The 144,179-nt window shown below is 42.0% G+C and overlaps 2 protein-coding genes and 1 pseudogene across 3 annotated transcripts; 1 reads left to right on the top strand and 2 right to left on the bottom strand.

The window, feature by feature from the left end:
• Nucleotides 1-2,631: 2,631 nt before the first annotated feature.
• On the top strand, nucleotides 2,632-36,249 carry LOC146704116 (protein MON2 homolog). Of its 2 annotated transcripts, XM_085461071.1 has the most exons (35): nucleotides 2,632-3,161; nucleotides 10,926-10,989; nucleotides 12,031-12,158; nucleotides 14,584-14,715; nucleotides 14,803-14,932; nucleotides 15,116-15,213; nucleotides 15,538-15,663; nucleotides 16,136-16,330; nucleotides 16,703-16,827; nucleotides 17,093-17,232; nucleotides 17,362-17,515; nucleotides 17,870-18,060; nucleotides 18,404-18,485; nucleotides 20,524-20,705; nucleotides 21,324-21,436; nucleotides 22,405-22,509; nucleotides 22,794-22,874; nucleotides 22,987-23,060; nucleotides 23,290-23,380; nucleotides 23,528-23,629; nucleotides 25,093-25,203; nucleotides 26,905-27,080; nucleotides 27,355-27,517; nucleotides 28,104-28,397; nucleotides 28,499-28,697; nucleotides 28,869-29,512; nucleotides 29,859-30,002; nucleotides 30,977-30,994; nucleotides 31,579-31,707; nucleotides 32,966-33,156; nucleotides 33,234-33,294; nucleotides 33,387-33,510; nucleotides 33,737-33,944; nucleotides 35,042-35,124; nucleotides 35,475-36,249. In XM_085461071.1, the coding sequence occupies exons 1-35, from the start codon at nucleotides 3,054-3,056 to the stop codon at nucleotides 35,636-35,638; spliced, it is 5,130 nt and encodes a 1,709-aa protein (XP_085317197.1). In that variant the 5' UTR covers nucleotides 2,632-3,053; the 3' UTR covers nucleotides 35,639-36,249. The 2 variants fall into 2 exon arrangements, with proteins under 2 accessions (XP_085317197.1, XP_085317198.1); XM_085461072.1 differs by lacking the exon at nucleotides 30,977-30,994.
• A 7,715-nt stretch (nucleotides 36,250-43,964) lies between these two features.
• LOC146704117 (protein phosphatase 1H-like) lies at nucleotides 43,965-86,688 on the bottom strand. The gene is made up of 10 exons (XM_085461073.1): nucleotides 86,247-86,688; nucleotides 76,166-76,331; nucleotides 74,018-74,374; nucleotides 61,493-61,605; nucleotides 60,401-60,485; nucleotides 60,059-60,177; nucleotides 53,972-54,035; nucleotides 52,049-52,156; nucleotides 46,415-46,566; nucleotides 43,965-46,094 (listed from the first exon to the last, which is right to left on the bottom strand). Exons 1-10 carry the CDS (start codon nucleotides 86,477-86,479, stop codon nucleotides 45,947-45,949), a joined length of 1,545 nt encoding a protein of 514 aa, XP_085317199.1. The 5' UTR covers nucleotides 86,480-86,688; the 3' UTR covers nucleotides 43,965-45,946.
• A 16,958-nt stretch (nucleotides 86,689-103,646) lies between these two features.
• Nucleotides 103,647-108,738, bottom strand: LOC146704118 (arg8-vasotocin receptor-like; annotated as a pseudogene).
• Between the last annotated feature and the right edge of the window lie 35,441 nt (nucleotides 108,739-144,179).

Raw genomic sequence — 144,179 nt, forward strand, 5'->3', positions numbered from 1 at the left:
GTCTATGCCCGCTCCACCTTGCCTGCACTCTCTTCTTCACCTCTCTTGTGCACTGTGTGTTGCTTTGGAAGTCATTTAGCTCGCCTTCCTTCACTAAACCATGAACCCATCTATCACTCCTACCACACACCTCACCAATGTCTCACTCCTCTCATGCAGTGCCACCCTCATATACTTATGCTCCTAACTGATCGTTGCCCCTCTTCTAAACCCAGATTTAACAATTCTTTCCCATATCATAATGGTGTGACTCATCAGCTTTATCTCAGCACTGCACATCACCCTTCTTTTTGAAAATTGCTTATCCTTTCCCCAGACATCTGCTCACTCTTCATCACTGTGTTAAACTATCTAGTCAAAACTCCACTGCCCTCTCTTCAGGACATATTCATACTTCTACAAGTTTGTCATCTGGACGCACTACCTTTGCACTCTTTTCCCACCTCATAGTTGCCCTCTCCTACCTTACTGAGCCTCTTCACTTCCTGATTCACAAACAGTCCTCTATCCTCCCCCTCATTTTCTTCATTAATCATCCCCTCAGTGTACTCCTTCCACCTTCTCAGCACACCCTCTTCATTTGTTTGTTCAGTATTTTTTTGTAGATTGTATTGTCATGATCCTTTTATTGTTTTATATTTACTACTTGTGAATAATCTTTCTCACTATAGAATGATGGACTATTTGGAAGTGGCCTCATAACCCTTCTCAGACTGGTGGGCACCGACAGTTGGTTGCCTGGGATAATTTTTGATGTTTTCCCTCTGTGGAATTATGGTAGCACACACCTGAATGCTCCGATGATCACATAATCAAATGCCTTTGATTGACATGACCTCTTAATTCCTCTGAAAGCCATTAAGGTGTGCTTAAATTTTCATGTAGACTGTGTTTCTGCATTTTTGGCTTAGTTTTTCATCAATAAATATTAATGACACCATGTGATATATCATGTTTTGTTCATGTCAGGTGGTATTTAGCTAATTTTAAGGCTGGAGAGGTCGGACGATATTTTATTTTTAAATCTCCTGGTATGTGAACCTAGAAGTGAAAAAGGGCGCACTTTCTCTTTACCATGACTGTAGATGTCATATGCCGCTACACATCATCAGCATGAGAAATCGATGCATATATGTACAACGCCGGAGTGTTAGTCAGTATCAGCCATCATACCAGGTATTCCAGGCAGATGCATATGCACTCCCGGTTGTAGTTTCTTATCATTTTCTGTCTTATAGTACACATATAAAAATGTAGAGGTTTATGAATTTAGTTTTAGCCCTTGGCTCTTCAAAGTAGAAGACATTGTCTTACATCAGTATAAAGAATGACAGGCATTTAACAAACTCAAAAACAAAACATCAGAATCTCTTATACAAGAAAGTATTTATAGGCAGTGACCCTGAGGAGATGGTATGACTAACACAAAAACTTCCTCTGTCGTTTCTTCAAAGTGGTGAAAATCCTCAGAAATATTAGTGAATTGCTTGGGGTATTCTCTTCTAGTGTTTTGACAGGATTCGGCATGTGGTCCTGAAGTAAAATGTCACAATTTGACATTTAGTGTCAGAAGTGTGAGTTACTGGAAAAGGTGAGGTACAGGCTGGAGTGCAGCACCAAGCTATTTGGTGTCAATTACTTGGTGTAACACCAGGTAAATGTGTTCTAAAGCTGTTTTGATACAGAAAACACTGAATTAATCTGGTTAATGATTGGTTTAACAGAACCAATATGTTCGAAAGTAATAATTCCACTCCAATTGTAAAAGGATTGTTACTGTGCTTCTGATAATATTGGGGTTGTTTTTCCACTCTTTTCTTGGCAGTTAAATGAGTCTAAGGTGTGAAACTTTGCACTCCACCTCCCCAAAGACAAAATTGCATTCCTTAGCAAGGCAGCACTGAAAGCAGCCGGTGAAGGGATCCATGTGAGATGCAGAACAAAGACCAAAATTTACATATTTATTTTGGAAATAAAAAAATCTGAACCTGGATGAAAAGAAAATCAGAAACTTGGTGCAGCTTTAAGTGGAAACTTACAAGCAGTTCTGGGTGACTGTAGACTGTAGATATATTTTTCTTTATTTTTCTTTTTATTTATCTTACAAACAATAGACACGGTGAATAATGCTCACGATTCATTTTCATGCATTATATCTTGTGATAACAATTAACTGGGAGGCACATTTATGTTTAAAAAGTGCCATTCATGAACCGATAGCTTCTTTATTTAAGTAAATGCAGTGACTACATTGATGTCAAGACAAACTACTCACAAATGCTTGTCTATTTAATTGCTGAATTAATGCACAATCAAGTTAAACATTTTAGGTTATATTCAGTTAAATTGAACCTTAATTAGTCAGTTAAACGTATTTCTTAAAATAATAAAATTTTTGATATTGTCAATAATCGTTTTTTTTCTTGTTTTTGTAAGCACTGCAAAGACATTTCTAGACAGCCTCCTGCAGCCTCTTTCCGGGCCAATAGGTGGTGTGTGTGGACAGGTAACCGAGCAGAAGCGCTGATACCGTGGTCCAGATCAGACTACTGTGTGCTTCGTGGCTATCTGTCTGTGCCGATCTCTTCCTGCAGGGGTCGCTGCAGTCACCTGCATACGCCACTGTTTACGGAAGTCCAAGTGACGTGTCAGTGTCCAGCGAAGCATTGTGGGAAAGAAAGTGGAGCTGACACGGCCGCTGATGGCAGACTGCTCAATTTAGCAGATATCTTCGACTAGTAAGCAGCCGTAAGAAGCAGAAATTTAGGGTAACGATGCGACTCCTTGAAGCTAATGTCAGCTGGCTGTGAGGAGGTCGGACTTATGCCGGTGTCATCGCTGCTCACCTGCGCACGGGCGCTCGAAGCACAGAAGTGGGATCCCGTATCAATGGACCGCAGCGTTTTTATTTCCTTTTCCGAGGGAGGCGAATAAAGTAGTGACGGATTATATCCCCCCACGGTGGATGGGTGGTGGGGGGGCGACCGCGCTCCCACATTCCTTTCAACGTTTAAAGTATTTCTGAGGTTTTCTATCGAAAGGCGCCGTCAAAGATGTCGACCAGCAGTCCCGAGGCGGTGAAGAAATTACTAGAGAACATGCAGACGGATCTGCGGTCTCTCTCCATGGAGTGCAAGAAGAAATTCCCCCCTGTCAAAGAGGTTAGCCTGCTAGTTAGCTTCACCGAGCCCCGATTTTTAGCAGTTTGCATCCGTTTGTGAAGTTTTATGTTTTTATTAGGATTTACATTAAAAAATGTATGCGCTCGTTCTGTCACAGCAACCGTGGGGCCTTTGAGTTGTTCCCATACTGTACTTCTCATAAGTTGTACCAGCTGCTGGGCCTCCCTACGCTTAATATGTTTGGTGTAATGCGTTTAAACAGAAGCAGATTCACAAAAACACCGAGCTAAACTTTTTTACGTAGCTACACTTTAAGTATCTTTGTTAGATGTAACTTATGTCAAAGGCGTAAACACTGAAGTTAAATTTTCAGTGGCTATAAAAAGGCAAGTAAAAGTGAGAAAACGTGTATTTTGGGGATGGGGTGAACTAACTATTCAAGTCAAGCAATGTAAATGTACTTTATTTTGTATTTTATTTGATGCTAGCATCTTTGGGCAAGAGTGGTTGTGCCACTGTCACCCACCTTGCATAGGGTTCACATCAAAGTTATTATAGTTAAGTAAAACTAAATGTGAGAAAACATTTTAGTTAGCTAAAATAAAAACTAGACCTTCTAGAACTAGAAGCGATTTGAATGGGAAAAACAAACTAAAATAAAATGTATAATAGATGAAATATACTTAGTTTTGTTATCTGTTAATTTGTTAAAATTTGCTATCACAAACTGCCTGATGAGGCTTTTATGATCATGTTTTTTGAGGCTTTTGATGTCTACAAGACTGAGTCAGCATTCAAAAGGTTCTGTTTATATTTTAATATCTCTACAGATTTTTTTTAAAAATCTACAACTAACACTGAAATTAATAAAAACTAAAGTGAAACCAGTCAACCTGCTATGGAAACTCACTGAAACTTAAAAAGGAAAACTAACAATATAATAAAAAGTAATCAGAAAATACAAAACTGTATTAACTCAGACTCAGAGTCCATGCAGGTGTCTGGCTGCAGAAATCAAAGATACATGGGAAACGCAGTCATTTTTAAAACCAGATGTGATATGAGCATGGATGCCACAGATATCATTTGACAGGGAGTGATTCTCATGATATAAGCGAACAGGCCCTTAAAACCTTTATTCCAATTTATCTTTATTTTTTAAAGTAAAAAGTCTTTGTTTTTAAGGGCTTTGGTGATACTCGGCCTCTGTTGACCTGTCCTGTCTGCAGTCTGACACTGAGAGTTGGTTTCAACAGGCTTGCTAGTTACTGACACAGCCAAGTGATTTCACACACACATTGTTGTTTGAATGACTTACTGTATTATTAAGGCCTTCACACTGGCTTTGTTGCGTGGCACTGTTTTGTTGGTGACATTTCTGATTACTCAATGACTGGAGCACAAACAATACAAGGCCGTGTACAAAAGAAGTACACTTGAACATTTCACTTAGAAATGTAAGCAGTAGTAGCATGATAAAATGTCAAGTTTAACTGTACAGCAGGCATATGCGGGGGCATAGACAACAATGTCGGCAACACTTGTAACTCATCAGTATTCATATTGGAACAACCGCTGGTAGTCGAGGCTGACGTCTTTATGTGAGGCTTTTGTGACCACAGCAGCACTCGTCAGCCAGCTCAGCAGAGCAATTCATATCACGCCATGGCAGCTTAGTTTGTTTCCCCTCAGGGTTCACCTTGGATAGAAGCAACATTCCCATGGAGAAAAAAAGGGGAAATAGCTCAGCAAGTGCTTCCATTTCCTTTGTGTTTTGCTCACTACAGATTTAGTCCATTGACTTCAGTGGTTGATGTTTCAAAATGAGTGGTATGGCCATCAAAAGACATGGCACGCGACTGATCTTACGTGTTGAACTGATTTCTGGCCCTTGCCTAAGGGGTCTTATGAAGTTGCTTCAAATATTGATTTATCATCAGTGAGGTTTTCCCATCCTTATCAGGCTTTTTTCCCCCAAGGGATCAGAGTATTGAAGAGATCCCTTTTGATGTTCCTCCCAACCTGAGTTACCGCCCGCTCTGATCAATGGTGTTGTGATTGAAACAACGTTTTCCAATCGAAACTGTCATGGTTAAATTTGCGGCGATGTTGTCATGCGAGAAACAATCAGGGTACTGTGGTTGCTCTTTGAATTGATTTGTGCAGCTTTTTCATCGTGCTAATGTGGCCATTTTTTTTCCCTCATCCTTAGCGTCTACGTTTTAGAGAACTGTTCTAGGGACTTCTAAGGGACTTATGTCTGTAGTTTAATTGTAAAACTAAAATCTCAAATCCTTGCAGCTTTACTACTGAAGAACAAAATGTGCTTTTTCCCAGACTGTCTTCATTCCATTTCCTCTCCTGTTTCTCAGTCCATCTCCCACAGTGACACTACATGCAAGAGAACGAATCACATTGTTTGTTTGTTTTTCTTTTTTCTTCTCCCTCAATCACTCATAGCCTGTCTTACAAAAACAGCACATGTAATGTAATAGAATAGAATAGCCTTTTATTCTACAACCAAATTATTATATACATTTTCAATTAAATAATGAATGAAATGGAAATAAGTATTTGATCACTTGAATTTTTGTGGTCACTTCCAAACAAATGAACAGTCTGTATTTTTTATGGTATATAATTTTAATGGAGAGAAACATTATATCAGCCAAAGATTCTGACAAAACTCATTGTATAAAAGTTACAAATTAATTTGCATGTCATTGGGTGGGAAACAAAATTGATCTGCTACAATTCAGAAAGAATCTGGCCTAAGCCTACCCCTAACCCATTGATTGATTCATTAGATTACAGATACTTCTGACCTCAACTCATTATGTGTCTAAAGCATACCTGTCCACAAAATCGGTTTCTTCCAATCCAACCTTTCCACCACCATGTGTGACACCAAACAGGTGCCAAAAAATGCTGCACACAGCCACCAGCAAGAAGCTTGGTGAGAAGGTGAAAACTGTCAATGTGGTTATTTGGAAATGACCATCAGTCACCCTCTGTCTGAGGCAAGAGCTTGCTGCATGGTACAGGACTTCACCAAACTAAAGGGCTAATGGTTTGGGCCATATATCAACAGCTTCCTTTCCCTTAACTAGAAAACTGAAGATGGGTCTTGGATGAGTCTTTCTGCATGACAGTTACCCGAAACATATTACCAAGGCAACAAAGAAGAAGCAAATTACCATACCATACCATACCACCTTTATTTATAAAGCACTTTAACATAAAACCAGAGTTCACAAAGTGCTGTACATGCTAATAGCATAAGTAAAGAAAATTAAAATGAGATAAGATAAAATAAATAACTAAAAAACTAAAATAAATTGAAACATGTTAAATTAAGGTCATGAAGTGACCATAGCAAGTCTCCAGACCTCATTCCTATGGAAAATCTGACCAACTACAAGAAATGTCTTCCCACTGTGCTTGCCAATTAGAGTTTCTCCAAATACTAAGTCATGTTTTGTAGGTTTTTGGTTGATATTCTCTCTCTCTCTCTCTCTATTAAAATAAAATTGCTATTAAAAATTAGAGAATGTTCATTATTTTGTAAGAGAGCAATCCTACAAGAGTGTCAACTAATTATTTCCAGCCAGCCTTGAAAATTTTCAAATGTATATCGTGATAGATATTTTTGGACATATCGCCCTGCTCTATATACTATACAGACTATACTCTCACTGTTACATTGAAAAAGGCCTTTCAGAAAGTTACTCAGTTTAGAGTCTCACAGTACAACATGTTTAAGGAAGTAAATCTGTGAGTTTCGCTAATGTTGTTTTTAGACGACACAAGCTGGTTTGTAGATCAGGGTCAGTTTGACTTCGGCCACTCCTCAAGTTTATTTATATAGCACAATTCAACAATAAGGTGATTCAAAGTGCTTTACAGAGACATTAAAAAACAAAAGCATGATTTAAAATTGATTAAAAAAACAGTACATAAAATCAGAACGGTAGATAAGACCAGTAGTTAAAATGTAAGTTTTGAAATTTAAGCTTAAAAGTGTGGATTTGGTGTTTTACTCAAATGCAGCTGAGAATAGGTGAGTCTTCAACCTGGATTTAAATAAACTGAGTGTTTCAGCTGATCTGAGGCTTTCTGGGAGTTTGTTCCAGATATAAGGAGCATAAAAGCTGAATGCAGCTTCTCCGTTTCTGGTTCTGACTCTGGGAACTGATAAAAAACCGGATCCAGATGACCTGAGGGATCTGGAAGGTTCATACTGGGTCAGGAGGTCACTGATGTATTTTGGTCCTAAACCATTCAGAGCTTTATAGACCCTCATCAGAACTTTAAAGTCTATCCTCTGATGGACAGGCAGCCAGTGTAAAGACCTCAGAGCTGGACTGATGTGATCCACTTTTTTGGTCTTAGTGAGGACTCGAGCAGCAGAGATCTGAATGAGCTGTAGTTGTCTGACTTTTTAGGTAGACCTGTATAGATGCTGTTACAGTAGTCAAGCCTGCTAAAGATGAATGCATGGACTAGTTGTAAGAAGAGTAAGAAGTACTAAATGACTTTTTTAGTTTTTCTGTTTGTGTACTCCCAGTCAAGTCCTGAGATTTCAAACTTAGCATCTCATTCTTTATGTAATGTCCTCGAATCCCACATGTGGTCATGTTTACACAGTGTTTTGCACATGATACTGATAATGGTCAAATACTAAAATACTGGTGGTTGGTATCAGATTAGCAGATAAATGATGTCTATTCTGAAAAGCAGTAACCTTTTGACTTTTTCCTTGTGTTGAGCACATTCAGAATTTTGTTTAGTGATGGCCTAAATAATCTGCTTTGAAAGCTGTTAAAGTGAACACATACCAAGTGTCTTTGAAGGTGGATACAAACTCAAAGAATTAATTCTCAGCCAGGGATTCTCTGCAGCGTGCTGCTTAATGTGACTGATAATGTATCTGTTCAGTGATACCAGAATAGTTGACTTTATGACATAGATAAGAGGGCAAGGTTTTTAACTGATAAATTTTACTAGAGTAACACTGCAGTTACCTTTGAATAGACTTTCAGATACACCAATAAAAGAACTCATGTATTAACATAGACAGTTTCTGGTGTCTCTCTCTGTTGCAATGGCATCATCAGGCCAGTGGTATTATCCTCAACAGTGTGGAGGCTTTTTAATGCTGACAGTTTTCCAGAGACAAGTGGAGGGGATACTTTTTACGCTAGAAAGCTTAAACAGCACTTTCTATGAGGAAGCAGAGAGAAAGATCAGTTTGTCTGCTGGGGAGAAATGTTGCAACTTCCTGTCAACCACAGACTCTAACAATTAGTAGGCTAATGTGAAAATATTTTTATTGTGAAAAGTTTTAATGGTTTTGTGGAAACTCACTGGCATTTTTTTCATATGGGAGGGTTCAGTTGGAGGCGGAATAAAGGACACACAATCTGTTTCTAATTAGAGAACTTGCTTGTCTCTGTTCAACTGACACACAGATTGTCAGTTCATATATGCCTTTAGTTCTCCTTTCATTTTTATAGAGTAGTCACTGTGGTTATTAACAGATATGGCTACTTCGGCAAAGGCAGGCCTTTTAAAAAGTACAATCCACTCTCTCATCACAACGTCAAAAACTTTGACTTAACAAAGTGCGCACATATTTCCCACGACTTTGTCTGCATGCTGCAATATTTCTAGTGCTCTCTTTTGAGTTGAATAGATAGTTGTTGTTGCACAGGTTGCAAATACACTCACTGGCCACTTCATTTATTACATCTTGCTAGTAACAGGTTGGACCCACGTTTCCCCTCAGAACTGCTTTAATCTTCATGATGCAAATTCAACGAGGTGCTGGAAACATTCATCAGAGATTTTTTGGTCCATATTGACATGACAGCATCACACAGTTCCTGCAAATTGTTCAGCTGGATTTCCATTATACCAGTGTCCCGTTCCACCACATCTCAAAGGTGCCCTATTGGATTGAGATCTGGTGACTGGAGGTCATCTAGATGTGCTGAACTTGCTGTCAGGAAACCAGTTTGAGATAATTTGAGATTTGTGACATGGTGCGTTATCCTGTTGGAAGGAGTCATCAGAAAATGGTTCAACTGAGGCCATAAAGGGATGGAAACGTTCATGAATACTCAATAGGTTGCAGTGTATTAAACCTGGTGGAACCTGATGCGGTCTTCTGCTGCTGAAGCCCATCTGCTTTAAAGTTCAATGTGTTTGCATTTAGAGATGCTCTCCTGAAAAACACCTTGGTTGTAACAAGTGGTTATCTTCCAGTTAGCTCAAAGCAGTGTAGCCATGCTCCTCTGACCTCTGACATCACTGAGGCGTTTTCACCCAAAGAACTGACGCTATTCTCTGTAAACTCTAGAGATGGTTGTGCAGTAGATCGTCGTTTTTTTGCAAATCCTCAAACATGCCTGTCTCGCACCGACATCTATGTTCACAGTTACTTAAATCACATTTCTTTTCCATTCCGATACTCACTTTGAACTTCAGCAGGTCTTGATCATGTCTACATGCTTAAATGCATCATGTTGCAGCCATGTGATTGGTTGATTACGTATTTATGTTAACGAGCAGTTAAACAGTGTTTATTGTATAGTTATAAGGGGTTCACAGTTGTGAAGATGGGACAACACATCCTGGCCTGCAGTTAACAGCAAAGGCTCATGTTTGATATGCTGTATAATTGTGTCGTAACTAATTGTTGCAGTCTGAAACTCTTTCTGTCACAGCTTATGCAAAGCCAGAATTTGCTGTTCTGATGCTGGATTTTTCACTCGTCTGTGCTGATGGAAATATCAAAAGTAGCAACAGGAAGGTTGCAATTATTTCAGACTAAAAAAAGCTCTCTGCGCTCCCCTCATTTTCCTGCAAGCCGCTATGGTTCGGTTTCTGGAACAAAAGGAGAAGAGGGAGAGAAGCTTTTTTTTTTTTTTTTTTTTTTTTAAGAGATTAACTTTTAGGGAGCTGTATGGTAAAAGATTTTCTGAAAAAGCTTAGCCATTAAGCAGGGGTTGTTACCAGCCGTTTAGTAATTTATGAATTGCGATCCTCCAAAGTGGCTCGACTTTTGTGACATGTTGGTGTATTGTAATCATGTTGTTACAGTATTTATCCCGTCAGTGGTGCCTAATCCAAAGAGGTGTGCCTTTTTTAAAAATGTCTTTCTTTAGCCAAAATTATACCAGCCTTTTAAAAAGGCAGTGTGTGTACTTCTGTAGCCACAAAGGTTAAAGCATTATGTTGTTTTCGTGAGGAGAAATACAAGACAGATGGCAGTACTGGCCCTGCAGACGGCCTTTGAGAAGAACTGCTCATAATAAGTTTTAAACAGTTTTTTAAAACATGTCTAAACAGGTGTTTTTTGTATGTGGAACAACTGGGGCAAGAAGTGAAATTACAGTTAAAATTGAAACCATGTAGGAATGAGGAGTGGAGTATTGATGGGAAGCAAAGATGGGAAAGAAAACATCTTGAGAGGCTTGCCGTGGCATGCAGTTGTTGAAGAAAGATAAGAGCGGCCTCTCCGTCCCCACTTGCCATCCTCCTCCTTTTACCCTTCCCCATTCTTGACAGTGCTCCTCACAGCTGTTCTGAACATCTCAAGCTTAGAGGAATACCTCACTGGGTGTTCCTCATAAGATGAAGATGTTTTTCTACAACTGGGCCTTCCTATTTTCCGCTACACCCACCATTACAAGTAGCCATGTCTACCACCAGCGGTGCATGTATGCTGCACTGTCAGCACCTTTCAATTTGATGTCACATCAAACAGTTACCTAAATGTCTGTCCTCTTTCCTCTCTAGGCTGCAGAGTCTGGTATAGTGAAGATTAAGACGATAGCAGCCAGGAACACAGACATATTAGCAGGTGAGTGATAATAGAAGTACTTAGTTGTTCTTCAATTGGCTATGTGTGCAGAGCTAGTGCTTTAAACTGCAACAAGCTTATATTCAAATGTTCAGGGAGATGGCAGTATTCATGATTTTCTGTTCACACAACTGCATCCTGCATACAAGTGACAGACTGAAATAGTCACTGGGCTTTCATGTATTTTCCTTTCATAATGCATGCATTCAGCCAAAGGCAAGTCATGTACAAACGGCCTTTGACTCCACCCCAAAAAAACCAAACAAAAAAAGTCATTGTGTTTATTAAGTTATATGATAAATGAGTCTTTTATTTCCCTCCTCTCTGAGCTTTGTTTGCAGTCTTTTTCTGGCTCTTTCTAGCTTGTTGCTCTGAATTATTGAAGTATTTTCAAACGGGGCTGGTCTCTCAGCACTCGTATGGAAAATTGGTTCTAGCGCCGTCTCTGTAAACAAGTCTAGCTTTTTGGTAGCATTTGCAGAGTTGACACATAGTTGACATTTCCTGAGTTCCACTGATGACTGTCCACAACCTGCTGCCCCTCTGTAGCTGTGAACTGTACAGCAGCTCACTGTTCACTGTTTCAACTTTAAGTCTACTTGACGCATCAACTTTATGGTGATTAACTGGGAAACCTGTTGTGCAGGTGTAAATAACTGGTGAACCTAAATTCAGTTTACTGGAAAAGGAAATAATGCACTTTTCACTTTTAAGTGCTGTTTAAAATGAGATGATAAAAACCTCAGTGCAAAATGGGTACCTTTTTTTTATTATTATAATTGTTGAGCTAGAATAGTGTTGCATGATTCACACTTGAGAATAATTGTTATTGTAAGTTGATACCTCCATGTATTCTTTTCATTTACTCTCCAAAGTTTTCGTTCTGCAGTACCAGACTTCATGAAATCAGAAGCAAAACAAAAGCAAACACATGTATTTTTTTTTTTTTACTTTAAGGCATTTTATTAGAAGTAAATTGCATGATGACATCTTTAAAAAAAGATTATTTGTGTCCTTTATTTGTGTCCCTTTTTCCTGCAGCCCTAAAGGAGAACAGCTCAGAGGTTGTGCAGCCTTTCCTGATGGGCTGTGGCACCAAAGAGCCAAAGATCACACAGCTGTGTTTGGCTGCCATCCAGAGACTCATGTCCCATGAGGTCGTATCTGAGGTGAGGGCTATAAGCTAGCCTTTTATTTGAAAATAGGATATTTATATTTTCATATGTATGATCTGCAGATGTGTACACAAGAAGGGAATCTAGTGTGTAGAAGGCCAAATAAAACCACAGTGTGGTAACAAGCAGTGCCGAATTGAGGACAGTTTGATTGATACACGTTAATTTACACACATCACAATAAATGCAATAATAATCATCAGGCTGTTAGACTAATGCACTCATTGGTGAGTTGCTTTTGGCAGGTGCACTCAGTAAGAGGCCTTTGCTGATCCGCTGTGTGACATTGAGCTTCACAAATACAGTGTGATTGTTATTTCAAAGAGTGGCGAGTCGGTGCGTGCGTCCTTGTTGGAAGGTTGTTCCCAAGCGAAGAAAACTCTTTTATAGAGAACACAGCCATGAAAAACACATTTTTCGAGTTTGTGATCGAACGACTCATTAAAAACAACGGAAAGTAGATGTGCTGTTTTTCTTTTTTAGCATTATTTGAATCTTTCGGGTTGTGGCCTTCTGTTGTTTTTTGTTTGATTACCTGGAAGTAAATAAAGACTGTTTTAAACCTCAATGTTTCATGCTCACCTTCAGTGTGTAAGCATGGACAAATTAAGGCTTGATTGATATCCAATTGGGTCAATACTGCAAGCACTGCAACACATCAATACCCAATCAAGCAGTGTAAATTTAATTTGACCTCGTTCCTGGCGCAAAGGCGCAGACCACCTTTACCACTTCCACTGCTCATTTTCGTGAAACCCGTTGACCTAGAAAATCTATTACTTGAACAGTTTAACATCATCTTTATGCGCAGTGGCAGTTAAACAACTCAGAAAAACGGAGTGGAATAAGGTACCGATCTCAGGAAAGGGGAGGCTACAATAACTTCCAAATTGAAATCGTCGTTTAATGGTAGCCTGTGAAATGGGTGTAGGGGTTTTCGACCTTTTAAACAACGCAGCTTTTGGCAGACCTGAGATGTGAGCGGTTTCCAAGATGTTACCCCAGAGGTGTTAGCACACTGCAAAGCAGGCTTTCTTCATTTTAATCATCATTTGTTGGATTACACTAAAATAGATTTCAAAGCTCTGTTTGTTTTTGTTAGTTTTCTTTTTTTTTTCCTTTGGTGGGAGAAAAGATGCGCTCGGCATTCCCTGAGAAAATTCTTTGTCAGAACTGGTCACGCTGGGTTACTTAGCGCTAATTCTTATCAACTATTTTTGTCACACAGATCTCGCTCTCACGCTCTCTCTCTCTTTCCATGCAGTAGTTTACCTCAAACACTGAAATGTTCTGAATCCCAGGACATCCAAGAAGAAACTTAACTAAATTTAAACCCTTGTTGCTGACCAGAGGAAAAATGGCTGTTTCTTAAAGCTGTATCCTTGAAAATAGCTGTGAATTTTAACTGTGAATTAAAAGGAATAATACATTTTTAATCATTCAGATTCATTGTTATTTCCCCCACTCACCAGTAGTAGATGGGTAGTAATGTTAGTTAAACAGACAGAGTTTAAGCGTTTAGTATTTTATTTTACAAATACAAAAAAGTTTGCACACAAAAACAGCACAGCGTGGGGAGCGGGTTGATGCAGGTCAATCCAGTAAAACAGAAAGCAGCTTCTAACCTGTGCTGTTTCGTTTCATAAAAAGAAAGAAAAAGAAATCCTAAACTTCTTGAACCTCCATGGCCAAAACAACAAAACGATGCAGGAGTAGCTCCCCTAAAACGGTGGTCTCTAACAAAAGCAGCCAGGAGCAGAGGACAGGTGAACCACACCAAGTAGGCGGGACATAGGAGAAAGACAGGATGGTGAAGAAGTACAGGCCTCTCCAAACCAACTGAGATTTAGTTCCCATCTATCTCCCCAAGCATGTCTTGTCTATTCACGGAGATCTCAGCAATAAATTCACATCATTTCATTCTTGAATCCACCTGGACATTTGTGCCAAATTTGCAGAAGTTCCTTAAGGCATTGCTGAGATATTGCATTGAGGAGAGTAGACGACTAAAGCAGTGCCTTCAGGCAGGGCTGTGGCAGAGCATAAGACGCGTTCATATTTGAAAATTGAGTTTGTTTGTTATCTTGTGAATTGAGCCAGTTACACATAAAAGCAGCTGTTAGGGGGATGCATGTAGATTTATTTTGGATAGCTTGACCCTGAGAAAGGACGTGCGGTGTCACTTACTATCAGCAGAAACTGACAGTGAGATCTGGTGTTATTGAACTGGGTGATGTTGTAACCCCAAGCAGGCACAACCATCTGCTCCCACAAGAGTGTGTTTTTGTGCATGTCTATTATTTATGGCTGTTACCTTGGGCAAGCCAAAGGCCTGATATCAGCTAGGAACTCTGATAATGCCTCCTAAATTCAGAGTGTGGCTATGTACTTTAGTTGTGTGTGTGTGTTTGTGAAACAGGCAGCAGCAGGGAACATCATCAACATGTTGTGGCAGCTGATGGAAAATGGTTTGGAAGAGCTGAAACTTTTACAGACAGTCCTCGTCCTGTTGACCACCAACACAGTTGTACATGATGAAGTGCTATCCAAGGTAAAAGCATAGACACACACACTGTTTGCATGTATTATATGGATGAACAGTATAGTAGCAGTAGTTTGTTTTTTCCCCTGTGCCCAGGCTATTGTGCTGTGTTTTCGTCTGCACTTCACCAAGGACAACATCACCAACAACACAGCAGCTGCCACCGTTAGACAAGTTGTCACCGTGGTGTTTGAGAGGATGGTGGCTGAGGACGAGCGCTTTAAAGGTTAGAGTTCATTGGTTCTGAAAGTAGGAAGATGATACAGTAAAATTCTGAGATGCTTAATATTACAGATGGTGTGAAAAACTGAAAAGTACATCTTTAAGCTATTTAAATAGAACATAGATAAAAATGCTTTTTAATTGCAAGCTAATTTACTGTGTAATGTATTTTGTATTTAACCTCAAGGCATTGTGGAGCAGCCCCCTCCTGTCCAGGGAAACACCAACCGCCGGTCTGTTAGCACTTTGAGACCCAGTGCAAAGGATGCATACATGCTGTTTCAGGTATGTCCACCAGGGGGCGGTAGCCTTCTATAAGCCGTCCTGCCCTCTTGTCAGAGTTGGTTAGATGCTGATTTTGAGATCTTTCTTATAATCTCAAATTGAGGTCCAGTAAAACTAATTCAGAAATATTTCTTTTCATCTCTGAAATGAAGTAATTTTTTTAAAGAGGGATTCGGTTGTCTTGAAGTCTTTCACCCACATTACACTTTCATGTGATGATGATTGTTCTTCACGCAGAGCTCGGTCAAAGCCCTGTTTCAGCCACTGTGATGTGGGTAGGACAACACTGCATTGTTTTGAAGGCTGTTGTTCACCTTCCTGCAGGACTTGTGCCAGCTGGTGAATGCTGACGCCCCCTACTGGCTGGTGGGGATGACAGAGATGACACGGACGTTTGGCCTTGAGCTGCTGGAGTCTGTTCTTAATGATTTCCCCGGTGTATTCCTGCAGGTAAAGAGAGAAAAAAGAGCGAGTTTGTGAACATCTAGACCAGGGGTGGGCAATCTCAGTCCACGAGGGCTGGTGTCCCTGCAGGTTTTAGATGTGTCCTCAAACCAACACAGCTGATTTAAATGGCTAAATTAGCTCCTCAACATGTCCTGAAGTTCTCCAGAGGCCTGGTAACGAACTAATCATGTGCTTCAGGTGTGTTGACCGAAGGTGAGATCTAAAACCTGCAGGGACACCGCCCCTCGTGGACTGAGATTGCCCACCCCTGATCTAGACCAAAAATAAGGTGTCAGACCAGAAGTGGCAAAAAAGAGAAAAGTCTGCTCATTGTTAGGTTCCAACTTTTTTTATTTTAAAAGGTTTAGATCCATCTGATCCATCTTGTCCTTTCAATAAAATTCTTAATGAAACATTCTACAATAAAATAAATTAATTCACAGGATGTTTTGGTCTCCCTTTGTTTCCTACCCAGCATCAGGAGTTCAGTTTCCTGCTAAAAGAAAGAGTTTGTCCCCTCGTCATCAAGCTCTTCTCCCCTAACATCAAGTTCCGGCAGGGCAGCAGCAGCGCTGCTTCACCAGCTCCTGTGGAGAAACCTTACTTCCCCATCTGCATGAGGTTGCTGCGTGTGGTCTCCGTCCTCATCAAGCACTTCTACAGCTTACTGGTAAGTAACTGATCCGTTGCGATGGTTGGGTGGTCAAAACAGTTGTCTGATGGTTGTTTTTTTATGTCTATGGGATTTTCTTAAGCACAGAGCTGATGCACTTAATTGATCCAGTCAGATTAGCATTGGCTTACCCAAGCAGTAGTTTTGTCTTAGTTCTCCTCCAAGCACTTTAATGAGCTTAACTACAATCGAGTAACTCAGCATTCCAGCTGTTTTTATTTAGTGGCATTTATTCAATTTTTGAGATGGAATTTTTTTTTCTTCTTTTTGCTCAAATTGATCAAAAAGCCGTTCCACTTCCACAAAGCCAGAAGGTATTCAGAGATTTTGCATCACTTTCAGTCTGATATGTGTGTGCTTGGCTTGCAGGTGACTGAGTGTGAGATCTTCTTGTCTCTGTTGGTGAAATTTCTGGATGGGGAGAAGCCTCAGTGGCTCAGAGCAGTGGCTGTGGAATCAGTCCACAGACTGTGTGTGCAGCCTCATTTGTTACGGTAAGCAGCTTTAAAAAAACAACACAGATTTTTAGTTACAGGGTCTGGAAACTTACGTTTTTTTTTTCCTACTTTAGTTTAAAAAAATATAGCTGATTCTGCACAATTACATTCATTAAACCCTTTTGTGACTAAGGTTGTTTAACTGTTTCTCAGAGTGCAGTTTGGCCTAATGAAACTTGGCAAAGTCTGAAGTGTCCTTTTTTTTTTCTTTCTAATACAACCCCACACTGCTGTGATCTCACTCTGCTCTTCTCTGTTTCAGTTCGTTCTGCCAGTCTTATGACATGAAGCAGCACTCCACTAAAGTGTTCAGAGACATTGTCAATGCCCTGGGATCCTTCATCCAGTCCCTCTTCATCGTTCCCAATGCGGGAAACGTGGCTGCTGTTGGCGCGCCAGCTGGTAAGTTGACTGAGTTGTCCTTATTTAGAATTTCTATTGATGTCAAGGAGATGTGTTCAAATGGGCCTGAAATTCAGATTTACTGCACTTATACCCCCTTACCTCATTCCTCTCCGGCTTTTGTTGTAGGTGGGTCGGGTTCAGGTGCTCAAGGCACAGCACAAGGCGGTCCAGGCACAGGAGGGGTCAGCGGCACCCTGACTACCCAGGCTGCATTTGAATACCGTGGTACCTGGATCCCCCTTATGACTGTTAGTGTCCAGGGAAGCGCCAAGGCCACCTAGTAAGAATTTCTTTTGTACATACTGAATAATCTCCCCTTATTTATTGTGTGTTTATAAGGATGTAATTCCAGTCACAGATGCAGAAAGTAAACAGTTCCAGGACCGACTAGCTTTGTGCTGCAAAGTGGCATAAATATAGACAAGCTTGTCATTTTTTAAATTAATTTTTTCCCCCAAGATGTTGTTTCTGACGTTAATGATACAGCAGATCAAAAGTTATTTGCTGAAAAGAAATGGCTGCCTAATATGTTAATGGTCTTGGAAAAGGAGGCAGCTCTTATATGTCAATTTTCCAGACAGAAACTTCAGTTCATGTACTTCACCTCATTTCTCTTTCTCCATCTCTCTCCCAGCTTAGAGATGCTGGACAAGGTTGAGCCCCCATCCATCCCAGAGGGCTACGCCATGTCAGTGGCCTTCAGTGCTCTGCTTGACCTGGTGAGGGGCATCACCACCATGATTGAAAGAGAACTGGCCGCGGAGGAGGAGGTAGCTGCTGAATTTAGAGAAGCTCACCCTGACCAGGAGTGGAAGCCGCAACCTGGTGAGAATGTACAGAAGGAAAAAATGTTCTTTGGAGCGTTTTATTCTCATGATACACCCTGACAAGAAGGATATTAATCAGTTGAAAATATATGAAAGCAGACATATGGAGATGGGGAAGCAGGAGTGGTGTGTATAATGGTCTAGCCTGTCATGATTCTGGGTGGTAGCACTTGTACAAACTCTAGTGACCACAATTATAACCGAACCTCTTTATAATTTCAAATAAGAAGTGGAAAAAAATTAGAGATGATCAATTTCTTTTCTTTTTCCCCAACATGAGACTGTCCAGACTGATGTGATAGTATTTAGGAATAAACCCCGTAATGTTTTGTTTGTCTCAGGGGCTCACCTGGTGTGGGAGGAGATGGTCAACGCCTGCTGGTGCGGTCTCCTGGCTGCACTGTCTCTGCTGCTGGATGCCAGGTACGGATTCTGGAGTCAGCAGACATGTTATATATTTACAGCAGTGATTCAGACAGGAACGTTTTAAAGCTTTAGTCATTTGTAAATTGCACCACATTAAAGATTACTTTAAACGCACGATGTATGCTTAACAGATAAATACACATTTAATTTCCCGTTCAAGTGTTTGTTCAATAGAACTAGGAGGTGAGTTTTTGTGCTGCTGAAACAGACATTATCATGTTGTAGTTATTAATGAATATTAATAATAGCTCTGTGTCCAACATAACAACCCTCAGGTCAGTGGCTTAGAGTTTAATGGCCTATTTATTTTTTTTATTGGCTTGTGTTTTTATATTTTTAAATAGTCATGCAATTTAATTAAAACAATATTTCAGATGATTTCACTTACAAAATGGAAAACGATACAGAAGCCTTGAAATTAATATGGCGTGACCATGGTCTCTAATGCGGTCACTTCTCCGTTAGCTGCAGGTGTCGCTCCCATGTTAAATAGGACGGCGCCCTCAGCCTTCATCGAGCTGTATAATTTAACCAGTCTGGTATCTGGTGTCAGACTAAGTTAACTGTTCATATTTTAATACAACCTGTGCACATCTTTCACGGTGTAAAACTAACAGCGGTGGATGGAGCAGCTACAGAGTTTGCTTTTCTTCAGTTTGTTGATCAGGTGGTTCGATGCAGGACTCCCGCTCACTTTTTTCCCAGTTAAGGTTTTAATGGTGATCAGATGTTTTGGTGCTGCTGTTTTGGATGCTAGAAACATGTTTTCTTTTACTCTGAGTTCACTGTCTCAGTAATGGCTCTGCCTATTTACTGTTCACAGCGTGTAACGCTGTAGACTCTGGCTCTGACATTAAACTTTGCCAGCATCACCATCACTGCTTCTGTTGTGTTATCAGCGTTTTTGCTGAAAAACTGGAGGCTGCCTGGACTTAGGGTTGTCATACGCTGCTCCTAAATATGTTTGTAGTGCAGGGTCTGTTTTAAGTCGCAAATGTGGGTTTGCATCTTTTAACACAACAGCCCGCTACACAGCCGTGCATTAAACCATTAGTCCCCCTGATGCAAACATCATTTTTTGCTGGTCTCCACAACATAATATTCCTAGCAATGTGTTTCACTGTGGGGATGGAGTTCTTGTGGTTGTAGGTTTCTCCCTTCTTTCTCCAAACATAAGCAGCGTCTCTGTGGCCAAAGAGCTCAAGTTTTATCTCACCTGATCAAAGGACGCACTTCCAGTCCAGGTTGTCCTCAGCATACTTCAGTGTCTGTTCTTCCTGTGTTTTTCTTGGTCTGCAACCTCTCAGCCCATTCCTGTGCAGTATTCTAGTGATTCACTAAGTCCCTAGCAGTTGTGACTTTAGACACATTTGTCACTAGTTTTCTTTCCAGCCTTTGAAATATTTAGCTTCCTGCCTCTGTCAGGCTCTGTGGCTCTCTTTGAATTTCTTAATGACACTTCTCACTACAGTTCTTGACACTTGGAGATGCTGTGATAGCTTTCTATATCCACCTCCTGCTTTGTGAGCATTAGCAATTCTTTTTGTGGAGTCAAAAGAGATTTCTTGTTTTTGACATGATGCTTTCTCATGTGACAGCTCAAACAGTGAGTCAGTTGGAAGAAAACCCTCAGTTTTAACTTGCGTTTACAAGTTTTGAGCATTACAAAGTTAAAACACATCATTGCAAAGGTCAGCTTTTCAGCTGCTAATAACACAAACTCTGCTCATTTTTATTATTGTGTGCAAACAGAAATAATTGATGGTTTCTAAAGAACACTCATTTGTTTAGATGTGCTATGTTGAAAATTCTTCACTTGGTCATAAAAGTACTTCGAAAGAAATTCAAATTTCATTGCTGGGTTTATCTATACATATCCTATCATGTTCTAATAATGAATAAAGGTCTAATATAGCCTTGGCAGTATTTCTTAGGATATAAATATTAAATTAGACAATAAGGAATACAGTCTGCAGTGTGTTATGTTTCACTTTTCTGTCCTCTTTCTTCCTTTTCTCACGTCTTGCGTGTTCAGCACTGATGAGACAGCGACTGAGAACATCTTGAAAGCAGAGCTGACCATGGCCTCGCTGTGTGGCCGTCTTGGCCTGGTGACACCTCGTGATGCCTTTATAACGGCCATCTGCAAGGCCTCTCTGCCCCCACACTACGCCCTAACTGTCCTCAGCAGCAACGCGGCCACCCTCTCCAGCAAAGGTGGGTGACTGAGAATGCATCTAAAGATAAATACAAAACACATTTTCAAGGGGACTCAAGTTTCATATAACCTCTATTTTTGTTGTACAAGTATGTCAGGCATGTAGTTATTCACTTGTACACACCAAGAATTGCAAGAGCAAATACATGTTTTATACTGCAAACCATTAAAAGTCCCCATGTAAAGCCCTGAGGGATGGCCTCTGGTCACATGTGTTTAATGAGCAGGTCTAATCTCCCACATGGGTAAGATGTGCCCAACATGTAAACTGTTGGCACTCTGCCTGTCCCTGTTCTCCTGCTCTTGTTGCATTAATCCATAAGTTTTCACTGTGGCTTCTAATTAGACACACCAAGGAGAATGTGCCTGGGGAACGTAGGCGTCCACACACAGCTGCTCTCAAGCCGGCCGCTCAGACTCTCACTATTTGCATATCAGCTTGTAGAGATAAAGCCGGCAAATTGGGTCTTGACTCACCGATGGGATGTTTGTCTTGGAGTTAATTAAGAGAGCTTTTCTTGCATGTTGTAAGCTTGCTACAAAAACCTTGACTCCTCTACGTGTGCGCGTGTGTAACAATATGTTTGCGTGGGTGCGTGTGTGTGTTTTCTCCACAGCTTATTCAATCCAGGGCCAGAACGTGCAGATTATCAGCCCCTCCAGTGAATCTCATCAGCAGGTGGTGGCTGTGGGGCAGCCACTAACTGCCCAGCCCCAGGGCACTGTTGTGGTAAGGACGCACACATTTGGAAGACTTGGTGGTTACATACTCGATAAGTGTAACAGATTTTCACATTTTAATTTGTGTAGTAGTTTTCCCAAAACAAAGCTCACAAGTGTTTTTTATCAAAACAAGTTAGATTAACAATAATCTTCCATAATGGAGACAATGTCAGCGGAGCTCTTGCTGTTGGGCAGGTTAAATCCAGATAAAGCAGGAAAACCACTTTTCCACAATAAATAAACAAATAGCAGCAGTTTGGTGAGTCCAAACGGCTCCAAACAATCAAGTTTAAAAAAATAAAGTTTCGTGCACTTTATGTTCAATATATGTATTTTATTGTGCCTGAAATGAATGAATAAATGAAATAAAATGAAATGAATACATCCAACACTGAACTATGAGTTAAGTAAAAGTAAATGGTTTTAATTTGTTGGTACTTGAAGGTTTCGGTAAATAAATATGTTCAGAATCTCTGTAAACAAAACAAAACAAAAAACCCCAGCTTCAAAACAGGTAATACTGCTTAACCATATTAAGCAGTATCGCCAGTATCAATGTGCATAGTAGAGTATATTCCGACAATATTGACTATGTGAAATAAGATGCTTTTCTTTGTCAGGGCCTCGTTCAGGTCGATAGTTCTTAATAGATGCTGGACATGGATGCTTGTGCGCTGAAATGTTTCTTGAGGGCAAAAAGATTTAAAAGTACCTGCACAGTGACCTCGATCCTGACCTGGAATAATCATGCAGAGTTTAAAGTTTTCCCTATAGTAATGTTAGCATATTGTTTTCATTTCCTTTGCTTTTACACTACGTTTCCACCACCTTCTTTTTGTTAACACACTTTTCATTGCCTGTGGTGAGACGGAATACTGTCATAAGTCATAATAACTTGTTCTATAGATGCGACTCACTTGGTAATATACAGTGTGCCTTAGAATTGACTGTAACGTTACTCTCTCCCTCTTTTAGCTGACTGCCAAAAACATCCAGTGTATGCGAACCCTGCTCAACCTGGCTCACTGCCACGGAGCCGTGCTGGGCACCTCCTGGCAGCTGGTACTGGCTACCCTCCAGGTACTACAACCACCTACAGCCACACGCTTACTTACTTGCAACCACGCACATATGTACACACTCTCATGTAATTAGACGTCACATACAAATCCATTCCATGTATAAATGCACAAAACTGTTCTTGCACTGTCTGCATTGTGCTTTATGCACCTCTCAGAGAGAAAGTGGAATCATTCTTAGCACATTTACATAAAAATACATGTCTTTCAGCATGTTGGTGTACTTTTTCAAGACCTGATATGAACTTTTCTTCAACTCTCCTTCACCTTCTGTTTTTCTCCCAGCACTTAGTGTGGATCCTCGGGCTTAAGCCAGGCGTGGGTGGTGCCTTGAAGCCTGGTCGAGCAGTGGAGGGCCCCAGTACGGTCAGTGTTTTTTATAACCTTTGTATTGAACTTGTATTGCACATTATGTTTCCCAGCTCATTGTTGAAGGTGATGGGCTTACATGCTAATCGTGTGTCTCCAACCTAAACAGGTGCTGACCACAGCAGTGATGACAGACCTGCCTGTTATCTCCAACATCCTGTCCAGACTGTTCGAGAGCTCTCAGTAAGGATCAGTGTGCCTGAGCATATGTAGATACTTTACTTACTTACCTGATGATCTTAAAATGGATATGTACAATAACCATTTGTTAATAAATATGACTGGGAAGGAGCACAGTATTTTCTTAGAGAGATAGGCTAGTGTTGCCTGTTGTAAAATCAGAATTTTAAGTTATTAATGCTAAGCAGAATAGGCACATGTTATCTGAAATAAGTATTTTTCTGTCATCTAGGTACCTGGATGATGTGTCCCTGCATCACCTGATCAATGCTCTCTGTTCCCTCTCCCTGGAAGCGATGGAAATGGCTTATGGAAACAACAAGGTAAACGGTTTCTCTAGTTGACTGATGTTTAGGAAGAGATTTGAGTTTGATTCAAATCTTATAAGGAACTTGTGCTTCTGTGAAACATATCCAGTGTTTTATTTTGGGTTTTCTACACCTTCTGTTTTGTGTTATGTTTTTTTTCAGGAGCCGTCTCTGTTTGCAGTCGCCAAGCTGCTTGAAACCGGTTTGGTCAACATGGATCGCATAGAGATCCTGTGGAGACCACTGACAGGCCACTTATTGGAGGTAATGACTACTTAGAACAGAAGCCTACACGTACATTTCATGTTAAATGAGGTACAGTCTATTTTTCCTGTACCTCTTTGATCAAATATCGCATCATTTTAGCTTAATAAATAAATGTACCTGTTAAATTGGTACTCAAGGTAAAGTCTTTGTCTTTGGAAATGTAGATTAATTATGTAGACATGAGTTCATGTAGTAGCTAAGACCAAAAAATGTCTTCATTTTTTTTTTGTTAAATAAACTATACAGAATTTAATCGCAGTGATTGGTGGTATTAGGTTTGTTTTTCCAGTACATATTTGTCTTAATACCACCAAATTTCCACTATACTGCTTACTGTTCTTTAGTGTTATATACCCAGAGTAAAACCTGTATGTTGTGGTAAATAATGCAGAACATAGGTCATATCAACCAGCAAGCTGACCTATCATTTCACAAGCAGTAATACAATATATGGACTGATATGAGCGATAAACTGCGTTTTTTTTTTTTTTTTGTCATTTCTTCAGCTGTCATCAGAAAATCCCTGCTATGTATCTGTAAACATCTGTGTTTTGAGGTTTTCGTCACATTTTCTCTATCTCCTTTTTCTTTTGCACACCCGTTTGTTTTGCAGAAGGTAAGCTCAGATCCTCTCCTCAGTAAACACTGACTTTCCCATCTCTCCTTCCCTCTCTGCCTCTTGGTTCCAATCTGGTTGGTTTTTTTTTTTGGTTTTTTTGGTTGTTGCTTTTTTTTGCTCCCTCTTGATCAGACATAAACATGCTGGAGCTGAGAGGTCGCTATGCCACAGTGTGTCCACAATGTGTTTGTGCTGTTATCAGTGTTTGATCCTACATTATTTTGCAAAGCTTTTTCAGTGTGAATTCCTGATTTGTCTCAAAGTAGAATCCAAAGCTGCAAACTGGCAAAAACGTGCTTAGATAAAATGCTGAATATCTTTCTTTGCGACTTTGTCTACTATTCATACAGATAACGATAATAATGAAAAATGTGCGGCGTTAAGTAGATACTTAAAGCCACACAGTATACAAAAGGGTGCACATGGATCATCTGGGTTTTGAAGCAGTAAATCTCGAGAATCGAGAAGTCTGATGCCATAAAAGTAGAAGATTTGTTTGACAAAGATAAACAAGGATGACTGATTTGGAACACAGAAAACACGGAAATGTTTTCTCTCAGATTCTTCAGGTTTTGTACCACATAGTGTACTTTTCTTTGCTCAGCCTGGTCTCTCCATGTGTATCTATGCTTTCATGATTACACTGTCTAGCACAGCATAATCTGTTGCCACAGGGGGATCCCAGTCTCTATCACACAGTCTGTGGTTTATTTCACCGACTTGTTTCACACCCACCCACTGTGAAAACTGCTGGGAAACGCTGTTCTGAACCGCCTGTGCATCAGATCTGTCATTGCGCCTGTTTGTGTCTGCATTTGTCCGTAAATGCTGTGTCCTGCAGGTCTGCCAGCATCCAAACTCCAGAATGAGAGAATGGGGAGCCGAGGCACTGACAGCACTTATTAAAGCTGGACTTGCCTACAAACACGATCCTCCACTGGCCCAAAATCAGGTAGGCAACGACACGATGGGTTATTTAGAAGAAGAAAAAACAAAGACGAAAGCAAACATGCACTTATCAGACATAAGATTACAACCATTGATAGGAAGTGAATAATGCTGATTATCTTTTCAGCGTGGCACCTGTTAGTGGGTGGGATGTATCAAGGAGCAAATGAACATTTTGTCCTGAAAGTTGACGCATTAGAAGAAGGAAAAATGGGCAAGCGTGAGAATGTGAGTGAGTTTCAAAAGGGTCAACCTCTGGTGGCTAGATGACTGGGTCAGACCATCTGCAAAAATGGAGCTCCTGTGGGCTGTTCCTAGTCTGTTGTGGTCAGTATCTATCAAAAGTGTTCCAGTGAAGGAAATGTTGTGAACCAGCACCAGGGTCTCAGGCGGCCAAGACTCACTGAGTGAAGGCTGGCCCGTTAGGTCAGAGTTAATGCTGGTTCTGGTAGAAAGGTGCCAGAATACACAGAGCATCACAGTTTGTTGTTTCTGGGGTTGCATAGCTGCAGACCAGTCTGGGTGCCCATGCTGACCCCATCCACCACTGAAAGCACCAACAATGGACACATGAGCATCGGCACTGGCCCATGGAGCAGTGGAAGAAGGTGGCCCGGTCTGATGAATCCTGTTTTCTTTTACACCACGTGGATGGCTGGGCGTGTGAGCGTCGCCTACCTGGGGAACTCCTGGCACCATGGAAGAAGGCAAGCCTGCGGAGGCAGTGCGATGCTTTGGGCAATGTTCTGTTGAGAAACCTTTGGTCCTGCCATCCATGTGGATGTTACTTTGACACCTACCAAAGAATCTTGCAGACCACACACATCCTTTCATAGGAAACAGTATTCCCTGATAGCTGTAGCCTCTTTCAGGAGGATAATGTGCCCTGCCACAAAGTAAAAAAGGTTCAGGAATGGTTTGAAAAGAACATGTTTCAGGTGTTTACTTGACCTCCAAATTCTGTCGATCTCAGTCAAATCGAGCATTTGTTGGATGTCCTAGACAAACAAGTCCAATCAGGACTTAAAGGATATGTTGCTGACATCTTGGTGCCAGATACCAAAGCACACCTTTGAGACCAACACAATATTTGGGCAGATGGTCATAATGTTATGGCTGATCGGCATACTGCACAATGTGTATGAATAACACAATACTTGCCTGTATATGATGCTGATGTTCATCCTGTAAGCCACGACAGAAAGATAGAAAAGTCACTTTATCTTGTCATTAATAAACACAAACTGTGACCTTAACCTTGGTGAGACTGATAACAAGCCTTATCTAAAACAGGGTGTGTGGAGGTTATATGAATAATAAAAATGACAGCCAATGAAACAATATTTTTAAAGCATTTCCTTGCATGTGGACAAGCTTTTACTACTTCATGTTGTCATTGCCAAACAAATTACTAAGCATAGTGACTCATCATCAAACCACTGCGTTTGAAAATTCAGTAAGCCTTAATCCTTTCATTTTCAAACATGCAGAGTTAAAAAGTTTAATGCCAATTAGGAAAAAATGTCCAAACACATTTTTCTTTAAACAGTTTGTACTTCACCTGTTTACCCTTCCAATATGAATGTTATACCGTAGCTTTAATAAAGGCGCCACATTCTACTCTTTTAAAATTTAAAATACAAATTTATGAATAGAAAACTTGACAGGTAAGTTGATCACCGTCTCCCTTTTCTTGATCCCTAAGCGGCTGCAGCTTCTATTGCTGAACCCCCTGAAGGAGTTGTCCAACGTGCTGCACGCAGACATCCGGCAGAAACAGCTCGAGTGTGTCCTGCAGATCCTGCAGAGTCAGGGCGACAGCCTGGGGCCTGGTTGGCCCCTCGTTTTGGGTGTTATAGGAGCCATTCGCAATGATCAAGGGTAAGAGTGTAATAGAGGGGGCGATTTTTGTCTCCACCAAAGAGGTGGGTGGGTGTCTGTCTGTATGTATATTTAAAAAAAAATCTATGCAAAGAAATAATACTATTACTATTATGCAATGCTATTCCCTTAAAAGTAAATGATGCCCAGAGAGTGAGCTGCCTGTGTGAAAAGAAATCATTAAAAAAGAATTTTAAAGTGATTTTATGTCCACAGTTACACTGCACATAGTTAATGAAACTAATGCATGCCGCATGTCTTGTTCCTTCATCAGTGAGTCATTGATCCGAACCGCCTTCCAGTGCCTGCAGTTGGTGGTGACAGACTTCCTTCCCACCATGCCTTGCACGTGCCTCCAGATTGTAGTGGATGTAGCTGGCAGCTTTGGCCTTCAGAACCAGGAGCTCAACATCAGCCTCACGTCCATCGGCTTACTGGTACGATGACAGATGTGTACAGCTGTGGTAGTTATTATAAAGGATTATCAGTCAGACTTTTTTTTCCATGCTTTGCTGTCAGATGGTACCTGTAATTAAACAATCAAGTAAGTTTTTTGAGAGTCAACTAGCAGAGTAATGTGATGTAACTGGTGAATTAGCAAGTGCGATTGTAACTGTGAAGGAGAAGCAGGACGACTCTTGCTTGCGAAGGAGTGACAGGTGGCCCACGGCTTTACTTTTCAAACACTAGTTTTCAAATAGAAACCCGGTGTTTTTAATATATGATCAAACAATTGCAGTTCCCCACCTTTTTATTTATTTATTTTTTTGTCGTATTATTTTCTTCTAACTCAACAGTCTTCTAATAACATTAGATAGACACTTTATGCAGGATTCAGGACATACAAAACCTGTTATTGATCTGTGGTTTGCCAGATTATTTCTCTTGGAGTGTGCCAGTTCCTGTGAGGTTACTTTATGGTAATATGGATAGCAAAACTATCAGAAGCATCTTACTGCTTTCTCTCCCTAATTTATACCCCCACTTCGTTTTTGGTTTTTTTCTTCTTCTTCTTACCCACAGTGGAACATTTCAGACTACTTCTTCCAAAGGGGAGAAGCCATCACGCAGGAGCTAGAGAGGGAGGAGGAAGCGCTGCAGAAACAGGCCCAGGAGAAAGGAGAGACCCTCAACAGGCCGTTCCACCCCGCCCCTCCCTTTGACTGCCTGTGGCTGTGTCTGTATGCCAAGCTTGGGGAGCTGTGCGTGGACCCGCGGCCTGCTGTGCGTAAGAGCGCCGGCCAGACGTTGTTCTCCACTATTGCTGCCCACGGAACCCTGCTCCAGCAGCCAACGTGGCACATTGTGGTGTGGAAGGTACAATCCCTGAAACGTCTTCATATAAGATGGAAAAAGAAAAACACGAAAAAATGTAAAATTTGACAGTACGTGATTGTTTTGTCACTCGTCGCCTCCAGGTCCTGTTCCAGCTGCTCGACTGTGTAAGAACGTCCTCCACCACAGCAGACAAGGAGAAGATCGAGTCAGGCGGTGGGAACATCCTTATCCATCACTCGCGCGACACAGCCGAGAAACAGTGGGCGGAGACGTGGGTGCTGACGCTAGCGGGCGTGGCGCGCATTTTCAACACAAGGCGGTATCTCCTTCAGCAGCTAGGTGAGCCCGCACGTGATGCTCTGTGACATTCAGCAGATTGCAGTTGGTGCATTTCTGCTTCAACACCTGTCAATATGTTCTGAGCCATTAATGCAGGACATCTTTGAAAATGGTGTCAAATATCAGAGCGCTAATGTTTCCACGCCGCCATCTTCTGCTGTGTATCTGCAGGTGATTTTTTTGAGGCCTGGGAGGTGCTGTTGAACCATATTCAGTCAGCTGCCCTCAGCAAAAACAATGAGGTCTCCCTGGCTGCCCTGAAGAGCTTTCAGGAAATCCTTCAGATCGTTACACCTGTTAAAGACTCGGACAAAGCAGGCGACGCACTTGCTGCAATGGGCGTCCCTCCAGTGCTCATTGACCCGCTGTCAGCATCCGGTCCTGGAAGACCCCTGGTGCGTTCAGATTCACTACTGGAACGGTTGACACGGTACAACGGAGCTGAGCTGCAGGCGCCCCCGCCAGGGGAGGAGTCGGCCTTGGAGGACTCGGCACTGTGGTGGTCTGCATGGAACACGTGGTATCGAATGGGAACGGACAGCACGAGACCACCTACTGGCCCAACAGAGAAGCTCTCTTTTATCCCCAGTCAGCCCTTCCTCACAGCATTAATCCAGATTTTTCCAGCACTCTACCAGCACATCAAAGCCAACTTCAGTATGGAGGATCTAAAAAAGCTAGGGGTCATCCTTCATGGGGCTGTTTCCGTGCCTATCAGCAGCGATGCCTCACCCTTCATCCTCCCCTCATACACTGAGGCAGTGCTCACCAACCTGCAGGAAGCCGTGCTCACCGCTCTGGATGTTTTGCAGAAGGTGGGAGAAGGATTATTGCCACCGGTGAAGCTTTTAGCAGTTTGATGTGAGGTGGTTTGTGCTACAGTGTAGCATCAAGATAAGAGCGGGGTCATGTGTGTAATCATCATCTGTTCAAATCCAGCAGGAGGTCCCATGTTGCATCTCGTTCTTTCCTTATTAATTACTCTAGCTTTTTCAGCATGCTTACCAAACATAGGCCCTTTCAGTTTAAAGTTAATTCCTCCCAGTTCGTTTCTATTCAGCCCAGGAAAGAAAAGAAAGTGTCAGTCTGCTAAATTGTGCAATATGCAGTCCTGTGGTGGAAGTCAGCAGTGTTTGTTCCTCCCTTCCCTCCCTGCTGCAGGCCATCTGTGTGGGCACGGAGAACCTGCAGGTCATGTACCCGGCCATCTTCGAGCAGCTGCTCCTTTTTGTGGAGTTCTCCTGCAAGCCGCCTCAGTACGGCAGGATGGAAACCAAACACGTGGCCAATGCCAAATACAACCAGGTAGGAAATGAAAAACGGACACCTAAATATTTGGTTTTCATTGCAGTTTATTTGCTTTTACAGTTTGTTTCATTAAGACTGTTGGATGACGCACATTGTTATTCACCCACCTCTCTTCAGCCATTCTCAATAAGATCATATCTGTTCTTTGATGCTCGTGAAGTCCCCCTTCCACTCCCTCTGCCGTCTTGTCCTTATGAAGCTTCTGTCACGGCTCTTCGTGAGATTGACAGATTGTTCTCGACCCCCATTAGAAGCCCCAAACCATTCCTTCCTCAAATTCCTTCCCTCATGATTCATCTTGCTGGGCGGTTGCCAGAGAAATGCTTCAGTCCAGCACAGTTCATAGTCATTTAAAAAAGGAAAAAACTAAGTGTTTCCAAGGCACCCAGTAATTTTGAGCAAGACTATTGAAGTCACAAAAACGGAGTATTTTTAAACGAGTCTGACGTCAGAGTCGTCTTAATCCTTGCTGTTCTGGAAACCTGGAAGTTCTGGAAACACGTAGCTCAAGCAGATGTTATTCCTGCACAGAAATCCTGAAAGGTGTCTCGATCAAATACTGAACGACTGATGGAGTCGGTCTAAATCCTGACCCTGCCTGTTTTAAATCTTGGCCGCGTGTCCGTCCTGCATTGGAGGTACAGTAAACTGGACATTTGTGTTGATCTGAGTCTGTTTAAATTGTTTAAGTTAGATGGTCAAACAAAATTCTCACCCAGCCAAACACCATTATGGGTGGTCTTTTTATTGCCTTCTTGGCTTTTATTCAGTCCTGATGTCAGATTGCGTCAAATGTCCTCAGTGCTGCTGGGAGGTTGTTTTGTTTTCCCCTCTTTTCCCTCGGCCCAGATTTTGGGATCTCGTTTAGCTGAGAGACGCACTTTAGATTTGATACAACTATAAAACATCGGTTTAATTTCAATCTTGTCTCATTCTGTTTCTTCGAACTACTCACTGGATAACCATTTTAGATCCAGCTGTTTGCGCCGGTGAGTGTCATCATCTCCCTCACCCCCACTCCCCCTCTCTGTAATTGTACTAAGCTGTGCTGAATGGTGATGATCTACCCTCTGCGGTAGATGAGATATCACTCCGCATGGTAGGCTCTCGCGTCTCATCTGCGTCTCTCACTCACTCCATGCTCCCCTCTTTCTCTGCCTGTCACTAACTGGTGGTTTTGCCTCTGTGTGCACAGCCCCACCTCCCTCTGTGGAGTTCATTTTCAGTTGATTTTGTGACTTTTGATGGTTTTATTTTGTTTTTGTTTTTTTTGTTCATATGCATACTTGTGGCTCTGTTTTCTATTTCCTAAAGACACACTTTGTAGAATAAAATCTTTAGTTTGGCTGTAACGTTTCAGTTGTGGTACTGTAAACCTAACAAAGCTTGAAGCCGACTAATAGCGACTGCAGTTTAAAAATAAAATGGCGTGTTACTTGCGTACTTATGCAAAGTGTGTCTTTTTTTTTTTTTTTTTTTTAAACAAATGCTTTCACTGTCGCCAAAAGGTGAGCATAATGCCCATTCCTGTTTTGTTTGGTTTTCTTTTGTTAAATCTTCTTTACCCCTACAGGCAGAATGGGTTGCCTTAAACTATGTGCCCTTTGCTGAGCGCTCCTTGGAGGTGGTGGTGGACCTGTACCATAAAACAGCCTGCCACAAAGCTGTCATCAATGAAAAAGTTCTGCAGAATATCATTAAGGTATTTATCCCTGGGTGGTGTACTCGCTGTTGGTGATGGTGAGAAAGAGAAAATGTTTGATGTGTTTTATCACTGTTCCTGTTTAGTGCAGCGAAATTTACTGTTGAGCTGCTTTCTGCTGACCACCCAGTTATGTTTGAACCCTGCATATTCATCCAGTGTGGAAGATCACGAGAATGCTTCTTTCATTTTAACCTCCTAAGACCCGAACTCTTTCATGGCATGCATTTTAAATTTCTCTTTGCTATTTGGGCTGATTGGGACCCGATGAATGTAAAAACAAAGAACTACCAGATTTTTATTTTTTTTAATTTTTTTTTTTAACCTGATTTTTGTTTCTGAGAAGAATTAGATCCACACATGAGGACATTCACTTTAAATTTCAATAGAACAGTTGCAGTATAATGATTTGTTTAGCTACGTAAAGCACTGCTGTGTGAATATTCCTTAAGGCTGCTGCAATTGTTGCTTTTAAAAGAATAATGAATAAACTGGCTGTTTGCGTCTGAAACAACTTTCTTTATTAGACCTACAGACCTGCTCAACCTTTTTAGGATTTTAAACTGGCAAACATTTAAAAAAAAGTTTGGTGTGAAAATTTGGAAAATTCAGTTTACAAAAATGGGTGGAGGAACATAACTTTAGTAGTATGCGATACGCCGCTTCAGTTTTGAAATCGTTTAATTCTGAGAGACCTCCAGCCTCTGGGCAGATTTTACTTGATTGCCCTTTGACCTCACTGTATTGATCGTAATATTGGGTTCATACTGTACATCAGCGGGCAGATGCAAAGTGTTCCCAGTATTTTCAAAACTTTTTTCCAAATTCAGTCCATCAAACACTAAAGGATACTGTCAGTGTAAGCGATCCAAAATCTGCCACTCTTCCTTTTCCCCCTACTTCTGACACCTGTGTTTAACTGCTCTTTTCTTCTCAGTGAATTTTTAGAAACCCAAAACTGAAATGAATCAGTTTATCAGAGAGATGCTCAAGAAGCAAGGCACTGGTATTTGTGAAATGTCATTGTAGGGAGCGCCAAGCTGCTCTTGGAAATAAGATGACTTTGTTAAAATGTCGGTGGCTGACTTTCTCACGAGGTTGATGAGGCGTCTTTACATTCTCCACTTATATTAACTCTGTCTTTTGTCTAAAAGGAAGAGGGGTGAAAGTTTTTCGTGCACCGCTGTCGAGATTAATTTTAAGTGTTCCTTTGTGTTTCAATCTCATGAGCTTTTTTGTTTTGTTTTTTGCCTTCAAGACTTTAAGAATGCCCTTGAGTCTGAAGTACGCCTGTCCGTCAGAGAGCACCTGGAAGCTCGCTGTGTCGTCTCTGCTCAAGGTGCTGTCCATTGGACTACCAGTGGCACGGCAGCATGCCTCATCCGGGAAGTTTGACACTATGTGGCCAGAGTTGGCCAATGCCTTTGAAGACTTTCTTTTCACCAAAAGGTAGAGATTCCCCCCACCCCCATGCTTATTGTGCAGCTTTCAGAGGTTCTAAGCAGAAAACTGTTGTTCTGTTACAGTACTCCTCCAGATAACCTGTCTATCCAGGAATTTCAGAAGAATGAAGCCATCGATGTAGAGGTACGTGCTTGTTTCTAGACTCTGATAATATATCCCCAAATAGTTTGCAAGTTTTTCCCAAGTTTGCATCATCGTTTCCCTCTTCATTTTAGGTGGTCCAGCTGATCAGCACAGAAATCTTACCATTTGCCAATTTCATCCCCAAAGACTTTGTTGGCCAGATTATGGCCATGCTGAATAAAGGATCCATTCACTCACAGTCTCCCTCATTCACAGGTAATATGGGACTCTGGCAGCTAAGTTGTTTTGGCTTTAGCAGTTGTGTATTCCTGAAACTAGCGCAACAGCATGCTGGCCAAGTGTTGGAATCTTAATTTAGGTGCTTGGTTTGTTGCCGGAGTCTTTCTTGCGGCTTATCAGTAACAACTGTGCATGTGTTGAGCCGTACAGCCAAACCCTGTCAGTCCCTCTCACTGTCAATCGAAAATAATTCTTCCAACAGAGGCAGAGATAGATGTGCGGATGAGAGAGGAGTTTTCCAAAGTGTGTTTTGAGACACTGCTGCAGTTTTCCTTCAGCAACAAGGTTTCCACCCCGCAGGAGGGTTACATCTCTCGTATGGCGCTCTCCGTGCTCCTCAAGAGGTCCCAGGATGTTCTCCGACGATACGTAGAGGACGAGAGGTTGAGTGGACGCTGCCCATTACCAAGGTACCCAGCCACCATGGGTATCTATTTGTGTGTGCTTTTTTTTTTAGCGCGTGTTGTTTTACACATTTTCCAAGAGGCCATTAATTCTGATGACTGTAATGCTACACTTTAACCACTGGGAGATTTAGCAAATGCAAAATCAAGACCAGCTCTGGCTTCATTTATCTCTTATTTCTCTTTTTAAACAATGTAAAACCGCCATACTTCTACCACATTTCTCCAAGACTCAGTGGAAGTTAAAGATGCCCATGGATAAACTGCACCACAAGCAGAGAAAATAAAGGGAGAGGGGGGAGAAGTAAAATATATTCTTATGTCTTCTGTATAAATACAAAGTTGGTTAAATAAAAGGGCCTGAAATAAAACAGTACATGCAGAGCTTAACAAATCTATTAGAGCATCTATCAAAACAGCAAAACAAATATCTCAGAAATCTGTCCTGAATTCATTTTTTTCAATTTTGAGCCGGCACACTGGACAACTTTGAAAAGTCAGAAATTAATCAAGCATAACATTCAGCCACTAAGTAAATAACTGTAATATGACATCTTAATCAAAAATAATGATGTACTTTACCATTTTTTTCTGCTTTTGCTGTAAAACTGAAGTTTGAAGATTCATGGAGAACAACAATAATTATATTTTAACATTAAAAATATTTTTGTTTTAAGAGTTCCTGGTTCTTTCTTACCAGGTTTAAGCAGTGTAGCCATTCTCCTCTCACCCTTTGCATTTTCACCCAGAGAACTGTCGCTCATTGGATGTTTTCTCTTTTCAGACTGTTCTCTGTAAACTCTACAAGTGGTTTCATGAGAAAGTCCCAGCAGATCAGCACCTTCTGTAATACTCAGACCAGCCCGTTTAGCACCAACAATCACAGTTCTGCAGCTCTATATACGTGTGAACAGTATTAACAGAGAAAAAATATATAAAATGTACAAATATACAAACCAGTGTAAAAAGTAGATATGTAATAAATAGTGTTATGTATATACATGATTGTTATTGGCTCTCCCCCTCGCTGTTTGCCTCTTCCACTTTTCTCCTACTGCCGTGCCTTTGTAGCTAAGCAAGGCCTTTGTTGTTTTTCATTTTAGGCAACAAGTGACAGAGATTATCTTTGTCTTGAAAGCTATCAGCACTTTGATGGACTCCCTGAAAAAAACACAGCCAGAGAATGGTGAGTATCAAACTATAAAAATGGATAAATAAGTCTTGGAAAGATAATAAAGGAGACATTTTCTGCCCATTCTTTGTATCATTGCTTGTGTTTCTGGCAAGGTCAGTTAGAAAAAAAACTAAACAATTTCCTATAACTGCAGAAGATTGAAGGTAAGACATGGTGAAATAGTGTTTTTGAAGTGCCCTTCCGCATATTTGCATTGCATCGCCCTTTGCTCGATAAAATTCCTACAGGCACAGGGAAACAGTTTTGTTCTGAATAAATTGCTTTGATTGTTTTCTATTCACAACTCATATTCCCTTCCTTCTTCCCTCCTTTTCTGATATTCTCTCATTTACTTCCTGCAGTGGATGGCAACACGTGGGCTCAGGTGATCGCCCTGTACCCCACACTGGTCGAGTGCATTACGTGCTCATCGTCTGAGGTGAGCTCAGCCCTGAAGGAGGCCCTGGGGCCCTTTAAAGACTTTATGCAGCCACCCGTCTCCAAAGTCCAGAACGGAGAGTCCTGACCAGGCTCGCTCGCAACCCGGCATTTTTTTTAGTTTTTTTTGGTCTTCTTTCTAAATGAAGAAATCCCGAAGGTGTCTTCTCGACTTGACTCATGCACTTCACAAGTGCACGGATGTGAACTCTGCGGTGACATGAAGCAACCCACGGTGAATAGCGATATCGAGGCTGCCTCAGACTATACCATTGACCCCGACCTTCATGCACATTTTCATATGCTTTTCGTGTGAGCTGATAACGGGCCAACCCCCCCGCTTTCACACTCATATAGACTGGCTGCACTTGCCTGTTAACTACAGAGAATTAAAAAAACAACGGCAGTGTTGCCTCTGGGTTTAGTTTTTGTTCTCCTGAAGAGACTGCATCAGTGTACAGTGTGTGGTGAAAGTGTTGATGATGTTATAAAGAGAAAAATGCAAAAAAACAACAAAAAACTGGGGCTTTACTGATCTTAAAAAGAAATGAACATTTAATCTTTTGCAACATTTTCAACAGTGAGGATTTTATGCAAGAAAACAAATCTTACTGTAACATTCCATGTCATCTTTAACCAGCCATCGGAGAAGGGATGTATGTGTCTGTGTAAAATAAATGGGACAATTCTACAAACAGCTCTTGAGTGTGCTCGATTAAAGTGCATGTAATGAAAATGCAGCTTCCTAGAAGCCCAGATATACCACTTTGTACACAATTATATTTCTGAGTCATCCTGGTTTGAGACCTTTGGCCTGTAGGTGGATGGTGTTGATGTCTAAAGGCCTTCTGTGTTGTCTTGTAGCCTTCTATCAAAGACTGTATATAAAACAAGACAGCCACTGTAATTTGGAAAGTCAGATTTGGAACTTTTTTGAAATGAGACACCGCAGGTGAGACGTGGATCTGACTGAAACCAGTGATGCTGCGCGCTTATGAGGTGGTGACCTGCCAGTTACATCGACACCTCTTTGACCTGCATCGGTGCTCTGTCTCACAGTGTTTTAAATTGGAACATAATTTGCATAAATTGTGTGAAGCTAGCAATGAATATCATAGAATAACAAGATAATTTTTTACTCATAACTCATAAATCAAGTTGAGAAAATATAAGAGAAGCATTTGGGTTTCTTTTAAATGTAGAGTTTCCTCCTGCTGGCTATTAGAATCCATAAGCCACAGTTTTCAGACCTGTGACTATATCGATCTTTTATATACAGTCTGTGGCGACCTTATACGTATATAGAACTCATCTGATAATAGCCAAATAACAGCCTGGCATGTAGGGAACAAGCTTGTTTAACTAAGTAAATTACTGGTTTCAGGAGAAAAGCTCACATTTGAAAATGAGACCCTGCGGTATTTTTCTCTATCGCCTGACATATTAGAGACAGAATTAGGAGAAAAATAATGAGCAGTTTGACTTTCACATTGCAGTATGGTCAAAACATTATTTGATTTTTGTATACATAGGTATACAAAATACGTAGGTGTCTAAGTATCTATTATTAACCTTTTTTTTAACACTGATAATTCTTTACACCATCCCATTATAGCATCTTTTACAGCAGGGGTGGCCAACCCGCGGCTCGCGATCCGCATGCGGCTCTTTGCCTGGTTTCATGCGGCTCTCACGTTCATATCAAAGTTTGTGTTTTGGGGTTTTTTTGTGTTTTAAAATGTGCGCGTTCGCTTCGTTTGAGTTCAATACATTATTTTCATCAAATGCGCATATGTGTGAGATGAAATTACCGCAAAGTTTCCCAGTAGGAGCAAGTTCGCCCTTAAAATGGCAGGAAAAAATGCACAGCAAAAAGAAAATATGAAGATGAACACGGGACGTTTTTAACAGAGTGGGAGAGTTTATATTTTTTTGTTGAACGCAATGGCAAGCCATCCTGCCTTATATGTCAGACGTCATTAGCGCATTTCAATGCTTCAAATCTTCAGCACCACTTCAGCTCACTCCATGCTAACATCGACCAGGAATTTCCAAAAGGGACTGAACTTCGCAAGCACGAGCTGGCCACTTTGAAAAGTCAGGCAGAAAAGCAGACACAGTTTTTCCAAAAATTTACGAAGCGGTCAGAGACGCTCGCATCCTATCAGCTGGCTTGGAACACTGCACGGGCTAAAAAGCCACACAATGCCTCAGTGATGTTGTTGAAGTCTTGTCTCCTGAAAACGACAAATGAAAACGCATGGTATCAGACGTCCAACTGTCCCGCCACACTATTGAACACAGAATATCGGACATTAACAGGGCTATTGAAACACAGTTGCACTCTGACCTTCAAGCATGTGAGTATTTTAGTGTCGCATTGGATGAGAGTTGTGATATACAAGACAAGCCTCAGTTGGCAATATTTGCACGGTCTGTGTCAAACGATTGTGTGATCAAAGAAGAACTCCTGGATATTGTACCATTAAAAGACGGAACCCGTGGCATAGATGTGAAAGAAACCATGATGGCTGCATTAGAAAAAGCAAATCTGCCCATAACGAAATTAACTGCAATAGCCACGGATGGAGCACCAGCCATGATGGGATCTGTGAACGGGCTTGTGGGGCTGTGCAAAGCTGACCAAACTATTCCTGACTTTTGGATCATCCACATGGAGCAACTGGTGTCTAAATCATTGAATTTAGATAACGTCATGAAGCCTGTGATGGAAATCGTCAACTATATCCGCACACATGCGCTTAACCACAGGCAATTCAAGAATCTCATCGCTGAGCTGGACCAAGGGCTTCCAGGTGACCTGCCGCTGCACTGCACTGTGAGGTGGCTGTCAAAAGGCCAGGTACTCTCTCGCTTCTTTGAGCTTTTGGATGCCGTGAAACTGTTTACGGAAGAGAAGGACAAGGACTATCCCGAGCTCTCGGACCTCAAGTGGATTATGGATCTGGCCTTTTTGGTCGACATGCTGTGTCACTTGGACAGACTGAACCTGACCCTGCAGGGTAAGGTAAAAATGCTGCCTGACCTGGTGCAAAGTGTGTTTGCGTTTGTCAACAAACTGAAGCTGTTCAAGACACATATTCAAAAGGGAGATATAACGCATTTTCCCACTGCTAAAAGCCAGCGGGCAAGTCTCCAGCGCTGCCCTGAGTAAGCAAAGAGCCAGATATGCAATGCTGATTGAAAACTTGCACGAAAGCTTTGTGACCCGGTTCCGTGATCTACAACTGAAAAGGCCACAGATTACGTTCCTCATCGACCCATTTAATGCAGAGACCGGCTGTTTGAAAGTCCCGCTAGTCACAGATGAAGCTGCGGCTGAGTTGGAGATGATCGATCTTTGAGAGGAGGACCAATTGAAACCTGCTTTAAGGGAAGGGACCATTGAGTTCTGGAAAAGTGCGCCAATGGAAAAATACCCCAATGTCAAACAGGCTGCGCTTAAGATACTGTCAATGTTTGGGTCAACATATGTCTGCGAGTCTGTGTTCTCATGTGAAATCAAAGCATCGATCTGTTGTGACTGACACTCGTGAAAGAATTGCTCCGAGTGGCAACAACGGAATACAAGCCAGATTTGAAGAGGATTGTTCAAGGCAAGGGATGCCAGAAGTCCCACTAAACAACATGCATTGTAAAAGTAAATGCTATTGTAGATTATTATATTTTTGTTTCTGGACTTGGTTGAACTGAGAGTTTGTGTGTGTGAGACAGTGCACACAATGTTCATTGTTGAAAATGACTGGCCTGTGGTTTTAGTACTGTAGGAGTCCATTTCTGTCATTATCACGTTGGTGTGTGACATTTACAATAAATCTGGCTGAGCAGAGATGTGTGTGTGTGTGTGTGTGTGTGTGTGTGTGTGTGTGTGTGTGTGTGTGTGTGTGTGTGTGTGTGTGTGTGTGTGTGTGTGTGTGTGTGTGTGTGTGTGTGTGTGTGTGTGTGATAGAGAGGGAGGAAAGGATGGGTGATGTTCATGTGTGCCCATGCGTATGATGTGGCTCTTTGCGGTAACACAGTAAAAAAAAAAGTGGCTCTTGGTCTCTGACTGGTTGGCCACCCCTGTTTTACTTATTTAACATATCAATACAAATGCTTTAAATATATTTTTTTCTTTTCTTTTTGAGCATTGAGAGTCGTGATGTGTGTATTCTGTACAGCAGGTGGGGTTATAGTTTCTTGCAGAGGCATCTTAGACACAAAAATACTAAAACTGTTTCAGTCACCCACGAATTTACAAACCAAACCACCATTACATTAAAGGTGGACTCCACTGCTGTCTCTCAACGTGCTCCTGGGGGACCTCGAGCCCTAGCTTGGGATTATGCAGTGGGTCATATGAGGGGAAAGGACCTTTTTGTGGTTTGCACTGAACACGCGGAGGAAAAAGGAGGAGGAGAGAAAGGGGGAGTAAGTCTGCTTGGGCGGGGTTTCCCTCAAGTCTGCACAGAAGAAGAGCGAAGCGGGAGAGAGGACGGAGTGTCTTCGGCTGCGTGGGGAATGTTGCTTTCGTCGGCGAAGCGGGGCATTTCTGTCCCTTTACGGCATTTTTGTACTGTTTCTTTCTTCGTTTTCGTCTTATTACCACGTACTGGCTGAGGTAGTAGTTTGTGCTGTTGGTTGGGTTGAGACACTGCCCGCTATGGAGATGACTGCGCAAGCTACTGCCTTGCTAGTGCTGGTGCCTCCACTCCAGCCGAAGGAGAGAGGGAGAGGAAAAAAGCCCAGCTCCCAGCGCTGTTAGACGGTTTTTCCAGGTAATGCACACCTAGCTATGTAGGCTAGCCTCTCGTGGTGTATTTGAAGCTGTAATTTAAACAAGGACATCTGCTTACTGTTGATTTCTAAGCTGAAGCAGTTTAATTGCTGTATCATGTTTTTTCTTCTTCTTCTTCTTCTTCTAATAAAATAGTCAATGACTGTGGGGAGGGGGGGCACTTTTGTCAATGTATTTTTAATTTTTATTGTGTGAGATTTGAATTATTTTTGGAGAATGGGTGAGAAAGCTGGCATGTGTAGTAATATAATTAGCGAGTTTAAAAAAGAAAAAAACAATTTTTTTCCTTTCTTTTTTAAAGATGCACGAGGAAGTGTGTATGCTATAGATTTGCAGTTTTCCGCCACCTCGGGCGGAGAGGGCTATGTAGGAAGCAGTGACGTGGCTGCTGCTGCCCACAGAGGTGTCCTACAGTACATCTGCTCTGATGCACACAAGCTGGCTGTATGGCTCTCCCCGGACTTCTTTGTTAATAAGAATGCATACCATCATGCTGTGTGTGCTTCTCCTGCACATGAACATCTCTCATATATAAAAGCAGGGCATAAACGTGCACTGTGTTCTCCCTGTATTCTGCCTATCATGCTAACTCTGAATGGTGAACCTCTGTGGTGTCCACATACAGTCACACCACATGATCCGGACCCCCCCCCCACACACACACAGTCTGTTGAGCAGCGGTGTCCTCGCGGGTGTCGGTCATGCCTTGCGAGTTAACCTTTGAAATCCTCCCTCAGCTGCCCAGCAGCATCTGGCTCTGCTCTGTAACACATCACCATGAGCCGTCAGGGGTCTCGTGATTGGGGTGTGACCCAGAATGGGTAATGAGCTTTGATTGGCTTGCAGCCTGGGTCGATTAACCCCCACCCCACCCCACCACCCTCTCCACACATCCTGAGATGAGAGCGAGCCACTCATTCAGTCGGCTGTCTGACTTGAAGATTGAATTCTGCTTTGACCTTCCAAGAAGACTCCCCATGAAATATTTATGAGTTCACGCTGGATCGTGTGCTATGATAGAGTTATGTTCTTCCTGGGCCACAGTTCTGCCCACTAGCATCTGTGCTGACATTACACAATAAATTCTACGCCGGCTACTTGCTGTAGACACATGTAGGTAGGTTGTAAAGTAGGAGCGCCTTGTGTTTGCAAAAGCCTCTGACTGGTAAATGTAGCACAGTGGAGAGGTGTAGTTATCAGGCCCATGGAGCGGAGGTCCTACAGGCGTTGCATATATTCAAATAACTCCCCCATGTAAGAAATGCAAGTAATCCAGCCTGGAGGGCAAAACCAAACATCATTTATCATATCCTGACTGTAAAGGGAGCCGGTCTATGGATCACTGAGCAACACAGAGGCGGCCTATAGTGTGTCCTTCTCATCCATCTTATGCTGAAGCTCTCATTTGCTGCAGATAAATCATACTTCAGGCAGCCGAAACCCTAAAGCAGTAAATTACAGTCCCCTTTGTGGAAAGTCTGCCAGCTCAGATGGGTATCACAGCTGCACAGATGAAGCGGTGCACCGACAGGACGGTCAACCCTCGCGTGTCCTTTGTGTTATCAGATCCCTCTGCATGATTGTAAAAGAGAGGGGGGCAAGACTGAGAAAACCAGCAGTTTGGCACGTTTAAGAAGGTGACGGAAGTGTTTGGCACCTTTGTAGACGTGTTCAAAAATAACTGAAATCAACACTTTCTGAAAGCTTATCTGTGTTGGTGTGTAGAGGGCTCGCATGATTATTAGATGGATTGTGAACAATGTTTTAAAAAATTTTTTTAACTAATAAATATATAGTTTAATGTATAATGTTGAAGTAATAAACACGGATATTTAGCAAAAACTATCTCTCCTTTTGCCTTTCATTGACACAAACTGGTTACATTCAGGCCTCTTTGGAAGGCAGCACTTTTATTTTTTTTCCTAAGGGCTGGGTTAATAAATAAAACTGTTATTTACTACCTTTATCCTCCTCCAAAAGGAGTGTTTCAAGGCCGTGCCCTCGACTGTCCCATGCGGCACTGCAGCGAGGTAACGCATCACCTTCTATTACAGCAAGTGAGTATCGCACTCCGAGCCCACTCAGCATCTCCCTCAGATCTGTCCATGGGTGGGGTGGGAGTGCTGTGACCTTGGAAAAAACAAGCCACCCACAGGAATGACTGTGTCATCATTGTCGTCATCCAATCTGGACCACACACGCACACACGTGTGGAGAGTAGGAGTGGAGTGCCAGATCCGAGCTGGCCTGACTGGAGGAGGATGCGGTGCTGGCCTGTGGGGACCAGATGGCCCTCCAGCTCCTGCAGAGGACCCAAGAGTGTGAGATTCCCACGACAGCGCTTAAAAAAATCTTCTGAGCGCGTTCCACATGCTTTCATAAAGGTGATCAAGTATGCAATATCTTAATATTGACATGTTGGAAGGATAACATTGGTTATAACAGCAATTACAGCTCCATAAACATAATCCTAGGTATTTATTTACTGTCGAATTACCGAGAAACTATAAAGTACAAATTTTACCAATAAAAATTGAACATGGAAAAAGAACAAGTTTAAATAACAGCAAAGACCTGGCTGCAGGACCTTGCTCAACATTCCACACCCGTGTTAAACAGCATTATGCAGCAGTGCCTGTGAAAGGATGTCAGGAACAAATGGTCTTACTGATCACCGTCAGTGATGCAACTCTGATGTCTGAGAACTAAACGAAATCCAATCTCTCCAACTTCCTGTGCACAAGAACACAGTTATTACTAATGCTTCATTTGACACGATCCTCCTTTCATATTCCTGAATGTATATTTAAAGGCAGTTGTTTTCTTTTGTTTGTTCGGAGGTTATTTTAGCTACACATTGGGGACTTTTGAGTGTCACAGCTGGGGAGTGGGGGAAGAGTGGGGTGGGGGCACTATTAACCAATCCAAAAACTAACACTTTCACTTTAAACATTTAATTAGTTTAGCCAGGTTTACTTTCCCTCCTGACTCATATTGGATGTTTTATTCTCCTGACATGTTAATTTAATTTACATCCATGGTCTCTCAGGTATTTCAAGTATTCAGTATGACATCACCGGAGAAGGACTCAGCAAAAATGTTGCAGATATTCCTTTTAGCTCCACAGATGTTTGACTTGCATTGACAGAATTTTTGGGTGAAAGAAAATGGCCCACATTCGTACCTTTTTTTGGTCAAGCAATCAAGTACGTGTACGTACGTGTTTTTCAAAAAGTCAAGATTACTTTCCTTGCAGCAGCCTCCACCAGGAAATCTTCATTGAGTTTGGCTATCGTGTGAACTAATACCCTTCATCCACATTTTTGCTTCTGGACTGTCTTGACACAGTTTGTCAGAGCGGTGATGGTCTTATGTGGTGCAGATGCTGTCTCCATTAAAGTCTAAGTTCCAAGAAAATTTCTTGTTTGATGCAGAATCAGTTATATCCAGTATTCGATCGTATTTGATGAGTCATTTACATCAGCGCTATATCAGTTCACGTTTTTAAAAAAATCTTTTCTTTCATAAAGTTCATTTGATACAGTTACCAAAGAGGCCAGGCCGCTACTTTTCCCAATACTCTGAGCTGTCTGCCAAGTGCATTCCAGAGCCAGGATCAATCAACACCATTTATTTATTTTTTAAATCACTGAGGCAGCAGAGAATTGTCACAATTGTTGATCAACTACTTTAATAGAGCAGAAAAATGAATTTCTTCACATTTATTTTTTTTATTGTTCCTATGGGATTCTAAAACAGTACAAATCATGTGTGTTTTGGTTTCGGTAAGATATGCGTGACTTACAGTAAAAGGAAGGGAGAGTTTGTCTGCTGGAAAAGGTTATTTACATTTTTACATTTAAATAAATTTACTCAGTTTCACCATTTTCACCTTCAAAATAAAAAAAAAAAAAGTACAATTTGAAATAAAATATGGAAACCCACTCCGTAACGTAAGAACTGTGTTGACTGCTCAGACACAAGTTTAGCAATGACGGGCCAGATTTATGCTCTGAGGGACATCTGTAACATCAGCGTCGTTACAGGTACCTGTTATTTATACATTTTGATGTATTTTTTTTTAAAATGAGAACAATAAATCTGAGAAAAGGTTCTATGAGGTAAAGCAGGGATGTCAAACTCCTTTTACATCATGGGCCACATGCGGCCCACTTTGATGTTAAGTTGGTCCGAACCAGCGATACTCCACTCCTTCTGTCAGTGTAAAGACATTTGACTACACATTTAATCCCAATTACTATAAGAAAAAGAAGTGCAATTTTTAATTTTTCTACGTGATAAAGAACTGTAGCTGTTGGAAATGAGAGAAATCGGTCAGTGCAAATAAATAAATGTGTAAAAATTACAGAAAAAGCTTCTGGTGGCTCATTTACCCCCCGCGCCCTTGTAATTACAAAACTGAAGGTTTTTGTTAATTCATAGAAAATGCCTTGTTTTATTTTTATTTTTACTCATTTAAAAAAAAAAAGTTGAGTGAGAAAACAGGAACCTTTTTGTTTTGATCTTTGTTTATCTGTTACATTATTACCAGTGTCTTATAATTGGCAATAAGGGAGATCTTCATAAGGGGAAATGCTATGTCCTCTTTCACATATCCCAAAGCCATCCAGTGGGCCAGATTGAGTCTTTGCTAGGCCAATTCTGGCCCCAGAGCCTTATATTTGATGCCCCTGCTGTAAAGGATGACTACGTAGCTTAATGATGGCACATGCAGCAGGTGAACGACAGCTTAAGGAGGAACATGTCTGAAACATGTTTGTTTTTCTTTGTAGATCTCAACTGATGTTCAAATAAATACAATAGTAAAGAAATAAGGAGTGTGAAATGTATTGGGCCAAAATCTTTTAAGTGTCACTCCACCTGGTAGTGTAGTCTTCATTTAAAAAAAAAAAAAAAATCTCTCCTTAATAGCAAACGCAGTATCGCAATGGTACAAATGAGCAAAAAAATGGCAACTGCAGTATTAGAAGTAACAGCCGAAAGTCAGCAGAAGGAAACCCATTTTTCCCACCCATTTCACTGGGAGGTGTGGAAAAGTGAATGGCTGAGTCTGGCTAAGTTAAAAGCGTGCGTGGAACAGAGCTGGAATGATTCATATTTACAGCAGCCTTTAGGTTTTGGGGGGGGGGGGGGGGGGGGTAAACACTGTACAGGTGTTCAGCCAAACACACTTAACCAATGTCTTGTGTTTCAGATTATTTACATTTTCACATTATTAAATATTGTGCATTAGTTAGTAACAGCAGTCCTGAGATGTTGTCATCTCATTCGAGAGTCCAGGTTTACAGGGTTTGCCCCCCGAAACACAGCTAAGAATTAAAAAAACAATAATAACAGTAATCATTAACAGCTACTCTTATGATTGTTTCCTTTTCAATATTTAAAAAAAGGGAGAGAGAGAGATCACCCTGATTGAGGATAATCAGGGTGAAACTGAGACAGATCAGGTTTTGATCTGAGCAGAAACAAAAGCACTTTTAAAAGGAGAACAAGGAATGAGGTAAAACTGCACATGTGAAGTTTTAAAAGGTCAAGGCAGGGTTGTGTTTCAGCGATGGCTGCGGTTTCGTAGCTTGGCTAGTTCTGCTTGTTTCCATACATGAGGGGAATGATGTAGACAGAGATGTCATCTCCGGAGCCTAATCTGTCGTTGGCTATCCTCCAGCCTCGATCCTTCAGCACCCCCCTCGCTCTCATTATGAGGTCTTGAGCTGCCATCGTGTACCTGAGGGAACGAAAGTGAGAAGTAGTTACGGTGTCAGCATCACACGGCGATATTCAATTAGATAATGATCAGAACAGGGAATAATGGCAACGTGCAGCCCACAGTCAGAAGAAAACAAACAAAAATTTAAAAAGTAAAACCATTGAGGAAATAATCAGGGAATCCTGTTAATGAGCTGCTCTTTGACATCATTATCTGAATGTTTGGAAATTTGCGTAATCGTGAGAAGATAACCACGTTCACCCTCTCCAAACAAGACAGAGGTGAGAGGAAGTTCAGGCCTGTCTGCGACTGCAGCTGTGTGGGATGGGTGAACATGCCTGTGCTGATCGTCAGGGTCGCAGTTTGCCAGGAAACAGCCGACCGATTCAGCCACTTCCTGGTTGGAGAGGACGTCCCACAGTCCGTCAGTTCCCAGCACCAGAATGTCATCGGCTCCATGCTCACACTGTGCTAAAGGATAAACTCTGACCTGAAGTTAGAAAAAAAAAAGAGAAGCAAGAATTGTAAAACTTTGCTGTTTGTACAAACCTTGTATACCCGTTACATATTTATAGACAGAAAATATTGTATAGATGGATTGTGCATTTTAGCCGTGTTTAACCTGAAAAAGCTGCTGCAACGCACTTTATAATGTGCTGCACATTCATCTGTTCAACATGCTCATTCTGTAATTAATGGACAGCAGTCTTAAGCCTTAGCCATGGCCTCCTAGTGGTTATCTTTAATCTTGAAAGGGTAAACTGATCCAGATTATATTCTAATACCAGGGTGGTGAATCTGAATTACAGCAATAAGAGCATTTAATAATTTCAAGACGGGATGCAAGTTTAATACTTCAAAACTAACAGAGCAGAGGATTTGCTCTGTACACGAGGCTCAGAGTGAATCCTGGAAGTTCATCTCTGTAACTGATGGCTCAGCTGATACTCTATCACACAACATACTGCCTGTCAGAGGTGGGAAGCAATGAAGCACAGACACTTTATTACTGTACTCGAGCAAAATTGTCAGGTAACTGTATTTCAGTGTTTATTTTTCTGACAACTTTTTACTTTTACTCCCCACATTTTAACACAATTACCTCTGTTTTTTACTCCTTGCATATTCATGTACAGGCATGTTATTTTTTGGTTCATGCATTTTCGGGGAGTCATTGTTTTGTATTTGTCATTGGTGCTTATTGCATAGGATTCACTGCAAATCTTACTGTGCACATGATTCATTACATTATACTCAGGGGTTAATATGTTATAATATGTTAATAAGTTGTGATTGCAGAATACAGCACCTAAGTATGTATACTCCTGCTTAACTGACAAATGTATGTACTTCTGCCACCCGTCTTGGCTGTTTCATACAGGACATGTAGCTTCGGCACCTCTGCAGGCTGCTCTGCAACCCGCCTCAATCCCAGCTGTTTTTCTTTCTTCCTGTATCTGATTTAATCTGGGTTGTATCTGTTGTCACTGACGCCTCTCCTTTTCTGTGCTGCTACTCTCCCTGCTCCTGGCTTTCAGTGTTACAATGCTTTCCCACAATGCAATACAGAAGGCAAGCAGAGGAGAAGCTGGAAATGGCGTAATAATGAAACATCCGATTAAAGTACACCATCTTAGTGGTAAATGGACTGGTTTATCTATAGCACTTTTCTACTTTACTTGAGCACTCAAAGTGCTTCTTGCTTCAAGCCTCATCCACCCGCATTCATACAAGCAATTTTTCTATGCCTAAGTGCTTTCTATGTCTAACATTAACACTCAGAGGGTAACTCAGGATTTACTACCTTGCCCAAGGGTACTTTTTCCATGCAGAGTGGAGGAGTCAGGGATCAAACCACTAACCTTCTGATTAGAAGATGACCTGCTCCATCTCCTGAGTATACTATAATGTTTGCTAATGGGTCACTAACCAGTGACTTAAGAAAAAATGGATTACTGAACTGCTCCCGAGTGGAGCCACGCTGGCCATCTTTTACACAGTCACTGGTACTGTTCAAAGATTTGACAGCTTAGAAACCAAAATTTTCATCTATCATTAGCGCTACATGCCAAGTCAAGGGATTTCCAATTTCATTGTTGTGCTTCAAGCAATTCTGGACCAGAGTGCTGGACCACCCAACATTTTTATTGACATAAGCTACTGAGATTATAAGAAGAAGAAAAAAAAAAAATCAATGGCAGCCACAGAACACAATGTAAACTGTTTTGTGGATTACCTGTACTGTAACAAGTCTCTTAGTGTGGATATCTCTACATGAATCTCTCAAAATATCAGAAGAAAAATTACTAGGATGATCTTTCCATTTAATCTCTACTTTCTTAACACATCCGCCTCCATATACTTGTCTAAACAATGTTGATGGTCTCAATCCTTCAAAGATATTCTGAAGCAGGGAAACTCGTGTTACTGTGGCAACTCTGGTGAGGCACAGTCTTTTAAATTACTATGGGCGAACAGAAGCATACTCTGAAACAGCAGGCAAAAATAATACCCAGTGGCCTTGGATGGCTTTTGTTTGGTTGCTTCAAGTAATTCTTTTGCTACTGTGGAGGCGTTGCCTATTCACAGCAGGCACACCAACTTAGGCTACTTTAAAAACAGAACACCACACGCAAGCAGGGAGAGTCACTGTAAGATTATCAAAATGAGTTGTGTGTGGATCACAAGGCTCCATGTTGTGGGGAACCTTGAGATGAACAGTAAGTCAGGCTTTGAAAGAGAGAAACACAGCGAGACTATCAATCTATGAGGCAGCATTCCTATAGTATGTCAAGAAAAGGGAAGGACCTGATCCTCTGATTTTTACTCAAATACCCAAATTCTATGTCAAAATGACTCAAACTGCCAAGGTCAGCCTGTTTTATTTATTTTTTATTCACAACCTGAGAGAAGTCTGTAATTCTAACTTGACAGTGTGCAGGGAAAACATGTCCCCGCAGGACGTTTTCACATTCCCTGCAGGGCACTCTCCCACACATTTCTTTGAACATATAAACTAGTGGATGTCAAAATAAGTCAATATCAGGAAAAAATTCTTCTTTTTGAATGCTTGTATATCTCCTGTGAGAGGCCAGTGGTCTATCCAAGGTGTACCCTGCCTCTCACCCTATGACTGGGATAGGCTACCCTGAATTAGCTGAAAAACCTGAAGACGGCGAATGGGTTTATTAAAGCCTAAGTTACTTTGACAGTGACCTTCAGTTTGTGTGTATTTTGGGGTTCATCTTCCTATAATACACCACAGATTCTCTATGGGGTTGGGGGTCAGGTGATTTGGTTGGCCAGTCAAACGCAGTAATAATTAGTAGTAGTCCTGGCACTTTGGCAGAAACTTCACACTGGAGTTTAAAGACCTTTTTTCTCCTCAAGACTGTAGGACCTTGATTTTCCCATAAAATGCTAATTTTACTTTCATCTGAAGAGACTTTGGACCTCTGAGCTACTGAAACGCTTCTTGCTTTCCTCAGCTCATGTCAGATGCTTCTCCGGTTCAGGCATGGCTTTTTATTAGCGTTTCAGTAGCCTCTTTCCTGAAGACCATCTGTATGTGGTGGCTCTTGATCCACTGACACCATTCACTCCTTGTGAAACTCTCCCAGTTTGTTGAATTTACTTTTCTTAACAATTCTCTGAAGGCTGCAGTCATCACTGTTCTTTGTGCACAGCACTCTGACAACAGTCATGCCTTTCATAGTGACCCTCTGTGACTTCACCCTTAAGCCGATGTTTAATTGTATTGTTATTATTTTTCTTCAAAAGAGGCTATTATGGCCCCTTAATGCTCAGGAATACCACATCTTTCATATAGAAATCATGTTTTTATGCTCTATCTGGAAAAACCTTGACTTCACTCATCTTATAGGAACATCAAAAAAAGGAGGCTGAACTATGACTGAACTTTGAGTGCAATGAATTAACACTTACATCACCACGGACTGCCATTTGGCTTTTTCTACCTTTAAAGATCAAGAGAATGTGCAGGTTTTCATGACTACTGCAATCATTTGCAGTGGATTCCTTCTTGCAATCCACTGCACTGCAGGGACCATCAACGCACACGTTGACCACACAGTTCACAGTCCCTCCTGTTACTGGCTATCAGCGGTTACCTCTGCGCTCTCGTTATATCAGGCGGCTGACACAACGAGGGTAATATAAAACTAAAGAGCCCCTCTAAAACACTAATGTTAACATACTGCCACTCTTGTTCTGACTTTTCCTTTTATTCCGTTTTCTCTCCTCCCCTCCTGACACATGCTCAAATGCAAAGGATTTTAAACCCTAACCCAGACTTTGGCTCCCTTCCCCAGAATAACTTAACATATCTCTCAGATTTTAGTCATTCAGCAGCTACGCAGCAACAAGGCCAAAAAGGAGTAGGCACAGATTTCCTCACTAACAGTCCAAGCGATGTATGTGCCACAAGAGTGCTCTGCTTTCATCATTCTGTATTTGTGTACCCACACACCCACTGTTTTATAGCAACAACTTTATGTAACCTGACGGAGGATAGATGCTGTGAAGTGACCGATGAAGGTGACTCTTTGAGAAGAGTGAGAAGGTAAAAAACAATTACATTACAACTGCTAACATCCAGGTTTTTCTTCTTCTGCTTTGTGACAGACGATGTAATCATTGCATTTGATGCAGTCATGTGAAAAAGTGTAACCCACAGAAATTGTTCCTATTAAGGCAGGTTATAAACTCAAGTGAATAGCACACAAAATTCATATTTTGTAGACGATTTAGATTTTTTAAGTGGCTTTAAAAATAAGTAGGTACATTTTCAGATTTGTTGCCATAGATTCAAACATCCTAAAGTGTGGTAGATGAATCCAAGATACTGTCTGGCCACAGTAACATTAGACCTGATTGGTGAGACATGGGCAGCTCTGTGGGAGAAAAACCTCATACAAGCTATAAAGGACAGTGACAGAAATGTTGTATTTTGGAAGTTGCTTCGCTGCCTCAGATACTGGGCACATTGCAGTCATTGATTCAAATATGTATTCCGCACCATATCTAAGAGTGTTAGGAGATAACACAAGGCCATCTGAAGAGCAAGGTTTGCAATTTCATTAAAAGAGCACCTCTCTAACTGTTGAGCACAAGGAGTGAGGATTGATAAAGCCTTCAACTTGTGCTGAGGCCAGTGGCCGGGGGAAGCGTTTTAGTTTAGGGAAGAATAGATTCAACTGAATAGCAGCTGTTTCAAAAAGAAAACCACCTGTGAAAAAAAGAGAGAAACTGAAGATGAAAGAGGATATGATGATGCAAAACAAACCTCAAATGCCACAAAAGCTTAAGGCATTCAAGTTTGAAGGTTTCACTGTGGCCCCATAGTCCTCCAAAACGCACATTATCGGAAACCTTTATATATGTCGTACATACAAAACGGCCCAAGAGTTTCAGAGAATTAGTATCCTATAGATAAGAACTGCAGGAGAAAATCCACAGAAAGAACTGAAAGACTGCTGTTTACAAAATGCTTTTGTAATCTGTAATAGTTTGCCAAAGGAGGCCGTGCAGTGTGTGGCCAGTCTTTGCTCTTACTTTCTTATTTTGAAACTAAAAACGATGGAAACAAAAGTAGTGCGCTCACCGTCTCGGCTATTTTTGCATATTTGCTGTGGTTGTGTTTGTTAATATCATCGTTATCTATAGTCAGTATTTCAACGATTGTCAAATGTCTGGTTGCTCAGACAAGCCATAAAAGCCAACAACCTCCCATGGGATGTACTTATTTTTTCACATGACTGCATGTCCTTGAGAGCCTAGAGGGTGGTAGAGCCTGTTCTTGTCAATACTTGGCGAGAGGCCCAAACCCACTGGACAGGTCGAACAGAAAAGACTCTGAATCCTTTTTCCTTCTTTGCTGTAAGGCAAAAATTCTAACAACATGACCAAGGCAGACATAGAGAAGGACACAAAAATGTAAAACTGGAGCGTACCTCTGGGCAGCAGGACAGGAAGGGCTTAATGTAAATGTTGGAGTCGTGCACTTTGAGACTGTGGTCTCCGAGGCCTCTCGTCACCCCGATGGTCGCCAGCACGCGAGCCTGGAAAAGATCAGAGGCATTTAAAGCACAGCCTCCATATGAGTCAAACAAAGCAGCAACAAACTCTACGAAAGGCATTTTCATTTCTGCCCATGACTGATCGTCTTATAATGAGTGAGAGCTTATGTAGATGTTATCTAGAAGGCCACCGTGGAAGCCTTTTTAAACTCGGGTCTCCATTTTGAAGCTTGGTCATCATTTCTGCTCTTCGTCACAGACTGCAGAGATCGGAGAACCTGACGACACCATGACTGGTGAACAGTTTAGAAACGAGCCAGAGGTTTTGATTATTTGAATCGCTTTGCTTTTAGGAAAATCTTACATCTAAAATCTTGCATAAACCACCATGTGTAGAGCAGGTCGCACATAAACCAGGAAGATAGATGTCAACAACATCAGCCTGTGGTAATAATTCTACCATTCATTATAATTTTTCCAAATATTTGGAACATGTGGTTAACATTTGGGTTTGTTTAATTATGTCTGTGGGTTTTAGACTTCAGGCACTGACTGCAAAGTATTAAAAACAGCCCTTAGATTTTAAATTATGTTAGTTTGCTAAATTACTTTTGAGCCTCTGAAAATGTGGGATTCTGTATAAAAAGAGTAAATGTAGCACTTTGGATCAATCCACTGAGAGACAGACAGCCATTAGGCATCTAGAGCCAATTCAGAAAAACTAGTTAAACTAACTACATGTCAGAGAGAACATGCCTCACAGCAACAGATGGTGGGTTCAAACCCAGGACCTTGTTGCTGTGAGGTATCAGTGCTAACCACTGTACCACCGTGCTACGCTTCCCCCCCCTCTTTAAATCCTGCAATTAAAGCTGAAAGTCTGCACTTCAATCACATACTGATTGTTTGATCCTCCCTGAAGCTGATTCATATTGTCTGGAAATCTCTACTGTACAGAGAAAGAACTTTTAGGCACGAGCACAAGAGGAGCCGAGTAGGACTGAGCTTGGATCAGTATGCAGAACGACGCAGGGAGAGTGTTTTAAAGTGGTGGAAAGGTTCCTCCAGCAGAGAAAGGGGTAAAACATCCTGGGATTAATTGTAGAGTGCCGGTGCCCAGAGGGCGGCGCACCAGGGGCTTTGAAGTGTTCTGGCGTTCCTCTCTCTCACTCTATCTAGCCATCCATCTCCGCTCCTCACTTCAAAGGGAGAGGACACGACGTGGGCACCGGCAGCTGCGCCGGGGTGAGTCTGAATGCGGTTGTGGGCACATAGAATACTGTAGGGGTGACATCTTTCCCCTGCTGTCAGTCAAACTCAAATCTATTTTCTGTACGTATGGAAGTGAAAACTGGGGAAGAGCACGGCGAGAGCATATTCGGGTCTATCACACTGCTCCTTTGACCTTTTCAAGTCAAAAAAAGAGAGAAAGGCTCCTACACACCACTGCATGTACAGTGTAACTGAACGAGGGGGAAACTCTTGACCTTTTGTTTTGTGTCATTTCCCTTTTTTCAGCGTTGACAAGATTTTGTTAGTACAAGTCAGTGTTTCAGTATTGATATATTCAGTTAGCATATGTTACCTTTCATCAGATCCATCTAACACACGACTCAGATAAGACCATCACATTAGACCTCTGTCTATTTTTTTTTTGTTTTTGTTTTTTAAATTGGCTGAAAAACATAATAATAAGTCCTTGGAGAGCTCGTTTGTGCTACAGGTTGGGCAGGATTCAAAAAGGCCAGGAATGTCTCTACACAGCGATTTGGGTGATGTGAGGTCGGGTGTACCAATGATGCCCCGGTGAGCTTTGATTACATGCATGGCACATGAGGCTGTGGAAGCACTTCTTACCTTCTTCCCTTCACCGTAGATCAGGGGAAACTTTAGGTCATCTTCCTCTATGGTTTTATATGCCCTGTGCAAAGAATACAGAACACGTTAATGTTTTTTTTTCTTCCTGTTTATAGCAGGCTGCACACACACATGCCCTAGAGATACTTCACTTCCATACCCCCACCCCCTCTCCTTCCCACAGGCCCTGCTGCTGACATGAGGGGACTGGCACAGAGAGAGAAAAGGCAGAGTTAAAAATTCACACAAACACACAGAGATCCTTAGCTTAATTCTCTCACTTTCTTTTCCCCCCCGTTTCTAACTGATCCTGTGAAGGTATCCCTAGCGACAAAGAAGACGCCTGCACGAGACAGTCTAGGTGCACTGTTGGTTTTCTGCAACTGTCTGTGGCGCCTGCGCATGTACGCCTCTGAAGGTCTGAAAGTAAAGCAGCTAAAATGATGCAAGAGAATCCACACTTTCCATTCTCCTGTTCTCAGAGCACTCTTTAAACTCCCCACGCGAACTAATGAATAATTTACCATCTTCACACTGGGACTAGACAGAGCTGCGCTGTGAGGAGGAAGACTGTACAATGCTCGCTGTATTCATCTCAGATCTAAGCGATACACTTTTCACCTTTACAATTCGGAAAGTCGAAGTGAAGAAACCCAGCACTCTTGCTCCTGGTGCGTGTGCTCCTATTCATCTGCGAGCAGCTGTACTTCACAGGAGCAGCTGTGTAACTTTACTGTACCAGATACATAACAAAACCCAGCCAATTTCCACGAGAGCTGCCAGGTCAGAGTTTTCCATTCAGAACTCGCACCAGGTGCTGTGAATAAAATTCTGGCTCTTGAGCGAGCGCTGACTTGGTTGAAAATACAATTAGAAACACAGGTTTCTCTTTATTTTAGCTGTCAGATCACAGGGAGCGAGGAAAAGAATATTCAGAATGGTCATAAAAGTGGCCTAACGTGGATCGGGGGATGCTTTTCATGTAGGGAAATTTCCTGAAAATAAATGTTTAGTTTGAAAAGCTGCTAAAAAGACAAATGTTTCATTTGTGAATGTGACCCAAGTCTGCCCAGCACACCACAGTCCATGTACTTCAGATTAGCGGGGACCAGGATGGTTTCTACATTACTGCTGGTTTCACTCAGAGAGACCATATGTTTCCACCTTAGGCGAGCGCTACACTGCTGCACTCAGCACTTTTTTTTTTTTTTTTTTTAACTGTGAAAGCAAGAACTATCACAGAGAACACAGCCCACAAACACAGGAATACAGTCTAGAGCCTCATCTAAGCGAGGAGAGCTGTATTACCAAATAAGAGCCTTCAGAAGGATTTCCTCATCAGTTTCTTAGATCTAAAATAGCACGACCGATGATACGAAACTTAAAACCATCTACCAAGACAGGGTTCACTGTTTTTGTTAGGAAAAAAAAAGAAAGAAAGAAGAAGAGGTGCTACTTCTGCTGTGTCACTCAAAACTTCTTTTGTTTTACCCTTTCACCTTCAAGATTTGTTAAATCTCCTGAAAAAAACAACAAAACTACGACACGGAGACACGCATTCCTGTCATTATTTCAAAGATGTCTTGGATAAAATCCCCAGAGCCTGCTGTCAGGGACGGCCTCCCCCTCGAGACGAGTGTTTACAGCGAATCCAGCCTGTCTGACTCGAGATAACAAGAGTGTGACAGGATGAGAAAGATACACATTAATCCTGTTATGATACCTGCTCCTTGCTCTGGGACACTGAGTTCTAAAAACAGCAAAGAAAGTTGCTCAAGGGCCGCGCTGGTCACATCCCTGTGGTCACATCCTCACATCCCCTGAGCTCAGGGGATGTTAGAGGTGGGCGAATGGAACCAGATATCGACATTATCAATACTACCGCTGGAATTGGTATCAGATCAATTGGGCACGTCTATTTTATTTATAACCTACAGTAAAGTGCTGTAGAGGCAGGTGCATTTACACTCCAGATCTTCAAAACCCCAAATCAAAATACATGAAACGTAAAGTAAAAATAAAAACAGGGATTTATTGGTGAAAATGGGTTCAGAATTGGCAAATTAATGATGATTCATCTCATAAATCTCCCCTAAATGACCTGCCTTTTATTGACCCTGTATTTACTTGGCATTGGTTCAGTATGAAACTTTGCAGTATTGTAAAGCACCGCAGGATGTTTGGTTGCTTGATACATTGCAGCATGTGACTAAAAGGGGGGCGGGTACACCAGGGAAAGAGGGCAGAAGGGGTTGTATCATGTTTTCCCTGCAGGTGACTAAAAGGTGGACAGGAGGGAAGAAGGTGGTGTCACCTCCGCCCGCTGCAAAGAGGGGGTGACAGAAAAACATTGGCAGTGCATGCACCGCGTCATAACTCGCTTGCACACTGCTATATATACACACCTGTCAACAGATACTGAGGTGACATTGTAACGGGCCGTGTCAGCACTGGATGAGTCACACAAATTAGTGCAATTGACAGTTGGTTTTTAAAAAAAAAACAATTTTTTTGGTCAACCTTGATAGATTGAGTGGTGCTTTCAAGAGCAAAGCAAGGCCAGAGAAAATGGCAGTGACCCAGCGACTCCTCTAATGCAAGCTGTAGGCATCAGTCATACCAATACAAAGCCATAATGGAAAAAGAAAGAAGGAGCAGATGGAGGGCTGGAAGACACAGAGATTCCAGGCGGGCGAAATTAATACAGCACTTTGTGAAGTTTTCAGCACTATGGCTGTTTAGACGCATCGCACGCTATAATCAGGGAGATATCTAATCAGCCCCCAAATTCATTCATTCTGCAGCTTGACAACAACCCAAAACATGCATCCACAGTCATGAAGAACCATCTCTAGCAACAAGGAGGCCTGCAACAGATGGTCTGGCCCCCACAGAGCCCCGATCTCAGCGTCTTGGAGTCAGTGTGGGATTACATGAAGAGAGAGAAGCAGATGAGACGAGGCGCGTTTTCCCGAGATGCCTGGAAAAATCTATTTGCCAAGTACCTTGAAAAAAGTGTTTGCCCACAAGAACCTGGTATTGTTTTCAAGGCTGACCATGGTATTTTCTTTTTCTTCTTACATACAACACTCTGTAAGAAGAAAAGTATACCTTAAAGACTTTTGAGTGAATGCCACTGATACGACTGTTTGTGCTTCACAACCATTCACTGTCATCCATCCCTTCCCTCCTTTGTGACCAACACAACATACCAATCATCCTTCCTTCATCTGTTTATCAATTTTTACATCTTACCTCAATCCACTTACTTCTTTTTCCTTACTCCAGTCACCCACCCCTCTTCCCCAACCTCCTTCCCTCCCTCCACCTGCCCGCCTGCGTTACCGCAGCTTCTACATTACGGCGAACACGGCCGACTGCTCAACATCCATCATTCTGGGCAAATAACACAGCCTTCCATGCCGGCCAATGACCACTATTACAGCCGACAATGCCAACGCCAGAACCTCAATCTGGTCCAACTGGCCGAGGGAGGGGAGGTAAAGAAAGCAAGGGAGGGAGACAGAGAGGTGGGCTGCAGGCCTGTATGCCTTCATTAGACTGCAGCCTTGATCACGGATGCCTTTGAGGGAATTGGACGCCAGCGTACGCCTACGCGCTCACAGCATGTGGGCACACAGGCTGTACATACACATATACATGCACAGACAGAAAGCTGAAGAAAGATTAAAAAAAAAGAAAAAAAGATCCTCTCTCCCTATACAGCATATAATCTGCACCTATAGACGATGACACAGTTAAGTCAGAGCCATGCACTTCAGATCAATTAGCTACAGCAGCTGACAGGGTACTAATTTAAGACCCAGACTTAGTCCGGGTGAAATTGAGCCATAACTGGGTTATGGGTAGAACCTGATTAAAAATACATCACAGGCTGTCTCTGCTGCTCAGACAGTAAGCAGGCAGACTGAGTGAGAGTTTTGGGCCCAATAAGAAGTGCAGCCACTGACTGACCTACATCTGCTTGAACTGAGCAGAGCCATAAAACACAACTGCATGCAGGTGGAGTCAAAAAAATATATCCTGCTCAACTCTCGTCAGTTACCCACTTCATCCTCAGTTCACGCTTTCCTTCGATAGAAGTGTCTCTCCTGTAAATGCATCTGCATAGCAATACTTGTAGTTTTCTAGAAACAATACAAAACATAAAACACACAATAATTAGCTCTGCCAGTCATTGCATGGATTCTGCTTAGTATCTCAGCCAGCTCGGGATAGACTGCTGCCAACGTATGTCGCAGTGCAAGTGATACAAACGGCACTGAAATCCTATTTAAGAGCCCAGAGCATCCTGACTGAGATGCAGAAGTCTGATTAGAATCACATTAAAAAGCAGGCTTTCTAAACTGAAATGCCTTTTCCACTAGTTTGGGGATTTTTAATAAGGGATCATTCTACATATCAACTTAAATAATCTGTAATTATTAATAATGGATAAAAAACTGTTTTTAAAACTATATTTAACTATATTACACGCTCTCAGTGTCAGCACAGGTTACCAGTTCAATTTCCTAAAACAGTGAGTCTTTTCTAAGAATTAGTCACACCTCAAGTAGAGCACCAATACTGACTGTGGTCCACCACCACGAACCAGATATATTTTTCTCATCCCCTCTCTCTTTACGTGTGTCTGTGTGTGCTTGCATGCATGAGTCATTAGTTAATAAGAATACAATCATATCCACAAACTTCATAAAAGGCTCTCTGAAGGTCTTTCAAAGATTTCCTTTGGATATTGGCTGCTTTGTCACTCGTTTTCAACCCCATCCTTGTACCTGAGCATTTTTGGAAGAATGTTTTTTCCCCTTGTTAAACTGACTTATGAATTATTCAACCTTTAAAAGCGGTCAAATCGTTATCAGGATGTAAGGAGGAAGTCAGCTGAGAGGTACAACAGTGAGTGTCTGTAGCCAACTGTAAAACATGGCAGAGGCTCGGTCATGGTTTTTGACTTGTCTAGATTTTGATTCGCAATGCAACACCATTCGGAAAGCATCTGATTGGCTGAATTTATCAGCGTGGCAATGAACCCAAACACACCGTCAATGCTGTAAAATCATACATGAATAGCAAATCTCATAGGCTAGCCTAAGCAGAATGGAGAGCTCAATATTATTAATATAAGGAGTGTTGTGATTGCACGTATTTTTAATAAATCTGTAACCCAATTTCCTTTTTTTTCCATTTATAGAGCTTTGCACTGTTCTATATGTTTAGTTTTGTAATCCATATTGTGTTAAGTTACCTGGGTAAATATGCTAAATTAGCTGTTTAATCGTAAAGGTAGCGATGAAGACCTTACTTTATTTCTGAGTGTTTTTGAATTGCGGTAATGCTAGTTTAATAGATTGCCATGGCTGGAAAAAGTAAAAACAAAAGGTGAAGATTCAGCAACGATAACTAAAAGCTTTAGTGGTCCTACAAAATTAAATGATCTATCCTTGAACCCATTTCTACATAAAGAAAATGTAAACACAATGTTTATATAATATAACCTTCCCTGCCTCCGTTTCTCTGGTGCCCTGGTCTCAGCTTTTTCTGTTAGTCACTTCTTAGTTTTTATACATTTTTTTCTATTTCCCTCCTTTTCTCTCCATCTGTACACTTTTTATTTTTCTCTTTACTTTAGGACACAGGGCAAGGTCTTTGCTTTGCCCACTAACACACAAAAGAAGAAATACGAAGGACAGTTCCTGACCTCTTTATGACAACTGATGACTTGAATGACTTTTTAAAAGTAAAGTTTCTTCTCCCCATTGTGGCCATTGTGTTAATAGTTAAGTACTGACCTTACAATCTAAAGTTCCCAAGATGATTGTGGAGTGCTAATGAACTGAATTACTCGGTGAATGGGACACAGATGAATTTCTTTATAGGGTACATAAATGCATTCAACGAGATATGTGGCTAAATAACATCGACAGCATTTCTAACAAATGTGAAGGACTTGAGTGCAGAAACCAAAATGTTATCCTCCCAGGTGGATACTGGACACTGACATACATTCAATCAGCAGTAATTTAGTCAAGAAAAAAAAAAGAAAAAAAAAAGTATTAGTTAACCCACCATCCTGACATGGTGAAGTCACGATACAGCATCCTCTTCCCCACCTCCTTCCTCTGGACTCTCCTTGGGAATTCCAGATGTGTAAACTCATTCCCTAATAAGTGGGGCTGCATGTAGGCCTGTGATATGAAAAGAGAAAAAAAAAACAGAAAGAGAAGAAGATTGACGCGCCCTAGGGATAGGAAAAACAATTCCATAGTCTATTAAGCTGGCACAGAGAGCAGGCCGTGTAAGAGAGACAGAGCTAAGCATAGCTGGTGTCTCAACAGGAGGGGAGGCCAACTCTGCTAATATCTGACAGCTGTGCTTGCTAGAAAGGAGCTGAGAAAGTTTCTTTCTTACCAAGAACTGCAGTCGCTGCCTCTCTGACTCTGGTGTGAACTCTGCTGACATGGGAATGACTTCCCCAGACCGGATAATGATAGCTCTGAGGGAGAGGAGCAGACAAAGCAAAACTCTATTCATCCAGGAAGGGACACAGTTGTTCCTGTAGGCTAAAGGGCACGAGAAGGTGAGCGAGAAACACAGAGACGAAAACAAAGAAGATTCTACAGTCTGCTACAGCAGGGGAAATCACTATTTTTGAACCTCTTTCGAATTTGTTAGTTTTCTCACATACAAATAAACAACACTTTAATGAAGAGGGACGGAATATTAACCAAAAATCCAGAACAAATAAACACTTCACATAAAAGTTCTAAATTAATTTAAAATGTTATTAAGGGAAGTAAGTGTTTGATCCACTACGATCTGCTGCTACAGATTGTAATCTGTGTGGCACACAAGCGCACAACCAATCAACCAAGCAATTAGAGATACTCCTGATTATAGCTCATTATGTCCACAGACACCTGTCCACAGAATCAGTTTAATTCATTAAAACCTCCCCTCCACTGTGGACAAGACCAATGAGCTGTTAGACCATTAACAAGAAGCTTCACGTGAAGCTGACCACTGTTGGTGTGATTATTCAGAAAAAACTCTCTCTCTCGGTCTGGAGCTCTTATGTAAGATATCACCTCATTGGGTGAAGATGATCATGAGAAAAGTGGTGGAACAGCCCAAAACTACACGGCAGGAGCTTGTAAATGAGCTGAAGGGAGTTGGACCGCAGTCACCAAAGATGACCCAAAGATTACCATCCCCATAGTCAAGCATAGAGGCGGAAGCGTTATGCTTTGTTCGTGTTTTGCTAGGGGATACTTATTTTAGTCAGTGACATACAAATCAATACGTATTTTTATGCAATGTGTTTTTTTCTGGATTTTTGGTTGATATTCTGTCTCTCCATTAAAATAAAACCAGCATAAACACCAGAGACTGTTCCTCACATCCAAGCGAGCAACCTCACAAACTCAGCAGGGGATCAAATAATCATCCCCCCCCCCCCCCCCACTGTATCTTACATATACACTCATTGCATGTGTATCACACCTGCTGTCCCCGGCATTCCCCACATAGAGGTTGCCGAGTAAATAGACGACCACCAGCGCTGTGCAGCCACCTGAGATGTTGTAGACCGCCTTCTCCTTTTCTATCTGTAAATCCTAAAAAAAGACAAAACACACAGAGACACAGACAGATTATGATGACGAGGACACATAATCCACAACCGATCCTCTGCACACCGTCATGTTTCTAATCACCACAGCTTTGAAGAACTGTTTTTCCCCCATACAGCTTAAAACTGATACTGAGAAAATATTGCCTTGATACTCAAATCCTGTCATGATGCCGTTATTAATTATAGCACCATAATGAATTCATTTATCAAGAGTGCCACAAGTCAAGGAGCAATAAAAAAATAATGGAAACCAAAAAGGACAGATGAGAAAGTTTGGAGGGGCCCACTGATTATTACACCAGCTAATTAGCCCAGATTAATTTGGTGCTAATTAAACCAAAAATGATTTGAAGAAAACCATGCCGTCAGTTCATTCATTAGATGAATAATTAACCTGTCACTGAATTAATCAAAGCACTAACGTAAATTTGAACCAAGCCGCTCAGACTGCATTTAACCCTTTTTTGTGCTCTCCGTCTGCTGGTAACGGCTCCTCTGTTTTTTTTTTTTCCTTTCTTTTAAATCGCACTACAGAAGCGGAAAGATATTTCAGGGAAACGAGTGACCCCATCAGGCACCTCATTCCCATCCCGGCGTCACTATCAACAGACTGAGTGGGGCCGATAATGTTGGCAAACACATTTGCAGCAAGTCCACCCTAGCACGTTTTTCCAATGAGGGATGTCACCCCTTACTAAAGCGTATCGCCCTCTGCTCTGCCGCCGACGCCCTCCATCTGAATACAACTCTGTAAGCGTGCGAGCATTGCAGTGCGAGCAGTGTGGTTCTCTGACAGGAGACAGGAGTGGAATGCAGCGTGTGCGCACTCTGTGTGCATAACTATGTGTTCGTGTCCAGATGTAAGATGCATTAAGTGTGAATCTGAGTGCGCGTGTGTGTGGGTTGCACTCCAGCAGACACTCCTGGGGGTAGGGGGCTGAAGGAAGGGGTTGGAGGATAGGAGGGGTGAACAAATGTGTCCTTCACCCTGGATGAATTATGAATCCATAGCGAGCTATGCATATTTATCCTTGCTGTATCCAATACCTCTTGCTGCAGGCAAGTCTTCAATAATGAAAATGTCTGCATAAACATCTACACCTTTCTCCTGTGCGCCTGAGCCAGGAAGAAACAACTGAGCTTTAAACCAGAAGGCAGACCAAAAAAAGAAAGACGTAGAGCAGTTCAACGCTCATACATGCTCATCTCTTTATACCATACTACTATAAATGCTGAAGCGCTTTTTGCACAGCCCTGCATCTTTATTGTTTCCTGGAAGGAAGAAAAATACCATCAAGGAATACTGGTAGGTCTGACATCCCTGAGTGTCACATCAGTCGTGCAACATATCAACAAACTAGCCAACATACCAACAACTAAAGGGACATTAAGTGAATTAAAACAAATTTAATCGGACATTCTAACAAGGAGAGTCCAACCAGAATTAAGCAATTGTTTCCCACTTCAAAGTACAGCAAGTATACACAAAAGGTATCGTACGATTCACGCCTATATCGCATCAGACAGCTGAATCTCAACTCAGTGAAACACAACTGGGAAAACATTTCATAAAAAAAAATATTTTAGCTGTACCAACCCATCAACCAATCAGCCCATCAACCATGTTCGTTGCGGAAGATGACTAACTGGTTCTGCAGGATATCTTCCTATCCTAAGTTTTTCCTTCCCAGTGTCACCAATTGGCTGCACAGGAGGTCCTCTGCCTGTTGGGCTTTTATCTGTATTATTGTCGGGTCTTTACATAAAGCAGGTTGAGGTCACTGTTGTTGTGATTTGGTGCTATATAAATAAAACTTAATTGAATTTGATATTTATGTATAGTGCGCCCATAAATAATTTGGATGTTGCTGTTTTAAAAAAAATCTTTAAGTTGCTCTAAAAGTCAAAAATAGACACGAGGTAGACTCACATTTTGTGTGACTGCATTTTCGAAGACCAAAAGTTTTTTGTGTGTTGTTCTTCCAGTCAGGAAGGCCACAGTACTGCTCAGACCAGCCTTATCATTTAGTGAGTTTACTGAATCAGTGAGAGAGCCCAAAGATATTAGGTCCAAAAGCAGGAAATGAAAAGAAATAACTCAGGACAGTCACAACAGGAAAAGAGGATTAATTTCAGCCAAGAGAGCTCTCATGATCGACAGTGTGGCAGGTAATTAACGGAATTAATCATTTTGAACTAATTAGCGACAGCAGTAACTATCAGTTGATTTTGAATGCAGAAAAAGACCTTTGGGTGAAATCTTTTTGCAAATTAGAAAAACAATCCTAGCATCAAACACACACTCACACAGCCACAAGCCTATCTGACAGGACAGGTACTATTCACTACTGCTATACTATGGCCATATGAAAAACAATGTTTTCAAATGACTGTATGCAGGCCTGGTGGTGGGACTCAAGTGAATGATATGAGGATATGAGGGATGAGTCAAAACATTTGCACAGTCGACTACTGTGCAAATAAATACTAGTTTTGTGTCTGCATGATAAATATACTGCTACAGTAAGCAGCTTGTTAGCTCAGTACAGGCTATAACTTTAAATCAAAATGTTACACTGTCACATGAGAGGTTATGTGCAAAACTATTTTAAAGCTCGGGCCACAACACTTTCAAATAACCTGTGATTACAACTCGTACGCATATTTCTCTCGTTCTGGCTCTTACGTATTTTTAACTGATGAGCTGGTATTTCAGCCAATTAAGCTAATTAAGCTAACCTTGGTTTGAGTCTCTCTCCTAAAGCTGCAAAGCTAATAGGCTAGTTTAAAAAGTCAATAAGCATGTTGTAGCTTTTGAAAATGTAGTTCTAATGTAAGCTTACAAATCAGAGACCAAGCCCCACAGTTCAAAAATAGTGGTAAAATGTACAAAGACAATTATTATGGCTAAACTCGATTATACGATGTATACATAGTACGAAGTGTATATATGATATGATCTAGTGAGTACTGACATATTTCCTGCCCTGGCTTTAGATACAGCTCAGGTGATACACCTCCGTCTATCAGCTAACACTGGTTTTGATATTTACACAGGGTTTATCAGGCCTCAACAGCCCCTCTATTTCCAATGGGGATGTGTGCCAGAACTGAAGGTGGAGCCTGCTGATAAGATACAGAGATTGAGTGAGATCTTTTTTGTGAGACCAAACCTTTCCAAGACTCCCTGACACTTTCCATTTTCTTTCTTTCTTGCTTGCTTTCTTTATGGGGGGGTAAAAACGAGCTTCCTTGAAGAAAAACAGGTCTACAGTGGGGCAAAAAAGTATTTAGTCAGCCACCGATTGTGCAAGTTCCCCCACCTAAAATGATGACAGAGGTCAGTAATTTGCACCAGAGGTACACTTCAACTGTGAGAGACAGAATGTGAAAAAAAAAAAATCCATGAATCCACATGGTAGGATTTGTAAAGAATTTATTCGTAAATCAGGGTGGAAAATAAGTATTTGGTCAATAACAAAAATACAACTCAATACTTTGTAACATAACCTTTGTTGGCAATAACAGAGGTCAAACGTCTACTATAGGTCTTTACCAGGTTTGCACACACAGTAGCTGGTATTTTGGCCCATTCCTCCATGCAGATCTTCTCGAGAGCAGTGATGTTTTGGGGCTGTCGCCGAGCAACACGGACTTTCAACTCCCGCCACAGATTTTCTATGGGGTTGAGGTCTGGAGACTGGCTAGGCCACTCCAGGACTTTCAAATGCCTCTTACGGAGCCACTCCTTTGTTGCCCGGGCGGTGTGTTTTGGATCATTGTCATGTTGGAAGACCCAGCCTCGTTTCATCTTCAAAGTTCTCACTGATGGAAGGAGGTTTTGGCTCAAAATCTCACGATACATGGCCCCATTCATTCTGTCCTTAACACGGATCAGTCGTCCTGTCCCCTTGGCAGAAAAACAGCCCCATAGCATGATGTTTCCACCCCCATGCTTCACAGTAGGTATGGTGTTCTTGGGATGCAACTCAGTATTCTTCTTCCTCCAAACACGACGAGTTGAGTTTATACCAAAAAGTTCTACTTTGGTTTCATCTGACCACATGACATTCTCCCAATCCTCTGCTGTATCATCCATGTGCTCTCTGGCAAACTTCAGACGGGCCTGGACATGCACTGGCTTCAGCAGCGGAACACGTCTGGCACTGCGGGATTTGATTCCCTGCCGTTGTAGTGTGTTACTGATGGTGACCTTTGTTACTTTGGTCCCAGCTCTCTGCAGGTCATTCACCAGGTCCCCCCGTGTGGTTCTGGGATCTTTGCTCACCGTTCTCATGATCATTTTGACCCCACGGGATGAGATCTTGCGTGGAGCCCCAGATCGAGGGAGATTATCAGTGGTCTTGTATGTCTTCCATTTTCTGATGATTGCTCCCACAGTTGATTTTTTTCACACCAAGCTGCTTGCCTATTGTAGATTCACTCTTCCCAGTCTGGTGCAGGTCTACAATACTTTTCCTGGTGTCCTTCAAAAGCTCTTTGGTCTTGGCCATGGCGGAGTTTGGAGTCTGACTGTTTGAGGCTGTGAACAGGTGTCTTTTATACAGATGATGAGTTCAAACAGGTGCCATTCATACAGGTAACGAGTGGGGGACAGAAAAGCTTCTTACAGAAGACGTTACAGGTCTGTGAGAGCCAGAGATTTTCCTTGTTTGAGGTGACCAAATACTTTTTTTCCACCCTGATTTACGAATAAATTCTTTACAAATCCTACCATGTGAATTCATGGATTTTTTTTTCACATTCTGTCTCTCACAGTTGAAGTGTACCTCTGGTGCAAATTACTGACCTCTGTCATCATTTTAGGTGGGGGAACTTGCACAATCGGTGGCTGACTAAATACTTTTTTGCCCCACTGTAGATCCTTTGAGGGGTGAGACTCTGCCAAAATCAGCTTTTGGGTAGTTTCTCAGCAGGAGCAGAGCTGACAGTGTTTTGTTCCAAGAGGAAATGTGTGCCATTTGAACCAAACTGCATCTAATTTTACGGAAAAATGATTACTGAAATTAAAATAAGTGACAGCTCGGGAGGAGAGTAAGTACTGTAATTAGAACCCATTGTGTTGTAAGAAAAAACACACTGTGACCACCTGAAGAAACAAATTAGTGTAGCACTGAACAATGAACCTAAAATACACTGTATGTGCTTTAAAATATATGATTTAAAAATAGCTCTTTCAGGGGCAAGTTCGGGAGGAAAAGAAGCCAATGTTGGTTGCAAGTAGAAAAATAAAAGAGTAAGGAGGACTCCACCACAGAGAATGTGCTGCCTTTTCGGTGAAACACTGAATTGAACCCGAAACCTGATTTCTACTAATTAATGCCACAATGTTCAACAAATGTTAGCCTGACATTGTTTCTGTCACGGTCCTGGGTCTCCTGACCCAGCGTTTTTAGTTCTTTGTGATTTTCGTATTATTGTACTTGTGTGATTTATTCTATGGCTTCTAGTTTTGATCCCTTGCCCTTCATGTCTCCCTGTGTGCCCCTCTATGTATTTATGAGCCCTCGTCCCCTTTCGTGTTTATTCCGTGTCTCCCCTGCCTGTTATGTTGGTGTTCTACTCGTGCTCTCTCTCCTCCTGTCTGAACCTCTGTGCTCCCTGTTTCACCTCTCCCGTCAGTGTTCAGTTCACCCCGCCCTGTCTCGTTATGGCTATCAGTGTCACCTGTGTTCCCCGTGTGTTCCCACTCCCCTCGTTAACCCTCTGTGTATTTCTGTCTGCGTCTCCCTCTGTTCAGCGTGACGTCGTCCCTCATGTTGTGTGGATCTCCCTGTGTCTCTGCGTATGTTAGTTTACTTTTCCCAGTTTAGTTTTGTATTTCCTATGTTCTGCCACTCCAGCATTAAAGCTGTGATTTTGAGTTCATCTCCGTGTCTGTGAGTTTTGCGTTTGGGTCCTCCTCCTGCCTGCCACACAGCCGCGCCTTGACAGTACGACGTCACCAGTAATGGACCCAGCAACTCACAACCCCTCCGCTGAGCTCCGGGAGGATTTGATCTATACGGTGGAGTACCACTGTCAGGAGTGGGAGGCGCTGCCAGGAGACGAACACCGGGAGGTCGTAGCCGCCCGTCTACAGCGGATGGTGTCCGGACTCCCGTGGCTGTTCGGCGCGCTGCACCCCCACATCCGGGACTTCCTTGTTTCCACCGTAGGCGTCCGCCCGGAGCTGCCTCTCCAGTGTGAGGGGTCGGAGGACGTTCAGCCCGGTCCGCTGGAGGATTCGCGGCCCGGCTCATCTCCTCCCCCCTCTCGGCGAAAACGGCGCTCACGCCGCCGCCGCCCTAACGTTTCTGAGCAAACTCCGGTGGTGAGTGACACTAACTGTTTCTTCCATGCCACTTCCAAGTCGGACCAACTCGGACAATATTCTGCTCTCCAACCTATATATTTAGAAACCGTTTGTGTGAATGCTCCTGTGTCCGCAACGGATCCCTTTGTGCTCGGTATTACTGACTCTGCTAAACCTGGATCTTCCTGTGCTGTGACTGTTTTAGAGACTGCTACTCCTAACATGGACAGTTTAAGGCCTACAGAGTTGCCAGGAGTGACTCGCCATGAATCTCAGTTAGCCGCCCGGCCTCAAGCTCAGTTAGCCGCCCGGCCTCAAGCTCAGTTAGCCGCCCGGCCTCAGGCTCAGTTAGCCGCCCGGCCTCAGGCTCAGTTAGCCGCCCGGCCTCAGGCTCAGTTAGCCGCCCGGCCTCAGGCTCAGTCGCCACCTCCACCACATTCAGCCTCGCTTCCCATAGCACAGTCACATCCACAGCCTGACTTACTACAAACCTTATTTCAATCCTTAGCCCAGTCAATAGCTCAGTTGGTAGAAGAATCATCAGCCTTATCGACAGCTCAGTTAGCTCCCTCGCAGCCACCCTCAGTGCAGTCTCCAGTGTCCCCAGTGCAGTCTCCAGTGTCCCCAGTGCAGTCCCCAGTGCAGTCTCCTTTAGCACAGTCACCCACTCAACCACCAGCACCACAACCATCACTACCTCTAGTTCATTCCCCTGTGAAGTCATTAACTCCACCACCTACTCCACTCTCACCACCACCGTTACTACAGACATCAGTTCAGTCCCCTGTGCAGTCATTTACTTCTCCACCGTTAGCAGCTCAGGTCCCCGTGTGTCCAGCAGCTCAGGTCCCCGTGTGTCCAGCAGCTCAGGTCCCCGTGTGTCCAGCAGCTCAGGTCCCCGTGTGTCCAGCAGCTCAGGTCCCCGTGTGTCCAGCAGCTCAGGTCCCCGTGTGTCCAGCAGCTCAGGTCCCCGTGTGTCCAGCAGCTCAGCTCGCACCTGAACCATTGGCCCAGTCCCCGACAGCAATACGGTCTTCTGTTCGGCTTAACATTCAGCCAGGGGTCCCAAACCTCTCTGGCTCTACATCAGCTCCTGCTGGAAGCTCGGATGAGCTCATCCAGGACTCCGCGGCTCCCACGCCGCCATCTACCTCGTCCGCTGGGGGTTCCAGTGAGCCCGGCCAGCACCTCCCTGTCTCCGCTGGAGGGTCCGAGGGGCCCGTTCAGCCTCCTGTCTCCGCTGGAGGGTCCGAGGGGCCCGTTCAGCCTCCTGTCTCCGCTGGAGGGTCCGAGGGGCCCGTTCAGCCTCCTGTCTCCGCTGGAGGGTCCGAGGGGCCCGTTCAGCCTCCTGTCTCCGCTGGAGGGTCCGAGGGGCCCGTTCAGCCTCCTGTCTCCGCTGGAGGGTCCGAGGGGCCCGTTCAGCCTCCTGTCTCCGCTGGAGGGTCCGAGGGGCCCGTTCAGCCTCACGCCGCATCAGCTGGAGGGCCCGAGGAGCCCGTCCAGCCTCACGCCGCATCAGCTGGAGGGCCCGAGGAGCCCGTCCAGCCTCACGCCGCATCAGCTGGAGGGCCCGAGGAGCCCGTCCAGCCTCACGCCGCATCAGCTGGAGGGCCCGAGGAGCCCGTCCAGCCTCACGCCGCATCAGCTGGAGGGCCCGAGGAGCCCGTCCAGCCTCACGCCGCATCAGCTGGAGGGCCCGAGGAGCCTGTCCAGCCGCCATCTGCGACCGCCTCGTCATCACCTGGCCCGGCTACATCCGCCTGTGCTTCTGCTACGCCTGGCCCGGCCTCCGAGTCTTCGTCTGCCGCAGCCTCCTCTTCAGAGCCTTCGTCTGCCGCAGCCTCCTCTTCAGAGCCTTCGTCTGCCGCAGCCTCCTCTTCAGAGCCTTCGTCTGCCGCAGCCTCCTCTTCAGAGCCTTCGTCTGCCGCAGCCTCCTCTTCAGAGCCTTCGTCTGCCGCAGCCTCCTCTTCAGAGCCTTCGTCTGCCGCAGCCTCCTCTTCAGAGCCTTCGTCTGGCCCTGCGCCCACCGGGCCATGGCCGGCACGCCTGGGACTGGAGGGCCGCCGCTGCCGTCCGCGCGGTCGGCCTCCTGAACTGTTTCCGCGTCGCCGCCGTTGCCTTGCGCACGGCCGGCCTCCTGAACTGTTTCCGCGTCGCCGCCGTTGCCTTGCGCACGGTCGGCCTCCTGAACTGCTCTGTGTTTTGGGTTGTTTTCTTGGGCTCCGGTGTTTTCTGTGCTCTTTGTTTTCTGTTCCGAGCCCTCCGTCCTGGGCCCCCGCCGCCCGCCCTGGGTTGTTTTCTGTTTGGTTTTGTTTTTCTGTGTTTGGGCTGTCTGGAGCCAGCCCTTGAGGGGGGGGTACTGTCACGGTCCTGGGTCTCCTGACCCAGCGTTTTTAGTTCTTTGTGATTTTCGTATTATTGTACTTGTGTGATTTATTCTATGGCTTCTAGTTTTGATCCCTTGCCCTTCATGTCTCCCTGTGTGCCCCTCTATGTATTTATGAGCCCTCGTCCCCTTTCGTGTTTATTCCGTGTCTCCCCTGCCTGTTATGTTGGTGTTCTACTCGTGCTCTCTCTCCTCCTGTCTGAACCTCTGTGCTCCCTGTTTCACCTCTCCCGTCAGTGTTCAGTTCACCCCGCCCTGTCTCGTTATGGCTATCAGTGTCACCTGTGTTCCCCGTGTGTTCCCACTCCCCTCGTTAACCCTCTGTGTATTTCTGTCTGCGTCTCCCTCTGTTCAGCGTGACGTCGTCCCTCATGTTGTGTGGATCTCCCTGTGTCTCTGCGTATGTTAGTTTACTTTTCCCAGTTTAGTTTTGTATTTCCTATGTTCTGCCACTCCAGCATTAAAGCTGTGATTTTGAGTTCATCTCCGTGTCTGTGAGTTTTGTGTTTGGGTCCTCCTCCTGCCTGCCACACAGCCGCGCCTTGACAGTTTCAGTAATCACCCTGACTGTTTCTAAAAACATCCCTCACAACTTCGAATCAGCAGTTCAATAATCAACAATTCACAGCTGAACTTTTAGTTAACTAATCCTGCAAAAAGCATTGCTGTACCTACAAAGACAGACGAGCACCAGTCCACAATTTCTCTTTGGTTGGCAGTGCGGCTTCTTAAACATTACTAACCACACACTACCACCTAGTGGTCAACAAATGGAAGCACTAGACGGCATTAAGCACTGATTTCTCCGAGGAGACTGGTCCACACTGCCATTCACCAATATCTGACCCGTGTTACATTTTACAGTTAGAATTTATGATTTTGCAATCAAAAGGATAATTCAGTGTCAGGCCTAGCCTATTACAGGAGGGGGTTTACCTCCACCACACAGATATTAGTCTAAACATGGGGATGTGTGGTGTACACAAGTGTAGTGACACAAATTGTGTTGTGTTATAAAGAACATATCACCTAAAAATCTTCCAAATCAAACGTGGCGATCCCTTGTGTATAACACAGCAGACGGAAGCAACGTTCCCAGGAAATGCACATTATGGGCTAAGGGACAAAAAGATTCCGGCTTTAATCATTAGTAAATTCCATGTTTGAGGTACAGGTGCATCAGCAGTTAGTTCTCACCTGTTTTACTGGAATTCTGAACATACCTAAAAACCTTTGCTTATGTAAACTGGCTGACAGGCATTATACTGTTTACATGGGAAACTGTGAATGACTGCAAATGAAACCCTCTTTGACTTAAGAATTTAATCTCCCTATACAGGCGTGCATAGGATAATTACAAACATAATCAAGAACAGAGAGCCTGAAGGTGAAACTGAAAAAGTGAACTTTGACCCCTCAATCACACAGGCTAGCACTGTTTTGATTAGCTCTGCTCTTGATCCCATGGCCTCTCCACGGGTTAAATCTCAAGCATCCACTTAGAGCGCAGCCAGATGCCGAGTGCTTGTGACCTGCAGCAGCTTATGGCGAAAGTACATTACTTCTCCTGGCTGTGCTACTTGCCGTCTGACTCAGGCTATCAGGCCTCTGGTAAAATTTACAGCGTGTGATCACGCCATAAGTACCTTATCACCTTTAACCAGCTGTCAGAGACACATAATCTCCTCTCTAAAGTGCTGGAGGATGATGCTCAAGACAAGCCCATTAAAACCTGCAGTACTGTTAATACAGAAAAAGTCAATTTAAAAGGTACAATGTGGAAAATCTCACCACTGGATGGCAGCAGTTGGCTCTTTTTGCACCGATTACCTGTTGTTAGCCAGTGTTAGTGAAACTTCCTTTGATCTAACATCGCTGGACTCAGACACTCAGTAAAGAAACTCTCATACAATGTGAGAAACTGTTAATTAGAGGAGTACCAAAACCATCTCAGCCACTGTATTTAAGATGGTGGAGCAACATGGTAGTTTCCACAAGCCAAACCTGCTCCTGTGTTTTTTTTAATGGATTAATTCAAGTTTATGAAAATGCATCGATTTGTGGGAAGACATAGTTGGGCACTAATCAATGTATATTTATGAGTACAATATTCTTGTTTTCTTCTGTTTGTTGTCTTAAGGCCAAGAAAGATGCCAAGCGGATTTATTTTACCAAGTGGATCATCATGGCCTTGCCATATTGGTCCATTTGATTGACCTTTATTATGATTATGAATTTATTTTATTTTCAGTTGCTACAAACGGGACAGACATGACTGGGGGACAGGACAGGGAGAAAGAATGAAAGAAAGAGAGGGAGAGAAAGAAAACCAAAGGGGAGAAGAGACGGTGAGAAGGGGGGGAAGAAAGAAAAAAAAAACAAACAAACAAAAAAACAAAACACCTGGGTCACCTGTATGGAGAAAAAAAACAGAAGAGAAAGCAAACAACAAAGAGCAACATAATAAAAAAAACAGCACCATCACAATAAACTAGCTAGCAGTAAATATCAGTAGATACTAAATAATAAACGATATTGTGCAGCACGCAAGATAGACAGCGCACAATGTGCTTTGAGGCAGCAGCCAAGAAAGCTGTAGTCCGCGTCTGTGAATACCCGTGTGTACACCTGTGTGCATACCTGTGTGGATCAGCATGCTTGTATTCCAAAGGTTTCTCCATGTAACGATCTGCTAGGGAGTGTGGGGAGCCACTGCCCCGTCCTCCAGGGTATGAAGCAGGTATGGAGGAGATCAAAACTCCAGACATCCAGAGGCCCCCAGAACACAAGAGACCAAGGAAGACCAACAGAGGGGCAGCCTGTTTTCTATTGTTTAATTTCAAACAGTGACTTACTGTACCTTTAAGTTTTGAAATACTAATGTAGGCTCTAATGGATAAAGTCATTTAATAGTGTAGCACATAATTATTTTACAGCTGTATAACTGAACATACTGAGCAAATTAGCAGCAGAAAGGGTAGCTCAGGTCATTTCTACACCGTAAACAACAGATTATATTGTGTGCTGTATGTGTGTACGCGCTCACCTTTACACACCAGCAGGAAGTTAGGAGGCTTATGTGCAATTGGCTTGACTGTCTAATCATGACAAATCAGCATTTACTGATAGCAACTAGAGGCTAACAGATGTGAAGATTATTAATTTTATAGTATGTGCGCAGGCAGTGATGAAGTGGAGCGTGGGATGCAAAAGAACAGTAGTTTGGAAATTCCCTGTATGTGTATGACAGCTAAAGGTGTGTGCAGTGATCAAAAAGTATTATATGGTTATGGGTTTGTAACTTAGCTTAACAGAATACAGTTAATCTTTTCATTTCCAGCAACGCCCTGCTTCCAGGCAAAACAGCTGGAAAAGCGTCATTTTATGAAGAGCAGGAGAAGCTTTTCTTTGTATTCTTTTCATTGTTACAGCATTTTTTTTAACTAGCGGATAAAAACAGGTGTGGGTGTGGGCAGTAAAGTGCTCTGCTTAGAGACACACCACCTGACTTTAATGAAAGGCCCAAAAGTGCCATAGAATCAAAATGCTCCTCTCGAGCCTTGAAGATGGTATCCTGCAAATCAATCTATGACGCCACTGTGGCTAAACCCATCTTTTATATACAATCTATGCATTTGACATGGAACGTTTACAGGTCAAAAGACAACTACAGATCACGCACGTGCCTCTTACCATGTCTTTGAAGGCGTTCTCGATGGCTCCAATCACCAGGCTCTCCTGCGACACCTTCTTCTCTGTGAAGAAGCGTGTCGGTGGGGTACTGGGGGAACCCGGAGCCCCTGCGGCACCCCGGAGCGATGCAGCCCTTGTAAGGACACGCTGAGATGAAGGGGTGAGGTGGTGATTGATAGGTTCCTCACCCAGGCACGTGGGCGGCACAAGGTTAGGAGTACAGAGGATCTCCATCACTTCCTGTAGGTGCAGGGCAATGTGGTGGTGGAGAAGACGAGAGGCCATTACAGCTGCCCCGGAGCCAGCGTGGCCATCGAACAGTGCCCAGTAGTGTAAAGTTAGGTCTTCAGAGTTGTCCTGGAAACAGATAAGAATCAAAGTAAATAAAAATGTGTCAACATTAAGTATGCAAAATGCGAGAGGAGGAACTTCATCTGACTTTGCATTCATACTGATCTATGAACTGCACGCCAAAAATCCACTGAATATCAAAGGTGGAAGTATGTGAAGTACAGCCTGATGGGCAAAGAGTCGTGACATTTAGGAACCGCTGATGTACAATCATGGTAATGGTGCACAGAGCGAAAAGGGAGACCTTTTTAATACCAAATCAGAACCAGTTGAACTCAAGGTACAGCTCTCAAACACAAACAGGAAGCTGTACTATGTAAATTGCGCTGCTCACAGTTGGTGGATGAGAGCGCCTTTCTACACAGCATTCAAATTCATCCCATCGGTCTTCAGTGTGAAGACTTCGTAATCTGATCTGAGCTCAAACCTCCCCACAGATATGCACGATGCCCATAAGTGAATGAACCTGATGTTAATGTTTGCTTTCGCTTAAATCTGGAGGTATTAGTAGGTGCGGCATGATGCAGTTTGTGCTCTGAAACCGCACACCGCGTCCTCTGTGTTGATCTACAAAGTCTCATCTCCCACATAAGATTCAAAATGTCTTGTGATCTGGCTGATTCATTGCTCACCTTTGAGTTTTTGGTCTTCACAAAAAACAAAAAAAAAACAAAAAAAACAATGGCCTGATTTCTGTTTAAAGTCTGTTACATATCAGCACAGCTCCCCTATCAGTAATGAAGTCACATAGCCACAGAGTTGCTGTTGCATGCATCACATTTTGCTGTGCAAAGTAAGCCTCTGATTGTCTATATATGGCACAGGCAAATTCTACAGCGTGAGTCTACGAGGCAGGCAAAGAGCACTAAAAAGGCTACATCACTGCGAAAGTGAGTCATGAGATACTTGCATGAGTTTGCTGTAGGCTCCGGCTGGGCCTGAGTAAAGTACTGGTGAGCTGAGAGGAGATTTTATGAGCAGTATTAGTATACTGTAATCACAAAGGACTTTAAAAGAGCTGGTAAACATTTTGCGCTTTTCATCTTTTCTCTGCCTTGTAGGGAATGGGATAAATTGCAAGTGATTGAATTAAGTGTGTCAATATGTCGTGACAGTAGAGCAGTGACACTGCATTTTGGTATAATGATACACAGTTTTCTTTAGTACTCCATGACACAATGTTCTTGTGAAAGCAAACAAGGGTGACTTTAAGAGTCATTGAAGGCTACCGTGGAGTGTGAAGGACGCTAAGCTGTCCGCTCCAATAAACTGCTGGGTCTCACCAACAGGCCCCAGGGGAATTCACTGATGAACTCATTCTACCTGCATTACCTTCATCAGTAAAGCTAAAATGTAAAGGCTTCAGTCTGCCATGGCATTTTTCTAGAAAGAAAGGAGGCATTATGACCCTTAAGTCATGCATGATAATCTGCTAAATTCTGTAAAATGTTTGGTCTGCAAATATAAGACTGTCTCGTAGAACACCGTTTCACTTGCTCAGTGATCCTTTATTAACTTTCCACCCGATTTCACCAAAAGACTTTTCCTTTTTTCCCCATTCTTTTTACTTCAGTGCAAATAATTATTTTGGCTGCGCACATGTTTATCCATCCAGACAGCGTGCTATTTCTAAAGATAACAAATGGAGAAGAAATGCAATAGATCACAGCACAGTTTGTACTCTATCCTTCTCTGTTGTCCTTTCCTGTCGTGAAAATGCATCTGCAGAATGTCCGTGAAGGTGGATGTGATGGGGGGATGGGGGGGTTGGGGCATGAACCCTCCATTTTGACTTACCGGGTTCTCCCGGAGGCCCAGACTCTCACCATTAGGCAGGGACGACCTCCTGCGGGTTGTGGGGGTTCGGTTAGGCGCGAGGCTTCCTGCAGGTCTCCCTTTAACAACCAGGACCTCACAGCAAGCCTGATCTTCATTTAATGTGCTTTTCCCTGCATTGATGACCCTGGACAGAGAGATATTTAAGAAATTCCATATATGAAACTATCATTTACACACTATACACATTGCAATGGCATAAGAATCTTTAAATTAATGTAAAAAATTAAATGTCTGTGTAAAAGAAATACAGAAATATAGTCTGGTACAGAACAAAAATGTTTAACAGACACGATATACTGTAGTTACAGTATGGTTATGTGGTATAGTATCATGTAGAATAGGTACTTTATTAAATTCAAATATCCAGCAGCTCCAAAACAAACATCCTTCCAAGAAATAAATACACTAATTGCATAATATTAAAAATAGGATTAGTAAACACATTTTTGAGGGAACTATATATAAGACATCAGTTGTCATCTTTGCTCAAATCACTTCAAGTACGTCCTTCTACCAGGACAAAAACAAATTTCAATAACAGCTGTGGTCTGTGACTGTGCCTTTAGCGCAGTCACATAGACATGAATGTTCTACATGTTTAATAGTCTTAAAGTTTCTTGGTCAGCACATGGCTGCAGATGTATGAGATGGAAGCTGTGTAGTCTGTCAACCCAGTGATGGTTTTTGGACTGTAAAACCATCCAAAAACACGATTTCTGTGAAACAGTTTACGTGACACCCATTTTGACAGCGAAACATTAAGAAATGACATCAACGAGTTCACTTTAAATACATATTTCAATTTAAGCCTTACACAAGCAGGCCAAAGGACAGCAAGACACATAAATACTGCATTATACAACACCTGGCAGATGGTGCGCTGCTGCTGCGAGCTGCTGTGTAGACATTGACAAGCACACGCTGCTTAACACCACTCCAGGCATTCTCATTTTAGCCACAGTGAAGTCTAGTCAAGTGAAGTGAAGTTGTCTACAGGGGGCTTTTCAAACTACGTGTATCATTTTTAAGATCAGACCACAAGAGAAAAAGAGCCAACATATGAAACTGGAATGTAAATTTATAAAAATTATGCCACTTTTTTTCCCTTTAGCCCGAACCATAACAAAGACCCTTTAATATTTCCTACTATCCTTAAAAGCATTAAGCTATTTTGGATCTTATGTGTCCAAAGGGAAATTAGACCAAATAAATGACAAGCGATATGGCTACATGTTGATATGAGAGGCAGTCACGATTATTTCCCAAAGGAGAATCCTTTGTAAACAAACCATGAGAATGAAAGCAGTGATCCTCTGTCTCCAGCTAAGAAAACACTGAGCCATAAAACTGACAGGATATTTATAGGATATTATTATTGCTGACCTACACAGTGAGCTATTCACTGCTTCCCCACCCCAAAAAACACAATAAGAGCAATGTGTGTCAAGGATACCAACAACCATTAGATGACATAGTCATGGGCCAGAACTCTTAATCTCTGAATTCAAGTTTTTTAAGCCTATTGCCACAGGTCTGTAAAATCAAGAACCTAGCCATGCAGGTCATAAAGAGTTCCTACTATAATAGGATGCCACCACGGCAAAAATACAATACAATACAATACAATACTACTTTATTTGTATAGCACATTTAAAAACCAGCGGTACACCAAAGTGCTTCACAGTAATACAATAAATTAGAGATAGGAACAATAACAATAATAATAAATACACCAGCAGGTGGAGAGCACTAATTAGCTGCAGCACAGTGTAAATAAGTAAAAGAAAATACAAAAAAACTCGACTAAGAGGTTATTCAGCAATAAAGTAAAATGATTAAAAGTACATAAGGGAACATTTGCAGGAAACAGGCACTAAAAGACTGAATCGATTCAGATGGACGAATAGCAGTAGGAAGATTATTCCAGAGGTTGGGTGCAGCTATAGCAAAAGCACGATCACCTCTGGTCTTCAGCCGTGACCTAGGTTGCACTAAGAGCAGTTGGCCCGTTGACCTCAGTGCTCTCCTAGGAGTGTACAAGCTGAGAAGTTCAGTAAGATAGCTAGGAGCCATGTTATTTATAATTTTAAAGGTAAGCAACAGAATTTTAAAATCAATGCGGTATTTGATGGGAAGCCAATGCAAGTCAGCGAGGATGGGGGTGATAGGATCAAACCTGCCAGTTCCCGTTAAGAGGCGTGCTGCCGCATTTTGAACGAGCTGCAGTCTGCAGAGAAGGGTAGATTGGAGGCCAATATAGAGAGAGTTACAGTAGTCTAATCTGGAGACGATAAAGGCATAGATACGTTTCTCAAGATCCTTACAGGGTATGTAAGGCTTGGTCTTGGCAATTTGGTGTAGTTGGTAAAAGCTAGATTTAACTACAGTGGTACTTGTTTGTCAAGTTGAAAAGAACTGTCCAAGAGAATGCCCAGGTAGCTTACAGTAAGAAAGTCAGAAAGAAAGGTAGCAAACAGCCCAAGTGAACCTGTTAGGTTCTAGGAATATGGCTAGTGAAAACTACAATTTCCGTTTTGTCGTTTACAATTTCCAATTCATCCTGTTAAATTTCTTCCCTCCAAGATATTCTACAATGAGCTGTAAGTGTTATTAATACAAAGTGAAAGCACAGCAATCAGCCACGAAGTTACAGAGGACACGACACATGGTGTGTAAAAGTCACCAATGCTCTGAAGACTCCATGATTGGACTGTTCCAAACTTCCTCTGGCATTAACATCAGCACACAAACGGTGCGCCAGGAGTTTCATGGCATGGATTTCCAAGGAGTTTGTATAGAAAGTGTATTGTATATTGTAGGTGTATTGCGTAGGGGGTTCAGAACTATTTTCCACACAGTGTAGATAGAGAGAGAGACAGAATTATTATTTTTTTATTAATGTAGGTGACTCAAAAAGTTTCACCATTAGTTTTTACATTTACATTTTCCAGCTACTACACACCATTTTTCTCTGCACTTTGAATTTAAAAGGCATATAACAAAAGGTTGGTAAATTAAGTTGTAGTTAAAAAAGAAATAGCTGAAGCAGCATTTTGCAATTGATCAGTTTTTAATGGCAACAGGTGAGTAACATGGCTGTGTATAAGAAGAGCATCTTAGAGAGGCAGTTACTCAGAAATGAAGATGAGCAGAAGTTACCCAAAAAGGTTCACCAGTCAAATTGTGGAATAGTTCCAGAACAATGTTCCTAAACAGAAAATTAAGACTACAGTACAATCTACAGTACATAATCACATCTCAGATTTAGAGAAATCTCTGTGCACAAGGGACAAGGGCAAAAAGTGGCACTCCATTAAAACGGGATCGATTCTATCATGAAAATCACTGCATGGGCCGAGCAACACTTTAAGAAGTCACTGTCTGTAAAAATAGTTCCCAGTGACATTCACAAATGCTGGCTGAAGCTATCACACGAAGAAAAAGGAGGGGATGCTAAACAGTGGTAAAAATGGCCCCGCCCCAACTTTTGAAATGCGCTGTTGCCATCAAATTTTTCCTTACAATCAAAATCACATTCACTCAGCGTTCACTCGCTTATCTTGGTTATCTCCAGCAGCTCTATTCCCCTTCAGTCCGGCTCGCCCTACAATTTCAGAAGCACACCACTCGAAGGCCGCTAACTCCAACTCTTCATACACCATCATGCATGACTGAGGCCAAAGCACTGCGACGCCCGACGGTCAATTGACCGTGTAAAATACACATAATCACAAGATTCACAACAGTTGAGGTTCCAATCCTTTCATCTCTTATATGACAGGAAAAACCATCCACACCCGGAGGCATGAACTGTGTCCGAGAAGAGGGCTGTCATATTCACTTACTTCATTTCAGCTCTTCATATTAGAGACAGTGTCATGGCCTTAATTATCCTGTCAGATGTGTGATCTACATAACTATATTCCTTCTTTGGTTTGAGGAACTTTTTTTTTTTTGTCTTTTTTTTTTTCTTGTTAACATACATTTATTGTAGTTTTGTATCTATATAATTGGATACTGTAAAATTTTACATGTGTATTGTGGATGTAAAAGCCAAACTAGGGACAATGACTGGAAATTAGCAATAGCTATGAGCAGTAAGTCAGTTTCAGTTAAGTTGTCACTATCAAATTGAAATTTCAGATAAATGGACCGATTCTTACATAGCCCCGGAGTACTCAAAGTGCTCTATACAACATGCCACATTCACCCAATCGCACAAGCACTTTCTCTGAATTGAGTGCTTTCTAAGTACATTCACACACATTTATACTCCGACGGATGCATCGGAGAGCAACTTGGGGTTAGAATCTTGCCCAAAGATACTTGACACGTAGACTGGAGGAGCCAAGGATCGAACCACCAACCTTCCGATCAGAAGGTGACCTGCTCTACTTCCTGAACTACAGCCACCCCGATAAACGCACTGAGACTCATCTACCATATATACTGCCAGAAAACTAACACAGAATTTTGATATGTGATTTATCATTTAGTGCCATTTATTAAAGAGGACTTAATGTTCTTTGGAGTTTGTTTTTGCAGTTTGGGGATTTCCTAAAATCTATTTATCATTTAGGTTCAAAAAACATTTTTAATTTTAGAAATTCTTATTTTGAATTATCAACAACAAAGATTGGTTTTGGTTGCATTTCTAAATTGAAAATTAAAACAACAACAACAAAAAAGGTGATAACGAGACAACAAACAGAGAGAGACTTTGGACATAAATACACACAAGGGGTAACGAGAGAACAGACCACAGGTGGGAACACAGATGATCTAAGGAGCTTCTCGGATGAGAGGTGAAACATCTTTAAGCAAGATGAAGAACATCTTCATCTTCAAACATCTTCAAGCGTCTGGACTTTTCTTTCCAAGCTCCTACACTACAATGACCTGGATGACTAAGAACTTTCACAGATGAAAACAGATGATACTAATCTAGAAAAATTAGACAAGGGAAGCAAAACTGAATATGTCACACAAAAGGCAGGAGACTATCAAAGTAACACCGGAAGTAAGATAAGCACAAAAACAAAGACTAAGACACACAGGCTTGACACTGGGACCGGGGAGGCAAAGAAACGAAACAGAGAGAACACTCAGAAACTAGGGTTAAATAATGGTATTAAGAACATAAACGGTCTGAGGCTCAATTGTAACACTCATGATAACCTAAAAAATAACATTCAGGAACCAGACATTATCAGTCTCTCTCCTCCTTTCAAAAAATACAAGTCCAGACAAAAACTCACAGAAGTGATGCCAAGTTATAGAAAAAAAACAAAACTAACCTTGAGGCAATGAACACATAATTATAGCTTTTCATGTTAGCTAATAGATGCTGAACATCAACCCACCTATTTCAATTCTTTGTGTTTTTCAAAGTTTTATAATGTTACTATAATGATTGTAGGGTATCCATGTCTGCTCCCTAATTTCTCCTAGACACTTTAATAAGTCTGTTACTTGTACATGTATGTTTTTATCTGTATGCAAGTTTAGCATTTTTAGTGCAATGGCACATGTCTGTATATTTGCTACAGTGGGGGTGGGCAGTGAATTCTCCCAAGAGACAACATAAGAAACTGGCACTGTTTGATGAAGAAGAAGAAGAACAAGAAGAAGAACAAGAAGAAGAACAAGAACACCTCAGTTTGGCTCGATGTTGATCCTGAGGAAAATGAATTGCACATTCCTGTGCTTTACTGAAACTCCCACATTATTTCTGCTGATTGTTATAAATATTCACACTTAGATTCAAACTAACTTAAAGGACAAATATTCCTATGTTATGCATGTTTGGGTAATTTTTTCTACTTTTGTGGTTATATGCTGTTACAGCTTCCTGTCACTTCTTCTGCAGAATAATATTATCATGATATCAGTCATGATAACTTGATTAAGGAAGTGCAACACGTGTTTTGTTCAACAGTTACTCATACTTAAGATACAGATTCATCAGGATTATGTCATTCCCACCTCTGAGCGATGTGTATAAGCAACATAAGCAAAAAACCATGTGCTGCACCATGTGACAGAGCAAGCACTGGGAAATGTATGAAGTGTGTATGTATGAAGTGCTGCTCATGCGCCTCCTCTCCACAGTTGGGACTGACATTTACTTTATGCATCTTCTTTCCCATGGGAATGATAAATTATGTAGGCTACCGGAAAGACAGTGCACTGATAATGCTTATCCACATTTACTATGCCACATGTTTGTGCTGCTTGAAAAAATGTTATCTTTTGTTACCTTGAAAATGTTAGCTGAACACACCCTAGCTGTCAAACACCTCGGAGCGCCCACTCTCTCACCTGTTAAAACAGATTTGATCATCTCACCGGCATGCCCTCACATATGAATGCCAGCAGACCTGCAGATAAAACATGCAGTGTGCAGTGGTGGGACTAGTTTTTACCTTACAGACACGCATATTGATTGAGAATTGATTGTACTGCTGAGGCTGCAGTGTCCACTGGGTCAGTGAGTGATTGAATGAGTGGGTGGAGGTCAACACAAGCATTTGGCCTCCCCAAAAAACAAATTTCAGAACAACACTGACACTAAAACCTGCCAAAATGTTGCAATAAGCATTAGCTTGCTTTGAATTAGGAGGTCGTGTGTCTAGTGTTGGATGGTTTTTCACTTGATTTGATTTAATGTAAGTGCTTGGCTAACATTATCTCAGGATAGTGGCACATGAGATGTGCCCATAGTTTTCCTAGATTATTTTAACTTATTTAATAAAATATGGATATTTGGTGTCCCTGGATCAATACATATGCCATGCAATATATCATGATACTATATACTGATTTTTTCCCCCACCCCTACAATTTAACACGATTGACCACTCTCTATCACACATAGAAACCTGGTATGGCTTGCTAACTTGCATACTAGCTGCAAAAGTAGCTGTTCTGCGAGTACATTTCTGTTAAATAAGCCATGGACTCATTCCTTTCTTCCATACTGTTCTTTATATTTTGACCACATAAAAGACTAACTGAGTCTTTTAAGAGCTAGATAAGCTTGATTAAGGTGAGAGCAAGAGAAACTCCCCTCAGCTTCTCAAGTCTGGGAAAGTCAAGCAACACATAGCATGACAGTGCTACACCCAAACAATAGAATGAACAAGCGAAACGTTAGTGGTCTTTGTGTTTAGGGGAAGAAAAAATAAAACACTGGGGAAGAGCTGCTGTAAGTGTTACCTTTCTGCAAAAGTGAGGCATGCGAGTGTGCTGCAAAGAGACAGTGACACAATTGGAGTGAGCAATACTCAGTGATCCATTCAAATGTTCGCGTTCACTGGAGCAGACAGTGCACCCACTCAGAGACAGTGCATCAGAATCCTCCTTGTGAAGGCGAACTGCTCATTCTTTCTCTGCTGGAAGCCACGAAATAACCCAGGATAACCTCGGAAAGCTCAGCAAGGACTACTCAGAAGAGCAGGAGCAAGAAGGAGAAAAATGAGGCTGAGCCAGCCTAAGCCCAATCAGACTTTTACTTTCCATCGCCAGTGGTCAAATGTTTCAATCAAACCTACAAGAGGGATTAAATATTCATAATATTGAAAAAGCAAAAAGTGCAACAAACATGAGCCATTTGAGTAGAAAGAAAAAAACAAAAAAAGCAATAAATGTGGTCAGTACTATATGCTGGTATAGTACCTTCAAAGTCTTCATGTTTTTTGGTTTATCAAAGTGATCCATTGACTCCACTAATCCTTCTGAGTAGACCTGCAACGGATCACCACTTCTCAGATGGGCTCAGGTTTTCTCAGCTGGCAGTGATATTTCATGACAACAAAGCCTGCTGGTCAGCCAGCTGTTGACAAATCCCTGGTATGACGTATGTCTCGGTTTTGGTTGATTCTATGCCAAGCTAACACACACACACACACACACACACACACACACACACACACACACACACACACACACACACACACACACACACACACACACACACACACACTGCTGGCGGGAGTATCCGCTGGATGTGTTAAGCAGAACTGTTGAACTGATCCTGCAGAATTATGCATCTCATTTGAATATGTTGATTTTTATAGCCACAGAAACCTTGTGACACAATGATGATGAATAACAATGATCACAGTATCTACACAAAAATCTGAATTTTCATTTTAATGGAAACTTTGATCATAAAAATAGTCGATGGCTTCTAAAAACAAGCCAGTCCTAATCTGCTCTTTTATGTCTTGAGATTAAAAATTCACTATGGTAGATTAGTAAAAATAAATAAATAAATAAGGGCGACTCCCACAATTTCTCTGTACTTCTTAAATCTACATGAAGAGACAGCAGATAGCTCTCCTAGTATTGAAACAGTCAATTTATCAACTAGCTGATCAGCAAAAAGTAATAATAATAATAATAATCTGCTGTATTTAAGCAAGACAGCAAGAAATGTTTTTTTTTTAATTCTCTTCTTCCAACTTCTAAAAATTCAGGATTTAGGAAGTAATGTTTTTACAAATAACCAGTATTAACAGATCACACTGAGCTCTTGGAAATGATTTGGATCATTTCCTGCTATAGTTTAATGTTTTTACTGCATAAAGCAAGAGGAAACATTAACAAAAGATCAGGTCAACTGATAAGCCAAAGTGCTCTTTCAGGTCCTTGTCTCTATGCTGCTCAAGCAGCTGTGTCTTAAGAAAAGAGTGCTACAGCAAGAAAGCCTCGACTTGAGATGACATTCGCTTGCACTACTAAACTGGCTTCCTAGCAGGACTGCTAAACTGGAAATATTAGATTTCCATCCTGGTGCTCTTACTAAATGTAATCGATCAATAAGGAAAGAGAAACTTCTTTATAGAGAAACGGCATGAAGATAAGACTGAACTGGGGCGTGGGGCAGTCACGCACTGTAGGTGTAGGTTTAGGATTTTTAGGACAGGACACAACCTCACTGACTTTTTGTGGGACTGCATGAGTAGGAGGGACTGTGACTCTGCACTCTCAGGAAGCAGATAATAATGAGACATCCCCAGATTACTTGAGCTGTGTACATCAAATGTAAATGGAACATAGTGATGAAGTAATTATTTTTAAGCATGTAAATCTCAATGACTCATTTGTTTCCTCTCCAGTGTGTAGGCTTTAGAAACAGGTTGAATAATTCACCCTGTATTTTATCATGTTCCGCCATTTTAATTCAGCTGTGTTCCTTGCTGACCAAACGCCAAACCAGAAATTGGCTTTTTATGACTCCAGCAGCTGCACTAAGCGCTGTTTATAACACAGTACGTCCATTAAGAATACATTGCAGTTTGTATTGCACTTTACTGCAGCCTTGGAAGGAAGATTCGTGAGAGCCAAATGTATGCCTAAACAGAAGATGTGATATCAATAATACAGCAGATGATCTCAGGTCCAGTTGCAATTTTGGTCTCAAGTTATCATGTAAGAGGATCACGGGAGTGTAACATAAGCTACATTCGAGGTAATTCCCCAGCTTTAAACAGATTAACTGAGAAAAACTATTGAAATGAGATTTTTCACACAGGGAACGAGTGAACGGAGTACAGAGATGAACCTGGAGACAGTTATTCAGATCCTATCTGTGAGTGCACTGCTTATCTCATACAATATCAAAGGCCTGTGACCTTGTGTTATCCAGCTTAACTGGCCTCGTTATAACCTGCTTTATGGTATCTTTCCCTTTTCTACACCATTTGAAAAATAAAGCATTCTTATCTGGTTACAGGGGAGAGATCACAACGACCTTCAGCTTGGTGGAGGTATTTTTATGTCTTGGAAATACAGGAAACCTTGATGTTTATAATAATATTTGGCATGGTGCATTATAGAGCCATCAGCTGTACTTGAACCTGTTTATCATCTGAAACATATGTGAAGCAGATCATAATAAGTAGAAGAATAAAGAGAGGGGCTTGTGTTTTCTGTTTACGCCTGTGTGAGTGCTCTCAGTGGTCCAGGAAGACCGCGCTCACTTCCAAAGGATGCTGCGTGGAAGAAAAGATGGACGCATACAGGTTATACTCACTCTGCGTAGCCGGTGGACCACGGCAGCCGCTTGGTCTCCTTCAGGATGAGGATCGGTCTTGCGATGTGATCCGCCGAACACTCGATCTCGTCTGGCGACAGTCCCAGGAAGTCCGGTCGGGTGTACGGGAATTTCAGCGGCAGATCCGAGCCGCTGGGATGGTCTCCGTTGGAGCCACCGGCCATCATACCTCCCATGAAATTGGCTACCGCCGACTTCACCCGCGTGAGCATGGTCCTGCTGCGGCGTGGGTCCAGGCAATGCGATTGCGTGAATGCCACCCCACCCCACACGCACCCCCCTCTTCCAGTCTCCCTGGCAGATCCCCGCACGGCGACGCAGATTCGCGGCGTGGAAGAAAGCAAAACACTCAGGATCCGCGGAAAGTCATTCGGCACAGCGATCCCTCTGCGAACACGGAAATAAAAGCTGAACAGGCTCTCTCTCACACACACAGAGCCAGACTGAGCTGCACAGCAGTCATGTGACAAACCGGTTGCTGCTGGTGGATTTGGTCGCTGGTAGCCTATCTCAGTGAGCCGCTTACTGTTGACAGTGCTGGAGGTCAAAGGTGTGTAATCCCGATGTGACGATTACCTCCCGAACAAGGTGCAACACAAGGCTTTGTAGCCTGAGAAAAAGGCGGTGACCCAAATACATACGTATACATATAAATGGAGCCACACTGACTGAACAACACACAGTACAATAAACCAGCCGTGAGGGTTTCAGTGACTCTTTTATGGACATCTGCAGTCGTCTAGTCTTTGTTTTTTCTTGACAGGGTGTGGTGCCACAGCTGTGTTGAAAAAATTAAAACCAGCTGTTTTGTTTCCATCTTTCTACAATTTTCTTTATCAAAAGATTGGAAATACAGTCATTGGGGAAAGTGTGGTTATCAAAGGTCAAAGCTTACAACAGATCAAAGTTGTAGGCTATAACACAAATCAAGGCTACATGTGTAATATTCTTTTATCAAAAAGGCAGTTTTGTACTTTGAAGCTAATGTCCACAAGAAAGGGGTCCAGTCAACACAAATATGCAGTAAAAACCAGAACTGTTGTTTTAAATATGGCACTTACTGGGAGCCTTTCAGTGTCTAGTGGCATATTGCGTTACCACCTTCTGATTACATTTTTTCTTTCTCTTCCAAGAGTCAGTGCAAATCTTACTGACTGGGCATTAAGCCAACCCAGCAGGATGTCTGTCTAGAATTTATGGACTTACTCTGTCAACAAAGCTCCATTTTGGAGAAGTGAACCCTACTAAATGATATGTCATAAGTGAACCGCAGTCTGCAGAGCGACCAAACCACAGAATCGTACTCAGCTGTTTCTTCAGTGCTGAAAGGTGAGGGCGTTGCAACAAAATGACTTCAAATGATCTGCTCATGATCCATATTCAATCCCAAAAGTTCACTGAGGAAACAAAAAGCCGTGTGGACGCAGTCAGTTCTTTCAGCTTCGGTTTACTGAGCACAGACATGCCTTCAAATAGAAGTGTGAGCATTTCACGTCGGAGTCCCAAAATCCCCAGCCAAACTGACATATGGCATTATTTCTAGCCTTTACCTTCACTTTAAATGCAAATGGCAAAATCTGCTCTTAATCACTTCATCACCTATTATCTAAGTCATGCTCTTTATAATAAAATTCCACTTATTTGATAAACACTAATGTGGTTTGGGTTTCTTGTCAAGACACCAGAGGAACTTATTTTGTTACATAAGTGCAAAAGTTTGCTTCAACCTACCAGCATCCAAACTCAAACACGCGTGTCATCCAGTGCTGTAGGAAAGAAATTTGATTAAAGTTACAGTTAACCTGCATATTTTTTTTCTTTTTTAAACAGAATGGTCCTCTTTCAGCACAAAACTAAAACTAGGTGTGGACGCAGGGCCGCTTTCTAAAACAGGTTCCAGTTCCCCAATCTCTTCACTGGTTTCACTGTGGCAACTGTATAGTTGCTTTCTGTTTTATTTTGAAAACCACTATGAAAGATATTTTTTGAACACTGTGCTTGTGATGTACAGTTTCTGTGTGGAGTTTGCATGTTCTTCTGGTCGGCGTGACTTTCTCTCATAGTATAAAGACATGTGATTTAGTAAGGGTTGGGTTAACTGGTAGTTCTGCAAATACAGCAGGATCGGTATTGCCGAAACCAACACAGATATTTTTAACCCATGAGGGCAGCTCATATAGGACAGAGCAATGTGTCATGATTTATGCAATTTATGAGCTTTATGAGATAAATCATCAGTTTGCCAATTCTCAATTCAGATTGTTGTGATTTTTACTTTCCACAATAATTGGTTACCTACCTTTCAGATTTATTTTGAAACTGCTTCTTTTTTGTTGTTGTTTGGAGACCTGGAATGCAAATGTGCCTGTCTCTGCTGCACTTTGGGTCAAAAATGTGCTACAGACTAGAAATAAAATAGACACAAAAAGCTTTCGGACATTTTTTATAGTGCATGTTAAAAATGGAGTGCATGATTTTATTTTTTTTATTTTTTGATGGGAGTGATTTTTTTTCTTGAGAATCCTGTAAAATACAGCATGAACTCTTGGGGTTTATATTGAGGAACACTCAGACACATTATCTCTTAAATCTTGCGGGCCAATTAAAATCGTGAGCACGCTTATTATACAGAATGTCTCCAGTGAAAATGAGTAAAGTCTGATGAAAGTGAAGTTGGGAATTTGGCAGACTATAGTAAATCAATAATTCATGAGCTTGCCAGCAAAGAGTTCTACTGACCTAATTACACAGGAAAAGCAACAGCCTGTGAGCAGGATGCAGAAGATGATATACTCTACCTGCGACTGGATTTTCAATCAGGGATAGCTGGTAAAAAATTAACCAGAACAATGAGTGTGGCTCTTGTCTTTTCTGTGCTAATTATACCCCATAAACTGACAACATGCACAAAGATAAGCTCATTTCCCAGGAGACCTCACATACATTCTTTTGAAGTGATAAACTATTCAAAGCTTCCAAATGACAACAATTATTTAATGGAAACCATGTGTTCAGCATGCGCACTTTTTAGCAACAGCTGAGGCAGACATTCGTTCATTTGATCTGTTGTTGCACAAGATGAAAAGTGAAGCATCACCAAAGTCATTAAGACTTCATCTGTGAAACATCTATGCAGTCTTAAGGCAGTTTATCTCATTGTTATTTTAACTTGATGCACTGTAGTATCAAAACAGGGTTCACGGGTTGAGATGCAGCATCAAATCATGACAGAGCCTCCACCGTGTTTTACACATGGCTGTAGTTGTGTTTGAATGATATGTTAAATATGTATGATGTGCAAACTGATATGTTTAGATCCACCACTCCATGAAATCCGTTTCCACTGATTTTCAGTCACATTAATGTGTAATCGGTCATACCTTGCCCCCCCCCTTCCTTCCTTAAGGAACTGCCTCTTGACAGTGAGCTTTCCACTGCGCCCATTTCTTATCAGGCTTCAGTGAACAATAGATGAATCAACTAAAGGATCAGATGAATCTCGCAGGTTTTTTTTGCTGGAATTTATCTGTCTTAAGTAGGATTTTTCAGATGTTTGCCTGCAACAGAGATTTTACGCCTGTCATGATTTCTTTTGTCCTCCACTTGTCCAGTTTCTTCAAAATTTTAACCACACACTGCACATCATGTCAAGACATGCTGAGTTTACAGTAAATTGCTCTTTGGGAATCACCTTGTTGACTATTTTATGCCTGTCAAACTGTTATCTTTGGCGTTTTCTTATATTCAACAAAAGAAATCGGAACAAACTCAGTTTTGTGACGGGCTGCTACAAAGTGCCTAAAGATACAAATTGAAAATTGGTTCTTTGCCAAGTTGTGTGTAGACATGTAGCTTGTTTATGCATGTCTTGAACTATTGCTCAAGATCTCCTTAAACAAAAGAAAAGTCTGGCTTGGAAGAAAAATATGACGAAAGGAAGGCTGGTTCAAGACCTTTGCACAGCACTCATTTTCCAGTTAAAGGGGTTGATTTGTCTGCAGAGAGACATCTTTAAGGCCTTATCTTGTAACATCAGTAGCTGACCTTACTAATAATCTTGTGGCCTTATGGGAGCAAAAATTCCTACTGCCAAAAGCAATAATGGAAACCACATCCAGAAGAGGGAAGGCTGCATAGTCCACAGATTTGAGATGAAATGTGTATCATATTGGTGCAAACCTCAGCTGATCCCCCAGAATAAAGCGTCATCAGAAAAAGAAGCCAGAAGAGATGCAAGCAATAAAATCAACCGTATATCTCTCCCCTTGCTACATTGCATAATTTGCAATATTTATCCAGTGACTATTTGAAAACTACAGTTTTCAAATAATCTGTTAAGCGTTTCTCTTTGCTCTGTCTTCAGCTCCTTGTTATTCCTCCCAGGATAATGATGGTGATGGCAGGGTCAGGATAGCTTGAAGAATCTGTTTGCATTTCTGTAATCAGTCTGCTACTTGAACTGATGACTGACTCACAGATGGATAGAGATGGCACACATGCATACTTGCAGCATGGGGTAATGTGGAGACAGGGAACTCACATATAAGCATGGATCACGGCAAAGGCTTTTGTTAATCTGCAAAGTCAGCAATGAGTAAAATCTAATTTTGAAGTCAGGATAAAATAATTATTTTCAGATCCTGACTGCAATATTTGAGATCAGAATCAGTTAGGGCTGGATAAGGTGACCTTGAAGCATCACTTTTTTTATGCTGCATAGGCTGCTGTAGGACTGTCTGTGACGCACTAAGCATTTCTTCGATGCACCTCGTTTCACTCCAGGTGTTTCTGTAACATCGCTGTATGCAATTTTCTTCCTGTGTTTTGTCTCCATCTCCCTCTGCTCTCCTTTTGTTTCCCCTCACCCCCAACTGGTCGCAGCAGATGGCTGCCCCTCCCCGAACCTGTTTTTTCTTGAGGTTTCTTCCTGTTGAAAGGGATTGTTTTTTCCACTACCGATTTTGCAGTTTAGGCTACATCATATTAAGAACATATGCAAACATATCAGTTCCTGTTGAAAGGAAGGCATTTTCCATTGCTTATTGTGATTTTATCACCAATATCATTCGTTCTGTACCTCGCTGCATGGGACAACTGTTGTTGTGATTTGGAGCAATGTAAATAAAACTGAATGGAAAAATGATAAACTACTACTAGTGGTAATTAGTGTTATTGCTCCCAATAGAATGCAAGACCAAGCCAAAAATAAAGATTCTTTCCTCCGTTTCCTTTCCATTTTATTGCAAACATACAAACCCAATTTTAAGAATGCTGAGATGGCAGCAACATATCTCAAAAGCACGGGGATGAGAACAAAAAACAAAAAAAAAAACAAAAAAAAAAACCTAGAGACGTGGTACTAACAAGAAACAGCTGGAGGAACACTTTGTAACCAATTAAACTAAGTTAACTGGCAACAGGACCGTAACATGACTGTGTATAAAAAGCATCTCAGAGAGGAAGACTTTCCTCAGAATTCGAGATGGGCAGAGGTTCAGTCTGCAATTTTGCAAACCAATTTCAGAATCATGGTCCTCAATGTGAAATTGCAAAGACTTTGAATATCTGGTCATCAACGTCACACAGCATCAGCGTTCTGAGGTTCTGTTGAAATCTGTGTGCGAGGGAGAAGGCCAAAGTCATTATTGGATCCCTATGAGCTGAGGGCCATCAGAGAACACTGCATTAAAGACAGACGTGATTCTGACATGAAATCATGGCATGGGCTCAGGAGGTTAAAGCTCTGTCATGTAAAGAAGAAGCCAATATGTGAAAGTGACTTGCATCTCTGATGGTACATTAATGAAATTGAATTGGGAGCTTGCACATCTGGAAAGGTAGCATTAATACTTTAGAGGTTTAAGAGCAACATGTAGGCCCATCCATGGAATGTTGTTTTAGGGAATGACTTTCCATATCCAAGCAAGAAACTGTTCAACTCTGTCCATTTCAAAAATGACAAATATGAAAGACCCAGGACCAGCTAGAATCCTAAGACAAAGAGGCACAGGGAACATGGCCCTGTCCCAACTCTGAGAGGTATTACTGCCATCAAATTCTAAACAAGTTAATATTTTTCTTAAGGTAGGTCAATTATCTCAGTTTAATCTGCCAGATAACAACATTAAATATACTTCAACATGGCTCCAAAACCACAACATTAAGTTGAGATTTACACTGGAGTCCACGTAAGGTTTTACGTATTTTTTATTTTAAATTACTCCACACCTTTAGTTTAAAAAAAAAAAAAAGAAAAGAAAAAGAAAGAAAAGACACTTGCCTTCATACAACATGATGGCAAGTGGTGACATCTCCCCTAGCCAGCCTTACTTTATCCACTCTGTAGACAGTTGGCAATTAAATCTTGGCAACACCCAGAGACTCTTTCACGAGTACAAGCTGAAGAGGACTTAAACAGTTCCCGTCAAAAGGGTCACTCCAAGAGCCCCAAATAGAACTTCTGGACTCGCCCAAATTTGAAAACCACTGGAGAAAGCAAGCCATCACATGTGCTTTCCAACAGGGAAAAGGTACTTATTTGTTAAAATTCTAATGAAACAATAAGCAACCCTGCACAGAATACTCAGTTGCTAAAGTGCATCATGCAGAGCAAAAACCCCATTTTAAGTGCACCATGCCAAATATACATGGATACTCCAACATGAGTATGCCACAAGTTGCAATAATGGACAATCGTAACATCATGAGCACAAGAACCACAAACTGAAAGGATTAAACAAACAAAATTACTACCACACAACCAAAAATAACCACTAATCCCAACCAGAAGGGATCTTTTGTCCCCACAAAACAAAGTCACATACAAAATGACCCCATAACACAACAAGTTGCTGTTCACAAATGAGAACTATACCCACATAATTATCACAAGGTCGGCTCAGCACCGCAGTTAATGCCGTCACGTGGCCAGCAACATTCACAAGTCATCCACCACAAGTAGGCCGACATCGCCACAACACTGAAGGTCACTGCACAAAACACTCACCTTCTCATTAGTCATCTATAAACACTGCTGCAGATGTACGCACGCACGCTTACCTGACACAACCAGTGGGCCATAACTAGTAAGGGATCTCAAACGGTTCAATTCAGTGTTACTGGTTTAACACACCAAAACAGCTTCTTCCCCAAACACTGCTGACCTCAGTCCGACAGTAACTATGAAGAAACCACCATGTGCAATATTCTTCTGCCTAATTCCACGTCCTACCCATCAGGACATAGCGCCTAATGTACGTCTTATAATATGTAGATTACACACGTTCAGTTTAAGTGTGCAATATTCTTACATCCCAGTGTTACTAGATGGGTAGGCATGGTATAAATGTTTAAACATTTTAATTCACATCAGGAAATTTTATTTAAATAGTGTATGTCATATTAAGGGCGACCGTGGCTCAGGGGGTTGGGAATCGCATCTGTAACCGGAAGGTCGCTGGTTTGATCCCCGGGCTCTCTGTCCTGGTCGTTGTGTCCTTGGGCAAGACACTTTACCCTACTTGCCTACTGGTGTTGGCCAGAGGGGCCGATGGCGCGATATGGCAGCCTCGCTTCTGTCAGTCTGCCCCAGGGCAGCTGTGGCTACAACTGTAGCTTGCCTCCACCAGTGTATGAATGTGAGAGTGAATGAATAGTGGAATTGTAAAGCGCTTTGGGTGCCTTGAAAAGTGCTATATAAATCCAATCCATTATTATTATTATTATAATATTTCAGTATGTTTATGTTATTTTAGATTATTGCATCACACAAGGGAGTATTGCTTTAATTTTGCTGTGCTTGCATAATGGCAAAGCATCTTGAATCTTGAACTTTGAGCAACTTTCAGCATAACCCAAAGAAAACTGTGCATACCTGGTTTTCAATAGCGTGCCAGCCCTAAGGCACGTTTCAATGCTAAACTCAAACAGACCTATCACAGATGTCATTCACTGCCAAACTCCAAAGTATAACCACCACCTGAGGCAAGCTCCAAACACAAACTAAAACAAAACAAAATAAGAAACAAGTACTTCAGCGGAAGGGCAGCACAGACACCCAGCTGAAACTCTAAAGACAGTCTGCTCAGTCGCAGTGAACGCCTTAAGTAAACCATCACTCACCCCACCAAGACAACTGCTGATATTTAATCTCTTCTAAAGACTATTGATTGAGTTATGACCCTGCAGGAAAGCTACAAAATAAAGGAGAGTTTGTTGGAACATAAATGTTATTTTAAATCCTGTAATAACCCCAACTAAAAACAGCCCACACAGCATGAAGCCAAAAAGAAAAACCCTCAAATGTGCCTCAGGCATGCCTTTATCCACACTACGACAGGTGTAGACAATTGACAATTAAGCCATGGCAACCACTAGAGACTCTTGAACTGTCAACAGATAAACAATTACAATGGGCTCTTAACAGAAAGTGTACAAACAATAATCCAAAAACATGAACCAAGTACTATAGTAGGCCTGCAGATAGGGAACAAAAACTGTAACAAACACAAGCAGGAAGACAGGACTATTTATACAGAGTGCTGGTGAGGGAATGACTGATGACGTTACGTCCCATAATTAGTAACAACATACAGGTAAAGCGGTGGTACGGTGGTTAGCACTGTTGCCTCACAGCATGAAGGTCCTGAGTTTGCGTGGGATCCTCCCAGGTACTCCAGCTTCCTTCCACAGTCCAAAGACATGCACTTAGTGGGGATAGGGTAATTAGAAACTCAGCACGGTTGTCTTTATGTGTTAACTGGAGGTAACCAGAAGGCAGATACTAAATGCAAACACTCACGTTAATACAGAGAGGAAAACAATGGAACAGAGAGAAAACAAAACATATGAGGAATCCAAACAGAGAATCATATAAACAGGTATCCATAACTCGGGAAAAACTAGACAGGAACCAAAGATGATATAGTATATTAAGAAAAGAATTCAAAGTACTAAGATAACAACCAAAACAGAAACTAACAGAGTCTAAAGCTCAGACTTTGGAGAAATGGAATAAAAGCTTCCAGGCTGTGTGTCATTCCAAGCTGTATTCTCATGTTTCACTTTAGTTTTGTTCTATATTGGATGAAATCTTGATTTCAAAATTTGTGTGTTACTAATTTTTATGTTAACAACCGACATCCCAAACCCTTTAATATTTTTCTTTTTTTTTTTTTTTACATATCTTTGCGAAGTCTCTACATAAATGTAAAATGCACCCTGTTAGTGAAGCTAATTAATTCTGTGTGTACCCTGTTGTTTTATTCTCTGACCAGTAGATGTCACCAGCTTACTGAAAAATGTGCGAGGGAGTTCCTTTGGCTTTTATTTTATGAAAACCACATATCACATGGCGTGTCTGGCTGCATGCTGTTGTTGTGCTTTCCTTACTAAAATACTGGAACGTATACTTTTTTTATGTGATACAAGGAGGGGACTAATATCACACCAGCCTCAGACTAGAAGAGATGAATGTGTGTTATTTATAGCAGTTATTGGACCCAAATTCTTTTCCCATCCCTGCAGTCACAAAGATAAGCTCGGGGTGGTCAGATTCCCCACAGGGTGAGCCTGGACTGAGCGGGCTGGGTCTGTGTGTGTTTCTGCCTTTTTTCACTCTTTCCTGAACAACATCTCCCCCATGCAGAGTTAACTGGAGAGACTGTCAAAAGAAAAAGAAGAAAAAGTCTGGGTTGCTGTTGTTTTTGGAGAGGTGTTAGGAACATATTCAGTGACTGTGCCATATCAGTGTTTAGTAATTAAGAATGACATCACATTAAAAAAAAACAACTCTCTTGCTTTAGTGTGCCAGAAAGATAATTTGTAGCCTCTAGCTAAATCTCATGTTACTCTGTGTGTAAACATATAAATAAACACATACAAGCAGAGGACATAATGTGAAATGGTGCTTTTTATTGCTTTATAAATACACGTCAATTACAATTGAAAAAAACTCTTTGACATGTGACTTACAACTAAATGGATCATGTTTTTTTCACTACTGATTTTGCAGTTTAGGCTACATCATATTAAGAAAATATGCAAACATATCAGTTGCATTTATTTCATACACTAATATTTGTATTCTATGTATTACACCATATTAATGGAAACTCATAACAACACATTGTTACGTTTTACTATAAAATTGTGCCCCAGGGATTGGTGCAATATCCCATAACAGTCATAATAAAACCTTAACTGCTTTACAAGTGTAAAGATCGGTGGTGGGGGGATTATGGTGTGTGGCTTTCAGGAGTTGGGCTCGGCCCCTCAGTTCCAGTGGAAAGGAACTGTTAATGCTTCAGCACACCAAGACATTTTGGACAATTTCGTGCTCTGAACTTTGTGGGAACAATTTGGAGATGGCCCGCTGTTCCAAAATGACTGCACACCAGTGCAAGAAGCAAGGTCCATAAATACAATACAATACAAAGCAATTTTATTTATATAGCACTTTTAAAAAATCAGAGGTGTGCCAAAGTGCTTCACAGAATCAAAAGACATAGAAGAGCGAGCTTGATGTGGAAGAACTTGACTCACAGAATCCTGACCTTAACCTGACAGAACACCTTTGGGGTGAAATAGAGCCAAGACTGCAAGCCAGGTCTTCTCATCTGTGTCTGTGGAAATCTTTTCCCAGAAGAGATGAAGCTGTTATAGTGGAACATTAAAACCTATGGATTAAGAATGGTATATTTACAGCATATGAAAGTACATGATAAAGTGGGATTCATTGGTGCATTATAAAAGGAAAATGCAAACTTTACTACGTTTAAGCATGAATGCCCATCCTTGACCTTAGAGAGAGTCTCATTCAAAAAACAATGCTAACAATATGACAAGTTCTGGTATGGTCTCATAATGTGGCTTTTTTGGGATAAATATCTCAAACTGCTATTTATAAAGTCAACAATCAACTGTTATTGTACACTTACATTTAGGTATTTTGGTTATAACTTAACAGGCTGTCAAAAACACAATCATAATTATTGAATTTCTTTTTTATTCAGTAATATCCTGTCATATTTTGAAATCACAGACATTTGTGGGCACTTTACTTTTACTCTCTACATTTTGTCTAGTTTTGTTTGCTTTTCCAATTTTCTGCCTCACCTGTCCATAATCAAAGTATATTATCATCCCAGTATATGTTTAATTACCTTGCCAGTTGCCTTGTTGCATTTTGTAGATATCCAGGAAATTTCTCATATTTTTTGTAGTTCAAGTCTGTTTCTTTTCCTAATGTATGACCTATCCTATCTACCTACAGCCTTTCTTTAGCACAGGGGTGTCAAACATAAGGACTGGGGGCCAGAATCAGCCTGGTGAAGACTCCAATCTGGCCCACCGGATGACTTTGGAAAGTAAAAGTGGACATATACATTTCTGACTTTTAACTGTGTTTTAAAAAGTTTTTCCTATTGATAGAAAACTCCCCCATGGCTATGCACAATACACCAAAGTAATTTAAATATAGATTTCTGTAATTTTACACACATTTACCTTTTCTAATCTAAGCTCAAAGAGACATAGATATTGTCGAAATTGCACTAGATGTGTAGTTAAACTTCTTGAGCTTGGGAGCTAATATAGAAAAAAAAAGTTATAAAGCTACATGTTTTAAAGACTCTTGTCCCTCCTCCTTTTTATAATGTTCAGAAAAGTGAGCAGTACGCATTAACAAGTTTACATAAAGTCTGTTTTCATTTATAAAAGAAATATTGTGATTCCTCTGGTTTCGGTCCTCAACGTAGCCTAAAGATTCTCAGGAATTCTCAGGGAACACATTTCTAAGAAGGTAACGGATTGTGCTTGTCAGCTACTGGAAAAGACATCGATCAAGCAGCCATGCAATACCTCATCTCTGTCCTTCTAGTGACCACAGAGAAGGCCTTCATAATTAACGAGGGTCAAGATTCTCTGACCTGTGTGCACAAGCAATGAAATCCATTGAGCTGACACTTTGTTAATCATTGTCCACAAAAACAGTTTGACCTGCTACTGGTGTCTAAGCAACAACTCTGCTATGAAGGTATCACTCTCCTCTCATGTTCTGGCCATTACATGCTCGACATTTTTGTGCAAAATATACCTCAGACTAGTAATAAACACATATAGAGCAATATACTGTGATGTTTTATCATCATAATTTAATTATGTTGCCAAATTCTTCAGTAAAGAATTTAATTATGTTTTGTATATTCTGTTTGTAAGACAGGGGCTGGTGAACTAATGAATAACATGTCCAGCAGCCTGTCATTTTGCCTCTCGTGCTCTGCCTTTGATTTCCACCTGGGTTCTGTTTTTACACAGCAAGTCTGTAATCTAAATGCAGACTATGTACAGCCCTGCGCTGTGATCCCACGACACATCAAAGCACCTGTTTTGATTAATAAAATCTAAACATGTGACCTTTCCTTCTGTTTGAGAAATGAGACGAAGCGGTTGCTTAGGTGCATGTTAAAAGCACAAAATGTCTATCCAGAAAAAAAAAACCTGTTGGCTGTATTAAAGTTTATTAATTTTTTAAAACATGTGATGTTTTTGGTGAAGTCATAGTTACTGCATTTCACTCATGTAGCAGTGGCAACAGAGAGAAGGTCACATTACTGAAAGGTCTCTGTATGAAACGTGTGACTCATAATGAATGTCTTAAACCTCCACCCTTATAAAAATGAAAATTTTGTACTGTAGTTTTTGGATCTTTCTCCAAGTAAAAAATAAACACATTGGGTCTGGGTGCGGAGCTCACGGGCACGTCACTGCAACCCCCCCTGGCTTCTGCTCCGCGGCTGCTGAGTGACCCCTCATCTGGGGCTCCCCTCAGCTCTTTCCGGGACAGTGGCGCGGCTGCCCCTCTGTTGGTCTTCCTTGGTCTCCTTTGCTCTTGGGGCCTCTGGATGTCTGGAACCTTGATCTCCTGCTTCATGCCCTGGAGGACGGGGCTGTGGCCCCCCACACCCTCTAGCAGATCATTACATGAAGGAACCTTTTAAATACAAGCGCGTTCATGCTCACAGGTGTACACATGGGTGCTTACACACACGGGTGCTTACACACACAAACTACACCCTTTTTGGCTGCTACCTCAAAGCACACTGTGCGCTGTCGATATTACGTGCCGCACAATAATATTTAATATTTGGTATTTACTGTTATATTCACATAGATCATCGTGATGATGTTGTTTATTATATTGCTCTCTTTTTCTTTGCTTATTTTCTCTTTTTTCTTTCCCAACAGGTGATCCAGGTGATCGATGTATGTAGTTTCTGTCTGTTTGTTTTGCTGGTTTTTGGTTTTTGCCCTTTATCACTGTCCCTCTTCCCCGCTCTTTTTCTTTCCCTCTTTCTTTGTCCCTTTTCTTTTCCCCAGTCAATATATATATATATATATATATATTTTTTTTTTTTTAATTGATATTTGGTAATTGTACAAAAGGAGGAAGTCTGTGCTGTAATTTTACCAAATACTAATTAGCAGCTGTTCATTTATGTACACAGTCTCTGAATGCATCTTGCTAACTAAGAATGCTCATATTAGCTGATAGGCTCTAGTCCCAATATGCCCGTGTTCTCCTTTTTATACAGTCTGTGGTTAATGAAGCAATGCACGTTCCCAGAGTGGTTTTAGAGCTTAAACCAGCTGAGCTACCCTCTATCACACAGTACATCTTGATTATCACCATATTAATTATTTGTAGTTTGTTTAGCTCATTGTCACCTACAAACATACTCAGCTTGTCAAGTCAGAACGGTCCCAACCAACCAGTCTAACTGGACTTTTTTTTTTTTTTACCAAAAACACATCCAGATTCTTCATCTTTTTAATTTTTCTGTGGCAAACTATTTTTGTTGTGTTGTTGTGTACTATGTATTTGAGAATTTTTTTTAAATAATAAATTGATCATTACTACTATTAAGCTGTCCAGACCAGTTTTATTATTTTGATATCAAATTAATGCTGCTTCTTTATTTAATTTAGTTTAGTTTTACTTTAGTTTAATGTTATATTTCTTTAAGAAAATCCCACCTTAACATAATGATTTTATAAGTAATCAAATTCCACTCATTCAACGATCTGAACTAAATAAATTCTGTTGCAACTAGGAAACAATAACTTACAGTCGGTCAACTGGCCTAAGAAATTTGCTGACAGCTGAGACTAAAAGTAGACAATAGACATGCTGCCCACAATCTATGTGAAGGAAATTTGTTTGGTAACACAGAACATGAGTAACAGAAAAAAAGTTAGTTATGCAAGCCTTGTCTGGAAGAATGTGAATGCTTTATTTTCCAGATTTTGTGTACTAGCATTTTTTTTTTTAGATCAACCTGTTTGAATAGATTGATTGATCTCTGGGGGGTGATTAAAGAACACAATGGTAAATAGAAATATGCGTTACTTTCATGGACAACAGAAGGAGAACAATGGAGCAGGAAGACAGAGGCTTGTATGTAACTGAGGCAAATATGCTGCCACTCTGACAGACCCTCTTCTCATTTAACTCTCATCAGAGAGCTGAAAGAACTTCCTGTGTTTGAGACTCTTTCAAGTCGGCTCCACTTAGAAGCAGCACATCTGGTTTGTTATGTTACCATTAACCAATTGAAGTCTAATTCAGCCAAGAAAAGAAAGAAATCTGTATCCCTCATTTGTTAACATGAACACTTCTGTCAGATTATTGACTTTCTAAACATTTTGTAAAGCCTGTTTCGTTTACACTAGCATGCAAGCAAGAATCTCTGTACCGGGTTGAGGAAAGGCCAGGGTGTCAGGTGGAGGGAAGGCAGCTGTGGACACAATTGTCCAGATCATAACAGAAAACAGGACTTGGTTCCTGCTGGAAAAACACAAGTTGTTTAGTCATTAAGAAAGGGAGTATGAGTCTTCTTGGCATGATTCCCGAACAATGCGGGATCTTAATGTTTTTTAAGCTAAAGAATATGACAGATTGGATATCATTAGGAATTCTTGTGCTGAATTCTGTGGCATGAGCTTAAATGCTGAAGGAGAAGCTGAGGGATTTCCAAGAAAGAGCAAAGTGGTGCTTGAAAAATAATGTTTCATGGCGTTGAGATTTTGGAGCGAAGTCAGTGTGAAGTCGCTCTTCAGAAGGGTGCCAGCGAACAAAGACCTTCATATGCATCTGCAGCTCATATCTCTGCATTTTTCAGACCCCTTACTGACATCCCTCCAACTCTGTCTTTGCCTGAGGTATCCATACATGTGGCACACAAAAGATATAAAAGTCTTTGATGTTGTCGCTCTTCACAGACCCCTGCACTCCAGTGAGATCCATTTATCCTTTTTTTGTTCATCTCCCAAGCAGCTCGGGGTGAATAAATAACTGTATGCTGAAACTGATTTGCAAAAATAAGAAAGAAAAAGCCTTTCTTCACAAACTTCTATGTAAAAAGACCATCAGAATAAGGCATGATCACAGCCTGATACAAAATGCTCTGGTCTCTATAGGTAATATACTACTTCATAACAAATCTAGGGGATAAATATTTTTTAGCTATTTAATTTTTTTAAGGCTTCAAGTTACAGATGTATCCACTTTGACTGGCAGTTGGCTTTACCTAGATCACAGGTGTCAAACTTCAGGCCTTGATGGCTGCTGTCCTGCTGGTTTCCCAACTAACCTGCCCTTGTAGCTTCTTATTGGCAAAGCACACCTGATCCAGGTAATCAGTAGCAGGTAGGGCAGGGATATCTCAAAAACAAGTAGGATGCTGGCACTCAAGGACTGGAGTTTGACACCCCTGACTAGACGCTGTAGGGTTCACCTCTCCTAATAGAGATCTCTGGCCATCTCACCTGCATTTGTGGTTTTGGTTTTGTACAAATTGCATTGCCCTGTTTCATGTTTCCAATACAAAATATAGAAAATCTTGGGTTGTGCACATATTCTGTGGATATGCTCCTAATTTTGCAGTCCTTATAGTAAGATGTCTGTTTTCTGAATTTCTAAGTTGAGGTCCTAGTTGTTCAAAGTCTCTAATGAAGCTCAGTTATTATTTTCTCAGTCTAGACTCTGACTGCAGACCCTGTCCCCCTGTCCCCCTATCCCTGGCTCATGGCCAGCGTTTCGTAGGAATGCTTCTTCATGGTTGGCATTTTGTAATGAGATTCACAGTGTATGCTAGGTGAGGAATTTGAGCTATGTTCACCATATCTAAAACAACTGTCTCTCCAAAACCAGTCAGAACTTGATGTACTCAGCGCTATGTGAAGGAGTCATCATTTCCTGTAACGAGTTCCTCTGTCATCCATCTATGACACAGTCAACAGACCCCTGCATTCTTAAAATCACATGATTGGTGATAAATTGTACCTTAGAGGACATAGTGGGGTGGAAAGGTTTTAGATACTGCAAAGGGGAACTCCAAAAAAGCGTCATTATCAACAGATGCACTAAGCAACAGCAGATATCATTCTTGTTCCAAATGCTAAGCAGTGTGGCGTGGCTGCTAAAGTAAAGGACTAAGACATTTTTGCTATTGTGAAACAGAATAATGCAATAATATGATGTGTTACACAATCACACAGTATTATTATTATATTACAGTATTATCACTATTATTAAATTAAATGAAATTGCATTTCTGATGGAATCTAAAGGATGACTGAAGGGTCAGCTTAAATAGGAAACATGTTTTCTCACAACGCTGGTTTCACGTGTCTGGATTTTGAGATATTTGCCTCTGAGATTTGTAGAATTTTGATTTAATGGATGAAGAAAATAAAAAACAACACAAATCTTACTAGAATCTGAAACAACAACCTGGCCCTCTGAAAACTATTAACACTCTGTTTTGTGAAGCCTGTTGGGAGCTATGGTTTTTGGATGGATTAAAGCAATGGTCTGGTGTTTGAGGAAGTGTGCTCATCTGGTTTCTTGTACTGATAATCTGTAGGATAAATGTGATGCTACTGCTCACAACTGGTTAGCTTGGTTCATAAACATTGGGCTAGTCTGTCTTTGTCGTAATGATAACAGAATCTATTAAAAAGTTATGACTCATTAAATCTCTTTTTAATCAGCTGGAGTTGCCAACAGCCGGTTAAAGCTCAAGGCAACAACTACTTTGCATGAAAACCCAGGAAAACTGTGGCACATGACACAGTAAAATCTGTGAAAATATGGTTTTACTATGAAGGGATTTTTCTTGTTAGACTTTTTCCCCCTACTGTTTTTAACCACATGTTGAATTTTACCATTTATGAAAAACTGACAAAATTACCTGGACATTTTCCATTTTTCCATTGCCCATTTTTCTACTAAAGAAATCCTACAGATAGATGTATCTCAAAACCTCCTCACACTGAAAATAAACAGTAAAAAAATCTTAACTCTGTTGAATAGGTAAAATGACCTTTTAATACGATGATTTATCACTTTATTACAAGGTGCTATTCATTCTATTGGGACATATATTATCCATCAGTATGGGGGTGGACAACATGTTGACAAAAGGCTGCTCATTAGCAGAATTTCCCATTCACACGTTTTCAATTGAAAGGTCAAGCAGTTGCATAATTCCAGAGCTTGGCAAGCTTCAACTGCTTAGATTGGCAAGAGACATGACTTCACAAAGCACTTCATTTTCAGCAGAAATAACACACATAAATTTCTGTGGCTGTGCACCAGCTTCATGAAGCACAAACTATGAAATGTTCCATGTAGTAAAAACAGGAACAAAGACAACGTAATATTTAATACATTGGCGTGTATATTTCAACATAAGGTGTTACAGTAGGTTACCTCTTAAAGATTTGCACAAGCCATTACAGACCAGCAACTCATGCCCAATAGATTTACATATATTACTCCTATTTACAGACATTTAAGTGTTTTTAATATACAACTATGCAACATTTGAATTGATATGTACATACTTTGATACACAGTGCACACATATATACACAATATCTATGTACAATCTTGATTCAATATAGCTTTTTTGTGGGGGTGGGGGGGATTATTTTTAATCCGACAATCATTATGGTGTCACATATCATATTGATTTCCAGGAAGTTGTTTATCTCGAGTGCAAATGAAGCCAAAACTCAGAACCACCAGTGGTGCAGGATGTCTGAGGAAAATCAGGAAGTGTGCTGATGTGTTGTGTGTGGAATGTGTGAGCTTCTTCCCAAGATTTTATGAAAGACATGGGAACAGTTTGTGAGAAGGTGGGCTGACTTATCCAGCAGTGGTCAGTCTCACTTCATCAGAGCCCCCTGCTTTCTATCTGTGAGTGTGTGTGTGTGTGTGTGTGTGTGTGTGTGTGTGTGTGTGTGTGTGTGTGTGTGTGTGTGTGTGTGTGTGTGTGTCTATAAAACTTGAAGGAGATCTCATTTACCAATGCTGAGCAGAAATGAAAGCCATCAAATTTAGGACTGTCTTGTGCAACATGAAACAATTCCTTCAACAAATCATAAAAGTGCACATAACCACAAAAATCTGGCTGATAAATGTAACTCCACATGCTTCCCTTTTTTATTTTATTTTACTTTTTTTTCCCTCAGGTCAAAGCAAAAGGTTCGAATCAGATTTACAAGCCACTAAAATGTGGTTCTAAGAAAAACAGGAAAAACGGAAAGCTAAACACAACGGATGAGGTGACTGCCTTGGTTACTTGGAGACGAGTGGTCTGGAAGAGTTGTTTTCACCATCACTACACACATCTCGGCTGCTATATGGGTTTTATCTTTGTAAACACTTTAACAGGGAAGGGTGTTCGGCAGCACTGCGGGGAGGCACAACAACCTTTGATTCCTGGAAAAAAAGGTTCTCGCTAAAGAAAAAAAAGGAAAAAAAAACACTCAGAAGAACTCATGCAGGAATCTGCAAAACACTGAATATTGAAGATTTATGATTACATTCAATAGAACAATTTAAAGCCTGTGCATGCTTTTTTCTCATTATTTATCTAACGTTTCTGCTGAGGTTATCTAAAGAAAGAAAGAAGATGTATGCACATTCCCTAATGTGTCCATATTTTCTGCTTCTGTGAACCTCGCAACACCCTGTTTCATGTTTTTTTTTTCAAACTAAAAAAAAGCTTGGTTTTCTGTATAATTTTAAGACATTGCAGTTCCTGTCATTCATGCCATTTGGTGCCACTGTCAAACATGTGTTTACTCTGCTTGAATAGAGGGCTTGGAGGAATTATCCAGCTCTCTCCAGTAGCCGGTACTACCTGTTGGGCTCCGATTGGTCATCTTAGTCAGCAAAGTCGTTCTGCGGAGGCTACTGTCTGAGTCTTCTTTCTTGAAGTCGGTGTTGATTTTGCGGCAACACGAGAAGCACTGCACAAAATCCTGGAGGAGGTGGCCACTGAAGATCATGTATATCCACGGGTTACAGCAGCTGTTGAGACTGGCAAGGAGTGCAGACAGAGACACTGCTGTGTTCTCTGAATCTGGAGAACAGAGAGAGGAAGGAGGGAAAGGATGATTAATTCGCAAAACATCTGGTACAGGCTGTAGAAATGCCTGTTTAACTCAGTGCCTCTGGTGTCTAAATGCTGCCTAAATGTGCCAGACTCTGAAAGTTACAAAGGTGTGCCAAAGTTAGAAGAAATCTCTGTTACAGATCCAACTAGTTTTAAGACTTTTGGAATAAAATGTAATTTTCATAATATAAGCAAAAGGCGGTAATCCACCTCCTCAAACACTGACACTTAGTCAGATAGATTTAAGTATAAATTCCTTCTCTCTTCCTACATCTGAAACACTTTGATTGGAGGATAATGTGATCTGTTGGTGTCTTCACTGTCACAGAGTTCCTCACACCAGTAACAAAGGAAGCGACGATAAATTAATCAAAGGAGCTTGCAAAGAAAACTGAGAACCTTCACAGACATGACGATAAATTAACGCATTTAAAAAATGACAGGATCTGTTTTCACTGCAGCCACGGTCATTTTCTAAGCCAAGACAAGAAATTTTGGTGCCTAAAATTATAAGGAAAAAAACTATAATGAAGACGAGGAAAGCTATAAACAGTGGTCCAACTCAGGGAGGAGTTTGTTTCATCAGCTGCCAATATAGTAGGCCCATACAGTTTATTTAGTGCCATGACATGAGTTTATAGAGCTATATAAATGATTGTTGTTGTTTTTTTACCTGCAATCATTTGCAGGTTGATGACATATATAACAACAACAACAGCAACAACAACAAAACCTACGATGGTGCCTTTTTAGAACTTCCCCAAATTTCTACAAATTTGAGTTATATTGCACTTTATGTTGCACTTTATGATAGGGCAGAAAAATACTAGAAACCAGAATTTGAAAATGTGTAAATGTGAATCATCTGTAGATTTCCTGTAAAATTTACTCTCACTGAGAGCTTTGGGCCCAATTTTTGTGGGCTTTGGCCTTCCAGCTAACTACCACAATATCTGACTTTATCATCTAATTGCAGTTGTCATTGTTTGTGTTTGAGTTGTTGGAATTATCCATCTCACTAGGACTTCAAAAACTTTATTTCAAAACAAAAGAGATAATAATGAAAAGTGATACAGCTAACCTAAGAATTTTACACGTAAATTTTTATTCTTAGCATTCACCCCACACACACCTACCCATCCCAACACCGTCACCAAAAGTTAACAATTGAATTCAGCCAAGAACGGAATGAACTTATCAGCTAGCCAGCAATAATTAATTCTACTGATCCACAGTCAGACTGATAAACTTTGAACAAAAGTCTGAAATATTTTTCTGTGAATTCACTTTTTAAAAAACAGGTTAAAATACTTCGAGTAAGGCAAAGTAGAGCATTTGATAATTAGTGCAATAATATAGTATTGCTGTATTAGTACCATATAAATTGTATAAAACAGGTTCGGCTAATGTGACTTAAAACTTTGGTTAAAAAAAGATGTAATCTGATTTTAGACAAGAGGAGATAAAAGGGAAACACCTTGTGGACAGGACAAAATATGTTGCTTGCACATAATTTATACTAGTGGCGTGGTTTTAAAGCGCCATAACATTTCACCACTTAACGTCTCAAAATGCAGATGTAGGGTTTTTTCCTTCCTAAATCTCCCTGGAAAATTCTCCAAATGGACACGTACGGAACATAAGATTTCATTTATTTGGTGAAATGTAGTTGTGGGTGTGCATGTGAGCGCGTGTGCGTGAAAGGTTTGACACTGTATACGTTTTAGATTAGTATGTTTACACGTTTTGTTTTTGTTTGTCAAATAAGTTCGTGCGTAAAGGCGCGCAATTCGGGGATTTTTTTCCCTTGCGCAACGCGATTCTTAAGTTTCTGTTCATTTTCTCCCCCTGCAATTCTCAACATTTTTAGAACGATTAAAAGTGTGACATTTAATAAGTATTTTGTTCATTTATAAGCACTCACCATCCCACTGGAAGTTTTCATCCCACACAGACCACATCTGCACGATGAAAAACGGTGCCCAGCAAACAATGTACGCCAAAACGATCACAAAAGTCATTTTAACGGTTCTCAGTTTGGCTCTTGAGATAGTTGTAACGCTGCTGACCGAGTTCTTTCCAATCAGTCCATTCCTGCTTGCCGCACCAGCCGTCGTTTTTCTTTTCTTGTATTTAATATTCTTCCAAATACTGTGGCAGATAAACCCGTAGCACATCATGAGAAGGACCACGGGCACCAGAAAGATGCCCACGGTTATCCAGGTGATGTACGCCCTGGCGCCCCAGGGCTCGATAAAGCGCGCCCAGCAGTCGTAGACGCCCGAACCGTTCTGGATCTCGCTCAGGGAGAAGATGAAGTACTGTGAACAGCTGAGCACCAGGCTACATATCCACGTGGAGATGATCATGATGTACGAGCGTCGTGTGGACTGCTGTAGGGTTTTCAGAGGGTGGCAGATGGCAATGTAACGATCCAGGGTCATCATCACCATCATATAGGTGGACGCAAACATTCCCATCACCTGGAGGTGCTTCACAATCCTGCAGAGAAAGTCTGGGCCGTAGAAGCGGAAGGTGATTTCCCAGCACAGCTGTGGCAGCACCTGGAAGAAAGCAACCACCAGATCGGCCAGGCTCAGGTGTTTGATGAAAAGGTGCATTCGCGACATCTTCTTCTTTGTGTTGTACATGGCCAGCAGGACGCTTACGTTCCCAATGACAGCAACCACGAAGGTGATGCTCAGAACCATTATCTCTATTTGTGCCACCTCCTCGTTCCTTGCAAACGGATCTGATCCGTTATGCTGGTCGGTGCCGTTTCCAGACGTTCCCATCATTAGGTCAGTGGTGACAGTGAACACCAAAGTCTGGTTCTCTTCGTTCAGGAGCATACGTTTGTCAGGAGCGTACATGGCACTGCCCCTCTGTGCGCCCTAGCAAGACTTAGTGCCAGAGGGGCTGCAAAGTGCCTCTCCAATCCGTATATGGAGCTACCTGGCGCCCGTAGAGAGAAACTCGTTGCTTTGTGAATTGTGTCTCCTGTCAGCGCTTTTTAAACTCGAGTCAAATTTCAGACTGCGTGCGCAAAGCAGGATGCACTGCAAAAACATGAGGCACCTAATGATTAATTTATATTGCGGCAAGCACACATTAATTCAAATAAAATGTAAAAATAAATGCAAAATGAACATAGACATCAATGAGGGATACTTTTCAGTGAAGGTGTACCCAACGCAATCTAAAGTGTTCAAATATGCGAAACGTGCGTTTTCTTGAAACTGTGTTTGAATATCAGCATAAATATAATCAAGCCAAAAATGATCCGTGCTGCGTTTCCGATTCCTTGTCTTGCTTTGGAGACAAAAAGTTTAAAATGTGACTTCCACAACATTATGGCTAAAAAAAAAACATTTTTTTGCAGTGCAGAGCTAAGCCCTTCCCGATGCTTTACACAACATCCACATCACCACAACTCCGCGTAGGTATTGTTTATTAGGAACTTTTGTGGGTATTAAAAAGTCACAAAATGTGCTGAAAATGTAAAGTGTTTAAAGTACAATGAACTGAGTAACACAATTTTTATTTACAATTTTTTTTCATACACTTTATGAATATTTGAGGTCCAATAAGAAAAGACAGTCCCACCCAACAGTTCACAAATAACATTTAAATGCTTTTCCCCCCAGCATAATAAGCTTTGCAGAGGAATTGTTATAAGGTAACTGTAGCTGAACCTGCAAACATTCGGGGCTCTAAATGTGTTGCTGTGATGTTGCTTTAATAGGAATGTGTTGGGCAACAGGCTGGAATGTTGTTTTTGTTAAAGCCCAGATAAAAACCACATGTAGCCCAGATGAAAAATATCATACTTATTCTCTTTATATTAACTGTCCACATCAACAAGCGTCGTATTTCCTATGACCATTGAATGCACCTCTCAGTTCACCCCACGTGAGGGCACCTAGCTCAGCAACCAATCAGAGCCTACCCAGGCCGCATTGACCCTGTCAGCCAGGAAGTGAGGTGGAGGTGCATGGTGTCCCGGGTTTTTCTTATCTCAGCAAGAGGAGTGGAGGCATCTGCTACTCAAACCGAGAAATCCACAGACAAAAGAGAGGAAAACTCAGGATTGAGAGGAAGGAAAGCCAGCCTACTTACCTGCTGGAAGTCCGGAGTCGAGTGGCTGGATGAAGGAGAGAGGCAACGTCGGTAAGACGAGTGTTATTCTGATGGAAAAAACTTGTAGAGACTTACCGTCGCGATCATGCTAATGCTAGCTCGGTGTCTCACAGGCTAACCACTCACCTTTCATCCGGAGAGCTGCTGCAATTCCAACGCCAGTGTGTGTTGGGCTTTTGTGAAACAGAGCAACGGTGAGCAACATGTTCTTAGCTGCTCTAAAGCTAAATTTTGTCAGTTCACTGTGAGTTTAAAGTAATCTAGAGGGTAATTTTTAGTGCATTTCTCTCTCACGAATAGGCCTATAGTGTGGAGAATCAGAATCAGAATACTTTATTGATCCCTGGGGGAAATTATTTTTTGTTACAGTGCTCCATTTTAAACCAACATTAAGACAAGACAGACAATACGCTAACTAAGAATAGTACAATATATACATATACATACATACATACATACATACATAAGTCACTTATAAATAAATATTTGGAAAAGAAACGTGTAGTTGTAGCAGCAAACAGTGTGTTAAGTGGATGCGTTGTACAGGGAGATGGCCACAGGCAGGAATGATTTCCTGTGTCGTTCAGTGGTGCTTTTCGGTAATCTCAGTCTCTCACTGAACGAGCTCCTGTGACTGACCAACATGTCATGGAGTGGGTGGGAGGTGTTATCCAACATTGTCTTTATCTTGGACAGCATCCGCCTCTCCGACACCACCTTGAGGGAGTCCAGCTCCATCCCAGAATCAGAATCAGAATCAGAATGGGTTTATTGCCAGATGTTGAGGTTTACAACATTAGGAATTTGCTGCGGTGCTTCAGTGCAAACAATAAGAATTAAAGTGCTATGTAGAAAGAAAGACATTGCTGGCCTTACGGATCAGTTTATTAAGTCTGTTGGCATCTGCGACCCTCAGCCTGCTCCCCCAGCATGCAACAGCATAGAGGATCGCACTGGCCACCACAGACTCATAGAAAATCCTCAGCATTTTCTGGCAGAGAAATTAAGCACACTGCTTTAATGCCTCTGAACTGAACTCACATGTATATTTTGTTGCTTATTTGCACATAGTTCTGAATTTGTTATGGTGTATTGTATTTTGAGTGTCAATGGTTACTTACCATAAGTATTGTTTAATTAATGTTTACATGAATAGAGAAATATTTGAGCAACTTAGATGTTTAGTTCTCATATTTGATATGCTTGAAAATTGAATGTTGTACAACAGAACTGTGAGATTTGATAAGATTTAAGATGTTGATGCAATGAATATGAGGTGATGCAATATTTTGATTTTGTATTTTAACCTTAAACAATGCATCTGAAACAGACTGATTAGAATGTACATTTTATGACCTGGATTATAGGTCAGGTTTTTTGGAGAGGACGGAAAAGTCCAAGGACCAGGACGATATTCTGGTTGTGATAGATGGCGAGCCAACCACTTTGAGGACGATCTACCCCAAAGAAGATACACACCACACACTCATACATCCCAGTTACATTCACAAGGACCTTTGAAGTTGGCTATCGCCAGCTTAACTCTAAATTCTTAAAGGGCCCCAACGAGTACTTTTATTTTGTTGAGTGTGCACACTATTTATTTTATTTTAGACTTTATCTGTACAAATTGGACAAATACCTGTTATACTTTGTAACAATACAAGAGTGGCTACTCAAAAGTTAACATTGTGTCCAGGTCATTATTGCTGCTCAATACTTTGGCTCCATACGAATTTGGTGTCTTCTGATTCTGGCCAGGGTCTTATTACGAGCCCAAGTAATTATTGCGCTGTAATTCACCTTTATACCTTAAAGTTGGTTACAGGAGTGGCGAGCCAGCCAGGAGCCAATTGATTTGAGCATCAATATTGAGGCAATGACCAGCATGGATTTCATACAAAAGTCTGGTGTCAAAATACCTAATGCGGTTGTTGTCGCTGGGATAACACAGGTATCTGAGAAAGATGAACAGGTCATTGACTTTCTGAAACAGTATGGTAAAATCACAAGAGTCCTTTTTGTTGATGATTCACTGTCCAACTTCTACCAAAACCTGATCGTAGAATACTCTAGCAGTTCAGCCTTAGAAGGTTTAGAACCTCGTTTACCATACACATACACAGCACAAGCTGATCCCAGCGTTGTCTATGAAATTAAAACACTCAGTAGCATGTACACTACCACGGTTGGGAGTAATGTTACAAAAACCTACTTGGCGGAACTCAAGGAACTAGCCAAGCTGAGTGGCAAAGACTACGGTGAGGTGCTGAAGGAGATGATGTGTCAGATTGGGGAGGATGTTGAAGCCATGCGACCTACCACTGAAGAACCTTCTCCCACGTATGTCGAGACCACTGTTGTATCTCCGCCCGCTTCTAAAGAGCGACAGTGTCACACCTCACATTCAGATGTTACACCAAGTGATACTGGTGGCACTGATGATGTTCCCCTCACTAATGGAAGGAGAGCAGCGTCCCTCTCAGTAAGTGACTTGAACCCACCTGACATTCAGAAGGTTGTGGTAGAGCATATCGTACGAAGGCAAGATGTTGTCCCACACATCCAGTCCCAGGTGAGACTCCGTTCCTTCTCCGGTAAGGTTCCCAGACCTAACAATGAAACTGATTATGACACATGGCGCACACAAATTGAACTGCTCCAAAATGATCCCAGCATGTCCCCCCTGCAAATATCCAGAAAGATCCATGAGAGCCTGCTCCCACCAGCAGCTGATATATTTAAGAGTTTGCGGCCTGAGTCACCACCTGTGACTTATTTGCAGCTTCTAGATTCAGCCTTTGGCACTGTAGAAGATGGTGAGGAACTTTTCGCTCAATTCCTGAACACCCTTCAAGATCCAGGTGAGAAGTCATCCACTTACCTTCACCGGCTACAGCTAGCATTAAACAGAGCCACGAAGAGGGGGGGAGTCGCATGTGAAGGAGTGGACAAACATCTACTTAAACAGTTCTGCAGGGGATGTTGGGACAACGACCTACTCAGCGCCCTGCAACTTGAGCAAAAGAAGAGCAGCCCACCCCAATTCTCAGACCTGTTGTTAATGATTCGCTCTGAGGAAGATCGACAGCAAGCAAAAACTAACCGTATGAGAAAACACATTGGCACCACAAAGCAGAGAACTCAGTTACAGTTCCAGGGTGCACATGTTTGTGAACCAGAGGAGAAACATGGGAGTAGCATTGCTGCTATTGAGGATCTGCGAAAGCAGGTGGCGAGTCTGCAAAGTCAACTAACTACATTCATGTCACAGAAAAAAACAAAGTTTGCAAACAGCAAGGACCCTGCAGGGAAGCCGCAGAGTAAGATGTCAAAGCCACATGGTGTAGATGGACGTATGCAAAGACAGACTTCAAAGAGGCAAAGGGGCAGACCCAAGCCCTGGTATTGTTTCAACTGCGGTGAAGATGGACATATCGCTCCATGCTGTGTTGACCCCGCTAACCCCAACCTAGTAGCAGAAAAAAAGAAGCAGTTGGAGGAGAAACAACGCCAGATATGTGAAGACTTATCAAAGTGTCTGAAATGTAACATTCCAACTTCCCCCTTAGTGTGTCTACTGGGCAGCTTAGATAATGTCACTTCAGAAAAGAATATAGCCCATATGATCTTCACTGCCCTATGCATAGCCAAGAAAACAGTCCTCATGAACTGGAAAAATAAAAATAATCTTAATTCTAACCAATATAGAAATTATCTATTAGATTACATTAGTCTTGACACAGCCTCTGCCACCACATTAGATCAATTGCTCTGGGCCCCTTTTATCAGCTCCATCACCTAGTGGGGGTGGGGGGGTCATAGTTTGGTCCCGCCTTCACTGTTGTGATTGGTGAGGGGGTAGGGACAGGCTTAGGGCGTCGGGGGGTTCCCCGGAGGCATCTTCCTTGGGGGGCTCAACCCGGGGTAGCGGTCACGTCCGGTTGGGGGCTCTGTTGGCTCTCAGGTGACTGTTTCCTCGCGGCTGCGTGCAGCGGGGCTAGGGGAGGGTCTGTGCTGACGGACGTGGGTTACTGACCTGGCAACCTGGCTGCCCCTGGGTGGGTCCGGGATGGGCGTGAGGTTCTGGGGGCGCTCCGTCTCTGGGCTGGGGCCCGGGCCGGGCCTCGGGGGCTTGGGTCCTGGTTGGTGTGTTGCCGGGGTTGTGGGCGGGTGGGTGCATGGGGGCCCGGCCCTGGAGCAGGGTGCCCGGCCCTGGAGCAGGGTGCCGCCGGTGCGTCGAGCCGCCTGGGGGGCTCTTCATCTGGTGGGGGGGATGGTCACATCTTGCAGGAACTTTCTTCTCTTCAGGAACTCTCTGCGGGAGGGGGAGATACAGGAGAGGTGGAGGAAGATCTCAGCCTGGGCGTTTACCGTCTTATGTAGTCTGGAAGATGTGTGGATGGTGGGGTGGGTGCAGTTTTCTCTGTGGTGGGGTTGGGTGGACTGTCCAGGGCTCTGTGGAGCCGGAGGGCGCTACTGCACTGGGCCCCGGTCTGATGGGCCTGGGCCCCCTTCCCTGGCGGGTCGCGGAGGGTGGGAGTGCCTACTGGGGTCAGCGGGGGAGCTGGCCCCAGGGAGGGGTTACCTGCCCCTCCCTTCCTTCCCTCCCCATCTCCAGCTGCCTCCCACTTCCCGCTCCTCCACAACCACCCACACATGCAGGGCCTTGGAGTGGGGGTATGTCACCAGGGTGCAGAGGAGGCTACCCCCCCCCCCCCCCTGTCCCCTTCTGGCTGCCTCTGCCTCAATTTTATCCCACAACTTAGACATTCACATTATTCACACTCTCATTACACATACATATAGGATCTTGGGGGTGGGCACAATCACGGAGTCCAATTTACCATCAGGGTGTATACCTCACCCCTGACGTCGTTGCCCACCTCTCAATTTTAAATACACTTAGTCATTGAGGGCTAGCAGGAGGGACTATGCGCTTACCTGCTGCTCCATGGCAGGTAGCTCCATGCCCTCCTGGGTTTTAATTGCACCTTAGAACACATATGCATCAACACTACAATGAGCGGGTGGAGGGAGGTTTGGAGTCTTCTCCCACCCCCATTCTCTGCGGCCTGCTGGAGCGGGAGGGCTAGTAGGAGGAGTTGGCCGTCCGACTGCGGTCTGGGGTGTGGGGCCTCCCTGCTGCTGCGGAGTCGGGGTGGTCTGCCTCTCCCCACCGCAGGGAAAAGGGTAACACCACCTGGGTCTGGGTGCAATTCCCCCCTCCAGGGACAAGGGTACCTAGACCCGGTTTGTAGAGTACGCTTGGGGAGTGTGATTGTGTGTACAGCGTCTCTTTATGTCTGTCTCCACGTTGGTTGAGTGTGGAGTGAGTGCATATGAGAGCATGAGGGTGGGAATGGATGTTTGTGTCTGTGTGTGCCTGTATGTCTGTGTCTATATGTCAGGTTGGGTATCAGACGCCACCTCTCTGGGGACACCTCAGGCCCTCCAAGGTTTGGAGGCCTATCTCCACCCACCACCACTTCCCCTGCCGGTGGCGGACTCCCTCAGGTGTCGGTGTGTTGGTGGTTCTTTGTGTCTGGGGGTGGGCGTCCGGGTACACACCGGCTCACTCCTTGGCGGCCGCTTGTCGGGGCCTGGGGCCTGGGGCTCGCTCGGGCCCCTTTGGAGGTGGGGTGCCCCCGGCCTCTCGGCCTGGGGCTCGGTCACTCAGGCGCAGCTGGGGGCCGGCGGAGCTCACGGGCGCGTCACTGCAACTCCCCCTGACTTCTGCTCCGCGGCTGCTGGGCGAGCCCTCATCTGGGACTCTCCTCAGCTCTTACTGGAACAGTGGCGCGGCTGCCCCTCAGTTGGTCTTCCATGGTCTCTTGTGTTCTGGGGGCCTCTGGATGTCTGGAGTTTTGATCTCCTCCATACCCGCTTCACACCCTGGAGGACGGGGCTGTGGCCCCCCCACACTCCCTAGCAGATCATTACATGGAGAAACCTTTGGAATGCAAGCATGCTGATCCACACAGGTATGCACACATGGGTATTCACAGACGCGGACTAAAGCTTTCTTGGCTGCTACCTCAAAGCACACTGTGCGCTGTCTATCTTGCGTGCTGCACAATATCGTTTATTATTTAGTAAATATTGATATCTATGACTAGCTAGTTTATTGTGATGGTGCTTTGTTTTCTCTATTATTATGTTGCTCTTTGTTGTTTGCTGTCTCCTCTGTTTGTTTTTTTTGTTTGTTTGTTTTTTTTCTCCATACAGGTGACCCAGGAGTTCTTTTTTTTTTTTTTTTTCTCTCTCTTCCCCCCCCTTCTCACCGTCTCTTCTCCCCTTTGGTTTTCTTTCTTTCTCTCCCCCTCTTTCTCTCATTCATTCCCCCTGTCCTATTTATTTAAAAAAAAAAAAAAAAAAAAAAATGACAAAGGATGAACTGAAGCTCTGCCATCACGTAATGTCGCATACTGCTGTTTCTGATGTCATTTAAAAAAAAAAAAAAAAGAAACAACGCCAGTGGGAAGCGCGAGATTGTACAGATTCACCTTTAAACATCTAACAGTTCCTGTTGTGGGACAAACAGGAGCTGAGGAGAGTCAACAACGTCCCTCAGACGTAAACAATGGTGACAAAATCACAGCTGAGGTTAACAAAGTAAGTACCCCAGCAAAGACTGTCAAAGCACAAACATGTTCTGGCTTAAACCATTCAGAGCAGAACCAATCTTTCCAACTCCCTAAACAGTTGATTGGTACCAGAAGTACAGCTCAAGTGACTGTGAGAGGTGAAGAAGTCAACTGTCTTCTTGACTCAGGCTCCCAAGTTACCACTGTTCCTGAGTCATTTTACCAGCAGCACCTTTCAGAGCAAAAGATCAAGCCACTACATGACCTCTTAGAAGTGGAAGGTGCTAATGGCCAGCTAGTGCCTTACTTTGGCTATATAGAAATGACCATAACTTTTCCAAAGGACTTTATAGGTGTTCCAGTAGATGTAAACACACTTGCTTTAATCGTCCCTGACACTTCACAATCCCTCATGCTCATAGGCACAAACACCCTAGATGTACTGTTCGACATCTACTCAGAGACTGACTTAGCCAATCGTCAACCCCTCCCACATGGCTACAAAGTAGTCTTCAAAATCATTGAGTTGAGACGGAAGCAGACAAGTGACACCCATCAGGGGGTAGTGAAGCTACTTGGCAAGATGCCTCAAGTCATTCCAGCTGGTTCAACTGTAGTGGTGGAGGGAGTCGCTCTTGGCGAGGGCCTTCAGGATGAAAAATCAGTTGTAATTGAGTACCCATCATCGTCCCCCTTGCCCGGTGGCCTGCTACTTAAAGCCGGTCTGGTGGACTTTCCCCAGCGGCGGCCCCACAAGTTGCCAGTTGTTATAAGCAACGAGTCTGACCACGACATTGTCATCCCTGCCAAGTGTACTATTGCAGAGGTTAGTGCTTATCAGACCATCCTATTAAAGGAACACAACAAGACCAAACAGTCAGAACTATCCCAGAGAACTCCAGACACTCCGTCTTTCCAAGAGCCCACCATAACCTTCAATTTTGGTGACTCCCCAGTTCCATTGGAATGGAAACAGCGCATCACTCAGCAGCTCAGCGGCATGCCTGAGGTGTTTGCACAGCACGACCTGGATTTTGGCCGGACGGACCAGGTGCGACATCATATAAAACTTTCGGATGGCACGCCTTTCAAACTACGTGCCCGGCCAATCCACCCACGGGACATTGAGGCTGTCCGGAAGCACATTCAGGAACTCCTTGATGCAGGAGTTATTAGAGAGTCAGAGTCCCCATTTGCGTCACCCATAGTGGTAGTCCGGAAAAAGAACGGCCAAGTCCGGTTGTGCATCGATTATAGGCGTCTAAACCTTCAGACTATAAAAGATGCGTACAGCCTTCCGAAGCTAGAGGACACATTCTCAGCCCTCAATGGTTCACAGTGGTTCTCTGTTCTTGATCTAAAATCAGGGTACTACCAGATCGAGGTCGAAGAAGCAGACAAACCGAAGACGGCCTTTGTGTGCCCTCTCGGCTTCTGGGAGTTCAACAGAATGCCTCAGGGTGTAACGAACGCCCCCAGCACGTTCCAGCGGTTAATGGAGCGGTGCATGGGGGATATGCATTTGAAGGATGCATTGGTCTTTCTTGATGACGTGATAGTATTCTCCCGAACCCTTGAGGAACACGAAGAAAGACTCATGAAAGTGCTCACTCGTCTAAAAGAGTTTGGGTTAAAGCTGTCACCAGAGAAATGTGTCTTCTTCCAGACTTCAGTCCGTTATCTGGGACATGTGGTCTCCAGAAATGGAGTTCGGACTGACCCTGAGAAGATTTCGGCCCTTAAAACATGGCCTGTCCCACAGACCCTGCGAGAGTTAAAGTCGTTCCTTGGTTTTGCTGGGTATTATAGAAGGTTCGTTAAGGGGTATTCCAGCATTGTGAAACCTCTCCACAACTTAACTTCAGGGTACCCACCTAGCCACAAGAAATCAAAAGTAAACGCAAGACAAAGTGCACATCAGTACCATGACCCAAAAGACCCTTTCGGAGGTCGCTGGACGCCAGCTTGCCAGGAAGCCTTCGAGTCAGTCATCCAAAGTCTCACCACTGCCCCTGTACTTGCCTTCGCTGACCCCCAGAAACCCTATATACTGCACACCGACGCCAGTACCACCGGGCTTGGTGCTGTATTGTATCAGGAGCAAGAGGGACAACTTAGAGTCATAGGCTATGCAAGTAGAGGGCTGTCACGGAGCGAAAATCGCTATCCAGCGCACAAGTTGGAGTTTCTGGCGCTCAAGTGGTCAGTTACAGAAAAGTTCAGCGACTATCTCTACGGCAACCACTTCACTGTTGTAACGGATAGTAATCCGCTGACTTACATTCTGACTTCAGCAAAACTTGACGCAACTAGCTATAGGTGGCTAGCAGCACTGTCCACATTCTCTTTCAAACTCCTCTATCGTCCAGGGAAGCAGAATGGAGATGCGGATGGATTATCACGCAGACCACACGGAGGGCTAGCGGACGACCTGAAATCACAAAAAGAGATTGAACGCATACAACAGTTCACTCAAGATCACCTTTGTGATCCAGACAACATCAATGCTGTAAATCAGTCTGTGGTGAAAGCAATCTGTGAGAGGCAGTTCACCTACAGCGTCAGTCCTGACAATGAAAGAGAGGCAGATGCAGATTGTGTTGCCTTGGTGGAGGTGCTTGCTGTGTCTCCTAGTGCTGTACCTGATAGCTATGGGCAAGAGGAACAGTTTGGAGGTCTGCCAACCATTCCCCATCTAACTGAGGCAGAGCTGCCAGACGAGCAAAGAGCCGATCAGTGTATAAAGCATGTTATTTCTCAGATCGAATATGGGGACACACCACCTCCAACCGTGCGCACACAGTTCCCTGAGCTTCCACTGCTCCTCCGAGAGCTTAACCGTCTTGAGCTCCGCAACAATGTCTTGTACCGGCGACGCCAAGAGGGGTCCCAGAAAACCTACCAGCTTGTACTTCCAGCTGAGCTTCGCAACACAGTTCTCACCAGCCTGCATGACCATATGGGTCACATGGGAGTCGACCGTACACTGGACCTTGTAAGGTCAAGATTTTATTGGCCAAGGATGGCTTTGGACGTGGAAAGGAAAGTGAAGACGTGTGGCAGGTGCGTGCGGAGGAAGGCACGGCCTGAAAGCGCGGCCCCCTTGGTCAACATTAATACGACACGACCTCTTGAACTCTTGTGCATGGACTTCTTGTCCCTGGAAGCTGACAGGAGTGGAACCAAAGATATATTGGTGATCACGGACCACTTCACTAAATTTGCAGTTGCTATCCCAACACCTAATCAAAAGGCCCGCACAGTGGCAAGGTGTCTGTGGGAGAACTTTATGGTACACTATGGCATCCCAGAAAAATTGCATAGTGACCAGGGTCCAGATTTCGAGTCCCGCACAATCAAGGAGCTCTGTCAGGTGGCTGGTATCCACAAGGTGAGGACAACCCCATACCATCCTAGGGGCAATCCTGTGGAACGATTTAATCGTACCTTGCTTGATATGCTGGGAACTCTCCGTGATCAAGATAAGTCCTGTTGGCGTGACCATGTAAGACCCCTGGTCCACGCTTATAACTGCACCAGGAATGAAGTGACTGGTTTCACCCCGTACGAACTGATGTTCGGACGCCAACCTTGGTTGCCAGTTGACCTTGCATTCAACCTGCCAGTGCAAGAGGAACAACACTCATCTCACTCTGAATATGTGCAAAAACTCAAGTCACGTCTCAAAGAAAGCTACAAGTTAGCTATGGACAAGGCTGCAAAGATGGCTCACAAGAACAAAATGAGGTTTGACAGACATGTAACTGCATCAGACTTGGAAGCTGGAGATCGGGTATTGGTCAGGAATGTCCGTATCCGGGGCAAACATAAGATTTCAGACAAGTGGGAACACACTGTGCATGTAGTGGTGAGAAGGGCAGGCAACCTCCCAGTATATACAGTTAAGCCTGAAAACAAAGATGGTCCCCTAAGAACACTACACCGGGATCTGTTGCTACCATGTGGCTACCTACCTGTGGAGGAAAGCAGTGAGCATGTACAGAAGCCAGTGTCACGCAGGCCAAGAACCCGTGCAAATCCAGCGCTAGAGGAAGAGAACTCCTCAGACGAAGAAGATGATTTGCTTATTCCTGTTTGGTTGAGTTCCCCTGTCCACACAGTGAGTGAGAGTCCTGTAAATGTTCCTGATATTGACAACCCACCTGTTTTTGACAGCCAATCTGATTTTGGCAACATACCTGATATGCCTAACAGTACTACAGATGATACTGAGTACTTATCTACCAATGGAGTCACACCGACCGAACAAGTGGATGAAATAACCTTAACTGAAACTGACTCACCTGTTGATGACCCAGACGTCCAAGAAAGGCAACTTCCATTTCAGGAGGCTGGCACCAGAGGTGCGAATTCTGAGGAGAGAGTGGAGGAGATAGTCCCAGTGGATACAAGGGAAAACATGGATACAAATGATTCTGTAAGGAGATCTGAGAGAAACCGTCGTCCGCCACGACGGCTTGACTATACGGAGCTAGGCAATCCTCTGATCACTGCAGCAAAATCATTCTTGCAAGGACTGTCTTCAGCTTGGGCCGATGTCATCAGTGATGGTGAAGAGCCTGCTTCGCCCTCTTCCTTGACCCGTCAAATAATCATCATTTAACTGTCTACCATGCACAGGGACGTGCATGAGTTCAGGAGGGGAGGGTGTAGCCCAGATGAAAAATATCATACTTATTCTCTTTATATTAACTGTCCACATCAACAAGCGTCGTATTTCCTATGACCATTGAATGCACCTCTCAGTTGAGGGCACCTAGCTCAGCAACCAATCAGAGCCTACCCAGGCCGCATTGACCCTGTCAGCCAGGAAGTGAGGTGGATGTGCATGGTGTCCCGGGTTTTTCTTATCTCAGCAAGAGGAGTGGAGGCATCTGCTACTCAAACCGAGAAATCCACAGACAAAAGAGAGGAAAACTCAGGATTGAGAGGAAGGAAAGCCAGCCTACTTACCTGCTGGAAGTCCGGAGTCGAGTGGCTGGATGAAGGAGAGAGGCAACGTCGGTAAGACGAGTGTTATTCTGATGGAAAAAACTTGTAGAGACTTACCGTCGCGATCATGCTAATGCTAGCTTGGTGTCTCACAGGCTAACCACTCACCTTTCATCCGGAGAGCTGCTGCAATTCCAACGCCAGTGTGTGTTGGGCTTTTGTGAAACAGAGCAACGGTGAGCAACATGTTCTTAGCTGCTCTAAAGCTAAATTTTGTCAGTTCACTGTGAGTTTAAAGTAATCTAGAGGGTAATTTTTAGTGCATTTCTCTCTCACGAATAGGCCTATAGTGTGGAGAAATTAAGCACACTGCTTTAATGCCTCTGAACTGAACTCACATGTATATTTTGTTGCTTATTTGCACATAGTTCTGAATTTGTTATGGTGTATTGTATTTTGAGTGTCAATGGTTACTTACCATAAGTATTGTTTAATTAATGTTTACATGAATAGAGAAATATTTGAGCAACTTAGATGTTTAGTTCTCATATTTGATATGCTTGAAAATTGAATGTTGTACAACAGAACTGTGAGATTTGATAAGATTTAAGATGTTGATGCAATGAATATGAGGTGATGCAATATTTTGATTTTGTATTTTAACCTTAAACAATGCATCTGAAACAGACTGATTAGAATGTACATTTTATGACCTGGATTATAGGTCAGGTTTTTTGGAGAGGACGGAAAAGTCCAAGGACCAGGACGATATTCTGGTTGTGATAGATGGCGAGCCAACCACTTTGAGGACGATCTACCCCAAAGAAGATACACACCACACACTCATACATCCCAGTTACATTCACAAGGACCTTTGAAGTTGGCTATCGCCAGCTTAACTCTAAATTCTTAAAGGGCCCCAACGAGTACTTTTATTTTGTTGAGTGTGCACACTATTTATTTTATTTTATACTTTATCTGTACAAATTGGACAAATACCTGTTATACTTTGTAACAATACAAGAGTGGCTACTCAAAAGTTAACATTGTGTCCAGGTCATTATTGCTGCTCAATACTTTGGCTCCATACGAATTTGGTGTCTTCTGATTCTGGCCAGGGTCTTATTACGAGCCCAAGTAATTATTGCGCTGTAATTCACCTTTATACCTTAAAGTTGGTTACACACACTTAAAAAAAACTGTTTAAACTGAACTGTGACTTGGTTTATTCTGTGATTAATTCATTCCTAGCTGAAAGAAATTCTCTTACTAATGATTAATAACATTAAAATTAACTTATTTGCTGCAGTCGATTGTTCTTGTGAATCTGCCTTCTCTGCACTTTTAGCTCCAGTTTCAGTCAGGTTTCCAGCAAATGACATACTCTTAGCACAAAGTGGTTTTAGTTTAAACAATCAAAATGCACTGAATTCATTTCTGAAAGAAATATTTGAAGGAATTTACTGTTCAAACTTGTGAAGAGGTTTGCTAATGTTTTCAGGAAGCTATCCTGTTTTAGCTTTCCGAGCTGCTACACAAAAGTGTTCAAAGTTTTGTTTGAAGATGCCAAAACATCCTAAATATTGTAAGTTTTCAGTGCTTTGAGCAACAGGTGCATATATTTCCAAATACACTTTGTAGGATATGATTATAAAGAAACTTTCAGCGCATGAGTGGGAACAAAAGATGGAGGTGAAGACGGCCTAGTGCAGCTCGATGGGGATCAAACATTATTAAATAACAAAGGAAAAGCACATTTATCAAAAGGATTTGATTTTTTTGCTTGACATCACCGCGGTATTCTGCCCTGCCTGCAACCTTTTCACTGCATCACCTCTGGCTCTCTTGTCCTCCACAGTTTAACCTCTACTGTTGCTTTCTTATTTCTGTTGTTGGTGACGTTTCCAGGTGACCCATAATGTAACTTGAGTATCCCAATTTCTATTAAAAAAAGCACATGATTGCAAACTGGTTGCGGATGTCTGGCAGCAATTCATCTTATCTGATCCATGTGCTGATACTGAGGATGGTTATCTTTATTGTGTTTACATTGCACCTATCATCCAGCTCTGCACTTTCATTTCCGGTTGAGCTCCAATTATGAGCACTGCAAACTGGAACTCTTATCCTAAAATTTCCTGTGCACTGGTTAAACTGGTTCACTGTTATAATTAAGTTTTCTCAGCGACCCAAAGTCAATTTTTTGACAATCTTTCCATCAGAATCATAAGCAAGGGTAATTTCTGTTGTCCAGCAAAACTGCTTCCTCTCTGGGAGCCCTGATTATTATCCATCCACATGCTCTACAGCAGCCTTAGCGGATCTTGAGGGGTTCAAGGACAGTATAGTGGATGCCTCCCTTCATGCTGGACAGACACATTTTTCTCATCTTCTGTTTTTAAATATGTTCACCAGAAACCTTTTGTGCTGTTATTACAGCTCCAGGCTTGATTTGTCCCGTTGGTTACAAAGCATGACAGCTCCGTTCACCAACCTAAACTGCGTGTTGTGTGTCTGGGCTCAGGAATCATGGGAATGCACGTTGTGTCTGCAGTAACCAAAGCAGTCAGTCTGAATCACGTCTGATAGGTTTGTAGCTTGAACCTATTCGCTGGAACGTTGAAGACAATATAATTACACAGCAAGCAAGACACGAAGTAGGCAAAGTTCTTCATGTTTCTCGTGCACGGGAGAGAACCGGACAAACGCCGTTCCTTCGCTTGACCCCAGTTGCTCTCGTCCACTCCCCCGTAACACTGCTCTTTTATCGAGGTTATATGAATATGCATAGGTTCATTAACATATGACGTCTACATACAAACAAAGAGTACCTTGCCTGTGTGTGTGTGTGTGTGTGTGTGTGTGTGTGTGTGTGTGTGTGTGTGTGTGTGTGTGTGTGGTCAGAGTGTGACCCCATAAATGACTTCCCTAAACCTGCTGGTCTGGAAGTCCAGCGGTTCATCTAAACAAAAGGCACTTAGCCTAAAACAGATACAGCCACGTTTATCCTGCCATAAAACAATAAAACAAGGTACGACCTCTTCCCATGCTCCCATCCAGTGTGGAATACACACCAAGCCTTTGCAGCCTGCTAAAGATCACACATCCTATCACTACACAATCGATTATACACCTCTAAGCATATATGGTTAAATATTTCTAAGCATAAATGACAATCAACAATAGAAAACCTAACAACGTCTGTGATGCTTCCCTCTCAGGAGTATCAAATCAAATCAAATCACTTTTATTGTCACATCACATGTGCAGGTACATTGGTACAGCACATGTGAGTGAAATTCTTGTGTGCGAGCTTCACAAGCAACAGAGTTGTGCAGCATACAATAATGTAAACAAGCAAAATACAAGAATGGCTACATCTGAAACTAATAAATATATGTACAATATATAATAGTATATGCATTTCTGGATGTGTATACTAAATATTTTTCTACGTGTGTGTGTGTGTGTGTGTACACATATTTTACAAATTAAATAGAGTAAACAATAAAATATATAAAATCAAATATACAGAGTGAGACGTGCAAAACAGTGGCATTACTGTACAGTATGGAGTGCATAATGTTGAAGTTCCAGTAGTGGAGGTGAGGTGTCTATGACGTGTTCAGCAGTCTGATGGCCTGGTGGAAGAAGCTGTCTCTCAGTCTGCTGGTACGGGACCGGATGCTGCAGAACCTCCTTCCTGATGGAAGTAGTCTGAACAGTTTATGGCTGGGGTGACTGGAGTCCTTGATGATCCTCCCCGCTTTCCTCAGGCACCGCTTCCTGTAGATGTCTTGGAGGGAGGGAAGCTCACCTCCAATTATCCGTTCAGAGCGCCGCACTACTCGCTGGAGAGCTTTGCGGTTGTAGGTGGTGCTGTTGCCATACCAGGTGGTGATGCATCCAGTGAGGATGCTCTCAATGGCACAGTGATAGAAGGTCCTGAGGATGCGGGGGCTCATGCCGAATCTTTTCAGTCTCCTGAGAAAGAAGAGGCGCTGCTGCGCCTTCTTCACTGTTTTGTTTGTGTGTACTGACCACGTAAGATCCTCAGCCAGATGTACACCAAGGAACCGGAAGCTGCTCACTCTCTCCACAGCAGCGCCGTTGATGGTGATGGGGGTGTGTACTTCTCTGCACCTCCGGAAGTCCACTATCAACTCCTTTGTCTTTGCGACGTTGAGGGTGAGATGGTTGTCTTGACACCAGTGGGTCAGGGCGCTGACCTCCTCCCTGTAAGCTGTCTCATCACTGTTGGTGATAAGACCCACCACTGTAGTGTCGTCCGCAAACTTCACAATGATGTTGGAGTTGTTAGTGGCTGTGCAGTCGTAGGTGTAGAGTGAGTACAGGAGAGGGCTCAGTACACACCCCTGTGGAGCACCAGTGTTCAGTGTGATGGGGGATGAGGTGATGCTGCCCAGTCTGACCACTTGGCGTCTGTCAGACAGGAAGCTAAGGATCCAGCTGCAGAGGGAGCTGCTCAGTCCTAGATCCTGCAGTTTCCTGTCCAGCTTCGAGGGAATGATGGTATTGAATGCTGAGCTGTAATCTACAAACAGCATTCTCACATATGTGTCTCTCTTCTCCAGGTGTGACAGGGCAGTGTGTAGTGTCAGAGCTATGGCATCATCAGTATGTTTCAATAAGAGCTGCTCAGACTCTTTGAGCATTTTGGATTTTCTTTTGTTTGGTTTGTTTTAATGAGGGATAAAGAAATTTGTCAAGGAATTCAAACAATGGATGCTACAATGCGTTGTCCAAACCATCTTCTTGAGGTGTGTAGCTTATACTATTAGTGGTTTGGGACTCAGAGTGGATTTTAAAAATTCCTTTCATTCTGTTGTTTGTACTTTCTCCGAAATGTTTAGCTTTGCCATCCATGCTCATCCAATTAAGATTTACGGGGGCTGGAGCCTATCCCAGCTACCATAGGGCTGCCATAGGGCATAGGCCCCATGGCAGCCCTTTAGGACAGACCGAAGACACGCTGGAGAGATTACATCTCTCAGCTACTTTAAGAACCCCCTTGTGTCTCCCTTCAGAGGAGTTGGAGAGGGACATCTCTGCTTAAACTGCTGCCTTGGGGTCAGACAAGCATCAGGCAATGGGGGGATGGATGGTGGATTTTGCTGTTGAGAGTGTTTTTAATTACAGGTCAGCAATCTTGATTACAGTTGCTAAAAAAAAGACTAGTAATTAAAAAATACATTAAAAAACATTTGTTTCTTGTTTCATAGCAAGAAGATCCTGCACTGAAAAAAAGGCCATGTTGGATTTACTTAATTCAGTAGTGGACATTAGTTGCACACAACCGTTTTGCTTTGGCAGACACTTAAACAACTGAGATAAATCAACACAACTTATTCATATTCAATAAACCTGTGCATTTTGTGTTGATAAAACACGATTGAAACATGTTTAGATGAAGTAAAGTGAGCTCTTGGTATATTTTTATCCTTTGCAATTTTGTCATTTTATTTCAACACTATTCAATAACTTTTACCCCAATACTACTCGGTCACTTAAATACTACATGTTGTCTTTATATTACATAATGTTCAACAAAGTCTAGAGTCTGGTTAACATAAGAATTGAATGGATCTACAACGACCATCCTCCTCTCTTTATCCATGTTGCAGGGAGGCTGGGGCATAATCCAGAAATGATAGGGTAAGAGGCAGGGTACACCCTGGACAGCATTTGTGCTCACATTCACAGGTAATTCAGAATCACAAATTAACCCAACTTTAACAACTGCATGACTTTTAACTATGAGAGGAAGCCAGAATACCCAGAGAGAAACCAGTGCAAACTAGCCAGATTGTGGATTTGAACCCAGGGTCTTCTTGCTGTGAGGCAACAGCACTAACCACCATGGCACCAATCCAGGCTTAACAAAAGTAGAAATTGATATGATTTCAAGGCTTGATGCAGAATTTTCTGTACATTTTTGTCCTTGACAGGTTAAACTACAATAAATAGCATACACGTGGTGTGTGCAGTTGTCTGCCTCTTATAACTCCAGTGATTTTCCTGCAGTTTGAAATCTCGTGTGATCTTGTGAATTTAATGAGTCCAGCAACTAACCACTCTTACTAGACTGTATCATGTCATCTCAACAAGAACAAATTAAGTTGTAGAATTTCATACAGATCCTACATGATTTAATTACGTTCAAGATAGAAACATGAAATTTTTTGTGTTCAAATTACAAGGTAGACTTTTTTAATATAACAACCACACAATTTACTTTTTTGGGTATACCGAAAAAAGTAGAGGCAGCTGCTCGACTTGACTGAGATGGATGCCTTCCTCAAACCACGATCCAACGCGTGCAAGACTAAAATCCCATGCGGTGTCGCGAGATTCAACATTGCTATACTATTGACTCACTTCACTCGAACACGATATGAACAGTTTAATCTGCCCTCTCTGCATATCATGTAATTTCAACACTATATAGTCATTAACTTTAAAGAATGAGGCAATTGTGTTAAATACACGCAAGATGCTTACGTAAATCCAAGAGATGGCCAATCCCTTTTTTTCAGTGTGGGCTTGAATCCACAAGTCAGAGTGGTGCCTTTATGTGTGGAGTTTACTTGTCTATGCTTCTTCCTAATACATGTCACTTCATTGATAATTCTAAATTAGCTGTACTCTGCCTCCTGCCTCGGCTCCAACCCGAACCCTGAACTGGATAAACAGAAGAAAATGGATGGATTGATTGATTGATGAGCACCCAGACCTAGAAATGTGTTTGTAGCCTTTTTTGGTTTGCATTTCTAAAAGGCTTTATCTAAGGTTCTGTGAAAGTGAATCATCGTTTTCACCAACGTCCAACCTGCTCAGTAAGTGAGAAGTCAGTGAGCTAACTTATGTGAAGCTCAGAACACATTAAGCAAGCAATCGGAGCAGAAATTCTTGTAATTCCAACAGATTCCAAAGGATTTTCTCACACCTGTAAATCTTACCTTGAGATTGCATATGTTATTTATGTGACAGACATATGCAGTTTCACGCAGTAGAAGAATTTCCGCTTTGATAAATTGCTTTGATAAATTGCTTTGATGCTGTTTGTTCTGTCTGGCTTAAGTCTTCAATACCTCACACAATACAATAACCCCAAGTTCATCATTTGACATATTCTGTGAATCTGACACAGCACGGCGCCAAGAAGGAGCACCTGCAAACATGAAACTAAAGGGTCTAAAGAGAAACTTTAAAAGCCAAGAGCCTGTACCTTCTTATTTAGACTTCTGCTTCTCTTATAAACTCACGACTCAGATTGTCTCCTGGGCGACCTCAGTCAAACAAAGATCACATTAAACAAAACATTAAATTAACTCTGTTTACTTTATGACTGAATTGATGGCAAAGAACAGCATCTCCAGAAAGGTCACTTATAATAGGTTCATTACATAAGTTTGTATGTACTTTTGCACGCTTTTGTTTGGCCTCCAGGCTGATGATAAATCAGTTCTTTAGTAAGCAGGACATTCAGGTTTCTAATCATGACCTACATTAATGACATAATCGAAATTTAACCAAAGTGTAATTTAGTAAACAATTGCTCACACGATGATTAGAGAGATGATGATGAGAGATGATTGAGTCAACAGACATATGAAACAGTTTTTGTTTTAATTCGGCACATATCGCGGTCATTCAACTCAGGCATTTCCTTATTTGCCTGTTGTGTTGGTGCCCTAGAAATTAATGGATGCAGTGATCGTCTTCAAACTGGTGGACCTCCAGGGTATGAGCAAGGCAAATACAGGCTATATAATCTGAGGATGGCTTATTAGCTTTGTCTGCTTTACACTCATCAGACACTTCAACTGATTGTTAATGCAAACATCTAATGAGAAAATCACTTGGCAGCAATTCATTGAATTAATGTACACAAATAGAGCCAAAATGCCCTGCTAAAGCTCAAATTGCAGATAAAAAAGAGGATTTAAGTGACTGAGTATTTTAGAAACTGCATCTGAGCATGCAATACAAACAACCTTGTAGCAGATGGGCTAAAACATAAGAAGAACACTACTATGAGCTAAAACAGGAGACTGGCACAGGATGACCAAAACTGAACAACAGATGACGGGAAAAAAGTCCAGTTGCCTTATGAGTCTCCATTTCTACAGCAATATTCAAATGTCATAATTTGATGTTAACAACACAAAAGCATGGATCCATCCTGCCTTGTGCCAGCAGTTCAGGCTGGTGGTTGTGGGGTAATGGTGACCAGAGACTTGATAGAGTTGTTGTGTTCCTTCTACAACAATCGTGTAGCACCCGTCCCATGTACCAATGAGCAGGGCCTGGTTCTCTGTTGTTAATGATTATAACCCAGAATGTGAATTAAAATATGAATTATGGAAATAAGCCACAACACAAGAGTTTCATTTTCCAATGTAGCAGTCTCAATTTAGTGATTTCAGTTCAAAAGAACAAACAAATAAAAGAAAGCAAGTAAAGCCTCTTGGGTATAGGGGAGAATAACATGTTATACTGGTAAAAGTGATGTTGAATAGTGTTTATTCACTAAGGTTCCTGATACCAAACTGAAACAGCCCTTTAATTGCAACAGTCTCATAAGTTCTGAAAAACACAACCTTAGTTGCAGACCTGGGTCATGGCTGGCGTGCATTGCTGTGTAAAAACAAATGGTCACTTCACTTCACAAGGCACGTGCAAATATCAGTACTCAGGGCTCCAAATAGAAGGGAATGGGTGGGGGTAATGGGTCAAGACTGCCATCAGGGCACGGCAGCAGCACACATAGTCCACCGGGTCACACAAAATCTACAGCTCATACCAGCAGAAGGGACCGCGTGGCTCGCCTCTGTCACGCTGACAAAACATCTGTCCCTTCTTTCTGGATTAAATTAACCAGCTGAATATGAACCCATATGGTGTTTCATGTCGTCTCAGCAATAGCTAGCAGTAGCTGAATGCATCAATGCAAAGCAGAGTATGAGCTAAGCCGAAAACCCCCCCCCAATAGGCTATCGGCTAATCACAGTTAGTGATGCCAACCTGTTTTAAATTGCGGGAGTTTGGAAAAAACTCACAGACTGTCATTATTTCTTGGTAGATTATTATAGCTCTACGCATAAAGTAGCTGGTCATAACTAGTAGATTATGACCAGTTGGTTACTGACCTGGCCATAGGTTACCAGCCATGCTGCTCCTGAGTGGGTCCGGGGCAGGCTTGGGGACTTGGGGTTCTGGGGGCTCTCCGCCTCCAGGCTGAAGCTCTGGCTGTGCCTGGGGAATTTGAGTCCTGTTTGTGTGTTGCCGGTATTGTGGGCTGGTGCATGCACTGGGGCCCGGCCCTGACACTGGGGCCTTGAACTAGGGGCCTCTTTAGCTGGCAGGAAGGTTTTTACCATCTTTTTGCAGGTGGTGCCTGATTTTGAGAAGACCACTCTGCAGGCGGTGGAGGATCTACCAGAGGTGGAGGACAGACTCAACCTGGGTGTCTATTGTCTTATGTAGTTTGGAAGTTGACTGAATGTTAGGGCAGGTGTAGTTTTTCCTCTGTTGTGGGGTTGGGTGGACTGCCCCGGTCTTGGTGACACTTGGTGGTGCTACTGGACCCTTAGCTGGATGTCCTTTTGGATGCACTAAGGGGCAGGGGAGGTACTCCTTCTCTGTCCCCGCATGGTAACGTGTGACTCAATTTTTTTCCACAACTTAGACAGTCTCATTACTTTTATTCTCTTGACACATACAAATAGGGCCTTGGGGGTGGGCACACTGAACGATGTCCAGAGGGGGGTATGTTTATTCAGCCTCATCTCTGGTGCCAGTGCCCACTTCTCATTTTTAAATTGCATGTAGACATTGAGGATTTCTTGGGAGGGGCGGTGCTGACACCAGCTGTTGTCTGGCAGAGAGTCATTAGTACCAGCAGCACACATCACATACATTTGTATGGCTTCCACGTTCTCATTTAAACTCATTTAAACTTATTTCAATACATTTTAAACCACTCACTTTTTGTATTGGAACCATTAATATACATTTTTAAACATTTAAACACATAATGAACTTTAAAAAAAAGAGTCATCAGAATAAAGCATACAAGTGTAAAAATCCTACTATGATAACTGTCCTCATTGTAGAACATTCCTCTGTTATCATAGATATAAATATCTCTCCTTTAGTTGCTTTCGACATTAGCATCGTTGCACTACACTAACAACAGTGATGAAATGACTGTGTAATGTGTGGATTTAAGCAGGTTTTATCACATTATTATAATATTGTTTTTTCTTAATTGTATCTTTAAAAAATGACATTAAAAACAGACCAAAACAAAAATAAAACGTGTTTTATTAGAGCTGCACTTATACCGTAGGTTAATTGCTCAAACAACAGCCGAGCTGCACCTAAAAGTTTCTACACATTCAACGAGTCACTGTGACGTTCAAGATCATTTCCTCAGCTGAATGTGAACTTCGCTTACAGCCATCCTGTGTAATGACCTGCTGTTCTGCTCTCACACAGTCATGGGAGTCTGATCCCATCTTACGTAAGATACTTGGGCCGTTGCATTTTTCAGATCCCTCTTCACATGTCATTGCATTTTTGTTGTACAGTCCATTCCCAATCACAATTCAAATCCAAAATTAGTGTTTAATCATTTACAGTACACAATGTTCACTTTCAGAATTTTGTATTTTATTCAAGTCAGTTTCTTCACAGAGTCGGACTCATTCAGTAAGAGTTATCACTTAGCCTCCTCCGTGGTACAGAGACCAAAACAGAGGCCCTTTTTTGGCTGTCACATTCACCAGACATGTACCCAGTGGAAGACTTGTAGTGGATTTTGTGTTAAACAAACACCATCATCATCAAAATCCCAAATAGGCACATATAAGCTTATTGTGGCATCATCCAACAGCGTACTGGGGCAAATTATCTTGGTTTATCATTTGTCACCAACAGCCACAGGAACTTTTCCCATGGACTAAAAACTTCTGGGTGGACTCTTTCCACAACATGATCTAAATTAAGATACTGGGAATTTATTTTTGACCCTGCCCCACCCCCTCCCACGAAAAAAAAAGAAGTCTTTGCTCAGTAGGTGATACTTCCTGAATCAAAAGAGTAGCCTGTTTGTGCTGTTTTGGCTAGCAGTTTTTACCAAAGATTGGTAAAAATTCATGTGAAAATTGCTCATTAATTTTTTAAAATCTGTTATGTAGACGTTGGGCCTCTTACTCATTTTAACGTGACACAAAAGTGGATGCCGGGGGGGTTAAAACACAGTAAATCACAGAAAAAAAACTATATTTTCTAATGTTTTCAAGGCAGTTACGCTCTGAAGCAGAAATAATTTCCACACACCTCTGCAAATTTCATTTTTCATGCAACCGAAGAGCTTTATCCCGTCTGTTGTGGCTGCACAGCATGCGTGTGTGTATCTACCACCCATCATGCAGACACACAGACCTGCAGCTCTGATAAAAACAGACAACCGAGAAGAGAGAAGGAAACAGTTGAGATGTAACCTGCCTGCTACGGTTTTGTAAATTTCCACGTCTCATAAGAGCGGTCTCTATGTCGGCGCACAAATTTGTCTAAACTTTGTGGCTCTTTAGACCACAGCAGAAATATAGACATTCACGGTCTGACAGTCTGTTAGATCCTTAAGAAAAAAAAGTACTGGGATTAAAAGTTCAAGGCATTTTAGTTGGAATAAAAGCAGCTCCTGTGTATATCAAAGTGTGGTGTTGTTTTCATTTTCCTCTGCTTGTTTACTAGGACTGACAAACCACCCATAGCTGGGATTTAATCAGTGGATCTCATCTTTAACCTTCACAAGTAATTAAAATATCTTAACCTTTATGGTTAAGACGCTGGCACAGAAGTGATGGGGCAAATGAGCCTAAGCTCATCAATGTCCAACATATCATTCAGAAAACAGGGTATTCAATACTGACAGTGTTTCTAATGAGCATGCTGTGTATCGGTGATGCCAAGAAAGGCTGATGAGGACAGTGTCATCTTTAGAGCTAAAACTCAACACTGTCAACAGCTAAAAAGCTCCTGCCAGTCATGAGACTGACATTACCCCTGAATAGATGAAACACACCTGGAATATAAAATGAAAATTACTAATAAGAAAAAAAGAAGACAACAGTTTCAGCTTTGGTAGTCAAAGTCAGATTCTACATACGCTATCTGTAGCCATCTTTCTGAAAGGTTTATTTAATGTTAGATGGAGTTTACAAGGTTATCACCCACATGCCAAGGAACGCGCTTAAACTGATTTACAAGTACAAGAAAGAATCGGTAATTTAAAGTGACTGCACTTTGAAGTATGCGTGATTAATGGCCTGCTAAATTGTACTTGACTGCCTTCTACAGCTAATAATACGGTGCACACTATAAGACAACAGTATTCTTTTCTTTGTAGCCGGGCGGTCAACTTATTGGCCCCTTTATCTACAAAAACATCTGTTCTGAGGTATGATCACGTTGTTTTCTGCGTGAATAAAACTCCGGCAATATTTCTGCAGAAAATGCTTTGAAACCGCTGCCACATTCTGTATAACTCAAAAAGCCAAGGCTGTTTGAAGACTGAAAGCTTTTCACAAAACACAGAAACTCTTACATCACCCAAAGAAGAAGAACCTGAACCTTGATCTTTTGAGCTGTATGTAATATTTAAAAAGTCATTTCGATAACACCTTCCTGGTCTTATCGTTTCGTCTGTCATTTTTATGAACACAGAAAGAAAATCAGCACAATTCCAAGACACAGTATTTTCACTCCATTATGTTTCACAGTGGCAATCTTGTACGTTTGAATGTACTTACTTGTATCTGGCTGCTGTATCAAGGTACTTTTCCCACCATCATAGAAATTGTTAAACAGCGCATTCAGTTTGGGAGATTTTTGAAAAGGCTGGTGAGAAAGTCACGTCCGACATAAACAGCAGCGCACCGTGGGGTTATTTGTACAAGGACCGATTAGCCGAGTGGAAATGCTAAAGGCAAGCGGGTGAGCTTTGAGTGCGTGTGTGACATGTAAATGGTAAATGGTAAATGGCCTGTATTTATATAGCGCTTTACTAGTCCCTAAGGCAGAGGTGGGACCAAGTCATTGTTTTGCAAGTCTCAAGTAAGTCTCAAGTCTTTATCCTCAAGTCTCAAGTCAAGTCTCAAGTAATGTCAGGCAAGTCAGAGTCGAGTCTCAAGTCACTGGTGTAAAAGTCCGAGTCAAGTCACAAGTCTGAAACTTTGAATTTCAAGTCCTTTCGAGTCTTTTAAAAAAAAAACATGAAAAAAGCATGTTGCAGTTATGCTAAATGTAAATATTAGACCATGTAATTTTTAAATCTGTGTTTTTCTCAACACATGACAAAATAGTGAACTTAGAAAATACACACAAATTGTGAAATTGCACCTCTTTAAAATGCAGCTCAATTAAACCTAGCTCCAAGAATAATTTTCACCGACAGTTCTGAGATAAGCTGCATGTTATTCTTGGATGCGGTTTTAGGACCGGCTTTAAAATCGCATGACAAAAATATCATACATATTAAAAAAAACTGCATCACCAACGTAGCCTGGACAACATTTGCTAGTTAGATGAAGTCAGCTATCTCATCTTAGCATATTTATATGCATATTTATAATCATACGGTTCTTGGAGTGAGTGCATACACTCATGAAGTTTAGTAACTTCAGGTCACTGCAACAAGCCCAGGTACAGTTTACCGCCGGATGGGTACAGGACCTTGAAATGCACCGTGTAGAAAGTAAAGACCATCGTACGAACAAAGGTAAGTTTACCAGTCTCACAAATCGTCTTCATAAATACACATTCATTAACCGTTTATTAATATAACCTTTGAGCTCAACGGTAATTAATTAGTAGTGGAAATAATTTCTGGTTCATTACAGAAATGTAGCAGTGACAATAATACTGTATGCTGTAATTGTACTGGACAATTAGTGATACAAAAAAACTGTTTTATCCTGTGAATAAAAGTATATGTTTTTGTCAATGTACCATAATAACAGAAGCGAAACACAATATTGTGTCAGGACAATTCACTATTTATGCACAATAAACAAAGGAGCATAGCGCGACAATTTCTGTTCAGCGTCAGACTTGCTTGTAACCTATATCACCAATTATGTTATGAAAATGACGTGTTAACTACAACAGCAGACTGACCTTTGTGTAAATGCTTGGAGCAGACTAACCTGTGAGCTGGAGTGTTCTGGGACGTTATATTTGATCTTTGAATGGCTGCAATCCAGGCCATCCGTCGCGTCTTTGTTACTTCGGAAACATGGCTCGAACAATTTCTCTTCAACGACGTAATCCGATAACAACCGATCTCTTTACCCGTCGGCTTCCCGTGGCTGTCATGCGACCGGCTATTGCAGTCAATAATACAACAGCTTCTTGACATTTTTGTGTTTCTTTTTATCGCTGTATAACTGATTTCAATTGAAAGCCTGCGCGCGCTAGTACCTCTTGCCACGAGTTCCCAGAATCCTTTGCGGTTCTACCCGTGAATGACGTCACATTTTCAATCTCTATGTAATATGCATGTTAAATTTTATATTTGGGGTAAAATATCAAGTCTTTTCAAGTAAACCGGTTCAAGTCCAATTCAAGTCCCAGGTCATTGGTGTAAAAGTCCAAGTCAAGTCACAAGTCTTAGAAAATTTTTTCAAGTCAAGTCTGAAGTCATAAAATTAATGACTCGAGTCTGACTCGAGTCCAAGTCATGTGACTCGAGTCCACACCTCTGCCCTAAGGACCCCAAAGCGCTTTACATATCCAGTCATCCACCCATTCACACACACATTCACACACATGTATGCAACTGGTGGTCTTTGTGTGCAAATATGTGCCCCGCAGCCAGAGCTTATGGGAAACTCTGAGGCAATGAAACAACTTATCATCTATCAGGAGAGCAGACAGCAATGTTCTCACTGCTGTTCCTTTGAATCCACACACAGTGACCCATAAACAACACCAACCCTCTCGGGGAGAATCACTGCCTCCCTTAATAAGGCAAACCACTGGACTGATGAAACAGATCTACATTTTTTTCCTACATCCCTAACTGCTTTGTTTCATTGAATAATTATTTTTGTCCTTTTTCATCCTCTTTCTCCTTCCACCCACTTATTTATTTGCTGTTTTTAAATTCCGGTGTAATGCCTGAGGGATTGAAAAGGGATTAAGTTATGAATAAAAGATTTATTAAGAAAGAGCATGAGTAAAACATACACCCACATGTTTTTCAGTTAACATTCTGGCTTTGTTTAAAATCTCGGACTTACACACTTAAGGATATAGATGAGTCAGTACCAGACAGACAATGCTTTTTTGTGTGCTGTTACTAATGACTGGTAATAGTTCCAGTGCACTTCTACTTTACTTTAATTGCTGGATGATTATTTTTAAATTAGAAAATAGAAATTACATAAGATAATTGAATAAGATAAAAGTTATCCCTTTTCTTTTTGGCTTGCTTGAAAAGATTCAGCAGATATTGCCATTAAGTGCATTTGCACAATGGTTAAGAGGGTGGATTGAGTCCCATGTCTCTCTGGAGACACATAATAGCTCTCTTACTTCGGTCTGCAGCAGCTCAGAGAAACACAATGAAAATATGGGGTCACAGGCAGGACAATGCAAACTCCAAAGAGCAGGGTTTAATGGACTGATGATGTGATGAATGTATCTTTATTTAGGTTGCTTGGCAAATGTAACCACGAGCTAGTAACTGAAATCACGGCTTACTACATTGAGCGTGTGCTTTAATTAAACACAGCACTAAAACAGTAGGCAGAAAAAGTTCCCACTATTACTAAATTCAGTGTGTTATAGATGCCAAAAAGAGGAATTCCACAAAAATCAGGTACAAGATTTTTCTTGTTCTGAATGAGCATTTTTGACTGCACATTAGAGACAGCTGAAATCTGCTTGTGACAGATTGGGTCCTAGCTATGATGCCCTTTAGAGAAATCTGATTGGCAAACAGAAATAGATTTATCTGAGTTTGGAGTCAGCATGCTGATAACGAGTATGAGTAAGAGTACTCCAGCTTGGCTTTTTACCTAATTACAGTCCTCTTCCTCTTTCGGTCATGCTCATATTGTGTGTAATTGACTCTCCGCGTTTTCTACTGAATGTCATCCATGCAAGCTGAGGCTTTTTGTTCCTGAGTGTTTATTCCTACAGTACATAAGTATTTGAACGGCACTGTAAACTACTCCCATCATGTAAATCAGCATTTTCAATTAACATTTAATTTACATTCAATTTATATTTACAGGTTTTAGCAAAGAGTATTGTCCAAAGCTGGAGACCATATCTATATCTATCTATCTATCTATCTATCTATCTATCTATCTATCTATCTATCTATCTATCTATCTATATATATATATGTATATATATATATATATACACACACACACATATATATAACATATATATACACACAAGAATGTTGATATGAACAAGTGAGAAAGCCTTTTACCCATTTGTGGATGCAGCTTCCAGTAAGGCATGGGAGAGATGTTATCGGAAATTAATATAAGGGTGAGCGTTGCTTGAGGTTCTGTCTCAGCACTCCAGTCCCCTGCAATGAAACCCAGACGGATTTCTGGCTCATCATGGTTTGTTTTTAATTAGTTATATAATACCATCTAGATTCACACTAAACATTCATTATAAGATGTCTTAATAACTACTTCAATAATTAATAAATAAATGAATTCATATAAAGTACTCGGTAGAGTTTCTAAGAATGAGATGAGAATATATTAAAAATCTTAGCTTATCATAGCTAAGCTTTAGCATGACTGACTATTCACACAAAATAGTTCCTAAATGTCATCTTTGGTGTTGAGAATGACACCATGTTTTTTTGCAGTATCCTTCTAAGGCAAAGGAAAAACTAGAGCGATATTTTCTTAATACATCTGTTCAGCACATGAAACTCGTGAGTCATATTTCAGCAGCATGTGAGCTGTTTTGATGGCCTTTGAGGGCTGTATTAACTGGCACAGCTGTCAACCACATTTAAAATTTCATATCATTAGATTTTAAATATCACGAGACTCTTCTCGTTTTACTGCCCTGTATCATCTGATATTTAGATCACATCCCGGTTCACAGACATTAATAACATTACCTGTTTCTACTGATTTGTGCACAGAAATGATCTCCGGTATGAAACAGAAAGCAGAGATCTGTGAGAAATTAATATGTTAGTGAGAGAATGCCTGGAGGTGCCTCGACTGATCTGCCTACTGTCAAGGGTGAAGCAGAGTAAAATTGACGGGTATTGACAACACACCACACACACACACACACACACACACGCACGCACGCACGCACGCACGCACGCACGCACACACACACACACACACACACAATTTCTTCCAAGTAAATAAGCTGTTGACCATATCCGAACAGTTTGCTAATATGATATGGTTTCCCCGAGCTCCTGTGTAGCATTGGTAATACATCTGTCATAGAAACATCTCAGGCTCAAATGGAAACATCTGGAGCAACACAGACTGAACCATAGCAGCAGCCGAAACAATAACCATACCTAGCGACGGCTTCAACCATCACAGCCAGGCAGAGCAGCTGCAGCTGTTTTCGTAACCAGCAGCTGGATACTGTTGCCGATTAGCCTTTAAAAATGAAAAATGAACACTAAATGGATCAAGTAAAGGGTCACGTTGTCTCTCTCTTCCATAGTATGTGCAAAGTGTTACAGCTGCACTCATCAACAGACCATCTATTGTTTTAGGGATGTAAAACCTATTGAGATGGAGCAAAAATATGTTGACAGAAAGGCAAAGTGGTAACATACAATAATCCAGAAAACCAAAATCACTCTAAGACCTTTTTAGGAGATCTTAATGACTCTTATGGATTAAAATACCTGAATTAGCCAGTTTTGGGGTCATTATTTATTTATTCATTTTAAATAGACTTGGATCACTTACTCTTTTTACTTGTGGAGATAGATATCTTTCAAATAATGAAATATATGAAATAATGAGGACATAGATCAGAATGCCACAGTGTAGACGTTACACAGAAACAATGTGAAGAAAAAACTCAGATAACAACAAAAAGCAAAAATGTCTCTTTGCTCATTCTCAACCAGTTTTGTTTTCCCAACGCAGTCTGGGCATTATGCTCTCTACAATTATCTGTAGACGGTAAAGTGTGAGAGCTCTCGGGACTGAAGGCGCAAAATACAAAACACATTTTTGCACTCTGAGTCTAGACAAAGACAGGTGATTTTCAGGGTAACCACATGAAAGCACTCTAAGCCATCTCGAGAAAGCACAACATTACCTCAGCCCGGCAGCTTTACCGTTATTGCTTTGCTTCACGCTACCGGAGTCTTCTGTCACAAATATAATCTTTGGGATCTCTGATCAAGCTGTTCCATTTGCCTTCTGCCATTTACATCTGCAGCAGTCTGTCTTATTTCTGGATCTGCAGACATTTTCACTGAATACTGGGAGGCTTGAAATGCTCCCTTTTGCTCTTCTCACTACACTGAGCTGGACTCTGATCTTTGCCAGAAAGATTCCCACAGAAAGCTGCATGTGAGTCACAGCAGACAAATGGCCCTTTGACACTGTGTGCCTGTAGATCCCCCCAAAAATGATAATGAAAAGCCGATGAGTTGTGTGTCATGCCAAGTCATAGAAGTTGCGCCAGGGCCTCGTGAGTTAGTTCCTGAAGCCTCGAGTAAAATTTTGACTACTGTGTCTACGAAATATTCAAATGATTACTGGACCTCATTCTGACATCGTGGCTGCTTTTTGTCCTGCTTTTGTTTTCAGCGCCAGATGCTAATTTGTGACAAAGCCTCCTTAATGCTTTTCTCTAAGGAATATTCACCAGACCTGTAACCACTGGAAGTAAAACCTGACATGAAATCTGAGATTCTATTAAATCTGAATTTTTAATTGCACGCGGATAAATCTGCGTGATTAAACTCGGGCTGTTTCTGATAGATTGTCTTTATCTGTGCAAAAGTTACATAACCTGTGAGGGCTTTAAGAGACACAAAAATGTTGGCCTCCATATATCAACGTCTGTAAAATAAATCTTAGCAGTGCATTAAGGATTTTGCCAGGGACAGGACAGGACAGTACTGTAAATCCATGGAGAGCTCAAAGCTGCACATCAAATATACTGAAAGCTAATTAATCTATGTCAATGTCATTCTGAAGTATTTAAAAAAAACTCTTCACATATATAAAAATATATGCAGTTTATGCTGTCGTCTTCCAGCAAATCTATCACCAGCTCTGTTTCGCCTACAATACGTTTGCACATCAGACGTGAGGAATTTGTTTTGTTATGCCAACTGAACTGGCCAGATTTGATTTTTTATTTATTTTTTTATTCTCTTTTTTGTCTGTCACGCGCAGTGTCGATAACTCGCATGTGCTAAAAGATGCCCATTCTTTAAGATTAAAGTCATAATTTACTGAGTGTTACAGAGTGAACTGCTGCATGAGGTGGCTGCCAGTGTGGAACGCATCTGTCACCACATGGAACAAAACCTCAGCGTTGACTGAAAGCTCTGGACTGGACGCCAGCGCTGCTGTCCTTCTCCTTCTTTGAGAATCTTTTTTCAGGATTGTGCACATGATATCATAAGGCTGTCTTCTGAAAGAAATTTGTATTTTTATTTATTTATTTTTAATCGAATAAGGTTAGATATACAGTGTTGCTTTAACTTCAGATTGCTGAGGCAAGCGTCTTAAAGTGTATTACACTAAAGATATACGTAATCAAGCTCCGCTAAAGCAAAGCTTACGAAGCACACAACCTGAGCTGAGAACTTCTGCACACGGATGCACATACAAAGTCAATATATAACCCACTGTGGCCTTTTTACAATCGGGCATATCAGCGTTGTCAGCGTGCAAATCGTTCCTTTTAATGTTAACTGCTGTTTATCTATTCTGCTGTTCTTATTCTTATTCTGTGGTTCAGTGCAAGCATGCCAAATTAAAATTTATGCATTCAGAAAACATCACTGCTGCTGCTAATCTCTTCTTTTGCCTATCATGCTGACACAGGCACCTCAGGACAACGGAGCTGAAATGGAGAGGCCCTCATTTTTGTCTAAGCTGATGAGCCATGTTTCCTCAAGAGGCCACTTATCATGTCTGTGTTGAGACTCCAGACCCACAGTAAGTAATAAAAAGGCAGAAGAAAGCATGTCCTAAGGCTGTATAGCTGCACCTGTATTTCTATTGGCAGGATATGGATTTTTAAACCTGTTTCAGAGCCATGTGACTGTTTTACAGAGTATTTATGTTAAGACATATTAAGCCCTTTTCCTTATTGTTAAAGACACATAAGAATTTTAAGGAAATATTAAGGAAAAGCAGAATGACAGAATCAAAGCAGCAGATGATTTATTTTCATGAAAGAGTAAGCATTTCCTAGTTAAATCGGATTATTATGTACACTTAGCCATGTTGTTCACAAAAGTTTTAATAGGACCACTTGGTAGTTTCAAATTCTTAAGTTGAGGGAACCATAGCTTCCCAAAGAAACTATGGTTCCCTCGACTTATGATCAGCCTACATCAGCCTAATCATAGCCCTGTATCAAACTTTTTTCAAATGTGTTGATGCCATCATTTTCAAACTTACTTTTGTTTCTTAAAATAGTCGATTTTATCACTTCAAACGACTGTTGTGCTTTTCTGTGTTCTATTGTGAATAAAGTGTGTGTTTATTAGGTTTGCAAATCATTGCATTCTGTTTTTATTTATATTTTATAGAGAGCACAAACTTTGTGGAATTGAGGTTGTATGTTAATGGATAGCAACATGAAACTGACTTATTCAAAGTTTAGTCAAAAGTTACTGATATCCAGCAAAAAGGGGAAAAAAAACACCTTCATGGTTGTAGCACATACAGTGGGGCAAAAAAGTATTTAGTCAGCCACCGATTGTGCAAGTTCCCCCACTTAAAATGATGACAGAGGTCAGTAATTTGCACCAGAGGTACACTTCAACTGTGAGAGACAGAATGTGAAAAAAAAATCCATGAATCCACATGGTAGGATTTGTAAAGAATTTATTCGTAAATTAGGGTGGAAAATAAGTATTTGGTCACCTCAAACAAGGAAAATCTCTGGCTCTCACAGACCTGTAACGTCTTCTGTAAGAAGCTTTTCTGTCCCCCACTCGTTACCTGTATGGATGGCACCTGTTTGAACTCATCATCTGTATAAAAGACACCTGTCCACAGCCTCAAACAGTCAGACTCCAAACTCCGCCATGGCCAAGACCAAAGAGCGTTCGAAGGACACCAGGAAAAGTATTGTAGACCTGCACCAGACTGGGAAGAGTGAATCTACAATAGGCAAGCAGCTTGGTGTGAAAAAAATCAACTGTGGGAGCAATCATCAGAAAATGGAAGACATACAAGACCACTGATAATCTCCCTCGATCTGGGGCTCCACACAAGATCTCATCCCGTGGGGTCAAAATGATCATGAGAACAGTGAGCAAAGATCCCAGAACCACACGGGGGGACCTGGTGAATGACCTGCAGAGAGCTGGGACCAAAGTAACAAAGGTCACCATCAGTAACACACTACAACGGCAGGGAATCAAATCCCGCAGTGCCAGACGTGTTCCGCTGCTGAAGCCAGTGCATGTCCAGGCCCGTCTGAAGTTTGCCAGAGAGCACATGGATGATACAGCAGAGGATTGGGAGAATGTCATGTGGTCAGATGAAACCAAAGTAGAACTTTTTGGTATAAACTCAACTCGTCGTGTTTGGAGGAAGAAGAATACTGAGTTGCATCCCAAGAACACCATACCTACTGTGAAGCATGGGGGTGGAAACATCATGCTATGGGGCTGTTTTTCTGCCAAGGGGACAGGACGACTGATCCGTGTTAAGGACAGAATGAATGGGGCCATGTATCGTGAGATTTTGAGCCAAAACCTCCTTCCATCAGTGAGAACTTTGAAGATGAAACGAGGCTGGGTCTTCCAACATGACAATGATCCAAAACACACCGCCCGGGCAACAAAGGAGTGGCTCCGTAAGAAGCATTTGAAAGTCCTGGAGTGGCCTAGCCAGTCTCCAGACCTCAACCCCATAGAAAATCTGTGGCGGGAGTTGAAAGTCCGTGTTGCTCGGCGACAGCCCCAAAACATCACTGCTCTCGAGAAGATCTGCATGGAGGAATGGGCCAAAATACCAGCTACTGTGTGTGCAAACCTGGTAAAGACCTATAGTAAACGTTTGACCTCTGTTATTGCCAACAAAGGTTATGTTACAAAGTATTGAGTTGTATTTTTGTTATTGACCAAATACTTATTTTCCACCCTGATTTACGAATAAATTCTTTACAAATCCTACCATGTGGATTCATGGATTTTTTTTTCACATTCTGTCTCTCACAGTTGAAGTGACCTCTGGTGCAAATTACTGACCTCTGTCATCATTTTAAGTGGGGGAACTTGCACAATCGGTGGCTGACTAAATACTTTTTTGCCCCACTGTATGGCTCTGGCTGTTCATGTTACCTGAAGAAGACAATTTTCATTGCAATCACACCAGCAGATATGGAGTAGCCGTAGCACTATATCAAATAATGTGCTACTGAATTCTCCCTTGAAATATATGAATGACAGATATAATTAATGCTAGAGATTCTTCCATATTTGGCCAAATAACTTAAAGCGGAGG

The sequence above is a fragment of the Copadichromis virginalis genome, linkage group LG7, assembly GCF_057382275.1.
Source record: "Copadichromis virginalis isolate Kocher_CV1m ecotype Utaka linkage group LG7, C_Virginalis_male_GT1.1, whole genome shotgun sequence".
In the NCBI taxonomy this organism is placed as follows: domain Eukaryota; kingdom Metazoa; phylum Chordata; class Actinopteri; order Cichliformes; family Cichlidae; genus Copadichromis; species Copadichromis virginalis.

Coding starts and splice junctions, on each gene's coding strand:
- LOC146704116 (XM_085461071.1), top strand. CDS start 3,054: ATGTCGACCAGCAGTCCCGAGGCGGTGAAGAAATTACTAGAGAACATG. Junction 27,081..27,354: donor GCCATTCGCAATGATCAAGG/GTAAGAGTGTAA, acceptor TTCCTTCATCAG/TGAGTCATTGATCCGAACCG. Junction 35,125..35,474: donor AAAAACACAGCCAGAGAATG/GTGAGTATCAAA, acceptor TACTTCCTGCAG/TGGATGGCAACACGTGGGCT.
- LOC146704117 (XM_085461073.1), bottom strand. CDS start 86,479: ATGCTCACGCGGGTGAAGTCGGCGGTAGCCAATTTCATGGGAGGTATG. Junction 60,486..61,492: donor GGGAATGCCGGGGACAGCAG/GTGTGATACACA, acceptor CCTCTCCCTCAG/AGCTATCATTATCCGGTCTG. Junction 46,095..46,414: donor GACCCTGACGATCAGCACAG/GCATGTTCACCC, acceptor TCGTTCCCTCAG/GTACACGATGGCAGCTCAAG.